The sequence below is a fragment of the Erythranthe guttata genome, chromosome 4 (genome assembly GCF_056151865.1).
Source record: "Erythranthe guttata isolate IM_541 chromosome 4, IM_541, whole genome shotgun sequence".
Taxonomy (NCBI): Eukaryota; Viridiplantae; Streptophyta; class Magnoliopsida; order Lamiales; family Phrymaceae; genus Erythranthe; species Erythranthe guttata.
Genome location: NC_142536.1, coordinates 1025001 through 1142500, shown reverse-complemented (window position 1 = coordinate 1142500; position 117500 = coordinate 1025001). Strand labels below are relative to the sequence as shown.

At 36.2% G+C, this 117500-nt stretch overlaps 18 protein-coding genes and 2 non-coding genes across 37 annotated transcripts in view; 10 read left to right on the top strand and 10 right to left on the bottom strand.

The window, feature by feature from the left end:
- The first annotated feature begins 13742 nt into the window (after positions 1 to 13742).
- Positions 13743 to 16537, top strand: LOC105953611 (receptor-like cytosolic serine/threonine-protein kinase RBK2). 2 transcript variants are annotated; one of them, XM_012977289.2, is made up of 8 exons: positions 13743 to 14248; positions 14427 to 14812; positions 14915 to 15166; positions 15264 to 15418; positions 15582 to 15661; positions 15767 to 15902; positions 16012 to 16164; positions 16252 to 16537. In XM_012977289.2, the coding sequence occupies exons 2-8, from the start codon at positions 14428 to 14430 to the stop codon at positions 16390 to 16392; spliced, it is 1302 nt and encodes a 433-aa protein (XP_012832743.2). In that variant the 5' UTR covers positions 13743 to 14248; position 14427; the 3' UTR covers positions 16393 to 16537. The 2 variants fall into 2 exon arrangements, with proteins under 2 accessions (XP_012832743.2, XP_088672346.1); XM_088816220.1 differs by having other exon boundaries at positions 14423 to 14812.
- Positions 16538 to 17248: 711 nt separating this feature from the next.
- Positions 17249 to 23400, top strand: ATG18G (autophagy 18 G-like protein). Its single transcript, XM_012977278.2, has 9 exons — positions 17249 to 17926; positions 18745 to 19209; positions 19466 to 19882; positions 19995 to 20234; positions 20341 to 21156; positions 21247 to 21404; positions 22249 to 22361; positions 22493 to 22843; positions 22935 to 23400. The coding sequence occupies exons 1-9, from the start codon at positions 17765 to 17767 to the stop codon at positions 22937 to 22939; spliced, it is 2727 nt and encodes a 908-aa protein (XP_012832732.2). The 5' UTR covers positions 17249 to 17764; the 3' UTR covers positions 22940 to 23400.
- Positions 23401 to 28288: 4888 nt separating this feature from the next.
- Positions 28289 to 30075, top strand: LOC105953622 (RNI-like superfamily protein). The gene has a single exon (XM_012977299.2). The coding sequence runs from the start codon at positions 28650 to 28652 to the stop codon at positions 29847 to 29849; it is 1200 nt and encodes a 399-aa protein (XP_012832753.1). The 5' UTR covers positions 28289 to 28649; the 3' UTR covers positions 29850 to 30075.
- Positions 30076 to 31207: 1132 nt separating this feature from the next.
- On the bottom strand, positions 31208 to 34793 carry LOC105953629 (transducin family protein / WD-40 repeat family protein). The gene is made up of 10 exons (XM_012977306.2): positions 34503 to 34793; positions 33623 to 34104; positions 33097 to 33216; positions 32902 to 32979; positions 32632 to 32808; positions 32381 to 32458; positions 32102 to 32277; positions 31813 to 31971; positions 31635 to 31695; positions 31208 to 31525 (listed from the first exon to the last, which is right to left on the bottom strand). Exons 2-10 carry the CDS (start codon positions 34031 to 34033, stop codon positions 31334 to 31336), a joined length of 1452 nt encoding a protein of 483 aa, XP_012832760.2. The 5' UTR covers positions 34034 to 34104; positions 34503 to 34793; the 3' UTR covers positions 31208 to 31333.
- Positions 34794 to 37093: 2300 nt separating this feature from the next.
- Positions 37094 to 39711, bottom strand: LOC105953639 (gibberellin receptor GID1B). The gene is made up of 2 exons (XM_012977316.2): positions 39149 to 39711; positions 37094 to 38555 (listed from the first exon to the last, which is right to left on the bottom strand). The coding sequence occupies exons 1-2, from the start codon at positions 39185 to 39187 to the stop codon at positions 37560 to 37562; spliced, it is 1035 nt and encodes a 344-aa protein (XP_012832770.1). The 5' UTR covers positions 39188 to 39711; the 3' UTR covers positions 37094 to 37559.
- Positions 39712 to 47193: 7482 nt separating this feature from the next.
- On the top strand, positions 47194 to 48881 carry LOC105956829 (protein VAPYRIN-LIKE). The gene has a single exon (XM_012980739.2). It carries the CDS (start codon positions 47362 to 47364, stop codon positions 48772 to 48774), a length of 1413 nt encoding a protein of 470 aa, XP_012836193.2. The 5' UTR covers positions 47194 to 47361; the 3' UTR covers positions 48775 to 48881.
- A 1422-nt stretch (positions 48882 to 50303) lies between these two features.
- Positions 50304 to 51050, top strand: LOC105957860 (histone H2AX). The gene is made up of 2 exons (XM_012981838.2): positions 50304 to 50577; positions 50661 to 51050. Exons 1-2 carry the CDS (start codon positions 50374 to 50376, stop codon positions 50880 to 50882), a joined length of 426 nt encoding a protein of 141 aa, XP_012837292.1. The 5' UTR covers positions 50304 to 50373; the 3' UTR covers positions 50883 to 51050.
- A 755-nt stretch (positions 51051 to 51805) lies between these two features.
- LOC105957871 (histone H2AX) lies at positions 51806 to 52758 on the top strand. Its single transcript, XM_012981849.2, has 2 exons — positions 51806 to 52115; positions 52259 to 52758. Exons 1-2 carry the CDS (start codon positions 51912 to 51914, stop codon positions 52478 to 52480), a joined length of 426 nt encoding a protein of 141 aa, XP_012837303.1. The 5' UTR covers positions 51806 to 51911; the 3' UTR covers positions 52481 to 52758.
- Positions 52759 to 53393: 635 nt separating this feature from the next.
- Positions 53394 to 53466, top strand: TRNAA-UGC (transfer RNA alanine (anticodon UGC)). Its single transcript has one exon. It is a non-coding gene; the product is annotated as a tRNA-Ala (tRNA).
- Positions 53467 to 53579: 113 nt separating this feature from the next.
- On the bottom strand, positions 53580 to 54280 carry LOC105957881 (Nucleic acid-binding, OB-fold-like protein). Its single transcript, XM_012981859.2, has one exon. It carries the CDS (start codon positions 54132 to 54134, stop codon positions 53685 to 53687), a length of 450 nt encoding a protein of 149 aa, XP_012837313.2. The 5' UTR covers positions 54135 to 54280; the 3' UTR covers positions 53580 to 53684.
- A 2698-nt stretch (positions 54281 to 56978) lies between these two features.
- On the top strand, positions 56979 to 57051 carry TRNAA-UGC (transfer RNA alanine (anticodon UGC)). The gene has a single exon. It is a non-coding gene; the product is annotated as a tRNA-Ala (tRNA).
- Positions 57052 to 57087: 36 nt separating this feature from the next.
- On the bottom strand, positions 57088 to 66860 carry LOC105953650 (sequence-specific DNA binding transcription factor ATNDX). Of its 8 annotated transcripts, none has more exons than XM_088816195.1 (19): positions 66631 to 66860; positions 66214 to 66295; positions 65508 to 65633; positions 65261 to 65419; positions 64407 to 64490; positions 64194 to 64325; positions 63786 to 64007; positions 63038 to 63166; positions 62813 to 62908; positions 62119 to 62280; positions 61114 to 61214; positions 60873 to 60964; positions 60667 to 60789; positions 60520 to 60589; positions 60231 to 60294; positions 59193 to 59696; positions 59044 to 59078; positions 57945 to 58478; positions 57088 to 57503 (listed from the first exon to the last, which is right to left on the bottom strand). In XM_088816195.1, coding segments are annotated over exons 2-19 (2706 nt in total). In that variant the 5' UTR covers positions 66286 to 66295; positions 66631 to 66860; the 3' UTR covers positions 57088 to 57502. The 8 variants fall into 8 exon arrangements, with proteins under 8 accessions (XP_088672321.1, XP_012832789.1, XP_012832781.1 ...); XM_012977335.2 differs by having other exon boundaries at positions 63786 to 64004; positions 66217 to 66295; positions 66631 to 66857; XM_012977327.2 differs by having other exon boundaries at positions 63786 to 64004; positions 66631 to 66831.
- Positions 66861 to 81885: 15025 nt separating this feature from the next.
- LOC105953666 (WD repeat and SOF domain-containing protein 1) lies at positions 81886 to 86855 on the top strand. Its single transcript, XM_012977347.2, has 17 exons — positions 81886 to 82122; positions 82202 to 82291; positions 82424 to 82535; positions 82770 to 82797; positions 83043 to 83141; positions 83259 to 83319; positions 83422 to 83456; positions 83567 to 83641; positions 83729 to 83824; positions 84047 to 84110; positions 84721 to 84774; positions 85305 to 85390; positions 85480 to 85540; positions 85641 to 85705; positions 85917 to 86022; positions 86125 to 86213; positions 86506 to 86855. Exons 1-17 carry the CDS (start codon positions 82057 to 82059, stop codon positions 86666 to 86668), a joined length of 1350 nt encoding a protein of 449 aa, XP_012832801.1. The 5' UTR covers positions 81886 to 82056; the 3' UTR covers positions 86669 to 86855.
- A 162-nt stretch (positions 86856 to 87017) lies between these two features.
- On the bottom strand, positions 87018 to 95615 carry SCC3 (sister-chromatid cohesion protein 3). 2 transcript variants are annotated; one of them, XM_012977359.2, is made up of 22 exons: positions 95247 to 95615; positions 94940 to 95132; positions 94223 to 94335; positions 94045 to 94137; positions 93664 to 93824; positions 93347 to 93583; positions 93082 to 93226; positions 92812 to 92990; positions 92561 to 92706; positions 92323 to 92450; positions 91571 to 91744; positions 91196 to 91357; positions 90907 to 91107; positions 90693 to 90830; positions 90408 to 90611; positions 90131 to 90275; positions 89623 to 89729; positions 89251 to 89385; positions 88864 to 89126; positions 88583 to 88707; positions 87741 to 88052; positions 87018 to 87456 (listed from the first exon to the last, which is right to left on the bottom strand). In XM_012977359.2, the coding sequence occupies exons 1-22, from the start codon at positions 95289 to 95291 to the stop codon at positions 87443 to 87445; spliced, it is 3420 nt and encodes a 1139-aa protein (XP_012832813.2). In that variant the 5' UTR covers positions 95292 to 95615; the 3' UTR covers positions 87018 to 87442. The 2 variants fall into 2 exon arrangements, with proteins under 2 accessions (XP_012832813.2, XP_012832822.2); XM_012977368.2 differs by having other exon boundaries at positions 87741 to 88046; positions 95247 to 95542.
- Positions 95616 to 97910: 2295 nt separating this feature from the next.
- Positions 97911 to 100672, top strand: LOC105953686 (Rho GTPase activating protein with PAK-box/P21-Rho-binding domain-containing protein). The gene is made up of 4 exons (XM_012977380.2): positions 97911 to 98438; positions 99117 to 99237; positions 99324 to 99674; positions 99763 to 100672. The coding sequence occupies exons 1-4, from the start codon at positions 98104 to 98106 to the stop codon at positions 100324 to 100326; spliced, it is 1371 nt and encodes a 456-aa protein (XP_012832834.1). The 5' UTR covers positions 97911 to 98103; the 3' UTR covers positions 100327 to 100672.
- A 608-nt stretch (positions 100673 to 101280) lies between these two features.
- LOC105957890 (myelin transcription factor-like protein) lies at positions 101281 to 102158 on the bottom strand. Its single transcript, XM_012981869.2, has one exon. The coding sequence runs from the start codon at positions 101966 to 101968 to the stop codon at positions 101516 to 101518; it is 453 nt and encodes a 150-aa protein (XP_012837323.1). The 5' UTR covers positions 101969 to 102158; the 3' UTR covers positions 101281 to 101515.
- A 2001-nt stretch (positions 102159 to 104159) lies between these two features.
- On the bottom strand, positions 104160 to 107470 carry RBP-DR1 (RNA-binding protein-defense related 1). The gene is made up of 9 exons (XM_012977396.2): positions 107115 to 107470; positions 106859 to 106941; positions 106335 to 106386; positions 106002 to 106127; positions 105801 to 105880; positions 105276 to 105458; positions 104854 to 105175; positions 104606 to 104749; positions 104160 to 104531 (listed from the first exon to the last, which is right to left on the bottom strand). Exons 1-9 carry the CDS (start codon positions 107257 to 107259, stop codon positions 104398 to 104400), a joined length of 1269 nt encoding a protein of 422 aa, XP_012832850.2. The 5' UTR covers positions 107260 to 107470; the 3' UTR covers positions 104160 to 104397.
- On the bottom strand, positions 107334 to 112013 carry LOC105953714 (Mitochondrial substrate carrier family protein). 8 transcript variants are annotated; one of them, XM_088816215.1, is made up of 10 exons: positions 111871 to 111989; positions 111526 to 111642; positions 111151 to 111212; positions 110587 to 110823; positions 110355 to 110522; positions 110213 to 110262; positions 109499 to 109631; positions 108894 to 108931; positions 108670 to 108813; positions 107334 to 107470 (listed from the first exon to the last, which is right to left on the bottom strand). In XM_088816215.1, exons 1-9 carry the CDS (start codon positions 111890 to 111892, stop codon positions 108717 to 108719), a joined length of 924 nt encoding a protein of 307 aa, XP_088672341.1. In that variant the 5' UTR covers positions 111893 to 111989; the 3' UTR covers positions 107334 to 107470; positions 108670 to 108716. The 8 variants fall into 8 exon arrangements, with proteins under 8 accessions (XP_088672341.1, XP_012832858.1, XP_012832862.1 ...); XM_012977404.2 differs by lacking the exon at positions 107334 to 107470 and having other exon boundaries at positions 108401 to 108813; positions 111526 to 111630; positions 111871 to 112013; XM_012977408.2 differs by lacking the exon at positions 107334 to 107470 and having other exon boundaries at positions 108401 to 108813; positions 111531 to 111630; positions 111871 to 111994.
- Positions 112014 to 112143: 130 nt separating this feature from the next.
- On the bottom strand, positions 112144 to 115150 carry LOC105953696 (uncharacterized). The gene is made up of 4 exons (XM_012977393.2): positions 114965 to 115150; positions 113535 to 114337; positions 113275 to 113394; positions 112144 to 113158 (listed from the first exon to the last, which is right to left on the bottom strand). Exons 2-4 carry the CDS (start codon positions 114291 to 114293, stop codon positions 112385 to 112387), a joined length of 1653 nt encoding a protein of 550 aa, XP_012832847.1. The 5' UTR covers positions 114294 to 114337; positions 114965 to 115150; the 3' UTR covers positions 112144 to 112384.
- Positions 115151 to 115342: 192 nt separating this feature from the next.
- Positions 115343 to 117500, bottom strand: part of LOC105953732 (BRCT domain-containing DNA repair protein) — a 4468-nt gene continuing 2310 nt past the window's right edge. Inside the window, exons 3-8 of one of the 2 annotated variants that reach the window (XR_016030666.1) lie at positions 116656 to 117500; positions 116270 to 116539; positions 116050 to 116130; positions 115810 to 115976; positions 115658 to 115724; positions 115343 to 115530 (exon numbers count right to left, since the gene is read on the bottom strand). The exon at positions 116656 to 117500 is cut by the window's right edge and continues 1116 nt beyond it. Coding sequence is in view for 1 of the 2 variants with exons in the window: in XM_088816213.1 (XP_088672339.1) it covers positions 115467 to 115530; positions 115658 to 115724; positions 115810 to 115915; positions 116050 to 116130; positions 116270 to 116539; positions 116656 to 117500 (1433 nt within the window). In the remaining variant the exon portion in view is untranslated. The remainder of the gene's footprint in view (positions 115531 to 115657; positions 115725 to 115809; positions 115977 to 116049; positions 116131 to 116269; positions 116540 to 116655) is intronic. The other variant, XM_088816213.1, reaches the window with a different exon arrangement.

The following is a 117500-nucleotide window of genomic DNA, read 5'->3' as shown; positions in this document are numbered from 1 at the left end:
TCGGTGGCAAAAAATCGGTTTTTTTATTTATTTATTATTTTTTTATTTTTTTATTTTATAATTCAATATAAAAGTAGGATTTTAATAAAAGAAAATATGAGTTTATGCCTTATTTTGTTTATGTTAATTGTTATTGTTAACGAATGTTCAAGAATAAATGTAAATTCAAAAAAAATGTTTTTTTTATTTATATTTTATAAGGATATTTATGTATTATGATCTTATGATTATTAAACTTTTATTAAGAATATATACATGATGGAGATATAATTATGTTTAAATATCTTTTTACATATGTTTGGAGTATTTATAAATAATATTTAAAAATATATTATATTAAATTTTAAAAATCGATTTATTTCCGATTTATCACCGATTAATCACCGCCGTACCGATTAATCGTGAGTCGGTGCCTGACCGACTCGGACCCGATTACCGATTTTTACAACCTTGGGTACTGGTAATGGTATGGGTACTAATATTGGTATTGGTATTAGTATTGTATTAGTATTGGTATCGGTATCAGTATCGGTGTCGGTATCGATATCGATATCAGTATGAGTGTGGGTATCCGTATTGGTATCAATATCAGTCAGAGTATCAGTATCAATATCGGTATCGGTACCTGTAGCGGTATCGGTATCGACATCGGTATCTATATGAGTATGAGTATCACTATTGCTATCAGTATCGGTATCAGTTTTGTATCAATATCAATATCATTATTAGTATATGTATCATTAGCAGTATTAGTATCAGTATCAGTATCATTATCAATATTAACATCAATATCAGTATAAGTATCAGTATCAATATCAATATCAATATCAGTATCAGTATCAGTATCAATATCATTATCAATATCAATATATGTATCAGTATCAATATCAATATCAATATCAATATATGTATTAGTATTAGTATTTGTATTAACATTACTATTAATGTTAGTATTAGTATTAATATTAGTATTAGTATTAGTATTAGTATTTATATTAGTATTAATATTTGTATTGGATTTAGTATTAATATCAGTATTAAATTAATATTAGTATTGTACGTAACATTGTCTAGAGTTAAGAGTATATTTTAAATAACGATTTTCATCAATTAAGAATCCGGTGATTGTCCTATGCTACTTGCAATATCGTATACAAAGAAGTATTTCTAGAGTTGTATTTCAGGGAATATGAAGATACACTTTAACAAACATCATTTATATATTATATGCATGCGCATGTTTTTCGTTGACTCATACGTGTACATTTAATATGCGTTCAGATTTATTTTTAGTAAATAATAATTTTCGGCGATATTCAAATATATATTAATATTAATATTAGTATTAATATCATTATCAGTATTCATATTCGTATTAGTATTCATATAAGTATCAATATCAATATTAATAGTATCAGTATCAGTATGAGTATTAGTATTTGCATTGATACTGGTACTGTTATTGGTATTAATATTGGTATTAGTATTAGTATTGTATCAGTATTCGTATCGGTATTATCAGTATGGGTATGGGTATCGGAATCGGTATCGATATCGGTATGCGTATCGGTATCGGTATCTGTATCGGTATCAATCTCGATATCGGTATTGGTAGCGATATCGGTATCGACATCGGTATCAATATGAGTATGAGTATCACTATTGCTATCCATATATGTATCAGTTTAGTATCAATATCAATATCATTATTAATATATGTATCATAATTAGTATTAGTATAAGTATCAGTATCAATATCAGTATGAGTATCAGTATCAGTATCAATATCAGTATCAATATCAATATCAGTATCAGTATCAGTATCAGTATCAGTATCAGTATCAGTATCAATATTAACATAAATATCAATATATCTTAGTATTAGTATTTATATTAATCATTATTAGTACTGTTACTATTATTATTAGTATTTGTATTAACCATTAATATTAGTATTAGATTTAATATTAGTATCAATATTAAATTAATATTATTATTGTACGTAACATTGTCTAGAGTTAAGAGTATATTTTAAATAATAATTTTCATCAATTAAAAATCTGGTGCATTGTTTTATGCTACTTGCAATATTGTGTACTAAGAAGTATTTCAAGTGTTGTGTTTCAGGGAATATGAAGATACACTTTAAGAAACATCATTTATATATTATATGCATACACATATTTTTCGTTGACTCATACGTGTATATTCAATGTGCGTTCAGATTTATTTTCAGTGAATAGTATTTTTTAATGGGATATTCGATTATTCCCTTTTTTGGGTAAGGTAATTCTATGCACACATTCTTCATTTGATATATATATATATATATATATATATATATATATATATATATATATATATATATATATATATATATATATATATATATATATTGATCCGGATCGAGGCCAGGATTACGAAGCCCAAATACGTTAGCCCACTAAAACGGTCCAGGAATCGCTTAACCAGCCCATATGCGAAGGAGAAGCCCAAGGAGGAAAGTAAAGCCCAAAAGAGAGGAAGAGGTGGGGCCCGCATGGGGATTCGGCGGGCGAGAGTTATCCGCAGTTCCCGACCAGGAAGAGGAAGGTCGGGAAAAGTGGGGAAAATTAAATGCCCTGACAGACCTGGCCAGGCACCCATTAAATGCTCTGACAAGAGCATTTAATGAGCGAATGACTACGTGCGGCCGGGAGTACATGGGATAGACCTACGAGCATCATAATCTCTAGAAAATAGGGTAGTATGATGGCCCGGGCCGACTGGCGGAAAGGTGAAAAGCCCGTCAGAAGCATGCTTTTTACCAGGATCCGAGGGAGCAGAAGGTCTTCCCGCCGAATGTTATAAAAACCCCAAGGATCCAAGCAGAAAGGGGGTTATCTTTATCTTTCTCAAGCTTTAACACAAAAACTCATATATTCATAACACTTTATATCAGAGCCGTGGTACTGACTTGATCGTCGGAGTGCTAACTCCGGCATCAGTCCGGCTTTCCTTTCTCTGCAGATTTTCCGCCATAGCAGGAAGGACAGCTCATCAACTACGTTGTTCTGGAACGGATCAATTGGCGCCGTCTGTGGGAAACTCGAGACAAAAAAGTACACTCAGCTATCATATCAACTCCTTTCATGACGTCGACACCGGAGGTGGCCCGTAACTTATCAAGCTTGCTGGAGGGGGAGCTAACCCCCCCGGGCCTCATAAGTAATCAAGAGACCACGGCAGCCGGGCCGTCGGAGGAGCCCACCCCGGGTGTCGCTAGTACTACACTGGAAAAAGCAGGTACTACGATAACCCTCACAATGGAACACCTCCAGGCGTTGATCTCGGCCGCAGCCCAGGGTAAACCTCCCGAGGTCGGAGGAGGGGGTAGCAAGGAAAAGCGAAAGCCGGAGTCGCAGCCGGGGGTGTCGACGATAGACGACGAGCTCCTAATACTGCCGTCAGCCGAGATTGAGGGAATGGCGGGCACCCCCTTCACGGCGAGATTACAGCACGGGGAGCTGCCGGCCACCTATCGACCCGTCACGTATGAATATACCGGGGCCACCGACCCCTGGGAGCACGTCTCTCGGTTCGTCACGTCCGCTTCTCTTCACAGGCTAACGGACGGGGTAAAGTGCAGGGTCTTCGCAACTACCCTGGCAGGCCCCGCGCAGAGATGGTTCAGCCAGTTACCCCGATGCTCGGTCGATGGCTTTACCCAGTTTAGCGAATTGTTCCTAAACCACTTCGCGAGCTCCAAGAAGCAGAAAAGAAGCACGCTTACCCTGTTCGCAGTACGGCAAAAGGAAGGCGAACCATTAAGGAACTACGTGCAGAGATTTAATGCTGCCACCCTCGAAGTCCCTGTCACTAGTGAAGAGGTGCTCATCAACGCGCTGGCCCAGGGTCTACAAATGGGAGAGTTCTTCGACTCCCTTTCCAAGAAGGCACCGGCCTCTTTCAATGACTTGCTCCGGAGAGCCGAAAAGTATATCAACGCAGAGGAGGCCCGCCGCAGCAGGGCCTCGGAACCAGCCCCGACAACTGACAAACGTAGGGACAAAAGTCGAGTGGAAGTGAAGAAGCAAGAACCCTTCTCGCGCAGAGAAGTGGGCACAGAGCGACGAACGGGACCCCGATTTGAAAATTACGCACCCTTAAGTACCGCTCCCTCAGAGATCCTGACAGCCATCGTAAACCATCCAAAGCTGAAGTGGCCGCGCACCTATTCGGAAACACCAAAGAAGCCTGTCAGTGCTGGACCTTATTGCCGCTTCCACAATGAGCATGGGCATTCCACCGACGAATGTCAGCATTTGAGGGATGAAATCGAAAGGCTTATCAGGACAAAGAACCTCTCGGAGTTCGTTGAAAGCGGTCCAGGGACCACTGCCAAATACCCGCGGAAAGGGGGGAACGGTGGTGCACAAGCTCCCAACAGGCAGGGAAAAGACGCCGACCTTCAGCCGCCAAACAACTACATTCACACCATCTTCGGGGGCCCCGCCGGGGGAGATTCGAATAGGTCCCGCCGGGCCCACCTGCGAGAGCTACAGGAATTAAGAGGGGAGCTCGCGATGATGTACAGGGTGTCCGTTGCCCCGCCTATCACCTTTGGGGTAGAGGACGAGACAGGAATACAACAGCCGCATAATGATGCCCTAGTAATCACGGCCATGGTAGCAAACTACGACGTGGCAAGGATACTGGTGGACACGGGCAGTTCGGCTGATATAATATATTACGAATGTTTCAGGCAAATGCGGTTGAACTTTGAAGTAAGGAAGGTGGATACGGCCCTTATAGGATTCGCCGGGGAGGTGGTGCAGCCAATGGGAGAGGTAACCCTGCCGGTATCGCTGGGAACCGACCCCTTAAAGGCGACGCGAGCGGTAAGGTTTCTAATCATCGACGCCCCGTCCACTTACAACATGATAATGGGACGGCCCTCGATGAACGCATTTGAAGCGGTCGTGTCCACGTTTCACATGAAGATGAAATTCCCGGTCCTTGATCGAGTAGGGGAAGTTCGGGGAGACCAGGAGACGTCTAGGAGGTGCTACAATCAGGCCCTCAGAGGACAACGACGCATTAACCCTGTGGGATGGGATAAAGGGAACCTGAGGCCAGGGAGCGATGACATCGGGAGAACAGAGGAAAAAAGGCCTCGGCTAGACCCGGAAGAAAAGGAAGAGGTCCATGTCCAACCGATGGAAGAACTAAAAGTAATTCAGCTGGACGTAAACGACCCCACCCGCACCACCAGAATAGGAACCACGCTTAACGAGGAAATGAGGGAGGAATTAACGACCTTTTTGCGCAACAATCAGGACGTATTCGCATGGTCCCCCAGGGACCTGAAGGGAATCGACCCTGCGGTGATGGTCCATGAGCTAAACTTGAGGCCGGGGGTGAACCCGGTTAAGCAGAAGAGAAGGCATTTCGGGCCAGAGAAGGATAAAATAATCGAGGAAGAAGTACGGAAGCTGCTGGAGGCCGGGCACATCAGAGAAATAAAGTTCCCGACCTGGCTGTCCAACGCGGTGCTTGTCAAAAAAGCGGAAGGAAAATGGAGAATGTGCATAGATTTCAGGGATCTGAACCAGGCTTGCCCCAAGGATCATTACCCGCTCCCGAGGATTGACCAGTTGGTAGACTCCACGGCGGGGTGCGCAATGTTGAGTATGATGGATGCCTCCCAAGGCTACCACCAAATACGACTGAAGGAGGGAGATCAGCCGAATGTAAGTTTTGTTACATCCACAGGAACATATTGTTATGTCGTGATGCCGTTTGGTCTCAAGAATGCCGGAGCAACTTATCAGAGGCTGGTGGATAGAATGTTCCGCGGGCAGTTAGGAAGGAACATGGAGGTGTATGTGGATGACATGCTGGTCAAAAGTGAGGAGGCCGGGAATCATATCCAAGACCTGAGAGAAACATTCGGCACACTCCGGCGGTACGGCATGAAGCTCAACCCACTCAAATGCGCCTTCGGCGTAGAGTCAGGAAAGTTCTTAGGTTACATGGTAACTAAGAAGGGGGTCGAGGCGAACCCGGAGAAAATACGCGCGGTGATGGATATGCGTCCGCCCCGGAGCATAAAGGAGGTACAGATGTTAGCAGGAAGAATTACTGCGCTAAGTCGCTTTATCTCTCGGGCTGCCGACACGAGCTACCCATTCTTCAAGATCTTGCGGAAGGGGCATCTGTTTGAATGGGGCCCCGAGGCCGATCGCGCCTTCGAGCAGTTGAAGGAGACACTGGCCCGTTTGCCCCTACTTGTGAAACCGAGAGTAGGGGAGAAACTCTACGTGTACTTAGCCGCCGGGGAGCAAGCTGTGAGCGCCGTACTCTTGAGCGAACGCGGGGGGATACAATGTCCTGTCTACTACGTGAGCCGAGTGCTCAAGGGAGCCGAGAGAAGGTACGCGGAGATTGAAAAGATGGGACTGGCCCTTGTTCTTACTGCCCGGAAGTTAAGACCGTACTTCTTATCACATTCGGTAGTAGTAAGAACTAATTTCCCCCTAAAAAGTACGTTGGGCCGGATGGAGGTGTCAGGCCGGATGGTTAAATGGGCAGTGGAGTTGGGCCAATTCGATATTGAATATGAGCCCCGCACGGCCATTAAAGGCCAGGCGTTAGCCGAGTTCTTGCAAGAAACAATACGAGAAGAACAAGAGGCCGAGTGGAAGGCCTTCATAGATGGGTCGTCAAATCAGTCCGGAAGTGGAGCAGGGATCATGCTGATAAGCCCCACGGGTGAAGAATACGAGTACGCAGTCCGGTTGGCCTTTCGGGCCTCAAATAATGAGGCGGAGTATGAAGCCCTCATATATGCCCTCCAGCTAGCCGCAGAGGCAGGGGCGAACTGTCTAGAGGTATATTCGGACTCCCAGCTGGTGGTCCAGCAGATGAAGGGGATATTCGAGACAAAGGATGAAAGGATGGGAGACTATTGCAGCAAAGCAAGGAAACTGTCTGCCGGTTTCCGTAGGTTAATCCTCGAACAAATCCCAAGAAGCGAGAATGAGAGAGCCGACTTCTTAGCCAAGGTCGGGAGCCTATCTACCGAGTGTGAGAGCAGGAAAATAACTATTCTCCAGGGTCATTCCCGGGAGTATGAGGAGGTGATTGTAGCAAGCGCGGCCTTCGATTGGCGCACTGATATCATTCGATGTCTCGAGGGGCACGAGCTGCCCTGCCGACGCGAGCAGGATAAGTTAGTAGCAAGAAGTAGAGGGTTCTGTTTAGAGCGGGGTTCACTATACAAGAGGGGGTTCACGCGACCCCATTTAAAATGCCTAGGCGGGGCCGAGGGATTGCGCGCGATCAGAGAGGTGCACGAAGGCTGCTGTGGAGACCATGCAGGGGGGAGAATGCTGGCCATGCGGCTGTTGAGGGCAGGATATTTTTGGCCCACCATGCGGAAAGATTCGATTCAGTTCGTTAAGGCCTGTGATAAGTGTCAGAGATATGGACCTCGGATACGCGTGCCGGGAGAAGAGATGACTATAGTAGACACCCCTCGCCCCTTCCTACGATGGGGAATAGACATCGTAGGGCCATTGCCCGTAGCAACCGGACAAAGGAAGTTTTTGGTAGTCGCCATCGACTACTTCTCCAAGTGGGTCGAAGCGGAGGCTGTAGCCAGGATCACGGACACGGAAATCATGAAATTTATCTGGCAAAATATATGTTGTCGGTATGGGATACCGAGGGACCTCGTCTCGGATAACGGCACCCAATTCAATTCAGCAAAGATAACGAAATGGTGCAAGGGCTTGGGGATAGGTCAGAGGTTTGCAGCAGTGGCCCACCCGCAAGCGAACGGGCAGGTGGAGGTAACAAACAGGATCCTGATGGAGGGCATCAAAAAGCGATTAGAGAAGTCGAAAGGCAATTGGGTAGAGGAGCTACACTCGGTCTTGTGGGCACACCGGACGTCGCCAAAAGAAGCAACAGGAGAAACCCCGTTCTCTCTTGTTCATGGCTCCGAGGCGGTGATACCACTTGAGATCGGCATCCCATCCAGTCGGATGCGAGGACACAGTGACATCGTAAACGACGAAGGATTGAGAATGGAGTTGGATCTGATCATGGAAAGAAGGGAACAAGCCGTGATCCGGATGGAGGCTAACAAGGCGAGAATCAAGAACGCGTATGACAAAAAAGTGAGGAAAAGAATATTCCAGGTAGGAGATCTAGTGCTCAAACAGGCAGACGCTTTGAAAGCTGTAGGGAAGATGGAACCCAACTGGGAGGGGCCATATGTAATAAAAAAGGTGTTGAAAGGAGGGGCATACGAACTGGCAAACGAAGAAGGGAGGAGGCTTCCACGACCATGGAACATAGGACATCTTAAAAAATATTTCACGTAAAGCATCGACGTATTTTTGCTCCTGAAAGATGTGCAAGGACTAAGTAACCTAGACTTTTGTAAACCGCGGGTATAAGAAAAACCCCTGTCCGTTTTTGTCTCTTAGAAAGAATGTTCATTAAGTTCTCCCCCCAGGGGGGAGCCCAAGTACTTACGATTTTTCTGCCAAAATCGTAACCGAGAATCTTTTGAAAACACTCGACGAGCTCGAGCTCCGAGTAGAACGAAAGGAAGAATTAGAACTTGTAAACACAAGTACTTACGATTTTTCTGCCAAAATCGTAACCGAGAATCTTTTGAAAACACTCGACGAGCTCGAGCTCCGAGTAGAACGAAAGGAAGAATTAGAACTTGTAAACACAAGTACTTACGATTTTTCTGCCAAAATCGTAACCGAGAATCTTTTGAAAACACTCGACGAGCTCGAGCTCCGAGTAGAACGAAAGGAAGAATTAGAACTTGTAAACACAAGTACTTACGATTTTTCTGCCAAAATCGTAACCGAGGATCTTTTGAAAACACTCGACGAGCTCGAGCTCCGAGTAGAACGAAATGAAGACACCGAGCTTGTAAACACAAGTACTTACGATTTTCCTGCCAAAAATCTTAGCTGAGAACTTTTGAAAGACTCTCGACGAGCTCAAGTTCCAAGAAAAACCAAACAGAGGAATGCAAGTTAAAATGTTTACGACCCTGACGGGCCTAAGTCCCGTCAGAACCGTAACCGAGGGCCCCTAGAATGCCCGACGAAGCTCACCAACTAAACAAGACATAAAAGAAAAATATATAAAGAAGAAGAAGATAAGTAAAACAAAGCAACCATGAGATATATAAAAAAAAAAAAAAAAAAAGAGATAGTTAAAGTCCCATACAAAAAGAAAAACAAGGGAAGAACACACCCTTAAAAAAAAAAAAAAAAAAAAAAAAAAATATATATATATATATATAAGCCCCTAAGAAGAAGTAGAGCGATGGGGAGAAAGCCTTGCAGGATCAGACGGGGCAAGGGGGGCGGAGGAAGCCGGACCAACACTTGCCTCGGGAACTCGAGGGGGCACTGGAGCTGAAGAGTGGCTAACTGCTGCCGAAGGACCCGGAGCACCACTTCCTAAAGAAGAAATCAGGTCCTCCGTAATAGGCTGCCACCACGGATGGTTGATGGGCTCGCGAGGGTCTCCCTTCCAAAGAGGCAGCGTCCTGTTTATCTTGCCTAAGACAGCGGTGGGTTCATAGCGAATGGGAGTGTTCGCCTCCTCGGCTATGGCCTCACAAGCGCCTATGGTTTGCTTGACATAATACATGCCGATCGGGCAAGCATCCTTCAGGAACAGCTTAGTATGAGGGTACCGCTCGAACAACTTGACCCGGTACTGGTCGAGAATGGTCAGACCTTCAGTGGTAGCAAGGAGTTCCCCCAACTTCTTCGCTCGCTCGGAGGCCAAACGGCAATCCAGCTCGCTCTGAAACTCCCGCTCCCGGGACTCCATACGCTGCATGGTGCGGGCTAGCTCTTCCTCTGCTCGCACGGCTCGACCCTCCAGAACACTCCGAGTCTCGCATAGTTTGGACTGCGTTTCCTCGAGTTTCTCCTCGGCGACCTCACACTGGCGGAGCAAAGTGCCGTTCTCGGTCATAAGGGAGTAGATACGCGAGGAAGCCCGCTCGAGGGCCGCACGAGCGTTGGCGGCCTGCTCGTTCAACTCACGGAGAGCAAGGTCCCGAGTGGAGGGATCTTCCTTGCCAAAGCCTGAGGCTACAATGGAACTCGCCTGCAAAGAAAGAATGAGTGTTAGTACGAACTTACGTCAATTGAATAAGTTGATGAACGATCGAAGGATCGCATACCTGCGCCAAGCACAGAGCCAACTTGGCTCGCTGAGAAGAGTGAGGGAGGGATTGGAGGAAAGCTGCATCACCGGGGGCCTGAGCCTTGGACAGTTGGTGGAGCACGAGGTCGGCCGAGCCCTCGGGGTCCGAGGAAGAGAATAGGCTAGGCAACTCTAGGCGGGCCCTTTTCGGGGGAGGAGTAGAACCGCTCAGAGCGAGACGCTTGGAGCTTGTCTCGGCAGACTCTCCTTGAGCTTCCTCGAGTCCGGGATCGCCGCTCGGAAATATAGCCAGGTCCCGCACCTCGGTCTCGCTGTCTAGAAGTTCGATGACAGCTTCGGAACCGGGAAGAGGTAGACCGGAGGAAGGAGATAGAGGGTGCAGAGGGGAATTGGAGCTATGGGAAGGGAGTTCGGGCCCGCGGGAGGAAACCTCGGGCGCGACCTCAGCTGCCGCCATCGGGCTCGAGGCCCCGGCATCTTTCTTCTCGGCCTCAGCCAGTTCCAAAAGCATATCGATCATCATCTCACCTAAAAAAAAAAAAAAAAAAAAAAAAAAGAGAGAGAGTCAGATCGCAAACATAATAATAATAATGAAAAATAATACAAGCAAATACACACAACTGCCAAGCGGCATCGGAAGTCTGGACGGGAGAAAGTGAAAAGAGTAGGTATACCCCAAGGGCGACGATCAAAGGAAGGGATCTGCCACAAGCCGGCACGAGAAAAAAGGGGGAGACTGTTAATAATTTTCTCAACATTCCAGGCACGGGGGCGAACGCGAGCCAATAGGCCTGCGATCTCATCCTCGAAGCTCATGCCGAGGGCAGCACGTTTAGGAGATTTAGGAGGGGGAGTGGAGTCAAAAGGCCAGGCCGAGGGCGGGCGGACGAAGAAGAAGCGGCGTTGCCAAGAATCAATCTTCGTAACCAGCCCGGCGAAGAGGCGACCTATTCGCGAAGATAAATGATAATAGCCGGAGGAGGACCGGTTGTGGGTAAAGATAGTGAAAAATAATTCTGGTCGGGGGTCTACGCCGGTACTGACGCAGACTATATAGAAACACGACATGAACTTTATGGCGTTAGGATGGAAAAGTTGGAGGGGGATCTTGTATAGGCTGCCTACGTCAACAAAGAAAGGGTGCAAAGGAAGAGTAAGGCCGGCCTTGAATTGATCCAAGTACCAAGTGAGATAGCCCGGAGGGGGACTAGAAGGAGACTGGGAACGGGAGGGGACTAAAAGATGAAAGGAAGCGTCCACGCCCTGGGTGGCGTAGAGAGCTTCGAGGTCAAATTTGTCCACCAGAGAATGGGTTGGTTTCTCTAGGGATTTCTTTTTATTGGGTTGAGGGGAGGAAGAAGAAGGAGCTGTCTTCTTCTTCGGGTTCGGACGACGCCCGCCCCGGCGATTAGACCGCACGGGCGCAGGAAGGGGGTCAGTCCGCCCCGAAGAAGAAGAAGAAGAAGTGCCTTGGGAAACCATGGGATGGGCGATGGTGAAGAAAGCAAGAAAATCAATAACAAAGGAGAAAGGGAGAGCAGAAAGTACCTGGGGAATAGGGAGCACACTAGCAATAAGGGAATGGAAGGAGAATAAAGAGGGTATGGGGAAGGAGAGAAATAGCAGGAAAGGGGGGCTTTAAGTCCAGAAGGCGGGCCCCAACGACAGACGAAAAGACACCCGTCATTAAAAGGCACAAGAAACGAAGAGCCCCCACAGGGATTGACGGCTGCATAGGGAAGTGCGCTAAGCAGGAAAACGAAACGATCGGATGGGGTAGATGAAAGGACGTGCCGCGGACGCGAGGAGGTAAAGAACTCCGAGCCCTAAAAATATAGGACTCGGAGTGGGGGACTAGTTGATCCGGATCGAGGCCAGGATTACGAAGCCCAAATACGTTAGCCCACTAAAACGGTCCAGGAATCGCTTAACCAGCCCATATGCGAAGGAGAAGCCCAAGGAGGAAAGTAAAGCCCAAAAGAGAGGAAGAGGTGGGGCCCGCATGGGGATTCGGCGGGCGAGAGTTATCCGCAGTTCCCGACCAGGAAGAGGAAGGTCGGGAAAAGTGGGGAAAATTAAATGCCCTGACAGACCTGGCCAGGCACCCATTAAATGCTCTGACAAGAGCATTTAATGAGCGAATGACTACGTGCGGCCGGGAGTACATGGGATAGACCTACGAGCATCATAATCTCTAGAAAATAGGGTAGTATGATGGCCCGGGCCGACTGGCGGAAAGGTGAAAAGCCCGTCAGAAGCATGCTTTTTACCAGGATCCGAGGGAGCAGAAGGTCTTCCCGCCGAATGTTATAAAAACCCCAAGGATCCAAGCAGAAAGGGGGTTATCTTTATCTTTCTCAAGCTTTAACACAAAAACTCATATATTCATAACACTTTATATCAGAGCCGTGGTACTGACTTGATCGTCGGAGTGCTAACTCCGGCATCAGTCCGGCTTTCCTTTCTCTGCAGATTTTCCGCCATAGCAGGAAGGACAGCTCATCAACTACGTTGTTCTGGAACGGATCATATATATACACATATATATATATATATATACATATACATATATATATATATATATATATATATATATATATATATATATATATATATATATATATATATATATATATATATATATATATATATATATATATATTTGTTTTCTTTAGATAACGCGTTGAACTTAAATAATGACACTAATAAATAATTACATCTTATTCATCTGATAATGGTTGATTTGACAAAAGTTTCCTGTGTTACTATATCAAGATTCAGATTAATGTGTAAGAGTGGTGTTCTGAATCAATCTCCACTCATGGAGTTGCTTGTGGCATTTAGTTTGACTGTTCTAACATTGTCAGTTTGTATTTATGTAGATTTTTTGTGATAAAATGAAATGCAATTGTTTTATTTATTGTTGGATCAATTTAAGTTTGTATATATATTCTTTATCTACGTAATGTCTTTTATTGAAAATGATGAAAAATAACAGGTTATTCGTCATCAGGTCGTAGATCTAATTGTAGTTTTGTGGTCTTCTTTAACAACATTCACATTAATGTGCAAGACTGATGCATTACTTTAATTTCGGTCTTGGAGTTACTTGCTACATTTCAACGTGTATGGTGCTTAGAACATTGTCCGTTTATTTTTTATAGAGACTTTTGATTGATAAATTAAGATACGAATTTGTTATTTATTGTTCAATTGTATTCTTTACATTCTCGACATATTTTTTATTCGTTAGTTTTCTACATTAACTCATTCTATGTTTTTGAATTAATCCCCGTGCATCGCACGGGTGAGTGACTAGTTATGGTAAAAAGGTAAAAAATCATGGTAAAAAAGTGCCTGAATGTTTAATTTGGCATGCGTATAACATTACCCCTAATTAATAAGATTCCCACTACGGGTTCAGTTATGGCCCAATGGATTTTTAGAAATATAATTATAAAATAAATAAAAAAAGCCACGTGTCAAGAAAAGAGCCACCCGATTCAAATCACCAGGTGTAGCATCGTATTCCCCCAAATAATAAATAGTAATAGAGGTGAAAGAGCACGTGGGCGCCTGCTGCAGCTGAACACCTCGAATACCTCAGCCGTGGCAGACAAATTCCGACCGACGAAACCAAAACATAGATAAACATCGTATACAGTATACACACACATTAAGAAAAAATCATTTTTTTTTTGTTTTTTTTCTAATGAAATAAAGAAAACACACACACACACACACACACACACTGTGGGTTGGTGGGGTAAAGCGAACCCAACACAGCTTGTCTTCAAAGAATAACTTACACTCACACATAATTATATACAGCCACTTCCTTCCGTTGGATGAATCTTCATGCACACTTTACAATTTAGAAAGTAACCCCACAAAATTAATATAACCTGTAAAAACAATACTAAAATATCCTCTGTTTGCTGTATTGTCTTGTTTGAATCATCTGGATTCTGGGCCCGCCCTTCCACCTCTGGTTTTTTCTATTTTCTTCTCTGGAATTCCGACAATTTTTCAGCTTCCATTTTTTATGGTATGTTCATTCTCATCTCTCTTATTAATTATTATATATGATGTTTTTATGGTATGAGGAAAAATTGGAATTCCTCTGTTTTTATTTATTTATTTAAATATCCGTCACACTATATTGTTGTACTGCTATCTTCTAATTTTGCTGAAATTGTGTACTGTTTGATGGTTTGACAAGTAAGTATGGAGAAAGAGAAAGAGAAAGAGAAATCAAATAATGTATATTCACCAGACACAGTTCTTGAGGATTTCTTGAGAACAACAGAATCTCAATCAGAATATTCCTCCAAAACAAGCACTTCTCATGAATCACATGATCAACAAATCCACCACCACCCCAAACCAAATTCTCGAATCTCCGATTTTTTCCACCAATTAAGGTTCAAATCCAAGGCACAATTAGCCACATTGCATCCCCTTAAACTATCCCAAAAATTCAGCACTAGCATGACGGAGGAAATTACCTCCATACCCTTACTCGACGCCGCCGATTTCAATTACTTCAAGCCTCAATGGACCAACTTCACCTTCTCCCAACTCCAATCCGCTACCAGCAATTTTTGCCAAGGTAATTTAGCTACCTAGCTCTATATAATTAATAATGTCAAATTTTTTTCTTAATTACAAATAAAAATAATGTCCTATATATGTTTTGATTTGACTTAATTAGGTTATTTGATCGGAAAAGGCGGATACGCGGAGGTGTATAGGGGCCGTCTGCGCGGAGGCGCACTTGTTGCGATTAAACGTTTGACTAAGGGGTCAACGGAAGAAAGAATAGGGGATTTCCTAACGGAACTCGGTATAATGGCGCATGTAAATCACCCTAACACGGCTAAAATGATTGGCTATGGGGTTGAAGGTGGAATGTACCTTGTGCTCGAGTTGTCTCCCATTGGAAGCTTGGCCTCTATGCTTCACAGTTAGTGCCACCACCATTGTTTCGGGATTTTTTTTTTCTCGTTATTACGACGTTTTGATGATGTCGAATTATAATATATTTTTTTATTATTAAATAGGTTCGAGGGAGAAGGTGGCATGGGATACTAGGTACAAGGTTGCAATCGGAACGGCTAAGGGGTTGTTGTACCTTCACGAGGGTTGTCAAAGGAGGATCATTCATCGAGATATTAAAGCTGCTAATATATTACTTACCCAAGACTTTGAACCTCAGGTATATATCCACTTGAATCTTTCGAATAAATAACAAAAAAATTCTAGGGGGTTCCGACAATACTATAGTACTTGAAAAATAACAAATTTCTATATGGAATATGTAGTTGTGGGGGCCATGGCCCCCTTTGTTTGGACGATAAAAGTTAAAAGTTTATTTTCAGATATGTGATTTTGGGCTTGCAAAATGGTTGCCGGATCGGTGGACTCACCTTACGGTTTCAAAATTTGAAGGCACTTTCGGGTGTGTTTATCATCACTGAAAATCTCTCGTTTTTTCCGATAAATTTAAGTAGGGTATCATCATATTACTAATTTAAACTCCGATTGTATGTAATCTTTGTTGCAGTTATCTAGCACCGGAGTTCTTAATGCACGGAATAGTAGACGAGAAAACCGACGTTTTCGCCTTTGGAGTGCTGCTTTTGGAACTTATAACCGGTCGACGAGCTCTTGATTATTCACAGCAAAGCCTCGTTATGTGGGTACGATTCCCTCTTTCAATAATTGCTATATACACTACACAAATGATGGCTTCAAATATAGCATTTGAATTATAAAAAAAATGTTTTATATATTATTTATTTATTCTAGGCTAAGCCTCTGCTGAAGAAGAACAAAATAAGAGAGCTTATAGACCCCTCACTTGCCGAAGACGACTACAACCCGATGCAAATGAATCTCGTGATTTTGGCCGCTTCTCTTTGCGTGCAACAATCTTCCACCAAACGCCCTCGAATGAGTCAGGTGCACTTTCGATATTTTTTTTTAATCGTATAATATTATTACATAATAATTATAATTGAATTTGGGTAAATTTGTGTTGAAAGGCAGGTGCTGCTACTTCTAAGAGGGAGCTGTGGTAGTTTAGAATTGATCAGAAAATGTAAGAAGCTATCAATTTGGAAAAAGTATTATAAGGATCTCTTTAGTGCAGGAGAAAAGTACAACACCTCTAAAGCCATGGAAGCTTAATTTTGGTAGAGGTACAACCCCATTTTTTCCGGACATTTTAAAATTATTTATCATAGTATTAAATATTGTTTTATGTAAAAAAGAAATTATGATTACAGCTTGTACCAAATTATTTATCATGGTATTAAATTATGATTACAGCTAGTAGTACAATGGTATGTTGTGTAACGCAAATTCGGGTCATGATCGGGTCGGGTAAGGCCCGTAAAGAAACTGGGCCTTGAATGGGCTTAAACATTATTACCACTATAGTCCATGTAGATATATATTGATGAAACAAATATTGATTCGGGCCTATATTAGAATATATATTTCATCAATTCAAATACAATCCATTTATATCTAATGATTCATTATTATTATTCAAGTTAAACTCATTTAACAAGGTAATGACTAAGCATAAAAAAAGTCGATAACTTTATCCTTTTACATCGATTACGTAACCATTTAATACACTAATATAGTATTCAAAATTTACATGTCTTCCACTCATTCAAAATAAATATAAATTGACTAAATTTCGAGCATATATATCAAATTCACTACAATAAAGAAAAAAAAAACCAATTCTAATTAATTAGGAGGATCTGTCACATTTTCATTTGAATTTGACGGAATCTGATGGAATGCAGTTAGATTAGACGGGAGGAAAGCGAATCTGAAGAATAGAGGTTTTTTTAGCAAACTGTCAAAGTTCGGCTATCCTGATCTGAAATGACATGTATAATTAGTTATGTTTAATGAAACTCAAATTCAATCTTTGTATTACCTCAATCATGCCTTGTTTATGGGTTTGACCAAGGTTATATTCGGCAATTTTTACTTGTCAAACAAGGATATATATACATAAAATATTATCCAAAAAAAAAAAACAACAAAAAAAGAAAAAAAAAAAACAATTACATTATTTAATTTTAATTGAAAATTAGAAACTGTATTTTCATGGTTATTGTTTTTGAAAATATTGGTCTGTGGATAGATTTGGCTTACAGCGCAAACAACACAGGAAGCGGAAGGGGATCGCGTGTGGTGGGTATATATATATATATATATATTGAACCGAGTCCAGAGACAGTAAAGAAAGAAAAAGCATTCCCCCAAGTCAAACTCCAAAAACTCACCGGAAAAATTAGGATTTCCCAAGTTCTGAAATCGGAAAGTTTTGTGTGTGTATCTAGCCGCGGTGTTGTCATTTTCCAGGCGATCGTAGGATTTGATGATCGACGGAAGTACGGCTGACGCGTCGGCCTGTGCGGCGGTGCACGACGGCGGTGGAGTAGATTCGGAACTTACCGCTGAGTCGGCGGTGGTTGGGAAAGGTTGAGATAGGGAAGAAGATAAATAAGGATAATTATTTATTTTAAATAGAAAAATGAGGAAAGGTAAGGGGAAAAACAGCAAGTTCCTTCCTAATTCGTTGAGAATTATTTCTTCGTGCATCAAAACGGTGTCGACTAATGCTAGCACTGCCGTGCGCTCAGCTGGTGCGTCCGTCGCCGCCTCCATTTCTCCGTCGGACGATCGCAAAGAGCAGGTCGATATTTGTAAATCTCTTATTAAGTGTATTATCTCTAGTGGAGTTTTTTTTGCCTTGGTGATTTACTGTGCTGAAATGGTTTTCTGTTATTTTGTTCGTTTTGTACTTGATTGAATAGAGCATAATAGAGTTGTCTGTTATAGAAATTTATCCAATTGTTAGGTTCTTATTTCTGTGCACTGGATAATTGTTCGAATTTTATTTCCACCCCCAAGTAATGCAAATAAATTGATTGTCATCACTAACTGTAACTTGAAATGTATTATTCTTTGGAGCACCTATTCATATGATTTTAGCCAATTCAGAAGCCCTTGGTATAAGGTTCCGTTGTTCATTGAAGTTTCAATATCTTGTTGTTTGAATTCAGTGCTGTTTTATTTGTTCGACATAAATGATTTGTGTTGATCATTTAAGTCGCCTGATGTTAATTATTCAATTGGAGCTATTATTTACACAACATTATCATTTTTATATTTCATCCGGAAGCATAGATATTTCACAATCTTTTATATCTTTAGTGATTTCATATTATTGATTGACTTGTTATAATTACCGTTGGAAAATCTTCAATTGTTTTCTTTATCTGTATAATTTGGAAATATTGTGTGAGATCTCGCTTTAGTATTATAAGCATGTATTTTCTAAGTGTATCAATACAGTGCAGTTTTACTTTCTCCTCTGATTCCATGCTTATTCTGGTTAGCTTCCATTTAAGCAATTAGCGACATGAACTCTTAATTCTGATGAAAATGTGTTGTTATTCACTAGTCATGATGCTTCTCATGTTGATATACAGCTCCTTTCGTGTTAATCAGGTATTATGGGCTGGCTTTGACAAATTAGAGCTTAGTCCAACTGCCTTCAGGCGTGTCCTTTTAATTGGTTATCTAAAGGGTTTTCAAATCTTCGATGTTGAAGATGCCTCTGGTTTAAGCGAATTGCTATCCAGGCGTGATGGACCAGTTACATTCTTACAGATGCTTCCAGCTCCTGCAGGTGGTGATTGTACTGGAAAGTACATTGCATCACATCCCATAGTGGTGGTTGTTGGAGGGAATGAGGATGAAAGAATCTCTTCGTTTCACTATTCTGGCCAAGGACCTCCTACTTCCAGATATGGTTCATCAGATTCTTCATTTGGGAGCTCTTTTGACCCCCCTACTGCTGTTCGATTTTACTCTATGAAATCAAATGAATATGTAAAGGTTATTGACTTCAAGTCAGCAATATTTATGGTGAGATGCAGCTCACGTGTAGTAGCTATTGGTCTCGAAGAACAAGTAAGTATTCAATGACATGAGATTCCTTGATATGAGATTTATTAATTGAATAGACGCACAACTACAGACTTTTTTCAAGTATATAAGGATATATATAGTTGATATGTCAGATGAGATACTTTACAAATAAGATGCAAACGATGGTTGCTTTATATACTTGTTGAGCTGATTTAATGCATTGATATGTATACTTGGAGATTAGATTCATAAGAAACTGGCACGGTGATGGATAATTGGCTTATTATTTGTTGGGCAGATTTACTGCTTTGACTCCCTTACGCTTGAGAAGAAATTCATAGTTGTCACATATCCCGTTCCTCGAGTCGGAGAGCAAGGAGCATTTGGAATCAACACAGGTTATGGTCCAATGGCTGTGGGGCCAAGATGGTTGGCATATCCTCCTAATCGCCCGTTTTTGTTAAATACTGGTCGGGTGAGTCCAAAGAGCCTTGCTTCTAGTGTTAGTCCATCAACATCTCCAGGCAGTAGCACAATGATGGCTCGTTATGCAATGGAATCCAGCAAACACTTAGCTGCTGGATTAATCTCCCTAGGGGACATGGGATACAAGAAATTATCAAAATACTATCCGGAGCTGCTTCCTGGTAGTCCTAGTTCTCCTGGCTGGAAAGCTGGAAAATTAGCAGCATCTGAACCAGAAAATGCAGGAGTGGTAAGTCTAAAATAGTGGTAGTTTTACAATTTCAGAAAGTACATATCATGCAAAATTATAGAGTTCTAAACTTTGTCAAGGTATCACCTCTTATCACACTTGTGAACTGCAGATTGCTGTGAAGGACCTCGCTTGCTCAGAGGTTATTTCACAATTTAGGGCTCATACGAGTCCGATATCCGCTCTGTGCTTTGATCCAAGTGGGACCCTTCTGGTTACTGCCTCTGTGCACGGAAATAACATAAATATCTTCCGCATCATGCCTTGTCATAAATGCAGTGGATCAGGCTCTGGTGACTGGAGCACTTCATATGCTCATCTTTACAAGCTTTATCGTGGAATAACCAGTGCCGTAAGTATCTATTTGATGCTCTTTGTTATTTATTCGGTATACCATCTTCTATTTCCAGAAAGTTTCATATTCTGTGAGTTTCTTGCCCCCCGCCTCTTTTCATCAGGTCATCCAAGATATCTGCTTTAGTCATTACAGTCAGTGGATTGCGATTGTATCATCAAAAGGAACTTGCCATATCTTTGTTCTATCCCCATTCGGGGGAGATGATGGTTTTCGCACTATAAATGCTCATGGGCAAGGTACTTCTTTGGTTTTAGCTACTACTCCGCCATGGTGGTCTACTTCATCTTTCACCATAAACGAGCCACAATCTTTGCCTCCACCTGCTTGCAACCTCTCCGTAGTCACAAGGATAAAAAGCAGCGACTCTGGCTTGCTTAATTCAGTAAGCAATGCCGCTGCTTCGATGGCGGGTAAGTTGTGGGTGCCGTCTGGAGCTTTTGCCGCAATTTTTCATAATTCCAACTCTACTGGTTCTTCAGATGTCAAGTCGGGTGGTAGTTCTCTGGAACATATCTTAGTTTATACCCCCTCAGGGTTTGTGGTTCAACATGAAATTCTGTCCTCAATGGGGCTTGAACTCAGTGAGAGTAGAGCTGAATCTTTGTCAGCTCCACAAGCCAACTCACAAAATGATGAGTTCAGGGTGAAAGTTGAACCGTTGCAATGGTGGGATGTGGGCAGAAGACTGGATAATATGGAGAGGGAGGAATGCATTTTTGGCAGTATCTTTGATGTACAAAATGACCCTGAGATTGATGAAGACCCCGAAATGGTTTTCCAGGAGAATGGGAGTGTTGGAAAGAAGAAACTAGTTAAGACTGACTCATTCAAGTCTCCAGAGAGAGTGCATTGGTATCTTTCGAATGCTGAAGTGCAAATAAACTCGTGTAGATTACCCATATGGCATAAATCGAAGGTAGTATCTCTGCTAGATTACGGATGTCTGCGTTTTTTTATAATGGTCGTTTTCTTAGAAAAAAAAAACTAATATTAGTTGTTGATGCAGATGCATTTCCATGTACTGGAACATCCAAGAGAAGAAGGTTTTTCGGATGGAGAGTCTGAAATTGAAATGGCTCCTTCACATGAAGTCGAAATAAGACAGAAGGATTTGTTGCCGATATTTGACAATTTTCCTAGAGCAAGATCTGGCTGGATTGACCGGTGAATACCTTATACCCTATTTCTTTTCTAGGCTGCATCATAATTATTTCTTTTATTCTTTCATTGTACGATCAATTAGAAAGATACTCAAAATGGATAAGAAAAATTCAATGCTTTCTACCCAATCGTTGATCAAAATCTTTCCCCAAACTCCACCCCCCCATCTTATACGTCTCTCTTGTTCTAGGTTACATCTTGTTTCTTTTTTACCCCTGCCTTTGTATTTTTGGTAGTGAATCTGAACTTGATCGGCACATCGTTTAGAAAGCAACCACTAAAAGCTGTTAAGATGATAGGATTTGGTATAGGCAAGAGAGAGGTGGCTTAACTCTTAACATGGTCACCACATTGTTGATAAAAATCTTCAAAACTTCAACGTGCCATCTGACTTTTTTGTTCTCAAGTCGCATATAGTGATCTATTTTCTGCACAGCATACCGTTATTCGAATTAAGCATGGAAATGTTCGATATGGTTGACTGGGAATTTTATCTTTCTACATTGGTTGTGGTATTGCTGTAATTATACTTATTATACTCCACTATCGTAAACCGTAGATGCTTACTGTTTCTGGTTGTTTATTCCGCTCGTTACTAAGAGATCTTTCCTGCAATAATCTTCTTCGGGGGCATCCTTTTAGTGGAATGGTAGTTGCTCCTCTTCCTGATGCAACATTTAGTATGAAAGCACATTTTTTCCCGTGGTGTTATATTGTTTTAGCTGGTATATACTTCAAGTTTTCTATTAACGTGTCCCAGATTTATACGTCTTTCATTTTCCGAAAAAATAATGCCAGCTGTGCCTTGTTATGTCTTCCCATTGGCATATTACTTGTTTTTCCGCAGATCAATACCTTCCGACTCCAATAATGGTCAAGTTAAAGAAAAGACCAGTGAAGCAAGTGTTGTTTCTCGTTCAGAACCACCATCGTTTAGTTCTACTGAAAGCTCAGAAGGAGGTAACATATAGTTTTATTCCTATTCTATCCTTCAATTCAAATGTAAATAATGTGTTTATTGAGATGCAATGCCATAGATACGAGACGACCTTTTGATGCCTAACTCGTTTTCTTCACTTTTTTTTAATCAGGATTATCTAGACGAATGGAGAATCTGCTTAACTTGGACTACATGAGCCCTGATAGATCTCCTATACTTGTTAGACATGCTGCAAGTGATTTAAACACAGAAAAAGAGGAGAGTGCTAATCTCAAGGCTTCCTTAACGGAGGGGAATGAAATTCCGTCGTCGAATGTCGACAATGCCGACTCGGCTTCAGAAAATCTTATGCATTCAAAATCCGAGGAAAAAACAGTAGATTTTGCACAGTTATTTAAGGAAGAGTACTATAATAAGCCAGAGTTTCATGATCGTGACAGGTCAACTGAAGATGTGGACGACGATATCGATACTGGTGGGATGTTTGATTTCTCCGAAGAAGGTCGGTAGTTTCGACTTTGCTGTGATTAATTTTAATTTCATCATCTTTTTAAGCCTTTGAAAACGAACGTGCATTCGTTTATTTGTAACAGGTTAATTGCTTCTTGTGCACAATCGAATATGGTATGTGCTCCAACGTGAATTATACCGCGTACGGGAAAAACATGTGGAATCGCTCCCTCCGTGGTGTGTGTACACTAGTGTATATAAGAACATTCATGAAGTTTATTGAGAAAAAAAAATGGAGTCACCATAAAAAAGGATGAGTTTGACTGTGGGGGAAATGATTTCCGGTTTGGCTTTGTGTTTGGATGTTTCGGTCAAATGTTGTACAGATATTACTAATCACTAGTTGCCTTGCTTCCAGTTGTGTAACATTAATTTGTTTTTTTTTTTTTCCAGGAAAGAAAAAAATCTGATGAAATGAAAATTTGGAAAAGCAAATAGAACAGTAAAACATTTCCTTTTGGGGGAATCATTTATGTATTTACTTAATTTTCCTTGTATTCGTTTACGCCTCGAAAATATTTTCTAATAGGCCCCCCGATTGTTCACTAATTCTTGATTGGTCCTTTTCATAAACTTTAATACGGATTCCATTTTCGACAGTTAATATTTCTGTTTATTGCAATAATAACCCCAAATTTCTACTGAATCTCAATTTGGTACAGATTTTTTATTTATTTATAGATTTATTTATAGAAGGAAAGATTTGTCTGTTTATACTTTTACTTTGAATAATTTTTTTATGAGCATGCTGTTTGAGAAGTCCCTGTAAGTTGTTACCGTTTTAGGGGCTTTTACAGTAACCACTTTGATTTACTTTTCATCCATTTCTCTTTTTGCTTTCTTCTTTCTTTCTTTGTATTTTTTGCATGCTTTTCAGAAGAATATGCAAAGTTTATGAATCTTTCTTTTGCCAACAATTGCTACATGTAATAATAATTTGCAGCTATTGTCAATTTGCAATTTTATTCATCATTTTTCTACAGTGAGACATAGATAGTTGAGTAATAGATGGTATAAATGATTCACCATTTTCTGTACAAGCAAGCCATGTTCTCTCTCTCTCTCTCTCTCTCTCTCTCTCTCTCTCTCTCTCTCTCTCTCTCTCTCTCTCTCTCTCACACACACACACACACACATAAAAAAGACACAAAAAAAGGAAACAAAAGTAAAAAAGGATAAGGAGGTGGACGCACTATACTACTATGGAGTTATGATTTTATCTAAGTAGTGAAACGTAGCTGGACGAAAGAGACATCATACCTAAACTATATTAATATACACACATGACATTCTTATACTATTTTAAATAAAACAAAATTTATTAAATTTGATAATCATGTATTTATTTGCTAAAAAAAATTGAATCATAGGTATCGGTTACTAATACTAATAACATGGAGGGTTTTTAACAAATAAGATAAACATAAAGGTGCTAAATGCAATAAACTCATTATACATGCATGATGTAAAGAGAAAGCCTTGATCACATCTTCGATGGTGTTAATTGTAATAAAACTTATAGAAGCAATGATGTAGACAACCATTATATATGTTTTATTATTCTTAATTAAAGTTTAACATTTAATTTGCATCATATCTTATAATTAACTCTAAATTAAATCATTAGCCTTAATTAATTATAGATTCAAGTGATGATGGGGTTAACAAAGGGTGGTTGGGGTTGGTGCAATGAACACGCATCCCCGTGCAATTTACTCTTTGATAGTGCCATTTGAGAAAGGGGTGCCCCCCATTCATTATTCATTACTTATATCCATTTCTTCTTCTTCTTCTTCTTCCTTATTGTAAAATTTTAATGATTATATAAAAAAAAATCATGGCATTTAATTTGTTGTAGATGCAACTTGTCTACAATGTTATTATTTAATTTGGTGCATGTTACATTTTTTAATATAATAATATACTTCGAGTATATATATTCACTTTCAGCGTATATAAAAATACATACACACGAGTTTGTGTTACTATCAGTTTATTGACAAATGAATCCGAATATAGGGTACATCTTGCTCTCATGCAATAGCTCGATAGGTGTAACCGCACTCAATAAGTCGTATACGATTTGTTCGACCTAAAAAATATTGACGGTTTCCAACGTGTATTTCATAATATATATTTTTAAATAATCAATAAAAAATAATCTTAGATGGTTGGTATTAGCATTATAGCTAAGTGGGCCGTGAGGCCTAAATATAGCATACTGGTGTGAACACGTGCTATGGATGGACCATAATTATTTCTAATTTAGTTACTAAAATAACAATGTACTAGTTTTAGTCTTTTAGAGGGTGAAAAATTGAAGCAAAAATTACTATAGCACTCACAATATTTGTCATCGTCTATAAAATATTACTTAACTTATACGAAAATAACATAAATAAATAAATAAATCCAAATTAATTTTGTCTTTTCACCTAAAAAAAGTGACAGAAATTGATCAATCTAATTGAAAGGAACAAATAAATTGGACTGCATTTAATTTCTTGTTCAAATCGTAAATTACAAAAATTGAAATTTGCCAAATGAATTGAATGTCTTGATACTGACATATATATATTTATTTACTATTTGTATTTATTTATTTATTTATGAAACTCACTTAGCCTCAGGAAAAGTGATCGAATTTCGGATAAAATTGAGTTTTATATTTATTGATTTATGTGGCCTTACTTTTTCGTTATACTCAAATTATAACATTTTCATAAAACAAAATGAGGGAATATATATTAGATATATACTATAATAAAATATTACATATATATATTATTTTTCATTAAAACTTTGACCCACCCTCTTCATATGCTATGAATTTATTCATCAACATGTGAAATATAATGCATTTCTATGTCTAGTAATTTTCAATAATAATAATAATAATAATAATAATAAACAAATAAAAAGGAACTGTAGTTTTGGATTAGAATTGCAATTTAAAATAAGGGTTTTGCTATTTGCAGCGGGACTTTTACTGAAATTGGCTTATTTGCAGCGGTACCTTTTTCATTTAATTTTTTTTCCAATTTCTCTCTCCTATTCCAAACACTCTCTAGAAATTCGAATTTCGAAAAAAAAAATTGAATCTCCCGTTTTCTGGAGCACGAAAACTCGTAGAAAATTCAAGTTTCCGTGCTCTGCAGAACGTGAGCTTCAAACGGCTTGAAACCTCCGTTCTGCAGAGCACGGGAACTTGAATTTTCTTCGAGTTTTCGTGCTCCAGAAAACGGGAGATTCAAATTTTCGTGCTCCAGAAAACGGTTTTTTGAATTTTTATTTTCGGAAAAAAAATAAAAAAAAATTTAGATATGAATCACCCGTGTTGTAGAACACGAGAACTTGAATAATCTTCATGTTCCCGTGTTCTACAGAACGGAGGACTCAAAAAACATGAGGTTCCCGTTCTGCAGAACACCGGAACTTGAAGATTATTCAAGTTCCCGTGTTCTGCAGAACGGGAACTTAAAGTTTTAATATTTTTTTTTTTAATATTTTTTTCTAAATATCGAATTTTCTAATTATTTGAGGAACATGATAACACATATTCGGATTATTGTACTCGTTTGTACATTCATCATCAAATTTTTCGTCAAAATCACCATCATCACCCTACCAAATTATAAAAAATAATAATACAAAGGAATATAAAAATTAATAATACAAAAAAAAAAAAAAATTGAAAATTGATATGCAAGTTCTCGTGCTGTACAGCACGGGTAACTCCAATATTTTCCCCATTTTTGATACTTCTCGTGCTGTATAGCACGATTATATCAACTTTTAATTTTTATTTTCTTTCTTTTTACCATATAAAAGTTATTCGGGTCAGCCATTGAAGAATTCGTTGTTCGTTTTTGAATTTGTCGAACGAGCTTCAAATTCTAAGTTTTCGATTTTTTTTGGTTGAGAGCGTTTCGGTTTTTTTGAAAAGTTAGAAAATTGACAAATGAGGCTACCGCTGCAAATAAGCCAATTTCAGTAAAAGTCCCGCTACAATTAGCATTTCAGTTAAAACAAATGGCCCAAACAAATTAATATTCCTTTTATTTGTACTTTAGTCAACCATAATAGAAATTAGATAGACTTGATTCCCAAGTATCCATCCCATTCTCCTCTCTGTAACCACTGTACCATAACAACACGAGACGGGAACACTACACAGTACTGTGGACCGCGAAACACGAGATAAAAGCAGAACTCGATAGGACCACCACCTCCAGCTGTACTTCCGCCCTATTACGTGGCATCATCTTATTACGTGGTCACATTAATTACGTGCCTCCACATGTCACCATCCACTAGACCTGACCACCGGTTCGGTTAGAACCGGAACCGGAACCGGAACCGAACCGGGGTCAACGGTTTTAGAACCGAACCGGAACCGGTTTGACCGGAACCGGAACCGGAACCGAAAAAACCGGTTCGGTTCCGGTTCCTCATTTTTGGAACCGGGAACCGACGGTTAGAACCGCGGTTCTAACCGTTTGAACCGGTTTTTATAAAAAAAAAAACAAAAAAAAATTAATATATTTATATATATATATCTCTGTATATATATTTATATGTATATATCCGTGTATATATATCTATATATATATATATATATATATATATATATATATATATATATATATATATATATATATATATATATATATATATATATCTATATATATCTCTCTCTGTATATATATTTATATATATATATATATATATATCTGTATGTAATATATATATCTATATATATATCTATATGTATGTATATGTTTTTTCTCTGTATCTCTCTCTCTCTCTATATATATATATATATATATATATTTAAGTATTAAGAAAAAAATTTAAGTTTTTAAATATACTTTCTACTTAAAAAAAAAAAAAACTATTTATAAAATTGGTTTTTTTTAAGTTTTTAAGTATATATATATATATATATATGTATATATATATATATATATATATATATATATATATCTATATATATAAAGTATTATTAAGAACCGGCGGTTCTACCGGTTCTAACCGGGAACCGAACCGGAACCGGTTAGGAACCGAACCGCAAGGAACCGGATTTTTTCGGTTCGGTTCCGGTTCCTCCAAAATCAGAACCGGAACCGGCGGTTCGGAACCGGAACCGGAACCGAACCGAACCGTGGTCAGGTCTACCATCCACCATCCCCCTATTTTTTATTTTTCTTTTTTTCAGTCAAAAAGAAAAAAGGGAAATTAAAAAAAAGACACCCCCGATCGACCAAACCGTCACGTGCTTCCCGTAAAACCCCCACCCGCGCAAACCGAACCTGCTTATCTGTCACTCCGAGCCTCATCCCCCTCCCAGGCTCGGACAACCGTTCGCCGCTCCAAGCCGCTCTTACTAATCAAAGCAATTAATTATAACTAACCCAAAAATTAAACCCCTAAACCCAAAATTAAGAAACTTCACCGAGAATATGAATAGAATAGCCTGTCATTTTTTTTGCACCAATTTCCACACACACACACACAACACACAGTAGAAAACCTAAAACCTTCTGCACTTTCTCCATTTTTTTTTCTCCATCTTGCCGAACAAGCTACACACGAAATCGATGCTTGAATCCGTACCATTCATCGTTTACTTTCATGTGAAGCCACTCCCCCTCTATATTTATTTACATCTGTCTCCAACTTTTGATGCTGTCCTCCATTAAAGCTTCACGGAAAGCTCTTTAAGAAATCCAGTATATAAACACCCCCTTCTTCTTCGATTTGTGCAGCTCATCAACAGGCAAAATTAGAATTCAAATATGAAGTGTTTGTTGATGAGAATTTCCGGCGCCTCTGTTTTTCTGATTTTATCCCAATTTGTTTTCGCCGCCCAAGCAATGCTGGACCCGGTTGATTTCCTCGCATTGCAATCGATTCGGAAGAGGTTGACCGATATGCCCGGCTCTAATTACTTTGCTTCCTGGGATTTCACTTCCGACCCCTGTAATTTCGCCGGCGTTTACTGCGACGGTGATAGGGTTGTTGCCCTCAATCTCGGCGATCCTCGGGCCGGGTCGCCCGGTCTTTCGGGTAGGCTCGACCCGGCATTCGGCAAACTCTCTGCTCTGGCGGAGTTAACCATCGTTCCGGGTCGGATAATGGGGTCTTTGCCCCACACTTTCTCTCAGCTCAAGTACCTGCGGTTTTTAGCTATCAGCCGTAACTTTATCTCCGGCGACATTCCGGCGAGTTTCGGCCAGCTCCGAGGGCTACGGACTCTCGATCTCAGCTTCAATCAGCTCACCGGAAGCATCCCGTCCGCCGTCGGAAACCTACCGGCGTTGTCCAATGTCATCCTCTGCCACAACCGCCTCAGCGGTTCGGTTCCGCCATTTGTTTCTCAAACCCTAACTCGGCTCGATTTAAAGCACAACGACCTCTCCGGTTGGCTTTCCCCGCACGGACTCCCGTCTTCTCTGGAGTACCTTTCCTTATCGTGGAACCGGCTCACCGGTCCGGTGGACAAGCCATTGTCCCATCTAAACCGGTTAAACTACATAGACCTGAGTCTGAACCGGTTCACCGGCTGCATCCCGGGCATTATATTCACTTTCCCAATCACCAGCCTCCAGCTGCAGCGGAACCAGTTCTCCGGTCCGGTCCAGCCGGAAAATCTAGTGGCGATCCCGGCCGTGGATCTCAGCTACAACCAGCTGTCAGGCGAAATATCCCCAATGTTCTCGACGGTTCAGAAGCTATACCTGAACAACAACCGGTTCACGGGTCAGGTGCCGGCCAGTTTCGTGGACCGGGTTTTATCAGCTGGCATAGAGTTACTGTATCTGCAGCATAATTACTTAACGGGGATCGAGATTAATCCAACGGTGGAGATTCCACTAAGCACGTCGCTGTGTCTACAGTATAACTGCATGGTCCTGCCCGTACAGACGCCCTGCCCTTTGAGAGCTGGGCGGCAGAAAACAAGGCCTACTTCACAATGCATTCAGTGGAAAGGGTAAGATGGGGAATTCACTCTTTATTTTTTGGGGGTTATTTATTAATTTTTATTATATAATATTGGGGGTACTTCAAAAATATCAAATCTCAACTGTGGATAAATTGAATCAGAAAAAATACACTCTTATGGAGCTTCTGCGATTATGTTTTGGTTACTAATCTTTTTTGTAATTAGAATACTTTTTGATATTAATATAATATATAAATTATTATATTTGTTGTTTATTAGTTAACTATTTTGGAACTAAATGTGTGGGGATCGATTGTACTTGGTGCATTAGGGATTGTACGTCCAAATCATTGAGTTTTGCTTCTTCTTTTTGTTGCTTTTTCCATTTGGGTAAAGACTAAAGACTGTTTAGTATCAGAAGACGTTGGGGATTGTCGGAGAATTAATTAAGATAATCTGACAAAAGTTGAATCAGTTGTTCCATTTGTCTTTAGTGGTTTAGTGGTTAGACAATAGGGCCCGGTTCCCGGCCCGTTAATATCCCGACCCGATCCGACCCATCCCGTTGACTATAAGTCGATTCAATAGGAATCGGTTTTGTGGGATACGAATCGATTTTTCGGGGTGGTTTCGGAAATTTGATCATGTGATGTAGAGTAGTGGTTGAGGATGATTAAGCTTGAAGCTTGTCGTTTTGGGTTTTGGTTTTTTCACTTTATGAAATGTTTTAATTAATTAAAATAAAGTAGTGTTAGTGTTGAGGGTGAGATAATAACCTTTTTGTCCTCTTCATTTGACTGAGGAATCGTTTCGTTTGTTAAACAAGATCTTGACGGTCAAAAAAGAAAGAGATTAAGCAAAGCACCTAAGATTTTCTTTAATGTCATATTAAGTATTAAATTAATGATGGTTTAGCAAAGTAAGCAACAAATAAAATGCCTATGTTACTCAAAGCTATGTGCTCTTTATAGATGTAAACTATTACTTTGAGTTGGAAGTGTTCATCGGGAATATCAAAGTTCTAATTAAATACTAATTAAAATTCAATGGTGATTAATTATAATAATATATTAAAGTGAAAAATATCTATAAATCACGGAAAAGCAAGATTAAGATTTGATTAACTGAACTAAGATTGGGTGGAAGGTTGTTCCCGGGAAAGGGAACGTGGGGCTGAAATAAAGGACAATCATTCTTCTTGGGCTTTTGTGTAAATAAATTAGAATTCAAGGTACAATCATAATTGTACATTAACATGTGCCCATCTCCGATTAGTGGGTGGGACTCTCATTAGTTATATAGTTAATTACTTTTAATCTCAATTTTGTGTATGATTATGTGTAAATCATAACGTAAAGAAATAGTTCTTAGTATTCGTCTTCGTCTATATGTACATTTCCCTTTGCATTATTTCTTTTAAAAAAAAAATTCCCTTATTCGACGTTATTGATATAATAATCTGAGAAATATTACAACATTAATTACGGTACTGTCATATCATACATATGAACTTACAAAAGGGGTTGTGTGTATATCTTAGTAAAAATGTCTCCTTCGAAGTATCTTCTTGTTAGCAGGTGACGGGGCCTCTCCGTTTCCAGGGAATTCCCACTTGACGATATCTCCATCCCAAGAAGAGCTAACCAGTGTCGGATAATTCGGGTGCCAACTACAATCTCTCACCGTCGATTTATGGTGTTGCAGCTTCGCAACTTGAGCTCCACTCACCTGATCAATTTTCATTATAGCTTATTTCTGATAATTTGATTTTCGATCATAAAAAGGATTACATAAATGGGTTTTTTTTTAAAACAATCAGAATATATTTAGCACATACCAAATCATAAATATAGATGCAAGAATCATGAGAACCGGTGTAGATGTACTTCTGGCCGGTGCTGTAAATTGGTGTAAGAAAATAAAAATGTTAATTCTGATAATGCTCCGATAATATTGATGTAAGAGGGGTGGGTGGGGTGGGGGTGGGGGTGGGAGGGGGGGGGGGGTGTCGTTACCTAGATTCTGGCGAGAAGTAACAACGAATTAGAGTGCGTAAGACGGAATGGCCTTTATATGTAGCTACTGATTGATCGTACGGATGCTTCAAGTCTCTTGCTTGAGGAGGGTAGTCCATCCATCTGTAATCCCATTCATAATTCCTGTATCTTTGATAACTGAATCATGAAAATGGATAAACCGTCAGTTCGACCAAATACATTTGTAATATTTATATTATTATACAAGTTAATAAATAATCAAGATATCAAGACAGTAAAGTAGCAAAAGTCTCGAAAGTAATCATACCAAGTAGCATCGGAGGACATTTTACGGATATCCCACAATTTGATGGATTGATCTTTGCCGTTGGATATTAGATATCGACCATCTCCACGGCTATCGATAAATGTGATCCCTTCAAGGTGGCCCATAAGCACCCCTGCAGGTTTACCTCTAGCTCTAAAGCATCGTCTATCCCAAACCTAGAACCAATAACCAAATTTTGATAGAGACGAAATTTTATTTATTTATTTATGTTTTAATCTTAAAAGAAAAAAGGTAGAGAGAAGTATATAGGACTCGTACCTTACAGAAATTGTCATCACTTCCAGAATAAATGAGATGGCTGCTTTCATCAGCAAAGCATACAGAGTTTACATCAGACTGCGTGAAAAGGAAAAAATACTGATTATGCATAATTTCTGTCGTTTAATACAACAATCTACTTATGCACAGATCCTCAAATAATTATCTGAGTGGATATTTTTTTTCCGAGAGGCTAAGTTGGTTGGAAAATAAACGAGATTTTCAAATTTTACAGCAATGACAAACTGTACCACATGTGCCGAGATTTGAAGAGAGAGTTTTTTTGCTTCGAGGTCGTAAACATATATATTTCCATCGCTGCCTCCAGCAACAACTTCTCGCCCATCGGTCGAAAATTTCAGAGAGAATATTCCGAAAGAATATCCACTTTCATTAGGAGAGGAGAAATCAAAACCCTCATGTACTTCCTGCAGAGTAAAAAATGCCAGTCTTCATCAACATTACAGGATTTTTTGGCCAAAACTCTTTGAATTAAAATTGAAGGTACTTGAACTTCATACAGTAACATTTGCGTGAGAATCTTTAGTGGAAGATCCAACGTTGACAATATGGGCGATCGGCGACATGCTAGCGTAAATCTGCAATTCTCAGCACAAGCAAAGACAATTATGCACATTGCTGCATATAACTTCAATATAAATCTAAAAAGCAATATCTGCATGCTTTTGAAATCAACAAATGAGGAGAGAGCTTACAAGATGTCTTTGATCAGGCGACAGGCATGTATCGGTGATCGTCCACCTCAAACTTCTTGCAAGAATATTCTTCTGAACTTTCCATCCTCTTTCGACATCATATATTCTAATTTGACTTCCCTGTTTCACAAAATCGAAGATTTCAATACTAGGAATCAAGGTAATCTATAAAAATTTTGGGCTAGTTTGAAGAGATTTCCAAATTTGTCTATGCATAATAACTAATGCTACCAAATAGAGAATTATTTATTTCACTCCATTTGTAACGTAACAAACACTATTATATATCATATCGAGGCTGTTGTGCTTGATCCATTACCAAGAAAGTTACGTGGTTATGTTGCGAGCCAACAATAAACCATGGGAATCAATTATAGTATCAAATGAAAACTTAGTTAAACCTATCAAACAAGGCCTTAATTAAGCTCTTAAACATCATAAGTTCCTAAAACCTTGATAAAGCACCGACTATGTTGGAAATCTCGAAGAAGCTCTTTATAGCATAATATAAAGTAATAATAAATACCTGAAATGCAGCAAGAAAAAGCGAACCATCGGCAGAGAATTGTGACACGTAAGCCCTACTTGACATTTGGTCCACAACACACGGACCATTAACTGGCAAATATTTACTCAAAACATGACGACAGTCTCCTGATGAGAATCTCCCTCTTCCGGAAAGATTTGCTTCACGACCAGCCAACATCTTCACCGTCGAAACGGGGAACTCACGCTGACCTGGCAAAGCCCGGCTCAAATTTACGTGGGGCCCGGTTCGAAGCTTCGTCAGGTGAGCAATATCATGGCCGGAGGAATTCGAAAGTCTATCGGGCTCGTTAGTAGAACTGGAGCCATCGAGTACTCCAGAATTCACCTCCAATTTGCTAAAAGCATATCCCATTTTCTGAATGTCGGTTTCGTGATCTGAAAATAGCATATTATTAAGCTGTGTTGGGCATCGGTCGCAGTTTGCTCTTCATGTATCTCGACCGAATTACAAGCGTAAACCTGTAAATTACAGCACTCATTAAAGTATTACATTTGAAAAAGAGCATAAACTAATTTCATAATAGGTTTTATCATCATGGGCGAATTCCATCATCCATAGCCCCAATAACTCGGGAGATGAACACCAAACAGTGACTCACTGATCATGTACAGTAACTCACTGATCATATACATCAACTTTCACCACTGGTTTAGGTTTAATGGTTTATGAATGTATCTCCATAAACACGAAAACTCACAATTATTGTACAGTAGAGTTTGGCTACAATCAATCAAATCCTTCGAGAAAAAACAAAAAATCGATTTCAATTAAAACCTTGAGAATTAATTCGACAAACAAGGATCATAACACAAGAGATTAAGCCATGACTGTAAATTGTAATCATAATTTGACTCACCGTTAAAAACCTTGTCGCTGACTTCTCAAAAAGAGGACAACGAAGATAGAACAATTCAGATTATCATTGATTGACATCGATTAGGGTTTGGATAAAGTTTTTTGAATTGATCTTCTTCGTTTCGGTCTGAGCTGAACAGCAGAAATTGATTGTGAATTTTGGGAGTTTTTGCGAAGAATGTGGGACCCACGGGGAGTGACTGATGAGCGTGGGAGCTTGTGCTTCATTCGAGATGTGTGGATTTCTATCTTCTTATGCAAACTTCCACGTGTCATCCTCACAGTTGTTTGTGATTTTCTAAACACCACACTTCATATATTAGTACCTCCACATCAAATTTTATGTTAGTGTATTTACTTTTTCGCCCCTATCTGTATAGTTCAGCTGGTTCCAGAAGTCGTAAGTTGGTGCAAGGTTCTCGACATCAAGGTGTAGGTTTGCCATAACAAAAGATCGTTGAGTTACAATGATTTACATTCATTTATCAAAACCTATCAGACCGGGGACGAGAAATTTCGCCTTTTAGGATTTTTTTGGATGAAATTGGATATGTATGACTTTGATTTTAATTTCTGAAATTAGTTCTAAAAATTCTATTTTATCGGCACTTACAATCTATATTACTATGTATTTCAAAATGAGTAGAAAATATAGGATTTTTCGAATTCCAATTTTGAAACAACTTTTTTCATTCCAAATTCTAAAATTGCAATTTCGAATTTTCTAAATTGTTATACCATAATATATATTGTTATATTCCAACAAAGTCAACCAAGGCCCACCTTGAGCGCTCCATTTGAACTCATCCATAAAATTTTAATACTAATAATATTACATTATGGTCCAATTTCATAAACATTTGGATTGCAATATTAGTGAAACCGTAACTATTTCAGCCCATTGTAAACGAAAAAGCCCATATTCAAATACTAATAATTAATATTTCGCGAGCATATTTATTATTTATTTTTAGTACATAGTCTTTCAAGGCACTAAAAGACAAATATCAAAGGGGGGAAAATAAAAGGAGAAAAGACACAATTATTGATTATACTTATAATTGAGTGTCAAATGAAAATACCTTTTTTTTTTTAATATATTATTTATTTATTTTCTGAATTGAAGCAATTTCTTGCACGTTTGGTTTTGTTGGACCATTTGCATTAGCATTTAGCCCCTCCTAATGGACCACTTAGCTGCATGCTTCTCAGACTCCCACTCCCCACTTTCAATGTTCAATTAAATAATAAATTAAAATTAATATTTATTTGACTTCCTTTATTTAAGTTGCATCATAATTTAAAAAAAAAAATTATGTAATTGATAAATATTTAATTAGAAAGTTTGAACGATCCCTATTATTTCGGGTATTTTGTTTTCTGAAAATTGTTTAAATATGTAAGCATACAAAAAAAATTGTTACAATATAATATGCGTACAAGGGAAGCTTCTTCTATGTCACTTATGAACACGCAAATATTTCAATCACAAACAATGACAATATTTATATTAATGCCAAAATAGACAACCAAACTAAAAAAAAATATATACATATATATATATATATATATATATATATATATATATATATATATATATATATATATATATATATATATATATATATATATATATATATATATATATATATATATATATATTTTATGTCTTAAACATAAGTTCCAAAACTTAAGACAATGACCTCATCTTATTGTCCTGTCCTGCCACAATTTTCAAACATTGAAACCAGCTAATCCAACAAAAAAAGACAAACCATAATAAGACATGCATACAACAATGACTATTTAATAAACTTATATTTATTATTTACTATTTAATTTTATTATTATAAATTTTTGACATTGTTGAGAACATAGGGCATACCACTAAGCAGAAAAGTCAAACGTGTTAATTTTTATCAAATTTGTGTCCTTTTCCAATCTTAGCTGTTTTATTTTATTTTACATTTCAACCCATTTACTTAGTGGCAACCACAAAAAAAAAAAAAAAAAAAAAAGCAAATCCCAACCCAACAACTAGAATTTAAAAGGGTTTTTTTTGGGGGGGGATATTCTCAAAGTGGTCCCCCTTTGAATACCATAAAAAAATATAATAAATTACATTAATTAGCATTAAATATTATTTATTTAAATAAATAGTCTTGATTGTGATTTAATAACTATTCAAACCAATTTAGAAGAAATAAAAGTGTATATATATATATAAATATAATAAAAACAAGGGTAGTATGTATGTACTCCATATGTATGATTGTGAAATGAGCATTGTTTTGGAGTAAGGTGTAATCATTTGTCCTTTTGGCAAAGATTGCGATGTTGTTGGTGGGACGGAGTTTCTGTTTTTCTTTTTCATAACGGGACGCCGTTTTGGTCCACCACTTCCCGAATAAACGCTGTTGCCTATTTTGTAGCAGTTTCCCAATTTAAACAAACCAACAAATTCTTTTCTTTCCTTTTCCTTCTCTTTATGGTCATCAATATTAATCCATCATTGGATTGGATTAACATAAAATAAAATACTTATTGTTTATTTTCCTTTATTTATTTATTTTTTGGAAAAATAAAAATTAATTTTTACATAAAAAAACAAAAATAATATTTATACATGACTAGAGTAATAGTAGCATCAATATCAAGTACAATATATTACAGCAGCATTGGATTTTCCAAAATCCATGTTACTGAATTAGCTTTTTCATCAATAATAATAACATCCTAAAAGGGGGGTCACAATGTACTAGGTAGAATAACCCCCCAAATAAACACATCAACAAAAAAAAAAAAAAAAAAAAAAAAAAAGGGATCAAGATTTCCAAATCTCGAAACCCTAATCCCGCTACCCCTACGTCGTTAAACAACGATTCGAAGTTACCCGAAATAGAAACCCGAATAAAAATCTACACAAACCATATATAATAACTACACAACCATACAATCCTACCATAAAATGTCAACCCTTCCGTAGTTAATACGTATAAAACCGGCCGCCTATATATCGAAGTTAAATAAAAATAAAAAGGAAAACGTATTAACAATATTACGAGTGGATGAAGCTTCTCATCTCGTCCATTAAGGAATGGAAATGATCGTTATTCGGCAAGAAGTAGAATCCAATTGTCGCCTTTTCGAGATAAAGCAATTTCACTTCTTGCCCCGATTTCTCGAGCCCATCCACGTACCTCAATTGCCAATCTTGAAGGAGATCCAATCCCGCCACAACAACGAGGCTCTTCGGAAAATTAACGAAGCCCTGGACACTTTTACCCCTCGGGCCAAACACATTACACGCGGGGTGGTCTCTATCCTCACCTTCCGGAAGGTACGCCCTCCAGTACCAATCCCTGTCTTGAATCTTGACAAAGTACTTCCCATCCAATAGCTTCTCCGACTCGGTCCTCTCTTGCCCACCGAACAGAGGGTGCAAGAGAATATTCCCTTTTACTTCAACCCCTTCCTCCGCCGCCCTCACCGCCACGTGGTGGGCTATGTTTCCGCCGGAGCTATCTCCGGCCAAGTAAACGTGCACCCTCGAAGATTGGGCGCCACTCCTAAGCCACAGCCTCGATTGGACCCACTTGAGCGCCGTCCATCCGTCGTCGTACGCGCAAGGGTACCGATTCTCCGGCGAGCGGCGGTAGTTGACCGACACAACCGCCGCCTTGCAGGTGCTGACGAGGCGGCGGCAGAAGGTGTCGTAGATTGCGCTATTGGCTGAGGAGTGGACGAAGCTCCCGCCGTGGAAGAAGACTATAACAGGGATTACTTCAGTTGTGCTCAAGGGCTTCTCGAGCTCGTTTATACCCCAGTGAGCCCCGTTTTCACGGGCTGATAGATAAACACGGTTGAGGAGGCTGGTTGACCGGTCAACAACATCGAATGAGTAGACACCATCGACAGGGTTCGCGTTCGCGGTGACTTTTCTGTCGAGGTATTCATTTAGGTCACGGTTAAATGTGCCGTCCGGGCGGCGGAGCAAGTTGTATGCTAGCTTGAAATTTGATATTAGAATCCATGTATTGAGGGGAACCACTCTCTGCATTAAAAAAAAAGATGGGATTTTTTTCTTTAGTTTTTACAACAGAGTTCAAAAGATTTGATTTTTCTTTAAGCACAGTACACACAAGCATCTAACAAAATATATCAGTAGTGTGTGAACACGGTAGGGTAATCAGCAGTAAAGGGGGAAATTCTGAAAGGGGAAATACAACATGCAAATCTGTAAAGATAGAGTAAATTGGTAAGAAGTTAAGAAACTACCTAAAACAAACCCAACACAAAAGAAACAAACCTATTTACATGACCAAGTTAAAAAATTAAAAATTTACAAAAAAATTGAGATTTTAAAGAGGGGTGAAAGAAAATATAGCATAGTTCAAAACCCTCAATCAAAAAATAAAAAGATTGAATCTTTAACAGTAAAATCAGACATCTTTGGTGAAAAAAATGAAGTCTTTCTGGAAAAAGAAGCATAACCCAGAAGATAAATTGATAAAATACGGAGAAAGACGAAGAAAAATCAAGGCCCCTTGTCCCGGAAAGAAAATAATTGTCGGAGGACCACGAAGAAAAAAAGAAATAATTCAGAAAAAAAACAAGAAAGGGAAGCGAATATGTATATAATTTTACCTTTGATTCGTTAGCATTTACTTCGTTACTACCCGCCATGAGATTGATTATAGGGTTTCAATCCTTCCAAATCTCGCTCGCTGATCTCCCACAAAGGGCGCACTGGAAAAAAGATGAGTTTTTTTTTTCACCTACAGAACACACTTAGCTGTGTGTGTTTATGGGAGTTTAATTTTTTTTTTTTTTTCTCTTTTGCTTACTTAATAATGATTGTGCTTTTTTTTCTGAGGAACAAACAAAGGAAGAAGACACTTCTGAAAAATACACAGAGACAGATGGCTTCAGGATTTCTCACCCAGAAGAACTAAAAAAGATCAAGAGAAGAGGGGGGGTGGGGGGGGTGAGGTGGGGAGGGGGTAGGGGTGATGATATAATTATATTTAGTAGTAATTTAGCTTTAAAAAGAAAATTAAAAATAGTTGGATAAAGGAGGGAGGAAAATGGAGGCAGCGCGTGAATTTACTGTATTAGATAAGAGAGAGAGAGAGAGAGAGAGAGGGAGAGAGAGAGAGCATTTTTAGAGAGAGAAAGAGAAGGAGGAGGGGGGAAGAAGGCGAGGACGAGAGAGACGACAAAGTTGGGCGGCCGAAATAAACTGTTTCACTTGGGTCCCACCATTTATTAATTTACCTTCAATTGTGCTCATTATTATTATTTTTCATTACCTATGTGTATTTAATTAATTAAAATTACTATTAAATGTTAATTTCCAATAACACCCTTAATTTATCACTTTTATCTATGAATGTCTATGATTATTCATTTTATTGGACATTTTTATTTATTTAAAGATTTTATCTTTTTATAGCTAATTTGATTATGGTATTAATCTCGTGTTAATAATCTTATTTAAATAATATTTTACTCATGCTAAATTATTATTATTATTATTATTATTAATTTAATAAAAATATTAATAATAATAAAGGGTATATGAATGTCAAAGACTATATAAATTCCAAAAGGCTTGAGTTAATGAATGCAGACAACATATTTAACCATATTATAGGGTTGTGTGAGTTACAACCTATGGCATATTTATTTATTTATTCTATTGTCTTAATTATGAAATTAAAATAATTGAACCATTAAATGAATTCGTCAATCAATATTTAAAGAACTGCGTAGTTTATTATTCATTTAAATTATTGAATTATCATTTCGATGTGCTATAAAAAGAAATATTTATCACTATAAATAGTAAATACTACTTCTATTAAGAAGGAAAAAAAATGTGTTTCAATCGGTGAAGTATTGGACCGAAAATAATGTCCTGGCAGTAGTCATAGTAGCTCTGTCCATAGAAATTAGTTCTCGGCGGGCCACAGTATTATTTCCTGCGTGCGGCAGACGCCAACCGGAGACACGTGGCCTCAATCGCTACCTGCACCATCCCGCTTCACTTGAATTGACCAAATTAGCCCCCACGTTCCAAGAAACCACATTCCCACCAGGGGTGTGACACGTGTTTTGTCGCGTAGTGTCAAGCGCGTGACGGCATGTTTTTTGTCAGAACTCTCGGAGGTGTGGGGCCCGCCAACCTTTGCTTTCCTTTCAATTTATTATTATTATTGCGATTATTTAATTATTATTACTTTAATATAATTATGTTAATTATCGTTTTTAGGTTTATGAGGGGGTCTTTGAATTTTGTCGTTGTCTGAGTATAAAAGTGAATTAGTAGGAAAATTTAAATTAATTTTGATCGGCACGTGCTGGTCATGTGCGGGCCCCAACTTGGTCCTGGCGATGTGTGAGAAATGTGGTGCGGGGCCCACAAGCGAGGTTCGATACCCTCAGAGATCGAAACGTGGCTTACTTTTAATTATATTGACATTTTGCAGCCATTGACATGATTTCCTTTTTCTTTGGAAATTTATTACCAAAAATACATCTGAATTTTTTTATTACTAGTTCTATTACAATCTTTTTATGTACAAATTCTAAATTCGGTCGATTTCGATTCGATCAGATTTCAATAGCATTTTTATTTGTTGGAAAAAAAAAACTTTGAAAAAAATAAAATTGAATAATTAAGTTAATTTATTTTATTTTCATTCCCATTTAAATATGGAATAAGAGCATTTATATTACTAATAATATATATGTGATTCGTTTGGTGGGGGTTAAAAGGAAACATAACAAGCAAGAAATCCAGATGATTGATTAGACCTTTTCTTCACTTACACAAGGAAAAGATTTTTTTACCAATTTTTTCTTTTTATAAAAGGAAAAAAAAAATTAAAATCTTTTGATATGCATTATTACCCATTGTGGAATTTGATGGGATTCACTTTTTCTGTAGCTCTCCTTTTCGATTTCACATTTACAAATTTCTACTTTAATCAAGCTCATAAATTTAAATAAATAAATATTTTATAAAATTTCTATTTTAACCAAACACATAACTAATACAGATGCATGTCAGTCTGTCACAACTCACAAGGTCAAGTTTTAGTGGGCATTTTATTTATTTATTTATTTATTTCTGAAATGTTTTATACAAAATTAAAAAAACAAAATAAAAAAATAAAAATGGCCATGCCGGAATATAGTAATACTAAGATTCCGTAACCTTAGACGTGCATTATTTTGGATAATGGCCTCACACAAGCCACCCAACTATCTTTCCACAGGCGTTTTAAAAATAAATTAAAATTAAAAATAAATAATAAATTATTTTTTCCACCTTTGGCAACTCTAGTATGAATCTTCCTTCAATTTTTTCAAAATCACCAAATTATTGCATAAATTCTATTTATAATTCAATGTTGAACCAAAATCATTCTTATAGGAACAAAATAAATGTTCTTTACATATAAATTCATAATAATGTAATTCGTAAGAGTTTAATCACTATGCTCGTCGCGCGTAACATACTTAATTAAAATTAAACTCTGATTTATGTTGTTTACAAACATGCAAACACAATAAAGGGCGACCCAAGACTAAGGCCCAACTGATTGGGCAATGACCTAAAATAAAATTTGTATTTTATGGGCTTTCAATTCATAGATGATGGTAATTTTAACTATACTAAAAACCTTTAAAATAACCCGACTATTATTTATTATTACTCCAAAGTTGTAAAATCAACCCAGTTAATTTATATCAATTTTACCAACCCTCGTTAGAAGAGTTGGTACCTAGCCTTACCAATAGGGTAAAAGGTCTAGGGTTCGAGTCCCCCCTCCCCTACTTCCCCTTGTAATGACTTGAATTACTCAAAAAAAAAAAATATACCAATTTTACCTAATTAAACCCAACTAATTATAATACTTTAGTTTTTGTTTAATTAATGTAACATTATATAATATATATATATATATGTATATAACAATAATAACAATAGGTAGGACAATAATAAATTTAAAGTTTTCGGATAAAAGGAAAAATGTAAATTTTATTTAATTAATTAGTTAAATAAGAAGAAGTGGAGCGACAATGTGTTGGGGATTTTGTCGTATATGGAGGTGGCTAAGCATGTGCCACACACACACACACACACCCAACATATTGCCGTGAATGTGATAGCTCCACCTTCCCTAAAGGCTAAAACCCCCTACTCTATTCATCTCACTTTCTCTCTCCTATCCTCCACGTGTCGTTATCCTATTGGTGCAAACTTATTTCGTATTCCTATTTTCCTAAACCAACTAACTAATTTATTAATAATATAAATTTATCATGGTTTTGGGATTTCAAATATTGCATGATTTTATTTTATTTTTATTTAATAAAGGGACTAATTAATGAAAATAGATTAACTAAAAGAGTATAACTTAGGCTTTGTATAACCTACATCCGGTGAAATACACCATGTGTTTTTATATAGATCTATACATAATAACACACACCTGTATGTATGTGTGCTTAGTGGATAATTATTTATACAGATCTACGGTTTAAAACCACATGGTGTATTTCACCAGGTGTAGGATCTCAAAAATCGTATGACTTAAACTAGTTACATTTATGATTGCATTTGAATGGAATGATTTCCACGATGGAAATTTTTGAGAAAATAATTTAAGATACAACTCTAAATACAATTTATTATAAAAGTTAGAATATAAAAATATATATTAGAATAAAACCATTCAAAAAAGGCCAACAAAATTATTGATATGAATTTAAAATCCTTAATTTGAAAATTCCTAGATTCAAACCTTAAATAATTGATTTAAGTGGATGGCGTGGTCACAAAATAGACACATATATGAGTTAGTTTTGTCTCCATATATATTATTAAACATTTATGCATTTGAATAAAAAAAAAAAAGAATGAATAATGTTAAATAAAGAATTTGGAGTTTAGTGTGTTAGGTCAACAACTGGGAAGAGGGTTTGGCTTGTTGTGCAAAATGGGGTCAATTCCAACAAGTGGAAAAAAAGCTACACTCATTACTCATATATTCATTTTTAGACCAAATCAATTTCTGCACTTATTTTTTTTTTCTCACTGACTCACTGTTTCTCATTTGTCCTTTACTATCACCTCCATTTGCCCTTTCCTTTTTTTTTTTTTTTTTTTTTTTTCAAAATTATTTATTTATTTGGCAATTAAAGAGGGGTGAGGGGAAGAATTTACGGTGTAGGTATATATATGGGTAAAATGGGGTTTCTTACCTCGATAAATCAACTTTTTTATTTTTTTGGAAATACATATGATGACTTTTGTGTCCTTTTTGTTGATTTATCTAATGGGAAATGTGGAATATCCACTTGTTCTATTTCATGTCTCTTCCTATTTCTTAACCCTGTTAGCTATTTTTTAAAGTTTTTAACAATGAAAATAATATTATTTCATTTTAATATAACAGATAAAATACTCCATTTATTTCATAATATCTGTCACTTTACAATTCTAATGATGCATTAATTACATATTTTTCAATTATATCCTTATTAACTTTCCAGTACTCTATTTGCATAAATTAGTAAACAATAGTGTTTTTGTCTGTTTATATCTATTTTCCTAAAATCAAAACATATCTATTGAGATTCTTAAGACTTGTGTTAAGAAGAAAATCGACACATATTTAAGAACGGAGGGATTATTTGAAAGAAGAAAAAGGGGGACAAAAATTAAAAATTAAAACCGGGCCAAACAAAGAACTATGTAAATTAATTTAAGGTCAAGGGTATATACGTAAATTTGAAAATAAAATGTATTCCACTTTAAAGTATCCATTCAACTTTCTTCACAAAGCGCACATGGTCCCAAGTATTTAATTAACCTTCATATTAACAATAAATAATTACAGCATAAACCCCATTACCATATGTGTGAAGACAAAAGAAACTCTGTACACAAGTGCATGAATCAAGCCTCAAAGTGTTGTTCTTGGTTCATTGTGTGTGTGTGTACGCGCGTGTAAAGAAACATTGCATTTTTCTAATCTTTAAAAAAATTATATAACCCGATGTAATATAATATTAATATTAATTAAAGTGCATTAATTAATTAATTAATTAAAAGTGCATTAAAGAGATAGTCGGCAATTAACATAAAATGCGCGTGACTGTACACTCCTGTCTTCATTTGGTGTTTTTTTCTTGTTTTCTTTCTTCTGCTTTTGGTCTTCTTCTGACCGCCATTTAGGTTTATTAAACATGCCCACGTTGTTCCTGCATTTCAACCATTCTTTATTTTTTATTTATTATTACATTATATATATTAAAATAAAATATCAAAATTCATTTTTTTTTTCACTCAAAGACATTTTTTCTTTAATAGTCACATTCGTTTTCAACCTTGCACAAGCATTAAGAATTTTAATAAATATTTCTTCAATTTAAAAAAAAAAAAGTAAAAAGACTAAAATAACCTTGATCATTATAGAGAGATTAGTATTAAAAAGTGAATAATAAAAACATAATAAATTAAAGAAAATGAATTAAAAAAAGATGGTAAAAATAGGGCGAAACACACAACAAACCGGTGTATAAGTTGTTGGTTGGGGGGGCAGTGGGAAAACGAAGCATGAGAATCCCTTTAATTTATCTTTTGACTTTTTTGTCCCTTACTCTCTTTTGACAACACACACTAGTATATGTTAAAATTATCTCGAGATTCCCACTTTTTTTAACCTTTTCCACAATTACACAGTAATTACTGCTGATGTATTCTATTATTAACATTATTTTTCAAATTTATTTATCACTCTAAAGAATTTTGCTTTTTTGCTTATTATGTAAAGGGGGGCGGAAAATAAATAAAGAAGAGGAATAAAGTCTTGTTTGGCAGATATGAAAGCGTTGCAATATCCGAGTGATGGTGATTGGATGACGATTTCAGTGACGTCAGCAGGTGTTAGGCCAGTGCGCTTGTAAATGTATGGGCCATTCTTCTGCAACTTGTCCGATATTTCGAATTAAATTGAAAAAAATGATTAAATGGGTTGTTATGTTCGGGCCACAAAATGAAACTCAAATAATTCAATGTACTTGTCACAACGAAGCCAATTGGCCCACCTGTGAACTAAATTATTTGTTGTGTCCTAATTCGTTTATCTTTCATTTGGGCCGAACTCGATTACAGCCCGAATCTCTGAAATTCACTAAACTTAGTTTATTATTGAATCTATAACCATGATTTTGGGCCCATAAATGAAGTTTATGATTGGGCATAATTAATTTTGGCGGCACAAATACTTGTAACAAAAAGCGAAATTCCTCGGCCCCAGGGCCCACATCCCTTGGCTCGACAAGTATTTGATGGAATAATGTAAATCATGGTGACTCAATGGCCCGTTAAGATAGCGGACCCGAACCAGGTGCCCATAAGGAACCAACCCTCATTGGAGTTGAAATTTCCACACTGCAGCTCCCAGGATTCGATTTTAGATCTCGTACCAACTTACCACATCCGGAACCAGTTGAGTTATACCCATGCGGACACCAAATCATATTTGTTCTGCCATTAGAGAGAAGACAAAGGTAACACTTATTGATATGCATTTATGAATTTTATTCTTTCAATATCATTCTTCTATAAGTGATTGACTCTTTCAGTGTGAGAAAATTAGGGTTTTACTGAGTACGAGTACGAGTGTATTCATTTTGGCTGGTTGACTGTTCATTCATCGGTAAGTGAACTCACTGTGGTGCTAGTTTTCGGTCAGAGTCGCTACCTCCTTGGATTTCTAGATTGAAACCAAGAGTGTATCTATTATGTAAATGATTATCATTGTTGTTGGACACAACACAACTAAGAACGTTTGTTATGGTGTCCCTAGTTATGCCTGAAGAAAAGACAAAACAAGATTTTTAGAAGTATATCCATGATAATCATAATTAAAAATAAATAAAATAATCATAATTAAAAGAAAACAAATAAGGACAAGTAATTGTTTGGCCTGGTCAAAAAGTTAAGCTGCTTGTTCATTTCCTCCATCCCCATCCTATAGACTAGGCCAAACAATTCCCTCATTTATTTTTATTAATTTCCTGTCATTATCGTGTATTCATCCACCGTGCATAATAGACCAATCATAATACATTAATATACGAGTTATATCAAATATGGGTAAATTACTACACGCTGAGGTATGGTCAATTTATGAAAAAACTCCTCTTGTTTGGATAATTACATCTATAGCCTTAATTATGATTTTCTCTTATATCTCCACCATTATGCTGTCAAATTCAACATAATCATCTAGATTTCGTGGGATGTGCTCTAGTTGTACTCGTTTTATGTAAAGTTTGTAAAGTTAAACTGCTCTAGTTTGTACTTGTTTTATGATCATCTTGCTTCAAAATGTGGGGTTCGAATGATATAAAACGGATACAAAAATGATAATATTCCATATAATATCGAAGATTCCACTAAATTTGAAACCACAAGGGTAGACGTGTAAGAAGATTTATAGTTGACGGGTGGTTTGTAATTACCCAAACAAGAGGGGTGTTTTTGTAATTTAACCATACCTCAGGGGTTGGTTGTAATTTACCTATCAAATATATATATATATATATATTTAATAACAATAATAATATTCTAGATAATACTTATATTACAGTATACACAAACACAATGACATTTACATATACTTATTTTGTAGTTACAATAAAAATAAAAATAACACAATCATCAAAATCATTATTCATTAATCATTAATCACTAATCACCACCTTCTCTCTCTACACACCTAGTAACACTCCACAAAATCTTGTGTAATCAATCCCACATTTGAATCAAGGACAACATGGACAGATTAATCAAGGCGGATGTGGATTCAATCGACATCTCCTTCGTCAATGGCGGAAACTGCAGCCAAACTTTCAAGCTCACAAACCTGATGCACACCATGTCCGTCGCCGTTTCTCTCACCTCAACAAATCCGGCGATCTTCTCCTTCCCCAACCCTTTCTCCATCCTCCCACCCCTCTCCACGTCATCCCAAACCCTCGTCTTCACCAACCCCTCCGGCGACCGCCCCCCTCTCTCCACCCCCAACGACGCCCTCCTCGTCCGATCCTCCATTCTCCCCACCGGAAAAGCCCACCACGACGACCTCCGCCGCCTCTTCTCCAAGCCAGGCCCCCATATCTTCAGGGACGCCGCTCTCCCGATCAACTTCGTCGGCCCTCACGCGGCGGAGTTCCTCCTCCTCCGTCTTCCTCCGCCGTCGTCTACCCCCCTGGAAATCACTTCTCTCTTCTCGAAGGCGATTTCTCGGTGCGACGAGCCTCAGCTCACTTCTCTGCTCAAAATTGCGTCGGAAAACGGGAAATCGCACTTCATTCCAGCCCTAATTGAAGCCGGAGCTGACGTCAGCATTCGCGATTCAGAAGGTGAATCGTTGATCTCATTAGCCGTTAAATCCGGCAAAATCGACGCCGTACAAACACTGATCGAATCCGGCTGTTCAATCGACAACAAACGAGACCGATTATTACTTCACACAGCAGCATCGAACAACAGAGTGGATATAATGGAAACCCTTTGTTTAAACTTCGTCGAGATCGATTTGAATTCGACAGATAATCAGGGCCAAACAGCCCTTCATCGAGCAGCAATCCACAACCAAATCGAAGCCCTCCAATTCCTCGTCTCCATCGGAAGCGAAATCGATAAAACCGACAACGAAAACTGGACCCCGCTCCATTACGCAGCAGAAGAAGGCCACTTCTACGCGGTCCAATTCCTGCTAAACCACTCGATTTTCGCCAAGTACGCGGTCACGAAAGAAGGCAGAACCGCGTACGCATTGGCTGTGGAGAAAGGGTATTCGAACTTATACGATCCGTTGTATTTGGGCGATTTGCTGCACAGAGCTGCGAGGAGAGACGATGTTCACGCAATGAAGAGTTGTCTTGCTCAAGGGGCTAAGGTTAATGGAAGGGATCAAAATGGATGGACAGCTTTGCATAGGGCAGCTTTTAAGGGGCATTTGGAGAGTGTCGAGCTTCTTGTTAGCCACGGCGCTCGAGTTGATCTTGTTGACGGATCGGGATTTACGCCTCTTCTTCGTGCGGTCGAGTCGGGAAATGTTGAGGTGGCTATGTATCTTTTGTCTAATGGGGCTAAGGCTAGTCTTAAGAGCTTGAAAGGAATGGTGGATTCTGTTGATTTGGAGAGTTTCAAGAATCATCCTTCACTTGTTCATACAAATTGAATAAACTTCTAAAAAAGATGTCATTTTTATTTTTTTAGGTTTGTTAGTTTGCCCTTTTTTGTTCTTTGTTTCTATGTAAATAAATTTTTTGATTTCTGATTTCTGCAGTATGATTGTTGTTTCTTGTTTCTGGGTTTGTTTTGCAATGATTTTTCTTGAGAAATCATGTATTGATCATTGGACAATTGACAAGTAAAAGATCCAAATAGAGACATAAAAATATTAAGAAAGAAATAAATGCTTGAGAATATTCTTACTTTGGGATATGTTGCTTTCAAGTTAACATTAGAACTTAGAAGTAGTCAACTAAGAACAACTGCATAGTCGATCTTATTTTGTTTTTAATTGTATTTTATAATAGCCTTTTGATCAGAGATCAAATAAATAAATACATGATTACATACTAGAGACCATACAATAGAAAGTACAAACATTTATGCCATTTTTAAGTGCAAATTGTAATTTAATAGTCCCATATTTAAAACCATGTACCAATACTTTTATTTAAATTTTATTTTTCAACTTTTCAATTTATTTAAAATGTTGATAAAATAACGATTACTTAATGCAATAAGTCTCTTTCGTGAACAATCATAAATCCATGGAAGTTGTGTTTGAATTGGGTACAATGTCATTTTCGAGCATACACAATCATTTTTTAATCTATTAGTATAGAGCAAGTATTGAAATGTAAAATTCTGATCAACCACAAGTTTTTTTATTTCTCAAATTTAATAAAAATCATTTGAGACTATGTAACTAGAATATTTACTAGTTCATATTTGTACACACACATGTTGTACTTATATCATAATAAATTATAATAAAAAGAAAAAGAAAGGCTTTGTACAATATTGACAATTTCCCTTACAATTAAACTACTAAATAATACTAATAAGTTTCTTATCAAATGTTTAATCATTTTATTTGAATAAAATAAAGTCTCTATCAATAACTAATTTCGTTACAATAATTAAAACCAAGCCACACAAAGTGGTGAGTATCTTAAAGATAGTTGACCCGGTTTCTTAGTCACTTATACCATTTTATAAACGTTGCTAAAAAACAAAAATACACTTTTTGCTTAAACAAATTAAATAAAAAGGAATTGAAATCAAGTTCGGATCTTTCTCCTCTTAGATGCTAATTCATTAAGCCAAAAACATTATTATAGAAAAATTAACTTTATTTATAAATATTTTTTTAAAGAGTCCGGTATTACTAAAAATACTCGGCCCAATTTATTTGTTGGTCTAATTAAAATTGAATAGGCTTGGCCCATTTTGTAGAGTTCATGGCCCGTAAGTTTGTTCCCGGGTTACTAAAAAAGAAGCGGGATACGAAATTTTTAAATGCCACCGTGGCAATCCAAGTTAACACAAAGCAGCCAATAAGAAACGAGGAAGTTAGACTCAACAAAATCCGTAAAATACTCCATCCACGCTGGCAATCCGCGTGAAACCACATGCACCAATCAGAACACAGATACAAACTCTATATAAATCCTCAGCACCACTACGCTCTCTCCACCACCAACAACATCTTCTCAGCAAATTCAAATTTCAAATCCCCTCCAAAATAAACCATCCACCAAAAACCATGGGCGAAAAGACCACCGCTGCTAAGTCAATCGCCGGCCGAGGCAAGTCTAAATCGAAGTCCGTTTCCAGATCTTCAAAAGCGGGGCTCCAGTTCCCCGTTGGCCGGATCGCCCGTTTCCTGAAGAAGGGCCGTTACGCCGAGCGCGTCGGATCTGGTTCCCCTGTTTACCTCTCCGCCGTCCTTGAATACCTCGCGGCCGAGGTATGTTGACAAGATCTCTGATTTTTCTTAATTTTTTAAATTTTTTTTGGGGGTTGAAATTAGGGTTGATTTTTGAAAATTAGGTTTTGGAGCTAGCTGGAAATGCGGCGAGGGATAATAAGAAGAACAGAATTGTACCAAGGCATATTCAATTAGCTGTGAGGAACGACGAGGAGCTGAGCAAGCTGTTGGGATCTGTGACTATTGCAAACGGCGGCGTTTTGCCAAATATCAACCAGATTTTGCTGCCGAAGAAGTCTGGCAAAGGGAAGGCAGAAATCGGATCTGCTTCTCAGGAATTTTAGGGGATTTATTATGTTTTTTTATTTTTGCTTCTCGGTAGATTTAGTCGTGCTTTGTTTTTTAAAAGAAATGTTTTGTCGATATGATGTAGATTAGTTTCGAATTAATCAATGGTGATTTTATATGTTCATCTGTTATGTTTAAATGAAATCTGGCAATTTTATTCTCCATATTTTCTGTCTTCTATTTAAACAAAAAAAATAAGCCTTTTTTTTTTTTTAATTTCGGTAATTCATTTAATTATTTGCTATTATGTTGAAAGAATGATGGGACAACTAATTTAGTCTATGAAAAGTAATTTGATTATAAAATATAACTTAAATTAGAAAATTTTAAAATTTAGAAATTGAATGTTTATATTTGTAAAAGAGATAGTATACATTAATATTTGTTGGACATAACCGCCTAAATTATCTGTTTACATAATATAATCGCCTATATATGTAAAAAGAAGGGAATGAATATATTATTGGCTCGATATTTGGTGGTGATTCATTTAAATTATTCGAACCGTAAAATCCATATTTACTCCTTTTGTGGTATATAATCCGAACCAATAAATCTACAAAATGTATGCCGTTGCTTTAAATTTCAAATTTTTTTGTTAGCAATTTGGTTTAGTAATGGTTTACTCGGTTATTTTTGATCGATTTCGAATTCGTTTTTCATTAAAAAATATTAAAATATTAATGAATAGTTTAACTAGGGCTCATAAACTTTAACAATATTAGAATAAAAAAATATCATAAATAGTTGTCACTTACTACAATTAAAATCTAATCAAATGAACTTTACATAGGCCCAAATTCATTTAGGCGCCAAAATATTATTTTACTAAATTTTTTTGAAACCCCTTTCCCTCTTCTCTCCATTAATTAATATGCCACGCTGTCAATCCCCGATGCTCTATATAAAGGCTCCGTCACACCTGTTTACATCTCATCCGTGAAATAAGTCATCAGTCCTTTTCATCTAGATACAGCACCCTTCAGAAATTTAGGGTTTTTCGATCGCCGGAATAACATTTCAGAATGAGTTCCACCGCCGCAGCCACCAAAAAAGGCGGTAGAGGCAAGCCTAAATCCTCCAAATCCGTTTCCCGTTCCTCCAAGGCCGGCCTCCAATTTCCCGTCGGCAGAATCGCTCGTTTTCTGAAAGCCGGTAAATATGCCGAGCGTGTCGGTGCCGGCGCCCCTGTTTACCTCGCCGCCGTTCTCGAGTATCTCGCCGCTGAAGTAATCTCTTATATATATACATATATATGTTTACACATTTTTGATTCTGATTAATTTTCAATTAGGTTTTGTTCATATGCTTTTAAATTTATTTTTTCATTGGATTCAATTTGATTGTTTGTGTTCCTTTGTACCCTAATTAGGTTTTGGAGCTTGCTGGGAATGCGGCGAGGGACAACAAGAAGAACAGGATTGTGCCACGTCACATTCAGTTGGCTGTGAGGAACGATGAGGAATTAAGCAAGCTGCTGGGTGCTGTGACTATTGCAAACGGCGGCGTTTTACCAAACATTCACCAAACTTTGCTGCCCAAGAAAACCGGGGGAAGAGATAAAGAAATTGGCTCGGCTTCACAAGAATTTTAGTAATTTTCTCATTATTTAGGTTGTTTGGTTAATTGATGGTATACTTGATCAAGTGTTGATCAGCGGTTTCACCCCCATGATTTTTGAATTCGTTTCGTATTCAGATAATAGTTTTGATGAATCAGAATTTATTCTGTTCTATCTGTATGGTGAAATTTCGTTTTTATAATAGTCTTTGATTTTTTGGGTGTTTGCATTACTGGAATTTTTCGGCAATTGTATGAATCAACTCGTTATCTTTGCGATTCTGTTTGAAGATGATGGAAACTTAAACACAACAGCATTGTTTGCTTGTACAGTCCATATTTATGTGTTTGATCTCTTCTATTACAGTATGTTGCATTGTATGCTATATAGTCTAACGTCTGCTAATTCTGATTAATTGGATGGAATTTTTTCTTTAGTTGGCTAAAATACTTATATGTAAAATATTATATTTGTGGAGTAGGAGTGAAGTACTTTACGATATGTGATATTGGTGACGCTGAAATGGTAGATGTTGTCGATGAATATGACTCATGTAATATCGAGATTTACACGAACTTTGAAATAAACTTTGTTGAAAAATTGAATGGTGCAATTTTTTGCACTCAATGGTATAAACAATGAAATATTTTCAGATGATGTGGCACCTTCTCCTATTCATGTTTCGATCCACAAGTTGAAGATTGTTCGCTATGTGGAGTGTGTTGAGTCTGCCTTTTGGTTAAATGGAATTGGAACGCCTTGCCAAATATATTGGTCTGTTTGATGTTAATTTGGATGAAGGAAGATGTAATTCTCCTTGAGAATATTTCACCTCTTACTTGATAAAAACTTCCCAGAATTATCCTAAAATATAAATTTCATATTACTAATAAGAAATTATAACACTGTTAATACAGTTAATTAAACCCGTGAAAAACAAATAACAGGGGATGTAGCTCAAATGGTAGAGCGCTCGCTTTGCATGCGAGAGGCACGGGGTTCGATCCCCCGCATCTCCACTTATTTTTTGAAATTTAATATAATTTATTTCATTATTTTGTAACTAAAATACAGAACTCATGTTCTTCCTCAATCGTTGCCATCGGAAACCCTAAATTTTCCCCCGGGATGTGTCCAACAAGTTTTTCCATTAAATCCTTAAATAAGATGAGTACTTCGATAAATTAAAAAAGAAAAAAAAGCTAAGAAAATCATCAAACAACACATACAAAGTGGTTCATATAACCGGCCGGAAAATAGTTGAATAGGGAGAAATCACAGCCTGCTGCACATACTTTCTGGAATCTTTTGGATCAGAACCCCACAGTATCTCGCTCAAATTTGGTGTCTCCACAAAAACCATGGCGAACTCCCCAACTTTCTCCGCCTTCCCTCTTTTACCCGCTCTCAACACGTGGTGGTGGTTGTTGTTGCTGCGGCCGGAGGAGGAGGAGAATATTCCGTTGGACAAGAGAAGGATGTCGCCGGGCTCGAAAGCTTCGCACTCGTCGCCCCACAGCTGGAAGTGGACCGCCGCCGTGTCGTCGGCCACCAGCGAAAGGCACGTCTTTGTATTACCCTCCACTGTCGTCCTCCCTTTGTCGAGCATTATGAATTTGGCGTTTATGTTGTTCTGAACCGCCGGTGCGATGCTTATAAGTGGTTGCACCGTTGCCTCGGCCTCCATTCTTTTCCTTTTTCGCGTGGTGCTTTCTTCACTTTTTCACTGTGTGGGCATTTGATCGAACACGTGACGCGCAACGCTCAAAACAAAGTTTTAATATTGAATGACAAATTGTGGATGGGCTTATGTGAAATAAAGATTTGATTTTTTTTAGCACAGTACACACATGCATCTAACAAAATATATCTCAGTAGTGTTAACACGGTAAGGTAATCAGCAGTAAAGGGGAAATTCTGAAAGGGGAAATACAGCATGCAAATCTGTAAAGATAGAGTAAATTGGTAGAAAGTTGAGAAACTACCTAAAACAAACCCCATACAAAAGAAACAAAACCTATTTACATGACCAAGTTAAAAAATTTAAAATTTAAAATTTTAAAAAAAATTGAGATTTTAAAGAGGGCTGAAAGACAATACAGAGGAAGTAAGCATAGTATTTCTCAAAAAAAAAAAAAAAGTAAGCATAGTTCAAAACCCTACATCAAAAAATAAAAAGATTGAATCTTTAACAGTAAAATCAGACATCTTTGGTGAAAAAAATGAAGTCTTTCTGGAACAAGAAGCATAACCCAGAAGATAAATTGATAAAATATGGAGAAAGGCGAAGAAAAATCAAGGGCCCTTGTCCCGGAAAGAAAATAATTGTCGGAGGACCACGAAGAAAAAAAAGAAATGGGTAAACTTCAATTTACCTACCTGAACTATACCCAACGTATAGAATACCCCCCTGAACTTCAAAATGAACCAAAACAGTCCCTCTCAATTGTGGGTCAACGTTAAAAAACATTACAAAACTAACAGACGTTAAGTTTAGTGTGCAATTACGTTTATACCCTATATTGATACAACTATGATCCGTCTTCTTCACACCTCCCCCGTCTTCTTCTTCTTTTTTTTTTTTCTTTTCTTTTTTTTTTCTTGAGATTCTTCTACCAAATTTAAACATTCTTTTACCAAAATCCAGAATAATTTTCTCTTCACTTATTTAACAAATTGCAAAAAATGAAATTGTCTGCCAAATCTCACGCCAACATTGCTCCATTAAAGTCAAAATTAAAGTTCTTCCTGCAAATCGGCGCCACGCTGCTCAAAATATCCGCCGCAGTAAGACCTCATTTCGCACCGGTGGGAGGTCAAGCTTCTCACAACTTGGGGCACTAATTTCGGGCTCCAATTGAGTGAACATTTTGACGAAGCGCGGCTGGATTTGGTTTAAAAAACCCAAATACGGAGTCGTTTGGATTTCCGCCGGTAGCGGCGGCCGGAAAAGTTGAAATTAAGAAGAAAGAAGAAACCAAAAAGAAATCGGCTTTTGCTCCGCCACACACACTAGGTCCTGGCGGAATCCGCCACCAACATTCCCAAAAACAGAATTGTATAATCTGCTATTCTCTATTTTCTGGAGTAATTTTGGTGTTGGGGCTTTTGTTATTGTTCCTTAGAATAGAATGTTGTTTTATTTTCCAAGATTTGCGTTACTCTACATCAATTAAATAATGTTTTTCTTCACAAAATTGGGTGAATTTTTGATAAACTTTCTTATGGTATGTTGCTGAATCTGGATTTGAAAACTAAGGTTTTAGTTATGTTGAATCCATCGAAAGTGATGGTGGTGTGGTGAAGGAGACAAAGTGAAAATAGTAATAATAGTACGGGGTAAAATCGTCCAAAATCTACTCCAGCTGTCTCATATGCAAAAGTCAAAGTGCCATGTCAGCAAGGCCAGACGGATTTTAAACGGAGGGGCTAGTTTGGTTCATTTTGAAGTTCAGGGGGGTATTTTATACGTTGGATATAGTTCAAGTAGGTAAAATGAACTTTACCCAAAAGAAATAATTCAGAAAAAAACAAGGAAGCGAATATGTACATAATTTTACCTTTGATCGAACAGGTGACGTGCACCGCTCAAAACAAAGTTTTAATATTGAAAATCAATGTTTTGAAAATCGGACCGGACATCGAACCGGACACGCCACTGGGTCACGGTTCGACCGGTTCAACCGGGGTTCGATCGGGTTTTTCACTTTTTTTTTTATATATAATTATTTAATTAATTTAATTCCTTAAATGTAATATATTTTATATTTTATATTTTCCCTTCCCTCTTTCCTCTTTTTATCATTCAACTAACTCCACTTCTTTTTATAAAATATGAATTTATAATATTTTATTTCTTCTCTCTCCTCTTTCCTTTCTCCTCTCTTTCTTCTTTCTTCTTTCTTCTTCCTCCAACTTATCACGCAGAAGCCTCTCCTCTTCTTCCCTTTTCTTTTTCTTTTTCTTTATTCTTCTCCTTGTATTTATTATATCTATATTCTTCTCCCTATTTTTTTCTTCATTTTCTCTTTCACCTTCTTTCTTTTCTTTTCTTCAATCGATCGATATGGCATCCACCACTTCGATTGGGTGACCATACGACACAGATCCGCTTAGATCTGTTCCCCACAATCTTCTCCGACAGGATTCAGTCACCCACGACCACTTTCGAAGCAGATCCGGCCATGGCACCGCCTTTTGAGTAAAAACCGGTTCTTGGACTAGTTCCCGGTTTTACCGGTTCTTACCGGTCGAACCGGGTTTTTTGTAATTGACCCGGTTTTTTGACATTTTTGAGTTTTCACATCCAACCGGACCGGACTTGGCGGCGGTTCGCGGTTGAACCGGTCGGACCGGCCGGTCCGGTCCGGTTTTCAAAACATTGTTGAAAATTTGTGGATGGGCTTATGTGAAATAAAGTCCAAAACTTTATTATTTGGGCCTTTTCTACAACACTACGTTTGTATAACTGCCGTACTTCAGGTATTATTATGTATTATAGAATAGTACAAATTAATCATAGTCATCATACGGGGATGTAGCTCAAATGGTAGAGCGCTCGCTTTGCATGCGAGAGGCACGGGGTTCGATCCCCCGCATCTCCAATAAATTTTTTCTATTACATTTAATATATTTCATAATTTTTGTATGAAATAGTTTTTCCACTTATGTATTATTTATAGAAAAAATGCATGCACAAAGGTAACTAAAATACAGAACTCCTATAAAATCAATAAAATATTAAATGAACCATCCATTGATTAACTAATAACCTCTTCGAAATAAACTATTCTAATATTACAATTCAAGTTAGATGCCATGGATTAACAAACTGTCCCTTAATTTCCATTCTCTGGTTGTACAGAGAAGGCCTCACTGCAGCAGATCCACTTGACACATGAAATCGGCCTTTTTCAACATTTCATCAGCTAATTACCACGTTGCACTTGGCAACAATAACAGGCCAAATAGTTCACTACTTTACAGCCATACCCGATAACCATCGTCTTGTATTCCTGTCCAACTCACTGCCTTCACCTTCGATCGACACTTCTATCTGTACATAGAGAGGAAAACATGAAAGCCTTGTTCGGGAATAAGGAAATAATTTGTTAGATAGACAACATAATCAAAAGTTTCTCAAATATTTGGGATTTGAGATCTAGCCCCATCATAAAACGAACACGGATTTTAATCAAGCATATGAATAATAATTTTTCATGTTTAGTCGAAACATATACTACATTATCACTGACGATTTAATCCTAACCAGTTCAATAAATTTTATCAATCACATCGACACTTCCAAAGAAGGCCGAGAGGCTAAGGAATGCTAACTATCAACTATTTTTAACCACGTATACACTCCTAGTTCCTATGACACGTTTTTAATCTCTTTAAAGCATGAAAAAGACTTCTATAATCAACACAAAAAAAAAACATATAAGACGAAAAAGATTCATGATCTAAAGAACACATTGATATTATTAACTCTTACCAGATTAATCGACAAAGTTTATTCAAGTCCCACAATACAAGCATTCTCCCAAGTCTTCTCTTAGCCTGATCAAATGAGTAGCCAGTGGCATCGACGGGATGGGGAAGCTGTGCATACCTATCAATCAAAAGTTCCATAATATCCACAACGCACAAACCCGATACATCCAAATCACTGCTACACCAGTTTCCACCAATCTGAAACACCTTAGCCTTACCAATTGTCTCTGCTTTCTCACCAACAAGTATTACATATTGTCCTGCCTCGAAATCCGTATCTGTTCTTACAATATTATCTCTAGGTGCAGCAACTGAAGTCCCCATATCCTCATCAACATTACCTGTCAATGCAGCATCTAGAACATCATTCGTTAGACTCTCTCTTTCAGCCGAAGGAGCAGGAACATCATCGGTAAGACTGAGGGGTGATTCCAGGTTTCCAGATCCGCCTTGTCTGTTGAGATTTTTATCCCCTTCATATGGTACACGGACATCCTTGGCTACACGGGCCAGCCTAGCTTTTCGGTTGTTGAGCCTGTCGCAAAACAAACACAACACAAGGAAATAAGAATATAAGGCTTCATTGAATCGAAGGATTTGAAGGGAGGATTTCAGATCCATCTCACTTGTTTGGGTGTATTTATTTTGTAATGGAATTCAAATCCTTAGCTATCAGTTTGAATTAGTATTTTTTTTGAGTCATTATGGTGGATTTCAAATGCATCTCGTTTGGAGTCATTTGAAATCCCTTCTACAAACCCTCCATCAAATTGAAATTCAACCTAATGTTATGTTTCAGTCCTGCTAGATGGAAGACGCAGAGAGAGATTTAATGACTGCCTTCAGACTATTGAAAATGGTTTTATACATCTTGCAGCTAAATGGAATGCTTGAGGGAGCAGACTATTCCACTATAAATAACTAGGTTATATACTGAAATTCAAGAAAATAATTCAACCATATTATGAATGATTGGACAATATTCACATCTATGGAACCATTGACAAGTGGGCAAAACAAACACTTCGGCAAATATCAAACCAAATCACATGATCTGAACATGAAGAATCCTGAGAAAGGAAATATGAGGGCAATCCTACCAATTCTTAAGCCGGGAAGTTGTAACCTCAGCACCCTGAGAAAGAACATTAGAAGGATAAAAATCATTGGGAACAAAGGCGTTATTAATCAATCCTCTATATAAAAAAAATTAAACAAAACATAACAACTACAATATAATTATACTCACCTGAAGACTTAACCTGTCAGCCCAATTTCGTAGTGATGTTAAGTTACGGTGCATATCAGGTTCATCTACAAGTGCGGATTCGATGAGTGCTATCTGTCTATCATTCATTATTGTTCTCTTACGTTTCCTTTGCTGCTTCTCATCAGAGTACATAGCATCCGCCTTTTCATCCTCCATAGTTTCTTCAAAGCCACTTCCTTTGACGTGATCGACATCCATCAGATCACTACTGTTCTTTCCTCGTGTGGGACTGGAATCCGTCCCACTAGTTTCAACAGTCCGAGAATCTCGCTCAAATTCTCTAAAATTTATGTTGTCCCCATTGGATGTACACTGCTCCACCATCCCATATTTCCTTTCCCCATCAAAACATTGACTATTCCGATTTCTGCTGGCATCCAAATGGTTTTCTTGGAGGGCAACATTTTCCAGAGTGCGCTTTTCCGCGTTGCTGTCACTATAGCCACGATCTACTTCTTTGGGCACGCCTTTATGTTGAGAATCCTAAAGGGTACAAACTGGGTGTAAACCAATTGAATAAAATGAAGAGAAATTCAGAAACAAGAAGTTTCGACAGTAGTAAAAAACCCAGAAAAACACTGAGTTAGCATGATCTTATATGACCAAACATGTGTATGTAAAAAAGCATGCACAGATCAAATCGTTATCACCATAGAAAAGGATAAAATTCGAACTTAATGTATTGAAGCTTGACCTGATTGTTCAACAAATAAGGATATCGTGAATATCATCATATAGGCTCTTAAGGTCATTGTCCCTTAAAATAAATTCATATTTTCAATTGATATAACCATAATATTTCATAATGTAACCAATCCTCATTAGGAGAGTTGGTACCTAGACTTGGTTGCTAGAGCCAAGGTAAGGGGAATGAATCTAGCGGTGCATTTCGATCATAGTTAATTGGCGCAAAATGACAATTTCAGAACTATCAATTTGAAAGGCGAATGAGTTCTTGCATCAACTACTAGAAAAGAAAATCAAAACAGTTACTACCAAACGAAGTGAAGGTATTACTTGGACTAGACGGTCTTCAGATGCAGCAGGAACAATCAGAGATTCAAACTGACTGATAAATAACCTACAAATAAAATTATTACGTCTCAGAATAGCTGTAGAAGAATATAATCAACCCAAGAATGAACACAATCAAATCTGAAGTGTCAAGTAGGTCCACAGAGAACAACATCAAGTACAAAAATGATCATTGGCAGTGCTCGGAGTATTCCATCCCCAAACATACAATTTAAGAAACTGAAAAGGGATTCAGATCACAATAGGGAGTGTGAAGATTAACTGAAATTACCTTAGAAGCTGCACATCATCTTCGTTTAAAGATCGGGGAACTAAGGATTCTGCATGACTTAACAGTGAACCTGAATACAAAGTACTCGTAAGAAACATGTGTGCGTGTGTGATTAACTTACTGGGGAAAAATGACAAGTAGCTGTACATAAATTCTTGCTAACGGTTGCAGTTTTTTCAGATTCAGAAGTAGATAAGGACCCATCTGACGATTTCTGCGATTCCTGCTGTACGAACCGAAAGAACTTGTTGAGAAAGAGATCCTTCTCATCTGGAATTGAAACAAATCAAATAGTTAGATGAAGATCAGATATAACAGCCAAATTAGAAGCAAGAAAATACGAGATCATGTACCTCGGCATACATCCGGAACAAAACAATGAAGGTTTGCTATCACTTTAATCAATAAAGATGTTCTTTGATGGGCATAGGATTCCTGAGATACACTGCAAGAAGCAAAGGTGAATATAAAACATTGGTTTAACAAAGTAAGTGGGAGAGTAATTTTAAACCATGCAGCAGCTGCAAATGATACATTTAACTAATTTGATAAAAGAGCAATTCAAGACATCCAGTAGCTGTAAAAGATACATACTCCGAAATTGCATCGTCTTCACAAACTGGAAGATAAGATGAACACCAACCAGATAAAAACTCTCCAGGCGGAAGTAAAAAGATTGCCGCCAAAGCTTCAGTCTGAAGGAAAACATAAGGTAAGGGAACAAGATAAACATACACTGTTTTATGTTTAGTTTCAATCTTATAACTCAATCATTCAGAAATTTCCTTGAAGAAAACATTAGAAGCCAAAAGATAGGTTGGTTGCGGGTTCATGGTAGCTTTTCAAATAGATAACTGAAGTAGATACATAATCATATCCAGCCAAATATTTAACAGGCGCATCAAAAATCAAACAAGTAACATGCCTTCAGTAAACTACAAACCTTAAATGGTGACTGGTTTGGATGTTCTTTTTCTTTCTATATTTTCCAGATACTACAAGATCAGGATTCTTTAGTTAAGCTGAGTTGACATTTTTTCTAGTGGATGTTCTGCCACACTCTAGGGAATGCCAACATGCAGCGTGAGTTTAACTGTTGTATACACAAAGTTCATAAAATGCGCTATTGCCATCTTAGACAAGATAAACAACTAAGGTGATCACCACAGTATTTAGTAATTATGTTCTAGTTTCATCCTACTTTTCATTCAAAATCTGTATGTTATAAATAATATCTATTAATTGAACCAATAATTGTTAAAATTTCCTTGAGATTCAAATCAGAAAAAAAAAAAAAAAAAAATTCAAGCCTGCCTGATACATGGTGTATCCAATGCAGCTCCATGTCTGACAGCCATGATGTTGTTTATGATTGCTAACAACAAATGTAAGTATTCAAAATAAATTGTGTTTTTAAAACATTGAACCTTTATAGTTAGATATCGTACTTGCTTGTTTTGAGGTCTTTATTCATGAAAACCCATGGCTAATTATAATAAGAAAGCCCAGATCAGCCAATAGATACAAAAAGGAAAGAAAAACTAAAACAAGCACATCCTGTAGGAAGTCACATTAACTGTACCGTAGACAAATGCTTACAAAGTTTATCACGATGAACGGTCGAAAATTAGAATCATCAGAGAAGACGTCTGCCAGAAGCATTGCATTAAGTTCCAGCTGCCCCTTTGGATAAATGATCTCAGAGGAAGCAGTTAACTGATTAGAATCTATACCAAACATTTTCTTCAGTAATTCAAGAACCTGACCAAAAGAAATACCACAATAACACTCACTTAGGGACATTAAATCCGGCTTAACACGAAAAAGACATCAAAATCACAAAGCTAACCCAACAAAATGAAAAAAATCAAGTATGACCACCGTTAATATTAAAAGGAGAGAATGACAATTATATATAAATTGAACCAGGTTTCTAAAAGCAGCACATTCTGAAATGCTTATTATTCATTAGAAGCTATTATAATCCAATTTCTAAAAGCAGCACATTCTGAAATGCTTATTATTCATTAGAAGCTATTATAATCCAATTTATGCAGTAAAAATTGTAAATGGGTCTGAATAACGTTATCTGGGTGGCCTCAAATTGATAAAAAAATTACAAGCACTTCCGAATTATTTCATTAGTCAATTGCAACAACTGCTAACTTCTCAAAATTAAAAGATCAGCAAGAAGGCTTTTCCTTTCTCGAGCATAAACGAAAAAAATTATGTCATCTCATAGATCTTTAAGTCAAAAAATGTTAAGAAAAACTTTTATTCCTGACACCAATACCTGTAACACAATAGACTTTGCCAAGTTCTGACTTCCACGGTTGTTTGCAACCTCGTCCAAGTAGGAGACACCCTCTGCTTCACAGAGATACAAGAGCTGCAGTAGGACATATTGCATTTACATAAACACTAAAGGTCTTACATAGGCGAATACAAACACGATCAATTCTGAAGTCTAATGTTTTTTCCATTAAAATACTGAAATTTCAGTTGGACTGTAACTCACAATAGATAAAGCTTTAGACTTCAGCCGAGAGACCGAAATTGTATACGAGGATGCACTGCGCAAGGGTGATAGGTTTAATTTCATAACAGCCTGAATGAGTACAAGAACACCTCCATTGCCACACAACTCCTGAAAACGAATGTAAATGATGAATTTGAAATTTGAATTTGATCACTGAGATAAAACCAAAGGAGAAGATCTAAGATAACTATAACTTACTAAAAATAAACGTAATCAAGGTAAGGCAAGAAGATAAAGTCATTATCTTCAGAAGTTGTGAAATCAATTCTTTTAAAACAATGCTGCCAACATCAATTCTTTTCAAGAAGATAAAGTCGGGCTATTGGTAATAGAAATCTAAAATGTGCAATGTCCCTAAAATATAACTTGGTGCATACATTTGCAGCTATTAACAACTTCTCTACCCTAAACAAAGGACTTAAGGGGAGAAAAGAAAAAGCTACATCGAGGAGGACCAAGACATTCATCAGAAAAATGAACAAACAATTTGTGGATGGAGCATATCATAGTACTCTCCATCTACGGCACCTGGGTGAAAATAAATTAAGTTGTCAAGGTTAAGCACCCATACAGGTCGGGTGAATTCAGATTTGCCAAATTAGAACTTCCCAGGGCAGCTTTTACCTCGAGCAGAATATTTTTTTCCACCACACTTGACATCTTAAAGCACACTTTCAGGCAATGAAAACACTGAATCAAAGAAAATAGAAGAATCATAATTAAAAACCTTATTCTTAACAATGCATTCACGGAACAACTTCTGCTGGCACAAAGACTGAAGAAACTGCAGAGAAGAATCACACTGCTGGCAAAGATGATTCAAGGTCTCTTCAGCAGTAGGGGAAGTGTTTGCAGAGGACTCGGCCTGTTCAGCAGACAGCTTGGTCTGCAGAAATTTAACATCTATACAAACAGCAGAGAATACTGCATCCATAAATATGTCAACCTGCTATAAATTCACATAATCAGCTATGACATCATTGAACGGTAGTTTGAAGAAACGGACAGCTTTGAACACAAAAGGCAGAAATATGAACCGAGTGATTCACATGTTTTTTAAGTGAGAATTTCTAACAAGGTTGATCTAATTTCACCAACAGTATGCCCCATTATTGAAAGAACTCAATAAAATCACCTTGTAATATGCAACCAAAACTTGAGCAACCTCTTGGTACTGTTGGGAAACAATCACCGTTAGCAATTTTAGACCGCAGGCAACCAAGGCTGAGTGCAAGAGAACCATCTCATTTGGAGTGTTGTGATATTCCTAGAAGACAATGCAGTCAGTGCATGTGTGTGGGGGAGGGGGGAGGGAGGGAGGGAGGGAGAGAGAGACTGCGCAAAAAACCTGTCTGTATGCACCTAGGAGAACTAGCAAATAAAAGACCAAGTCAATTAGCTGTTCTGATACTTTCACGTCATCGAGCAATATCTGTAACAGAAGACATGTGAAGATGGATGAATGAATCGGTTCTGATATATAAAGCACATCATGACAACACGTACAATGAAAACAAATATATCCAAAAGCTCAAAGACGATGTAAAAAAGATTAAGAAAGAAAACAAATTCCCAATAAAAGCAAACGAATTCTAAAAAAAGAAATCATACGGTGAAAATGATAATGAGCATGTCATTGACAGCTGTAAACTGCAATGAGAAAGAGAGCATAAAGTAGAGGTATCTTTCTTTTGATAGCCCTACTATAAATCGACAATGAACTAATAACGTTCGGTTTGTGGGCATTCTAGGAAAGGAAACCACTTAAGCAGGAAACAGATCATGTTAAGGTTCATTAGCTAAATATACTTGCTAAGAGTTTCGGGATATGCATCCCTGATATAATTCCATGGATCTTCTTTATACATGGGAACTCTTATAAAATATAATACAATTGAGAAGAATAAAAAATTGAAAAGAAAGTGAAAGAAACAATGGAAAGAAAAACGGATCCCCAACCAACAAGGCAACAACCCTCGTGGTGCTATTATCAATTATAAATTTCCTAGGTGAAGCCGCAAGTAAAGCAACCAAATCAATTGAATTTTTTTCTTTTCATCCCTTTGTTTATTAACTTTCATAAGGTAGCTAGCTTGTACAATTATAAGTATAATATGACCTCAAACATTAGCTAACTCAGAAAAACTTGGACCGCTACACTAGTATATATATGATAAACAGATGCAGTTTAACATCTATAACCTGCTCAATTTTGGGCACCCGAGATGCAAGATCACACATGGAATGCAATAGAAGAACTCCACATAACAAGTACTTGAATGTTGACCTGTCCCTCTCCCAATCCATAATCACTGCAATTAGGTGAAGGGGAAGATACCTCGCAAACTTTTCCAAGTCAACCTGCAATATATCAATTACTATATCAGTGTTTAAACAGCAAAAACAATAGCTATAATAAATAAGAAGCTATTTAGTTCTTCCTAACAACCTGTATATGTGATCCATCTTCAGCAATGTGCCGAACAACATTGTTCCCAGAATCCTTGATTAATTTGCTGATCTGTTGTGGGCTGAGCTCATGCAATCCTTTTACAGCGGCAATTATATCAAGTACCTTTATCACACATAACATATGGTCATCAAGCAACCTTGGTTTTTCAATGCATTTTATCTACCTACATGAGACGACTTCAAGATTCGGTGTAAGGAGACACGTGAAAGGGAAACCATGCCAGCATTGACAGTTCCATGGTAATTTGCTTTTCACATGGTTAGTGTATACTAACAATGTTTTTTGTCACGATACACTCTCTCATTGTTACCTTAACCACCATTTTTTAATCATCCATAACCTCAATTTACTATCAAAATTGCTTGCTAAGTTATTGAGCAAGGATCGAATAACGTGTAACAACGAAATCCTCGTTAAAAAAGGGGAAACGTAAAACTGAAAACTATCCTCAATGGGAGTATAAAAACAAGAGTTGCACGACTTTCTTAATGATGGCCCAAAAGTAAATTATTTTAACTTGTCAATTATCAACTTTATCTGTCACCCAAATACACCGAGACGGAGGAGTATGGAGATGAACAAGGGCACCCACTTCATGCACAATTCAAGTGGAAATATTCATAGACATAATAACTAATGTAAAAGCTAACAGGCCCAATTAATTTTATTTCACCAAACTCACCACCTCGGCTCGGCATCTCAGTAGAGTGCTGATTAGCTCAGTGCTGGTGGAAGCTTCATTCGATGCCATCATTCCTGAAAATCTTCAAACACAAAATAAACTAATTAAAACAAACAAAACTATTTCGAGTACCAAAAACCTATATCTAACTGTTCGAACACCCATACACAAACACATACAAAACTACAACCATGCGTTTCTGCTTCAGTATATAGTATATACACGCACTGAGATACACACACACACACACATACATACAGAGTGAGTTCACGTTTCAAATTTGTGCGCGTTTTTTCTTAAACGAGCAAAATCGAGGGAAAGAATACCTAAAAGGGTCAATTTAAGCCTAAAAAGAAAAAAACCCTAAGTATGCAGAATAATTAAATAAAAGTTTAACAAAGGAAGAATTGGAGTTACCCCTTTTGATGAACGAAGCAGTGTTGCTGAAATTGGAGAAAAGGGCAGAGAAGTGGAGCCAATTTGAGAGAGCAACGACACAAATCTTTTCAATTTTATTTCCTTTTTTTCTATTTTTCGCTAATAAATAGTGCAGTGGGGGCGCGATGCTACCATACGCCGCGGTGGCGTCGGTACAGTACCCAAATGACTATTATGCCCCTGAATCTTGTAGCCGCGCCTTTTATATTATTATTATTTCTTTTTAGAAACTTTTTATATTTAATTAAAAAAAGGACCATTAGGATTTTTTGTTTTTAAAAAAAATCCACTACTTAATAGTTTATTATTTTCCGGACATAATTGCCCATGTATATAAACTAAAAAATAAAAGGCCCTAAGCTCGTTTTTTCTTTTTTTGTGATTTTTCTCTTTATATGTACGTCTGGAAACTAAGCTGTATATGTCCGTTTTCCGTCGCACGACGCCATTGTCTCCGACCATCGTCAAAGGTTGTCACCACCGATCATATATGGTGTAGCTTTTTTTTGAGGAATGAGAAATTCATTTAGGCATAAGAAGCCAAACCAGTTGGAAGGGTGTCACCTTCATTACAAGGAAATGGAAAGCTAGTGGCTAGACAATGAGCCAATTTGTTACCAGACCGTTTAACAAACGAAAAAGAGCGAGAGGAGAAAAATGGAACCAAAGACAGACACTCGTCGACGAACACTCCAATGGATAAACTCAGATTAGTGCCAGCTCGAAGAGCTTCAATAACGCCCAAGCAATCTCCCTCCAATATATGGTGTAGCTCAGTTGTGATAATTTACAAGGAAACTACATGATATTTGCTCTCCATTCGAATGGGTTTTTAAGTTAATAATGTGAACATCGAAATATGTAAAGTTTGAAATTTAATAATATCAACTACGCTCGGGCGCTAAGGAAATTTAAATTAGATGTCCTTATGGCAAAATAACACTACAAATTTATAATATCAATGGATAATTTAGTCCATTAAAGAAGCTCTCATAACATTTTGGCTGTGATTTTTTGAATATAATAATATTTTTGGGTAAATTACGCTTTCCCCCCTTGTACTTTGGCTCGATATTACTTTACCCCCCTTCCACTGTCAATTGCATCGGTTTGCCCTCTTGTACTTTGGTTTGATACCATTTTATAACCATTATACTCTCAATTGCATCGATGTGCCCCTCTTGTACTTTGGCACGATACCACTTTACCCCCTTCCACTCTCAATTGCATCTTTGCCCCCCTTTACTTGAAATATTTTTCTCGATATGGCCTTCGCCGTTAGTTTTCAGACATTTGACATTAGCACCATTTGATCTAAGTCTGAAAATTACTAAAAAGTCACCCCTCACAATTTAAATAATTATTAAAAAATAAATAAATAAAAGAAATAATAAAAAAAATCAAGACAATGATAAAACATAGTCCACGATGTCAGTCACAATTTATTTTTTATCTTTGTAATTTTTTTAATAATTATTTAAACTGAGAGGGGTAGTTTTTTTTGTAATTTTCAAACTTAGATCAAACGGTGTTTAAGGCAAATGTGTGAAAACTAACGACGATTGCCACATCTATATTATATATAAAACTAAGATACACAATCAAAGTTTTCTAATTGAGGAGATTGAGTCCATAATATTTTATAAATTTCAAAATAACCCCACTTACCATATTCACCCATATTACTAATGAATTAATTTCACATTATTGGTTTTTAATTTTTTATCTCTCCTACATGTCAAAATGGTGTCTTTTTATTGGTTATTGATTTTCCTTTTTAATCCATTGCTTCATATTAAAAAAATAAATATATAAATGGACATTCCACTTAATTTGGGTTAATTAAATTTTATGCACAATATTATATTAATTGCCAAAAAAACCCAATTTTCAAATTTCCTCTATCCTACATGGCAAAATAGTGTCTTTTTATTGGTTAAGGAGTTTTTTTTATTATAATATTTTCATTAAAAAAATCGGGGGACTGAAATGCAATTTTGTTCCACCACATATATCACATATTATTATTAATTTCAAAATAACCCAACTTACCATATTCACCCACATTACTAATGAATTAATTTCACAATAATGATTTTTAAATTTTATCTCTCCTACATGTCAAAATGGTGTCTTTTTATTGGTTATTGATTTTCCTTTTTAATCCATTGCTTCATATTAAAAAACGTAAATATATAAATGGACATTCCACTTAATTTGGGTTAATTAAATTTTATGCACAATATTATATTAATTGCCAAAAAAACCCAATTTTCAAATTTCATCTATCCTACATGGCAAAATAGTGTCTTTTTATTGGTTAACGAGCTTTTTTTTATTATAATATTTTCATTAAAAAAATTGTGGGACTGAAATGCAATTATGTTCCACCACATATATCACATATTAGTATTAATTTCAAAATAACCCAACTTACCATAGTCACCCATAGTATTAATGAATTAATTTCACAATAATGATTTTTAAATTTTATCTCTCCTACATGTAAAAATGGTGTCTTTTTATTGGTTATTGATTTTCCTTTTTAATCCATTGCTTCATATTAAAAAAAACGTAAATATATAAATGGACATTACACTTAATTTGGGTTAATTAAATTTTATGCACAATATTATATTAATTGCCAATAAAACCCAATTTTCAAATTTCATCTATCCTACGTGGCAAAATAGTGTCTTTTTATTGGTTAATGAGTTTTTTTTTATTATAATATTTTCATTAAAAAAATCGTGGGACTGAAATGCAATTATGTTCCACCACATATATCACATATTATTATTAATTTCAAAATAACCCAACTTACCATAGTCACCCATAGTATTAATGAATTAATTTCACAATAATGATTTTTAAATTTTATCTCTCCTACATGTTTATTTTTAAAGTAGTATAGATAAAATAGGTAATTACATCAATTTATATTAATTACTTTTTTTGTTACCTTTTTTATATTCCCTAACTCTACTATAAATTAACATTCAACATGATGTACATTCTTCAACTTTTCCACATACTTTTTTCTTTTTCTGTTTGGAGATATGGAGAGAATTCTTGAAAAAGAATTGCATTGGTATCACCTACATGCAATGGTATATTCATCATAGTCTCTTTTTTAGTGTAACAATGAATTATTGCTTTACTTTCTATCTGATTTCTTCATTCAATTGTATATGTAGCCTTTAAAGAATGCTTTTGTTGAGGCTTCTCGGTTGACCGGATTGTCTACTATCAATATTCGATACGAAGAGGGAAATCGTTTTCAAGTTGCGGTATCTTCGCGCCAAAAACATGAAAAAATGTATATGTTGTTGACTAAGGGTTGGACAAAGTTTTGTTACGCACATAACATGGTTTGCGGCAACACGTATTCTTTTTTTTTTTTTAACCAATGGGATGATGTACTTGAGCTGTGGCACGACCCAGCCTTTCCAACGATATGATATGTCTTCGCCCTCCTTAAAGTTTTATTATTAATATATGAGTTGCATCGATTTATAAATAATTTCTATTTTTTTAGTGTTTTATTTATCATATTGAAAGAGCATTGTATACCATTAATATAATTGTGCGCATCCACACGAAAACGAATACCCATAAAATAATTAAATAAATATGTAGAAATGATAAAACAATTATAATATATTACAAAATAGTCACAATATATATCACGTATTTTTAAATAAAAGAATCCATTAAATCAATAGAATCAATATACATATTTAAACAATATATTCCGTTATTTTTATAAGCAATTTTAAATGTTCAAAAAGCATAACCATTATATATAATAGTGTGTAATTAACATGTTTGAAATTTATATTGTTATTTCCCTAATCCGTTATATATATATATATATATATATATATATATATATATATATATATATATATATATATATATATATATATATATATATATATATATATATATATATATATAATCAATAAAATATGTATACTTATTTTAACAATAGAATCCGTGTATAATATATTTAATTTTTATGGATATATTCAAACAATATAGATTTTATTTCCTTTATACTAATTAATATCAATTTAATCTTTCATATTTATGTAGGTTATCTATAATTAATATAAATTAGGCATATAAATATGTTCCTAATCGAAAATTATGCAACTTATTTATAGGAAATTGCTTATAGATAGTTCATTACATGTAATATGAATAGTTATTAAGTATAATTTACTCTAATTATAGAACTATTAATTAATTATATTCCATTTACTATTATGATTTACGAAATAATATATGATGTGTATACGGAATTTGTCGATATATTGATGTAGATATTTTTCCATAATATATATATATATATATATATATATATATATATATATATATATATCCGTAAAGAAACATGTTTTTTTATGAAGATGTAATCTTTTATATTTATGTAGGTGATCTAAATTTAATTTAAATTAGGCATATAAATATATGCCTAATCGTAATTTATGCATTTTATTTATAGGAAATTGCTTAATTTTAGTTAATTGCATGGAATATGAATATTTATTAACTATAATTTACTCTAATTTCCGTACCATTAAATATAATTGTATTTTATTTACTATAATTACGGTACTAAAATTTAGGAATTATAATTTTACTTCCATGATTGTATTTCATTTACTATGATTTAGGAATTATTAAATATCATCATATTATATATACACGGTTCATTTCATTGTTATTCTAAACTGCAGGATAATATTGTTCTCTCGATACTTCATCAGCCGACCATCGTTCTCTTTTTGTGAATCGTGAGTATAATAATATTTATAATAATCTTTTACCTTTTTTTTTTAATTTTTTTCTTTCACGATACCCGAGCATATGAATTAATGTAACTTTATCATATAGATTATATATTATACTTTATGCATATTTTGGAATATATATAATTCAAGAGTTGTTATCGTATATTCATCTTTTATTGTTTGATTTAATTCACTAACAAATTTTTGATTACGTGTATTAAACACATATAGATGTCAAGGCAAGTAGATCTCATTAGAAACTTGGGAGGTGAAAAAAAGTCATGAAATCTCAAAATCCGTGTTTTGCACATTTGGAAACATCCAAATTATTTTAAGAAAGATCTTCAAGACATGGAGATGATATTCATTGATGAACAGGTGATTATTTTATTTTAATACGTCAAATATGATTGTTAGGAAATTATATTTTTCACATTTGTTTTTTCATTACGAAGGGTGATACAGTGCAAGCTTCCATTAAGTATACACTGTTATACATATTTGAGTCTAAGATCAAAATGAACAGATGTTATGTAATGTCAAACCTATCTGAAGACCTACAAGCATGCCTTGAATGACTATAGAGTCACTTTTGAATATACATCTACTGTGAGAGAAGTTGACGTTCCGTCCATTCCAATGTATTCATTTAAGTTCACACCTTACGCAGATATACAGCAAGCGTCAAACAACAATGAGTATACGATAGGTATTAAATTTTTCCGAAAATGTTTTTCTTAATATTTAGCATTTATTTACTGGATGTTATTGGTTCGCTTTTGTCGATAGATTCATTGAATCACCTATCGGGTGGAACAAAACAAAACATTCCATTTGAACTTGAAGATATTGAGTATTTTAAAAAATCACTAAAATATATTTTTTTTGGATTTTAAATCATTTATGTTTTCATGTGTTTTACATATCAATTATCATTTTATTTGTTATTCAAGTGGTTCGAAGGTCAACTGTTTGTTATGGGGAAAGTTTGTTGAATACATACTTCAACGAATTCAAGATATTGGTGTAGGGCCGCATATTGTTGTAATACAATTTGCAACGACTGAGATAAAAAATGGTATTAGTTTGTTCAATAATTTCTTTTATGCATCATGTATAATTAATGTTAGGGTCATATATTACATTTCACTATTATTGTTATGTTTTCGTAGGTGAAGTTCAGGTATCTAACCATTGGCAGTCATCACGCGTGCTTATAAATGAGGATATACCTGCAATTAATGAGTTCAAATCGATGTTACAATTGTATATTTAAATGCATTAATTACGTTTTTTTAAAATTTATTTTTTTCATTACGATTTATTTGCATGTAACTTTTCATTTTAGTCTAATGCGGAGTAAATCAAATAGTGGTCAAGTGATAAGTCAAAAATCGTCGCATTCTTCTTACTCGATGGAAGATGATTTCATACGTAAGACTGTCAGAAAAAATTTGGACGAACTGAGTGACACAAATGAGGTAATAACGATGTATTTGCTACATTATTTATTCGTACATTTTCAGTAAAATACTAATATGAATCATTTATCAAAATTGATTATAACTATACTTAACTTATGTTTATTTTCACATTTTAGCCTGGCAAATATGTTGTATTGGCCACTATTAAGGGTCTTGTGAAAACATCAAAGTGGTGGTACAATGGTTGCATTAAGTGTAATAGATCTGCTAGACAGGATTCAAAAATGTGGTATTGTCACGTTTGCATAGCTCATTGGCCTACTGCTAAGCCAACGTATGTACTATTTTTTTTTTCATTGGGTTAATTATATTACTATTCTACAAATACTTTTCATTCACATTTTGTTATTCTCTTTAGTTATAAAGTTAAAGTCATTGTCATGGACGATACAAATTCAGCTTCGATGATTGTATTTGGGAAAGAAGCTGAAAGGATGCTAGATATTCATGTAGAAGCATTAATTCAAACAATCCAAAACAGGGTACATTGATCAACCACTCATCCTTTTTTTTTTTATCTAAAATATACATTTTTTAGAGTAATCAATTAATTTTGTATTTTTTATCATTTATTTATTTTTAATGCTATGAAGGGAGAAGAACCTGTGCAGTATCCTATGGAACTTGAGGGGTTAATTGATCGAAGAATGTTATTCAAAATTGCTATCAAGGGTGATAATGTTGCCAATGAAGATCATAAAACCTACAATGTTTAAAAAGTTTGCACAAATGATGCTATCATTGCTTCATTTTTGAAGCATTACGAAATGGATGCGGTATTGATAATTAACTTTAATATAATTCTTTCTTTTTATTTTAATACGTGGTTTTGAATGTGTATGTATTTTATAATATTGCAGAAACATGATAATGGTTCATCGTTGCTGAGTGTCAATTATGACAACGATGGGTGTGTCTTCTCATCAAAGGTTGACAATTTATTTTTGATTAATTGTTCATATGTTGCACGTAAGAGATGTTTCACAAATACACAAATATTTTACGTAATTCTTTCCTAATTTATAGGACTCTGGAACGTGTTCTAATTTTAACGATGGCGTTGTGGATGGTGATATCACAACTAATGCTATTGTGGATGATGATGTCAACGCTATTACTCCAATGAAGCGATCCAACGATTGTACTTTGGATAGTATTCTCAATGATCCTACCGTCCAGCAATCATCCATCAAATTATTGAAAAAGATCAAACAAGAGAAAATGGAGTAATGTATTATTTAAATTTATTCGTCATTTTTTGTTATTCATTTCAATTTTCTTTGGTATTTCGTATTTAGAGACACAATATGTTTTTCTATTTTGAGACAATGTCCTTAATACTTTTGCATGAAGCTTATTTCAATAAAATTATTTATGTTTTTTATTGCGGCAAACGTATTTATTCATTTATGCCAAAATGAATTATGCATATTAATAAAATTGTTTATATATTTGAACATTAATTGCGTTACAAAGATTATACATTGACATACGAAGAGAGTACCCATATATATAACATTGTTATTTTTACGTAAATATTTGTATTTATAAATACAATAATATATATTATATTCTACGATCTACGTAATATATTTTATGAAACATTTACGCATGAATCAGATTAATCACCCAAGTGTTAATATATTTTCAAATAAAATTGATAAATTAATACCGGTTAAAATACTTTTTATAATTACATGTATTAAATTAACAATAATAAATTATTATAACATGTTTAGTAACCAACTTATTCACACGTAAATGCCTCCTTCAATATGGAAATTAAATATTTTACATTCTACTAAAACCTATTAATATTTATGTTTTTTAATCTCGCGTTGTGTTTATAGTAATATGATCCGATATTTTCAATAAAATATACATTATTTATGGCAAATATATTAATCATCTATATAAGATTTTTAGTCTTTTTTCTATTAACTTTGACATTAATTTTGAAATCCGTGGACTGTAATAATTAAATATTGATATGAATATAGTGTGTGTATTTTCTAACTTTATTTTAAATACTCATATATTTTGAAATATTTTGATTATAGAAAGAGTATTAATTTATGCAATGTTAACTTAAATCAATTATCTTTTTAAAATATCACCATATATCATTTATTCCTAGATTAAAGCTCATTTTAAAATTTGAATTTTTAATTTTTAATCTACTTTCCAAATTATGCGTATATTCCAAACTATATAATCTACCTAACCCAATGTTATTTTCAATAATCAAACCACATTCTTCAAATTATTTTACGTAAATATTTTCACTCAAGAATTATTGATTTTATATTTTTTAATCGTTCTTTCACCCCACATTTATTTACGCACTATACTGTACGGATTTTATTACCCCCTTCCCTCCCCCATTTTTTTAATCTTTCAATCCCGAATCCAAATTCGTTCGAGGTGAAAATGGAAGTTCAACTAACATTATGCGTACTTTGCAACAACCATTTTGATCGCAATTTGGATCCATGTATGTGTATTTCATGCAGAGAATCTATCAAAGTCGAACTGCGCGCGGGGCCATGATTTATATGTGGTGTAGTTGAAACACAAGATTACAAAACCTTTTTCAATTGTGGGTTGTGTGAATGTGTGTTTACACATTATATGTGTATACCGACCGCCGAATGAACGTCGGCACTATGTCTCTGTATGGAGGTGTGATCAATGCGATTGGTCTTTCAACATGACGATGTATCAACCATTTTCTAACGAAAATGAATTTCTTTTTGATGACGATGTAAATAACATTAATGCCCCACTAAAGTCTTGCATAACACTTTTTGTATAACACTTTTTTTTTCATTTATTTTATAGTGTTCGAGTATAGTTTTACCGAACGAGTACATGTAGTTATTAGTTATTTACCATGTATTGCTATTAAATCACATATAGTTCACGTTGTGTAATAATCTCTTCATCTTTCCTCAGGCTCTCTAAATCATATATCTACTTTTTATTTTCTGCATATATTCATGACTTTACACTTTAGTCCAATTTATGTATATTGTGAAACATTTATATAATTTTTATTCGTATTTGTTTCAATGTATGTTTTATGATACGTATACAATTTTATTATATTTATTTACATATAAAAAATTTCGAGTTGAGTAGATCTTATTCATATAAGATCTATGTATTTATATACATACATCTTATAAATGATTTAACAATTTATATGAAACATTTTTTTTATATGAAAGTCATTCAATTTTCTATGTATATGATTACAATATATTCTTCTTTTTTCCCATTCTAAGACACAATATGAAGAGATATTTTTGAATGCTACAAATATTGATTACTTTTAATTATATTTAATATAAACATGCATACACACATCTAACTGTGCAGCTTAAGTTTTGCAGGTTTATGTGCATAGTATTTACATACGGATAATAAACGAAAGACGCCTTCTTCACCTGAAAAATCTATATTATACGATGTACCTATTGGTAAGCTACATATTCATGTTGTAAATGTAAATATTTTTCAGCTGTATTATCGATTTACTTTTTTTATCTATAGTTTCAGATCTATCAATAGAAACAATTATTAAAAGAGATGCAAGCCCATGGCCACATGATTACCTTCATAACACTAGGTCTCCTGCAAATACGTACCAACGTAAGTTATCAATAATCGTTATTTACTTCATAATTCCATAAATGAATTTTTTTTTTCAAAATTATGGATATATAGATCATAACAAACTGTATGTATTTTTATTACATGGTCATATATTTTCTTTAAATTAACTGTTATTTGTTCAAATTCATTTGACTCAGATAGACAAACTCCAATTCAGACAGTATTTTCAACTAGAGAAGTCATCATGGACAAAAATGTTTTGTCTCCAAAATTTGTTGGAAGTAAGTATTATCATTTTGTCATACCATCTCTCTCTCTCTCTCTCTCTCTCTCCCTCTCTCTCTATATATATATATATATATATATATATATATATAACGGATCTGGTTCATACACATTTCTGTTACACAGACAGAATTACCATCTACTAGGCAGTTTATTTCTAGAAGAAGGCACTAGGCCTAAGTTTGCCCAACTTTACATTTTCGACACAGAAAATGAGATTCAGAATCGAATTGATGCCGTCAGGTAAATTTTTCGGAATTATATTCCTGTTCTAAGGAATATAGAGCTTACAAATTATAATTACATTATTTTTTATTTGAAAGGTCCGGAAATCAATCTAACAATCTTGACCCAACCATCGTTGCATCGTTGAAAGATATGATTGACGGTAACAATGTACTTGCACAGCATTACCGTGCTGTTCGAGATCGTTTTTACAATGATGGCCATCAAGGAGTAAAACTCAGATTGGTAAAGAGTCGCAGTACTGATGGCCGGACGTACACTCTTCCTAACGCAAGTGAAATAGCAGGCTTGATCGTTGGTGACTTTGACACACAAGAGGGTGTTAGGGATATTGTAGTTGAGACGCGTTCAAATAAGCTTCAACGAATCAGTGAGCTCCATCCTCTTTTACTTGCCTCTACAGTATCCTCTTTTATTTCCTTACGGTGAAGATGGTTATCGAGACGATATCAGTTTGAGAGAATCTTCATTTGCTGATAATAGAAAACGAAGGAAGGTAAGCATGCGAGAATTCTTTGCATACCTAATTCAGAAACGGCATGGAGAACATTCGTTACTTTTGCATTCCAAGAAGTTATTTCAGCAGTTCTATGTTGATGGATTTTCGATGGTTGAGTCACAGAGGTTGAATTTCATAAGGTTCAATCAGGATCAACTTAGGGTTGACATGTACAATGGTATCGAAGAAAAGATTTTTAAAGGAGACACTGAGGGTAAATCTGTTGGACAACGCATTATAATTCCGGGGTCGTTCACCGCAGGTCCAAGGTATATGTTTAACAACTTCGTTGATGCTCTTCAAATATGTAACTGGATTGGATTTCCAACCCTCATCATCATCATCACATGCAATCCCCAATGGCCAGAAATACAAAGGGTGTTAAAAGATACAAATCTGAGGCCGGAGGATCGGCCAGACATTATGTGTCGTGTGTTCAAAATGAAGCTCGATAGTATGATGACGGAAATCAAGAAGGGCCGTATATTCGGACCTATTAGAGCATGTGAGTATTTAATTCGATATCCATTTATAATTAAACATTTAATAAGTTTATATAAATTAGATAATTTAGTCATGTGCGAGTTTAACTACTTTTTGCTTCATTAACTAAATTAATTCATATTTTTTAATACCGTATGCTTACATTCTTTATGCAGATGTATGCACAATTGAATTTCAGAAACGAGGTCTACCGCATGCACATATTTTATTGTGGTGGCATAATGACGACAAGCCCAAGAATCCAGAAGAAATTGACAGGATCATATGTGCTGAAATTTCTGACGAAGAAAACGACAGAAAGATGTACCAGTTGGTGGAGAAGTATATGATACATGGACTGTGCGGTCAGGCGAATTTGAAATCTCCATGTATGAAATATATAGTTTGCACGAAACAATTTCCAAAGCCGTTTGTGCAGCGCACTGAATCAGATGCAGATGGGTTTACAGTGTATAGGAGAAGGGAAGATGGCAGAACAGTTACGAAGAAGAAGACTACTCTTGATAATGGGTTTGTGGTCCCCTACAATCGTATATTGTTGAGTACATACCGAGCTCACATTAATATCGAGCTATGCAACCAAAAAAAGTCAATTAAATACCTGTTCAAATACGTAAACAAGGGGCATGACCGAGTCACATCGGCATTTTATGAGACACGCAATACAGATGGCGGGTGCTGAGATTCGTGATGAGATAAAGACGTACTACGACTGCAGTTATCTTTCGGCGTGTGAGGCAATGTGGAGGTTGTTTAACTTTGATATTCATTACAGAGACCCGTCCGTAATTAGGCTAAGCTTTCATCTCCCCGATCATCAGCCAATTGTCTTTAATGAAAACCAGTCGTTACAAAGTGTGTTGGATAGGCCATCTGCCAAGCAAACTATGTTCCTGGCATGGTTTGAGGCCAACAAGAACTATCCATATGCAAGGGACTTGAGGTACGGAGATTTTCCACAACAATTTGTGTATAAAGAGGATTCTGGAACTTGGGCGCCAAGGAAAAAAGGATTTTCTATCGGTAGGATTGCGAATGTTCCCCCTGGAAAGGGGGAAGACTATTACCTTAGGTTGCTACATAACATTCAAAGGGGATGCACGTGCTACGAGGACCTCAGAAAAGTTTTTGACATCGTCTACCCTACGTTCAGGGATGCATGTTATGTGTTGGGTTTGCTAGATGACGACAAATAATACATAGATGCAATAAAAGAAGTGAATACTTGGGCATCGGGGGATTATATAAGAAGGTTATTTGCGGTTATGCTGCTTTCCAATAGCTTAAGTCGGCCCGAACATGTTTGGCAAAGTTGTTGGTTGGATTTGGCTGATGGTATTGCTTACAAACAACAACGTCTTCATTAAAATCCAGGTATGGCAATTTGTATGGCATTGTATTCAATTAGATTTTACGTATTAATCATTCTTTTAATATTGTCTCTGTACGATTTCAACTAGATGCGCATAATTTATCCATTTTTTTATTGTTGAAGATTTATATATACCGAATGAAAGCTTGAAGAACTATACTCTCACCGAAATAGAAAAAATATTGCAAAACAATGGTAAAAGCCTGCAAAATTACGCGCCTATGCCAGTTCCAATCGAATACTCATATGAGGACACAGAAAACATATTGGTGTTAGATGAACTGGATTACGACCGGTTTAAAATGGGTAGAGAACTTCAACGGTGTCTTGCTTCCATTACAGATGAGCAAAGAAAGGTTTATGATGTAGTCATGGATGTAGTAACCAATGACAGTGGTGGAATGTTCTTTCTATATGGCCATGGTGGAACGGGAAAGACGTTTCTATGGAAAACTCTTTCGGCTGCAGTTCGTTCGAAGGGAGAGATTGTAATTAACGTTGCATCGAGTGGTATAGCATCGTTATTTCTCCCCGGTGGAAGAACAGTTCATTCTTGATTCGGACTACCCATAAATGTACATGAGAGTTCCACCTGCAGCATATCGCAACAAAGTCCACAGGCAGAGTTGCTCATAAGGGCAAAGCTTATTATATGGGACGAGGCTCCTATGATGCATAGATACTGTTTTGAAGCCCTTGACAAGACAATGAAGTCAATATTACAGGCTGACAAACCCTTTGGTGGTAAGGTGGTTGTTCTTGGAGGTGATTTTCGACAGATTTTACCAGTTGTGCTCAAAGCATCAAGGCAGGACATAGTACATGCTACGATAAACTCCTCTCCGCTGTGGAATTTCTGTCGTGTCATGAAGTTAACTAAGAACATGAGATTGCAGTCATGCTCTTCTCCATCTAATGTGGATGAGATAAAAGAATTTGGAGACTCGATACTGAATGTTGGTAATGGGGATGTTGGGGAAGACAATGATGGTGAAGCTTCGATAGAGATTCGAGATGACATGTTGATTGGTGATTCAGAAGATCCATTCAGAGACTTACTCGAATTCGTTTACCCGGATTTGTTGAGTAACATGTACGATCGAGATTATTTTCAAGGGAGGGCAATTCTTGCACCAACTAATGAATGCGTCGAGTCTGCGAACGATCACTTAATGTCTCTCCTTCCAGGAGAGGAGAAGGTGTACCTGAGCTCATATAGAATGTGTAGGGACGAGCACACAACGGAGGATAATGCAGAAATTTATTCGACTGAATTCCTCAACACAATAAGATGCTCCGGAGTTCCTTCTCATGCATTGAGGATCAAGGTTGGTGCACCCGTTATGCTAATAAGAAACATCGATCAAGCTAGAGGATTGTGCAACTGTACCAGACTTCAAATTATTAGAACTATCATTCACATTCTGAGTTGCAAAACTCTTTCCGAAAAAAATATCGGTGACATGGTGTTCATTCCTCGGATGAATTTAATACCATCTAACTCCGGACTGCCAATTAAATTTCAGAGAAGACAATTTCCGTTGATTGTTTCTTTTGCAATGACAATAAATAAAAGCCAAGGCCAAACTCTTTCGCATGTTGGGTTGTATCTTCCTAGGCCTGTCTTCAGCCATGGTCAACTATATGTTGCAGTGTCCAGAGTTAAGAGCAGAGGTGGCATTAAGATATTCAACAAGTCGGATTCGGGTGAACTCACCAATGTTACTAGAAATGTCGTGTACAAGGAAGTATTTCATCGAATTTGAAGGTAGAAAATATTTTCATATTTATCATTTATTCATGTAACATGTTTTTTATTTTATTTTTAAAGAACTTATTCTTTTGCAGGTGTTTCTTATCTATATATTTTCCCCGGTGTGATGTTATTTTCAGTCATTTCCCTAGGGTGCTCGGTGCAATTCTTATTATCTTTAAGATTTATTTTTTACGATATATTACTATTTAATAGTATTCTTATATTATAACTATGAAGAACATGACACTTATAACATATTTTTATTATTGTTGGTCGATTACGTTATGTACTTAAATTCGGTGACCGTGATAATTGATATATGCGTAAATTTGTTTTTGAGACATGTATTTTCAGTTAGAAATATGCCGCCCCGTGCATCGCACGGGTGAATACTAGTTTAGACAAATTTTCAAGTACATGGGGGCAAATCGATGCAATTGAGAGTATAATGGGGTAAAATGATATCGCGTCAAAGTACAAGGGGGCAAATCAATGCTATTGAAAGTAGAAGGGGGTAAAGTGATATCGAGCCAAAGTACAAGGGGGCAAATCGGCGCAATTGAGAGTAGAAGGGGTAAAGTGATACCGAACCAAAGTATAAGGGGGTGAATTTACCCATAATTTTTCTTTGAATTATTTGGATATATAAATTTTGGTTTAGGACACTTTTTGTAATTTTCCTATTTTTAAGTTAAAATATTAGACCCTAAACGGTCAAATTATTTTATTTGTTATTTTATTTTATCTTCCTTCCCGTCTCCGTCCTAAAACCCTAAAATCCCACTTTCTGCACTTCTACTTCGATCTCTCTAGGGTTTTGAATTTCGACGCACATTCACGCAATGAAGGTGAAAGTGATTTCTCGCTCTACGGATGAATTCACCCGGGAACGAAGCCAGGATCTTCAGGTATTCTCCTTCTCAATTCGAACTCCTCCTTAGCTTCTATGTTTAGGAGAGAGAAATGAGATTTCTGAATGTTTTGCAGAGAGTTTTTCGTAATTTCGACCCTAATCTTCGATCCCAAGAGAAGTCTGTTGAGTACGTTCGCGCTCTTAATGCAGCTAAGTTGGATAAGGTACATCTACTATGTCTATTAATTTTGATGCTATGAGTTAATTTTCTGTATGTTGTTTTCCTTAACTTGCTGTTCGTGGATGAAATTCGGAAATAAATGTAGCTGTTGCTTTTTTATTTTTGGTGTTGAAAGATATTTGCACGGCCGTTTGTTGGAGCAATGGATGGGCACATTGATGCAGTCTCTTGTATGGCTAAGAACCCAAATCATTTAAAGGGAATATTTTCTGGTTCCATGGATGGAGGTATACTCCTTTAATCTGTATCTGTATTAAAATTCCGTTTTATTTTAACTCGTTAGTTTGGTATTACACACAATATACCGATGTTTGGGAAGTTAATTATCGGCTATCGCTGATGCTTTTGTTCGCTGAATTTATGGATTTTTGTAATGTGAAGTGAGGGTCTTGAGATGAGTTTCTCGCATTTTATTGGAGCATTTGAATTCTAAAACTTGTGCTACTTTGTTTCATTTGCAGATATTCGTCTTTGGGATTTAGCCACCAGGTAATATCAATAACTTGCATGTGATTCGTTTTTCAAGTGCTGTTGTTGACCAATATATCACACTGTGCACAACTCCTTACTATTTACTTATATATTGGCATCTATATACATGTATATGCATCGAATTTGTAGATATACATTTTCCAAACTAATATATGTGGTAACTCCGAATAATCTAGGATCAACTAGGAAAAAGTTTTAAATTCTTATGCATGCTCTGAATATTTTATATGTTATGGCACTAGGCGGACGGTATGCCAGTTTCCTGGTCACCAGGGTGCAGTACGCGGTCTGACAGCATCAACTGATGGTCGTGTTCTTGTGTCATGTGGAACTGATTCAACGTGAGCCCTACTTAATCCCTCTATATGACTTTATACTTAGTTTAAATCCAGGTTATATCCAAGCAGCTTAATATGCCATATTGTTCTGATCATTTGAACTTGACCTCCACGTTTCAGTGTAAGGCTCTGGAATGTCCCTATTCCTTCTCTTATGGAGTCCGATGACAACGAAGTCAAGGTTAGTGGTTCTTTGTTTATCTGTTTAGTTGTTACAGTTTGACTGCATATTAGATCTTCTATGTGACTGAACACCTATATTTTGGCTCGGGATTTCTTGCAGCCTCTAGCAGTCTATGTTTGCAAAAATGCCTTCCGGTAATTTCTTTTGTTTTTGTTCAACTTATACCTTACGTAGATTAGTACCATCATCTGTATTCAGTAATGTATATTCAGCTTTCTCTAACCACTTTGTTTTTATCTTTCAGGGCTGTTGATCACCAGTGGGATGGTGATCTTTTTGCTACAGCTGGAGCTCAAGTAGATATATGGAACCACAACAGGTTTCATGCGAACACCTTTCGAATTCTTTTTTATCATAATCTAAAAATGTATATATCCCAACATTTTGCCTTTCTCCATCCAATCAGGTCTCAGCCTGTTAACAGTTTTGCATGGGGTAATGATACGTCCATATCTGTACGATTCAATCCAGGAGAACCAAATATATTGGCAACATCATCCAGGTGTGATTTATGTGAAACTTGAGTTAATAATGCCTGTTGATATGGTCAAGCAGATGCATGTTGTAACTATTTATTACAGATTCACAATCTTCACATCTAAATCTATTCTTTATCTTCAGCCTGTATAATTTACAGTTGACTATGTCTTTATAGCTGATTTTTACAAGTTATCATATCAGTTGAGGTTGCTATCCTTAATCTTTTCCACTTCTGCAATTGCAGTGATCGAAGCATTACAATATACGATCTACGATTGTCATCTCCGGCAAGAAAGATTATTATGAGTGTGAGTTTAGCAATTTTTATATCTTTTCATGTAAAGAAACATCATACATATGTATGTAAATGGCGTATTCTAGACTACACATTCTTAATCATGTAGTCTGTGAGAATTGTAATCTTATTTCCATACTGAACTTTGGTTCATCAAAACTCAAAAATCTGGACGGTAGTAAAAACGTGTATGCACTCTTCATTTTTGTAGAGTTAGTCTATTAAGATATTGATAGTATCAGTAGAATTTCAAGGAATAGGACAAACTCAAATCTGTTTCTTACCTCACTTTTGGATTTTTGGAAGAAGGGTTTGAAAAGTTATCTGATCTTGCATGAAGAATCTCGATATCTTTCTGTAGCATAAATCATCTGATGTTTAGATAGCTCATTTTACTTTAGTAAGATCTGGAATGTGGTGATCTTTTTATTATTGTTCATAAGTAATAATTTAGTCTTGTATCGGATGTTGAAGAGACGTATAAACATGATGTGTCTCGTATACAACTGCAACTGTGTGTTTGTTTAGCCTTGTTTCTCATAGAGGGTACTTGTCATACTTTTATTGTTTAACTCATTTTGTTCTGTTAACTATTTGTCCTAACTCACTTTCTTCTTTCACAGAATAAAACTAATTCTATAGCATGGAATCCAATGGAGCCAATGAACTTTACAGCTGTAAGTCAACACAGAACTACTAGTTTTCTTTTACATTTTTTATTTGTATGCTAAATTAGAGATTAAAAATAGCTTACCAAATAATTGAAATCTGCGCGTCTGGAAATTGTGAGAAGATTATGTGATAGAAATATAGCCAAGTTTTTCCTACCTACTGCTTCTATCTTCAGTTTAATCTGTACTATGCTTAAGGAGCTAGGATTTTTCTTGTGCCGATATTAAAATCCTGGTCTCTGAAGTTGTCATATTTATTTCCGATGCTTTTTCCTCTAATGCGATCTTGAGGTAGTTGCAGAACTCCTTAGGAAACACTAAATTCAAGACAGTTGCTTAACATATTCCTCTTTCCATGATACATCACTGATTCCATTGATTTTGATAAGCATGTGAAGTTTGTTCGGCATATTAGTTCATTTTTCTGATCTCAAAACTTTTCAAAGTAGCATGGTCAAGCTAGAGGCTGGGATTCCCAGTTCAAATTCATATCCTTAAATACCGTGATGATGAATTGACATATTATGCCAATGCAGGCAAATGAAGATTCCAATTGTTATAGTTATGATGCTCGGAAATTGGATGAGGCTAAATGTGTGCATAAAGACCATCTTTCTGCAGTGTAAGTCTAGCTTATAATATTTTTTTATGTTTTACATGTAATATTCAATATAAAAAAATGTTTGCTAATGTTTCATGTACCTCATGCAGTATGGACATTGACTACTCACCAACTGGTCGTGAATTTGTAACTGGATCTTATGATAGAACTGTGGGTTTTCTTCTCTTTTATTATACTTATTTACATATTAAAAATTGGTTTCTCTTGTGAAGACATATGTTGTAATACGAATATATATTGCATTTTGCAGGTTAGAATATACCAATATAATGCCGGTCACAGCCGAGAAATTTATCACACCAAGAGAATGCAAAGGTTTGAATTGCAAATTGAAACTGTTTACATTTAGACCTTTCTCAGTAATGATGTTTTGCTTGTAATTAGCAATATTGGTCATGAGAAACTATTACTATAACTCAGCTGACTTTGTGGCTGTATGTTAGCGAAAATGTTTGTTTCTTACGTCACACAATCCATCTGAACATTATTAGAAATATGTCATGACACAACCTTTTTATCTATGTAGGGTATTCTGTGTCAAGTTCAGTTCCGATGCAAGTTATGTTGTCTCTGGGAGTGATGATACAAACCTTCGACTTTGGAAGGCTAAAGCATCTGAGCAACTTGGAGTTGTATGAATCTCTTCTTCCTTATATTCTGTTTAATTTCTTGCAATAAGCCAAAATATTCACCACATCGACTGTGATATAATTGAATATTTGCTACCTTTGCAGCTTTTGCCAAGAGAACGTAAAAACCACGAATATCTGGAGGCAGTCAAGAATCGTTACAAGCATCTTCCTGAGGTTAAGCGCATAGTCAGGTACATGCATCTATTCAAGATATATTATATTATATTAGATTCAATTTTTACGTGTTCAAATGTAAACTTGCACACTGAGGGGTAAAAGATGAGAAAGGGAAGTGTTGCTCCGCTCCTATGTTGGGGTCTTTCTAATTACCCTTGTGTCCCCTGCTATACTAATCGGGTGACTAGCGAGCGTTTATTAGATATATATCTTGAGATAATCGACCTCAACTTCACAATAGCTATTGAATATCTTGTAATTTAATGTGAGCAAACATCTTACACGTGTATTTGTTGTTCCTTACAGGCATAGACACTTGCCGAAACCAATATACAAAGCAGCTTCTCTTAAGCGTATCCAAAATGATGCTATAAGGAAGAAAGATGAAAGGAGGAGAGCTCACAGTACCCCAGGAAGTATTCCAAAGAAGCAATTACGTAAAGATAGAATTCTCAAAGAAGTTGAGTAATTTTTTTTTACTGGGATGTGTTTATGTACATGTTCTTTTATTATTACCGTGTATTTCAATTAAAAGAATTATTTATAGCGATAACATTTTAGACTGTACTATGTATGTTGGTCATGGCCTGAGCCACCAATTTTTGAGCGAGTTGATTTTTTGTTCGGACATTTGGTAAAATCGAGAACTTCCAATATGTGATCGAATCACCCCCCCGCCCCTCCAGGTTTTCGAGTGTCAATAGTACCATGTTTACTATGTGTGAAGAGTGGATAGTCACTAACCAATACCCATGTATGATGAGGGTTACAAAAATTTCATCTTGAGATAAATACATTAAAAAATAATAATTCAAGACTTTTAAATCTGAAGAAAAGGGTGAAGATAATAATGGTCCAAAATTGTTGTCATGCACTGCACTGTCAGATATATACGTCTCCTATAGCATTTCTTCATCAGTATTTATGACTATGTTTTTTTTTAAATCCTATTCGTAATTTTCCCTTTTCTTCCAATGAACGCAATCGCATGTTACAAAAAAGAAAAAGAACAGTGGAAATTATCTGAAGAAATACAGTACGAAGGAATGAAACTCCAACCTAACTTGCAGTTGTATTTCTACATTCATCTACAGAACCCTAGGGGTTAGGGTGGGGTGGGGTGGGGTGGGGTGGGGGATTTAATTCAGATGCTATGGCTAACTGTGATAAACATCATAATTTACATGTCATACTGCCAGTTACATTGGCACACCATTTCCAGCTCCTGTTAGTTCAATGCTTGCTAGCTCGACGCCCCTGCACCCAAAAAGTAATATTTTATTCTCTGAAATACGTCATTAGTGATAGTAATTAACTTCCTATAAGTTCAGAAATAAGAAAAGGAACGAAAACACTTTTGTGGCTGATATTTGCACATAAATCAAATGTAAGGTATTGCTAGACAGGATATATTATGAAGCCAACCCTTGAGATTACGTGAATCGAGGAAGCATGAAAGTAAAAACAAAACTCTTGACAGTCTCCATACGTTAATCCTAAATATAACCCTCAAGCATGGCATGAAATGAACTTGCATGTACCTGAAGTTTTTGGAGTTAACTCCTCAGTTGCTCTTCTTCCAGCATCTACTGTCCTTGTCTGGTCTCTCTTGTCCTCTTTAGAAACCTTCAAAGATCTTAGCTTGGATGATGCCTTAAGTGAATGTATCAAAGGCACATTCTCTTCATCGTCTTCTTGTTTTTCTTCAACTGTTGCATCTTGATCAGACCCACTAATTGAATCATCCTCTTCACTCGAACTTTGCTCGTCAAAAAGCCTTTTTCCTTGTAGATCCTGTTTCTTTCTTGGACGACCCCGACGTCTCACAGATGTACCTTCTTTACCATCTGCAACTTTATTGCACAGAAGGTTGGTAATAAGCATAAGATCGCTTATATGTGATAAAATTGTGATACGTAAACACACAACATCCTAGTAAGAGGCACTATGAACAAAAAATTAATTATAAAAAATCATATTTGAATTAACTTAAAACTGTTTGATAATATTGTTTTTGTGTGTGTGTGCGTGTGTGTGTGTGAGAGAGAGAGAGAGAGAGAGAGAGAGAGAGAGAGAGAGTGTGTGTGTGTGTGTGTGTGTGTGTGTGTGTGTGTGTGTGGGTTAGGTGGGTGGAAAGGTTTCCCCTCAAATTATCAGCAATAAGCAGAAAACCAAATTCCTGCAAACCTCAAAAGTCAATACAAGAGAAGGTAATTTAAATGCTACGAGCAACAGGAGCAAAGAACCACGAATCAAACTCATAGAAGCAGAAGATTATATTAAATGCACTACATAATTAAACGTGAAGGTATACATGATTACACATTTGAGAATAGGTTGACTGAATAAGCGGACAACAAAACCAGAAAACTGGAAGTGGTACCTTTTACAGCTTCATTTTTCAGGTATTTCTCACGAATAGTGTCTAGAAATGCGTAATAGGGACGCCACCCACTGGGATCTTCATCAGTCTTCACATTTTCAGTTCTTCTCTCAACTCCTCTCATGCTAGTGATATACAAAGAAACTCAATGGTTAACATGACTGTGATACGAATCTTTTTTAAATAACGACCAAAGTATGTAATCAAATGCACGAAATAGGTTAATGATCAGGAAAAAAAAAGATTGTGAAATTCAATACGCAGCTATGGGCATCTCTTACATGTCAAGTATGTCAGGTGCAGGAAGTTTGGATACAAAATGAAGCACTACGCCATCAAGGAATGACAATTGCTTCGGAGCACGTGAAAACGCATAACTGATACCTTCTTTGACAATATTCATAATTTCAGCTTTATACTTGGTTCGGGCGACACCAACATATGACCCAGACAGCCGAGCAGCAAGACTTTTACATTCCTGAAATAACTTGCTTGACAGTGATTTATCATTGCCAGAAAGTGCTACCAGGTACCTTTGGTAGGCCTAGCCAGATAACAAAAAAACAAAAAAAAAAAAGGTAAATATCAGAAAGCATTAAGGAAGAAGAATTGATTCATGCCACTCAGACTGACAAATCGAATAGTAAATATCTCCAAAATAGGGTTACCATTTTCAGCGTTTCTATAAGAATACTTGATATGTCTCCCTTTTTCTTTAAGGAGGTGACTAAATGCTTCACAGTTTCACTGACACTGGTACCATACTTCTCCAGATGAGAAATGATCTCTGGGGCAAGATGCTCCTGCAGTCAGAATACAATCATGAATCTCCAGGTTATTTGAGAACTTGCCATGTGTCTCGGGGAAAAACAGTATAAACTTTAAAGTAGCCTTATTTTTCCCAAAGAATGGACATATATACCAGGATTAACATCCACAAACAACGACAAAAAATGGAAGTAAAAAACACCTCAAAGCATATAAATCAGCTTGTGCATTACACAAACAAGTCATAAAATAATTACAAAAAGCCAAACTACCTTAGGAACTGAATCAGTAGCCACTAATTTGGCCAGAGCAAACATGACAGCATCTGCATTAGTCTCCTCCACATATTCTCTGTTTCCTTCATCTTCTTCTGCATCATCTAAAGTGAATCAAAGGTTTAAAGAACATCAGGTTCACACGAGCATATATTAAACAAATACAAAAAAGGCAAACACAAACCAGTGAACAGGAACTTTAAAGGCAGAGGTCTAGAGGAAAATCTTATTGGTCAAGCAATATAGAACTACAGGAGAAAGATTTTGCAAAATCTAAGGCAGATCATAGAACTGGAGAAATGACAGTCTTAGCCACCTCAATTTGTACCCTTGTGCAGTCCAAAAGCTTAGGTCAGTTAGAATAAACAGTCCTTAACGCTAACTATAAGAATTCAACTCTTTTAAATCATGTAAAAATATATAGTTATTCCCCTAGTAATCTTAGGCTACAGCCTAAACACACATAAGCAACAGAGTACTGGTTACAAGAGATGCAGTTGGTTACCTGAGACATTTAGTAGTTGCTCACACATTTTCCAGTACTTCTTAACAATGGACTCATCTGGAGAGTACCCTAACATTTCCAGATTTGTCGAGGCAAATCTAATCATTTTGAATAAACACCATGTATCTGCAAGGATACCACAAACCTGCCAAAAATAGTACGCGTAGGAAGTGTCAAATAAAAACATTTCTATATTTTCTTTAGTCAACTTAGATATGAGCAAGAGTCGAAACACAGCGGGGAGAAAAAGAAAAGTCACAGCATAGAGAATGCTAACCCTATACGCCAGCTGATTTTTACACCTAACATCACCATGAAGTTTTAAAGGTTTATCAAGAAAGTACTCAAGTTGTTCCAACAAGGCATCACGCTTTTCTACCAGAGCAGATACCCGTGCCTCTGAAACTGTTTCACTGGATAAAACAGATTGCAGGCACCATGAAACGTGAAAGAACATATTTAGAAGCAGAAAGGCAATAACCTGAATTAGAGAAGCAGATGATTATCAGAAAGCCTAGAAGGAACAATCTGCTTCCAAAATGACAGCATTTAGTTTACAAACCTCATCATCTATGGTTCTGAAACTCTTGAGTACATGTACAAGATCTTGATACATGCTTTCAAGAGGAACTCTGTGTGACAACTGAAATTCGTATAACCTTTTCAGATTTACAAGCAGCAAGTATTCATCACCACCATTCTGCCAACAAAACATGTCAATACTCGCAACTTTATGCTAATACATACAGAGAATATACATTGAATACATCCCATACCACAACATCTTTTATTGCAGATTTTAATTTTCCAATCAACTCCTCCTCAAGCTCTTTGATCTGATTCTGAGCAAAGTCCTGCAATTCTCCTTGGCTATCCGTGGCACAAAACTTGATTGCTTTCACACATGATCTCAAAGCATCCTTTTCCCCATGCTTAAAGAATGCCTCTCTCATAAGTTTAAGAATAGCTTTAAAGTTCTGAAAAAAGAACGAACGCGATCTTATTTGCAATTAATGTAAGCTAAGTCCATTGACCCACATAGCCAAGCACATTAATTAAACCAACCTGTTCTTGTCTCTTGAGAGAATAAAGCTCAAGATTCATGTGAACGATAATTTCAACTAGAGGTGATACTTTGTCCTTGTAAGGCATAAACTTGCGTAGAAGCTGAGGATAGGTCTTCATCATGGAAACTGTGACATCACGTTTATTGTTTTCGAATATTTCCTAGTAATTGTTAGAGAAAAAAAATAATAATTTAACTTGACTCTGAATATAAAAATAATATAAGAAAGAGAACCATGGTAACCTTGTCAACCCACAAATGGAATCATAGTTGATGTTCAGGCTAAAATAGAACTAACAGAAGAAAATAAATAATAGATTGGAATGCTAGAATACTTGAAGAAAAGAAAAGGATGGAGCTAAAATCTCACAAACCTTTTGAGCTTTGGTATAATGTGGGTTTCTATTATCAGTTGCAGGAACAATCCTTTCTCCTACTGCCTTTCTTGTTGATGCAAAGAGAAGCCTAATCAAATTTGTTGCATCTACATCATCAAGCTCAGCTGATGGGTTATCCGCCAGTAGCATTTGAATGATACATTTCCAGTCCTACAAGTACCACGATCTCTTTCAGAGAGAATACTTATATACAAGGACTCAACCAGTTTAATGAAAAAGATCAGAAACCATCCTAATTAATTTTTTAAAGGCTCCCTTGAACTTTTAGCAATAAAGTTTATCTCTAGCCATAAATTTTTCTACCTGTTTTTAGTACCAATAAGAAATTTACTAATTTTAGATTTGCTCAGAGAAATGGAAACTAACGAATTGAGTTGAATGAAGTGATATGAAGAAAAGAAACATGATCCAGGTAATAAATGAACAGCAATAAATATGAAATGAAAATTCAATATAGTAAAAAATAAGTTAAGGAAACATATGATTACTGAATATTTAAGTTAATTGTCAAATAAATTATAATAATCAGCCATTCACCTAATTTAAAAGATTCAAGTACCTAGTAAGCTTCTATTCACTACAAAATGGTTTATTAACAAAATAGGTTACAGTCAATATATTGAGAATGATAAATGCTGTTAGTTATTATCATCTGCATCTCCAACTACTATACCCCAAACATTTGAACTGCCACCCAAAACATATGTTATCTATTTGTATTTACGTACTTTCATGCCGCCCATGTAATCCCAGACATCGTCAATGACATATAAACTCAGGATGGGGTCAGTTGAAAACTCTTTTAGTATCTTCAACATTCTACTAATATGAACCTTTGAAGAATCACTGTCACTACCTGCAAAAGAACCAGAAAAAAAAAACAAAAAAAAAAAACAAAAAAAAACCATCTGATTACTAAACATTACTAATAAAATCAGATGCATCAGAGAACAGTAAAAGCAAAACCTGTTGAGCGAGACTGTGAATTATTAAATTTCTGAGCAATCAAATGATCATATACTAGTGCTCCAATAGCACGCCTAACATCTGGTGGATCGTCAATTAATAAATCATATAAAGAACTTAGTTGATCATCAGGCACTAGTTGATGTCTGCAAATATATCACAAAACAACTTGTAAAGAAAGGTTTCAAGTGTGTCCCCATGAATTATATTACAGTTCAGCAAAGCAATAGTTTCAAGTGGTTGCTAGATACCTCAAGAGCTGTTTTACTAGGCCTATTGCACATACTGACACAGAAATATCAATGTCATCAGCAAGCTCGAGCATCCGCTTGTAAAATCTCTCCGTGAAAAGGTTAAGAGATGGAACGTTATCATCCACCTCATAAAGAGTTTGCAATGCCAGAACGGAAGTCTTTCTAACACCAGCGCTCTTCAAAGCAGAAGGGATTATAAGTAAATATATTCAGCATGAGGAAAATAAAACCTCACAGCCCAAACATAATTGACTATTTGTAACTTACTTTATCGTTCAATGTCCATCCAAGATATTTCAAATACAAATCCTGCAAGAAAAGTGAGGGATATGACAGTACCCACACACCAAGGGATTCTATACATGACATCCGGATATCTGGATCAATGTCTCGGTAACGGTGCACAAATAACCTTCAAAATACAAGTATTTCAGATGAATCTAAAGCATACAATATAAATGTACAAAAGGACCGGAGAACTAAGGAATAGGACCTTCTGAATGTACATAATCAAAACAATAGAGATTCATACCCGGTAAATATTTTCCGCATCATCTCTTCCATGGTAGTTATCTTTTCATGTGTCATTGATAGCCTTTTAGTAAGCGATTCAACTCGGGGTCCTTCAATCTTTTTTTTCTTTTCAGCATTTAACTGTCTCTGAGTGGTCTCTCTCTGTGCACCAAGCACTTTAGCAACATTAATGAAGGATGTGACAAGTTGAAGTCCCATCAGTGAGGCAATCTGACGGTAACATCTAGGAGGAGTGCTGCAAAACATAAACAATAAGCTTAGAGAAGCTACAGAATTCTATTTTATCTTCCCAGTAACTCAATATCAAATACTTACCATGACAAGGCAATGATGTAGTCCAAACACCGATCAAATAATGACTGATCAAACAGTGGTCCACTCTGACATTCGCTAACCAAATTGTCCCAGAAATAAATAAGATTATCTTTGAAATTCTTGAATCCCCTTTTCGAACTCTGATAATCTTCAATTTCCCCCTAAGTTGTAATTTATTAAGGGAAATCTCAAGTTTCGTTGTATATATGTAGTTTTTTTCTAGTTGTCATTTTACGTGGAAGATGATGGTGCTTGTGTGTTGCAGAAGGGAAGAAAAAACAAAAAATGCATATGAAAGAACCATAACATTCTATAAGATTCCATGAAGAAGAAAACAAGAAGGAAAGATGTTTTCGTTCAAATTGACAAAGCAAAGGATACTCTTCTAGCCATATTAACAAGAGCAACCACCACGTCATCAACATCAGTCATATCTATATCCTCTTCTTGAAGGAAATATTTTGCTCCACATGCCTGCCCATGATAAAACAATGAAGTAGTATTACAAAGTTATCAAATATGATAGGACTATGCTGATTAGAACATAGTATATAATAACCTCAAAAAGCATAGACAAGAGATCAGCAGTTGCGGATTTCTGGTTTTTGTCATAATGTTCAACCCATCGTTTGACTACATCAGGAATTTCCTTCCCTTCACCTTTAACAACGTCTGCAGAACAAAACAATTTCATATTAAGTATATAACTAGCTATCAGTATACACACCATGAAATAAAACCAATAACATCAAAGGTGGCCAAATCTGTTTGCCCAACATTGACTGTATAGATGGAAAGATGGAAATGAGCCAAGAATAAGCACGATCACTTTGACAGCTATTCTACCAAAAACATTTTTGCATAACTTGGTCAATAAAAAGCACAAACACTACTTTTTAGGCCAACCAGTCCACTAGCAGAAGGCATAAAAAATTTGCAACTAAAACAAAATCACGATGAAATGAATATATAGTAACTAATAATATGTCTCAATTCTCAAATTCATAATTTCTCAAAACACTTCAAGTTTAACATACGAGAAGGGAATAGTTAACTATTCACACACACAGCCACCACTTCTGCCAGCATTTCATGAAGGGGAAAGAATGCAGCATAGAGAAGAATTAAAGCCTTCCAATGAAATAAAATATTCCCCTTCAAAATCTTATATACTTTTTCCTCAATTACAATGCCATTTGCCAAGTACTACAGATCTAAACAGTCACATATATAGTATACCATAATACTTAAGTTACATAACATCAGGAATACCTACCAATCAAACTCGAGTCGGCTTTACGCGCGGCTGCAGCCGAAGTTGAAGCGCCTTCAGTAGCCTTATTTCTCTTAGGTTTTCGCCGATTTTCCTGAAGATCGTCTGAAGACTCCTCCCTCTCTTCCTCCAATTCATCTTCAATTTTGTCTGTGCGCGTGAAATCTGCAGTCCTGACCTGAGCCCTAGCCCTTTTCTACTCGAACACAAAAAATTAGACAACACATAAAAGTCAAAATCAAAAAAAAATTAGGGCTCGAAACCAAAATAGAAACAATATGCCAGTAAAACACAACTCTAATTAACTGACCGAACGGCGAGTCGCCGGTTCCGGCACCACCGGTTCGTCTTCCATGAACCACGGGTAGAAACTGACTGAATTTTAAGCAAAGTGCGGCTGATTTAGGTCTGCGAAGATGGAGGTGTGTGTGCGCGTGTGTGTGTGTGCGTGTGCGTGAATATTAGCTCAAAATTGAGTAAATTCTTCCCGCCTGATAAAATGTTGCCGCTTGGAAAACCAAAGTGTGAAGCCAAGCATATCAATCACTTCAGCGCGTCACTTTTCCTATTTTATTTTTTAGTTTTTTCAACTCTCACATGCGCAACTTAATTTATTAATCATTAAATATAATTAATTCAGACAGTTTTTTTTATATATAACCAATAAAGGACCAATTACCAGAAACAAATTGTCTTCTTATATTAATTTTATTTTCTTAGAATCAATCTTATATTTGATCATTTTATTCGTGGGATTGTTTAGTGCATAATGGACATGCTTATTCAAAATAAAATAAAAAATAAAAAATAAAGGGAAAAAATAAGGTATTTATTTCAAGCCTGTTAAACGGATAAATGGGCTTAGAATAGAAGCCCAATCATATCCGAAAAGCCCAGCCATTTCTCCAAAAGCCTCAACGGATTGTACCATGCCTAGAAGCGGAACCGTAATGTTTAACCGACATTGCACATAACGGCGTTATGCACAGTTAAATTTTACTTCAGCCCTTAGATAAATTAAAAATCAAAGTTTTATTGGGATTAATACTAATACTAATAATAAAACTAATATTATTATTAATATTAATACTAATATTAATGACAATCTCAGTATGCTAATGGTCGATATGCATACGAGTCTAAATTATTGATTCAAAATCCTTTGAAAATTATGAAAGTATGAACTATTTAATTAGTTTTTACCACTTTAATTATTGAGTAAACAACTCAAACATATGGGTAAATACGACCACTCCTGAGATATGTTCAAATTAAAAAAAAAAAAATTTATGTTTTAGTAATTACAACCATACTCTTCAACTATGTATTGTCTTACGCGTCCAAATTTACGTTGTCAAATTTACCTACTGAATGCGAGGTTTTTTCGTAAGATAATTATTAGTTGAAAAGGTGATTGTAATTATCCAAATATATGAGATTTTTCGTAATTTTAACTTAACTCAGGGTTGACTCCGTAATTTGGCCTAAATATATGAAGTAGTAGATAATTATAGTAATTGATTTAAAAGGTGTGACAGATTTGACGGAAGAGCCAGCAGAATCCGAGGTTCCTTCGATGCTACACCCGGTGAAAAACACCGGGTGGGTCTTCTGCTGCCACGTGTTCTTTTTTTATTTTTCTAAAACCCCTAAAGGTAAACCCTAGCGGGGAATCTATTATAAAATACAAAAAAAGAAACACGTGGCAGCAGAAGACCCACCCGGTGTTTTTCACCGGGTGTTGCATCGAACAAATCAGAATCCGACGAGGAGGAGATGCGATCTACAACGGTCAAAATCAGAAAACAAAAAAGTAAATAAAAAGGTGGTGATATTTGAATTTGAATACAACTATCTCCGACCAACTACAAATGCATTGCACACCACGCGCGTGGGGCCCCTTCTGCATCATGATTCCTGGGTTTGCTCAATTGTCACTCTCTAATTATAAAATATTCCAATTGCCAACCCCTCAAATTTCCCAATTTCCAAATTCTTTATTCTAATTGTATTATTCTTTAATACAAAATAATTTATTATTTAATATACATCCAATTACAAAAGAATAAATTTAAATGATGCTACATCAAAATTGATTAAAGGTCACGAAGTACATTTACTTAAGAAATTGTACATATTTGGATAAATATAAAACCATAGTTAAAAAAGTAAAAAAGGAAACATGGTTAGTCGAGTTCGTATAATATTTTCTTTCACGCTATTTACGTTAAAAATCCGATATTCTAAAATTACGAAAATCCCAATTCTTTATCGTACCTACTGAAATTATCAGTTTACGAGGTTAATTTTACTAATCCGATAATTAATTGATTGACAGCACCTGATTGTGATTTATGAGACAAAATAATTCCAAGTAATAGTAAATGAAGGTTGACCACTGACCACCACCTACGAGACCTATGTTTCATTTGGCGGCAATTTGTCAAAATTCAAGGGACCAAGTTATAATTTTGGGTAAATTATGTTGTTAATATTAAATTTGCTTCTATTTATGAAACAGCAACGTGATTAAATTTTCAAACAGCAGCTCTTTTGGCTTAATCCCCTTTTCTACCAACGGTCTTCTACCATTCAAAGAACTCAATTGTCCGTTTTACCCCTTAATAAGTCATGGAATTCCAATGACATCACCATTTAGCCAAAGATAAATTGAAAAAAAAAAACAATAATTAATTGATTAATTAATTTAAAAAAATATTACTATTCGATTTTGGTCCAATAAAAATAATATATATATATGCTCAAATTTCTATTTTGGGCCAAGTAGCTATTCAAGAGTGGGCTTTATGTAATTAATACCGACCTCACAAAATCACAAGATTCAATTGATAAGTGGATTTTAAATATGTGGTCAGTTATTGTTATTTCAGCCCGAGTGGCAAAACAGTAATATACCCCGAAAACCGAACCCAATAACAAAGCAACAAAAAAACTGGACAAAGACAAAGAATTTGAAAAAAGAAGTGGCCGTTTGAATAAACAGTAGTAATAACAAAATACATTACTTCAAACTTCAAAAAACCCCCTTCTTGAATGCAGAGCACACCACTTAATAAAAACAAATCCCATTTCTTCCTTCTAGAGAGAGAAAATACTAAGCTAGCGTTTTTTTAGAGAGAGAGAGAGGGGAAATTAAAAACAGAATCATGACTGGGATGGTTATGGTGACGAGGGGCGGCGGCGGGTGCGGCGGCGGAAAGAGCTCGAAATCAGGTGTGGCGGAGGAGCTTGATAAGCAGGAGGACGCGCAGCAGCTTTCGTTGCTGGATTTCATCTTATCAGCTCTAAGGAAATCCATGGTGTCGACGTGCCGAGTTGACAGGGAAGACCAGGATGTGATCTCAGCCGTTCATCAAATGGAAATCGGGTGGCCCACAAATGTCCAGCACATAGCCCACGTCACCTTTGATAGGTTCAACGGATTTCTCGGCCTTCCCGTTGAGTTTCAGGTCGAGGTTCCTTCTAGAGCTCCAAGTGCTAGGTAAAAAATCTAACCTTTTTTTGTTTTAGCTTAAAAGTTCCGACTTTTAAGCTTGTTCTTGCTCCCTTTTTTTCTTTTGGGCTTTTTCAAATTTATTGACTTATTTGTTTTTTTTTTTTTTTTATCTGTTAGTATTTTGTTTAGATCTGATGCATTATACTTTAATTGCTGTAATTAAATAAAATCTTGAAAATTAAAAAAAAAAGAAATACACAAATTAATTGAGGAATATATAAAATACACAAATTGAAGAATCTGGGGAGGTTAATTTTGGTCTTCAATGGAGGAAGGGATATTCATATATTCCAGAGTTTCTCAATAATTTGAATATTCTTGACATGATTATATTATTGGTTTATTTATTACACAATAAAATCTGGAAATTACATTCAGATTTAATATAGCATTTACTTCTTACCAAATATTAGGAATTTAATAAATTCCATTTTTTTTTATAACCTGGAAATGTATAAATAAAGTAATTAATGGAAGAGCTTCCACAATTACTTCACTTTATTTGAAGTTCAGGTTGGCCAAAGTTATTACTCATTATATCGGTAGATATAACCGAAAACTTTAGTGCACTAGATGAAAAGTTGATGTGATATTTAATGGCTTGAGTAGCTATTTTTCTTGATTTTAATACGTTTTATGACAAGTTCGTATCTAATTACGCAGTGTGAGTGTATTTGGTGTCTCGGCCGAATCGATGCAGTGCTCATACGACACGAGGGGGAATAGTGTCCCAACTATTCTACTACTGATGCAAGAAAGATTGTACTCACAAGGCGGTCTAAAGGTAAACGAAAAACGCAACAAGTTATGATAAGTAAGTACTCTTCAGCTTCGATTTTTTTTTTTGAATTCGGAATATTCTGTTTGCAGTCGGAAGGAATATTCCGGATAAATCCGGAGAACAGCAAAGAGGAACACGTGAGGGACCAGCTGAACCGGGGAATTGTTCCACAGGATATAGATGTGCACTGTTTGGCTGGTCTGATTAAAGCTTGGTTTAGAGAGCTGCCGTGCGGGATACTTGACGGGCTTTCTCCGGAAGAGGTATTGGAATGCAATACGGAGGAGGAATCTTTCGAGCTCGTTAAGAAGCTTAAACCGACTGAGAGTGCTCTTCTCGGTTGGGCCATTGATTTAATGGCCGACGTTGTCGAGCACGAAGATTCCAACAAAATGAATCCCAGAAATATCGCGATGGTTTTTGCACCAAATATGACTCAGGTGATTTTTTTTGTTGCATTTTCGTTTTCTACGTTTTCGAAATTCTTGATTCAATATCGCAGCTAATTTTTCCGGCTGCATGTGGCAGATGTCGGATCCGTTAACGGCACTGATGCATGCAGTCCAAGTAATGAACCTGCTGAAGACCCTCATTACTAAAACACTACGAGAACGTGACGAAGCCGTCGAAGGAGAAGAAGGGGGGTACTCGCCCCTCTCCTCCCGCTCCTCCAACGGTCAAACTGATGACGACGAGGACTACGAAAGTCAACACGACATGGACACTAGCTGCTGCGAGTCAACGGGTCCCACCTCGGAAGACGACGAAGAACAGGAAGAAGAAGAGGATGATAAAGACGAGATCGAGTCGTTGGGCGACATCGAAGAGTGCTTCTTAAGGCAGCTGGACGAGAACGAGAGCGCGAAAAACGGGTTCCGGAAGCAGCTAGAGGGAATCTTGAACGCGGGGCCCTCAACTGATTCTTCTCCACTCAATGCTGGTTCTTGTTTTACTGCATCGGATAGTAGGATGGGGAGTTCTTTCATCAGCACAAGCGACGGAGAAGACTCGTCGAGCCTTAAGATAGAGACTGAAATCGTACCTATTATTATGGAGGCGCTCGTGGGGGATGAAGATGTTGATATGGTGTGAGCAGATATTACACATTCTACTAATGCTAATGCATCTGTTTGACCGTTACTGTAGTTTAATTAGTTAGTGTTGTGTTGTTTTAGGGTAGTTTTTTTGTGGAGTTTTAAGGATGTTGTTTCTCTCTCTATCTCTCTACCCACAGCAATATTGCTTGCTCTTTTGTAAATTAATTTCTGTGGTTAAGGTTGTTAGGTTGTTCTGATAAGACAGTGGTTTTTGCTTTTGATTGATTTTGTAAGTCTTAGGGGCTGAATTTTCAGTTTCTCTCTTTGCTCCATCAGCAAAGATTTTTTTATATTTTTTTTATTTTCATGAAAAACTGATTATCTTGTTGTATTTCACAAAAGATGCTGATTCTACTTCTATAGTCTCTTTAAATGTATGTGCAATATCACAATAATATCTGGAATGCTACTATGAACCATCATCGCATACATAGGCGATTTATAAACATTTGTGCATGGCTATCTTCAATTTGTTGTACGTTTATAGGGGTAGCTCAGTATCATTTGGAGAATATTCTATGGAAAAAAAGAAGATTCCTTGAACAATCACCCTGTAACGGGGCCGGTGTAAGACGGAAACAAACGTCAGAGGGATTTTGATAATTACGGAAAAGTGGGGGTATTTTCTTAATTTAACTTAAGGTCGTGGGGTTTTCGTAATTTACCCTAAGTTAATTGATAGGATGGCAAATTGTGCTTATATTGAATGGTTAGTGGTATGTTGAATAATTATTATAAGGGTTTATGATTAGTTTTATAATGCTCCATTTCTTGATGCCAATAATGATGAGTTGATACTTTATATGAACCATCAAATGTATGTCAATTCGGAGACCTCATTATCATTTAAAAATAGTTGACTAAAGTTTTATTCATTAATCAAACTATTGAATCTATAATCGTATTATATATATATACACAGACACACAGACACAATTTCCTTCAGATGTGGAACACAAATAGTGTTGATCTTCATTGAAGTAACTGTATTTACAATTGTGAGTATAGTTATTAATTAACACAATGGAAATTTAATTAAATAGAAATGTAAAATAATTTCTATAATAAAAAATAAATGAAAGAAGAAGAAGAAGTGAAAAAGTGTTCATCATCAAAATCCGGAGATTCAATTACCTCTGCAAATTTAATTTGTTTGATGCAGAGAATATTCTCAATTAATAATTCTAAGATGCCAAACAAGCCTCCCAAAACAGCTTATCCCCTTCGCCCTCGTTCATCATCTTCACATTCGAACCCTCACAACCGTTTGATTTCATCGGCTTCTCCTTGTCCACCGCCGCCGCCGCTGCCGGATTTCCGCGGCCGCCTCTGCGTTGATCAACTACGCCGTCGTCTTCCTCGCTAACACCTCCGCCGCCGCCGTCCTCCTCCTTCTCTTCTCCACTAAATTCATCAAAATCACCGCGGCGAGAATCTTCCGCATCGACCTCATCACGGAGGCGCGCACTATCAGAAAATAACAACGATCCGTAGCTGCACGACTGCGCATCATCCTCCGCGGCATCGGAATCCGGCTCCAATGCACCGCCGCCGCCTAAGTATTGCGATTCGGAATCGCCGCTGGCCTCGAATAACATGTAAGCAGATGCATCAAACAACGCCCTCCCCTCCTCCATTTGATTTGATTTTCAGGTACTGTAAAAAATTACCAAAAAGCAAAATATATATGCACAAATCGTACATGTATGTACATACCCCCCCAAAAAAAATATTATATATATATAAAATATAAATCGAGGGAGAGGATCGGAAATAGTAATAAATGAGAAATTGGTACTTAGGTAAAGAAATGAAATGAAAAGGTGGTGAGGTGAGGTAGGCTGTCTAGTTTGACACTTAATTCAATATAGATACATACTGTAATGTAGATTTGTATGTATGGGTTCGGCAATCTTTTGCGGGCCGACCGTCTTTTTTTTCTTGGCTGTTTCCAATTTAATTTTTGGATTTTATTTTAAACGTGGTTGCTTCTTCTAGAAGGACGGCCTATGTTATGACACGATTTTATTTCTTCTAGAAGGAATCCATGTGTTAGGGTAGTATACCTGGCAAATACCAATTTAAATAGATAAGTCAACTTTTATACGAATGGAAGTTTGGTTTTGATTTTTTTCTAGAAAAAAAAAATGAAATTTGTGATCACATTTTCTAGAACAATAAATAATTTTGAAAAATAATTAGTAACACATAATTATTTCTATAAACAAGAAATAATTAATTAGTTGATGACGTATGTATGTAACTCCACAATGTTAACGTTAAGTTGTCCAATAGTTGATAACGCCGTTTTGTTAACGTTATCTAACAAAAAGTCATATAATGTAATTATATTAGGTTTGAAACCTCGTCTTTTGGTACCTTTGATCATGGAAAAGCACTTTATCTCAACTTACGTAACAGTAATAATAATAATAACAATAACATCAATTTCTTGAAAAATTATATATATAAACTATGGACTAACTGTTTTACAGCACATTATTCAACAGGCACACAAATAGGAATAATTTTATTTCAAATTATTCTTTATTTTCTTCAAACACTTTGGTCATGCAGCTAGAATATAAAATATTAAATCCCAGTTCACAGTTTTAAATACAAACAAAACACTATTTTTTTATGAAATTATTTAACCATAATACAATAAGAAAATGATTCCCATTTTATTTTTGGTGATTATTGTCAAAACATGCACACTACTAAAACGTGTACTTCACAATCTTTTATGTCCGAAATATTGACCTAATCCAAAAGTCGTATTGAATTTCTTCATTTCACAAAATTAATGTTGTTGTGGAGGATTTTATATGGCCGGCCAGAGTGGACTTACTACACTATGCCTATAATTTATTTTATATTACACTCGATAAAATTCAACATGTTATATTTTATCAATTTATATCTTTATACACATCTACATACACCTGTATATTTATGTAATTATGTGTAAATAAATCAAAAATGAAAAAATAACCTTGTAAAGTTCACTGAGTATAGCATAAACTACAACGAATGCCTAGTACATCATATTTAAAAACTCCATTATTATTGGAAGAAAAAGTAGGAGAGGGTGTATATATATTAGCATTTATTTGAACATAAATGCTAAAATACAAGTTACACACTTTTAATGCAAATTATTGACACTTCAAAAGGTTGCAGACAGGGACTCCAAAAAAAAAAAAAAAAAAAAAAAAAAGGGGACAACCCACTATGAAGAAAAGTGAATGGGCCCAATAAGATTGTTAATTTATACATACATATATACATGTTTGTTAATTTATATATCCAATAATAGACCCAAATTTAAAAAGAAAACGACAAAAAAAGTAAAAAAAAATGAAAAGTCAAGTATATTCAAGTAAATTACTAATAATAATTAATTATAAGAAATAATAGGGAATTGCATAAAATGCAATGTGGCCAATCGAGAGTCACCAAATACAGTGGGCTACGAGTGGTGATAATTATCTCCTTCATCGTACAACAATATAGGCCCATCATACCAGCTGTAAATGTCTTTAACTCCGGGACTAAATAGTAGATGAACACGTGTCATCCCTCAACTGGATTAGCCTAAAGATTTTAATAATGAATTAAATTCTACGGATTATTAGCTTAAAGTCCCTCAAAACTATTTTCTATCGCTTAAATTCTTGTGTAGACATAGATTATAATTACTAAAAGCAGAATAAAGAACACAAGAAATTAACGTGGTTCGAACACAAACCTGATATACATCAACGAGGATCTCTCTGCAAGTCAATTAAAGAAAATTCAGAGAAGTTAAACCAAAAAATGCACAAATAAAAATCAATAAAACTAATGATTAATCTCCAGACTGTATCCATGTTACAAACTACAAGTACAGTGGCAAAGTCATGAATGAATAATTACAAGTTTCTAGGACTTTAATCTGGAAGGACGGAATATTACACATCCACCCCCGCCGTTCACTCAAGATGCAGTAATTTTCCACAGTTGAGCGCTCTCGTGTAGTGTAACCAATCATGCTTACGAGTTTTACTTTCGTCGATCACTTACCTTAAAGTAAATAAGGTTTGTTTTGCTTGTTCTCTCTTTTAAGTTGAACCTTCAGTTTTTTCCCACCCAACTGAAAGCCGTTCATCAAGCTAATCGCGTTCTGAGCTGCCACTGGTGAATCGTAACTTACGAATCCTGGAGACGGAATCTTAAATTAGAATGAAAAACATATGCAATATAAATAGCAAATCAAAGAATTGTAACTATACCAAAACATTTGCTGGAGCCAGTTGCTTTGTCGATAAAAACCTTGGCGCTCAATACCCTACCGAAACGCTGAAACGCATTTGCAAGCTCTTCATCGCCAAATTCTTGAGGAATGTGGTAAATAAACAAATTGGCTCCTGATGGACCTGCTTTCAATGATAATTAATCGTTATGCACATTAAAAATATTTATTATAATTCAATACAAAAAAAAAAAAAAAACAGTACATGATTATAATATTCAACCCAACCTTCAATCTGGCCCCTAGAACTTGTGTTGACACTCGAAGATGCTGCGGAATGGGTATTTGCAGTAGAAGGGGAAATAGAACCGGAAGAACCCACATATGGACGGTTATTAATAATTCCACCAGGATAATTCGTGGGAAACTGAATGCCGGGCAATGCTGGATAAGGATATCCTACATAACTAGAGGGTGACATGGCATAATTTCTTGGTGCGACACCACGCATAGCACTTCCTTGGTTTAAAGGTGGAACCAGATTGTGAAACGTGTGTTGATTCTGAAACGGCGGTGGCCGATAATGCACGAGTCCGTAAGTCCTCGGAGTCTACAAAGGAGTCCATTAATTAAGTATTAAATTACCGTAAGTAAAGTGAAGAATACCTAAAACATTAAAAATCTATATTTCGAGCAAAATGGTAACAGACCTGATAACCGAATCCATTATATGGAGGCATATAACCCATTGGTAAAGCACCAAACATAGATGAATTCCCCCGGGAATCAGTGTTTGGTACATTAGATGCTAACGGCAGAGCTTTCTGAGCTAGTCGAGCCTGTTTTTCTTTTTCTGTATCAGCCCACTTGACCACCAAAGGAACAGTCGAACCCTTGAGAGAAGACAATGGTGTTAATATTAAACAAATTCAACGGACATAGGATAAGAAGATACAGTTTTCTGTACATGAAAAAACATATATAAAACTCGGAGGTTTCTGAATCACAATTGTCTATTACACAAAAGTTCTCTTGCAGCACAACTTCAACCTTGTATGAATAGACACATACTACACTTGATGTCAAGGGCAACCCTTATTCATCATAAGTATGTTATGCAAGTCACATCAAAAGATGGTCGCTCGCAGTACTTGCACGAGTTTATATATAAATTAACTTTGCCACCATCGATTTTAAACACAGTCATAAACATTAACTTCTAAATTGACACTTACTTCCATCTTATGCTTGCCGTTGAGGGCTTCTATGGCCACAAGTGCTTGCTCTTTGGTCTCAAACTTCAGAAAAGCACAACCTACGAAAACGGAGCTATTAAATCAATATTTAAAGGAGTTATAAGAGCCCATTACATATATTGTATATATACTACACAAAAGGAAGCTCAAGAAAAAAAGCAAAAGATAAAGACGATTTACCTTTGCTACTTTGCTCGTAGCCTCTAAGAAGTTGCAAGTCTTTTACGGTTCCATATTCCGAAAATACATCAGAGACCTCAGCATCGGAGACATTTTTTGGAAGCATACCGACAAAGAGTTTGTGCTCTGACGTTTTATTTAGAAACAAAGAGCAAATAAGAATGAAAGAGAGAAAAAAAAAACCCATCAATACAAAATCAGATAGCAAATGCAAGGATAAGAAAAATTTAAGAAACTTAAAATTAGGTAAAAGGGAACTAGAAGCGTCACACATTTGACAAGTCCCTTCATAAAAAAAAAACAAATAATTCGAGAATGGAATTATATTTATACCTAGCCTTTCCAACTCGCCGTCAGCATACTTCACTTGCAACGGGCTAGATGCCTGGATTGGACACAGAGAACATGCTCAGAATAAAGAACAACACACATCATAGTATAACACAAATGAGGCGAAAATCCAAAGAGAATAATTTTCCATATGGAAGAGTAGCTGGTTTTTATTACAAAAAAACAATGCTACATTTACCTAATGCAGATTGTCAAAAGGTTTAGTTAATACATTTGAAGTCTGAAGCAAATCCAGATAAAAATCCTAGGTAATTAATTGCCTATTGAAACGCTTCTAGATGACCAGCTAACAATGAGCTTCCAAGAGCATTTATTCTACTACAAAATTGAGTAAGAAAAAGTTCGAAGCTCGGAATAAATGATGTAAAATCCAAATTCTATCCGATAAACTAAATAAAATCACTGCCAAAAGCTAGAGAAATCAACTTAATCTCCAGAGCAGTGGATAAAATACAGTGTCTAATTCAAGAAGCAAACCAAGCAACAAGGAGGACAAATACACTAACCCCGGTCAGCGTCTTCTTGTTATGACACGCATTAACCGCCTTGTCGGCTTCCTCTCTCGACGGGCATATCACAAAACAACACCCTAACACAGACATCACCACAATTAGGGGTTTCAAGACCAAAAATCCCCCTCCCTCAGTAAATTAATTTAAAAAAAAAAAAAAAAAAAAAATTCTCCAAAGAACACATTGCGATTCACCACAAACAACATTTGAAGAAATCATGCAAAGAAAAGACAGAGAAACCAAAAAAAACCTCGAGAAGCACGAGTGGTCTTGTCTTTGATTATGTTGACTTCGTCCACTTGCGCAAACTCTTTGAACATAACAAGGAGCTGAGTTTCAGTCATGCTCTTCGGCACTTGCCCTACGAACAACTTGACGCTCTCTCCTTCCGCCATTACAGCAACAAACGGACTTTCTCTGTCTAGAATTATCCTCTCTTTCTCTCTCTACTGCAGCCTTTTTTTTCCTTGATGATCCGAGAGTGGGTTTTTTTTTTCTTTTCTTGTTGTTGTGAACCGAGTCTACGCTCGTAAATGAGGCAAGAGAGATTAGGAAATTTCAAGATGACAAAATTGGGATCTTCTCCGTTGCATTAATTTAATATACCTATATTGGAAAAAAAAGGAAATTGCCCTCTGTTATTGGTCGTTTTTACGGGTCTTTTCGGCTTCGTAACGGATATAAATGGTGAAAGTCGGCGATTGACTGTTGTAATAGATTCGATTGATGGCTGTTGTACTAACAACAGATCTAAGTATGATATGCGAATTGACGGAATTGCCCATCACAACGGGTCCCAGATATATTGAATAAAACCGAACCAATAATCACAATTACAAAAGAAATAATTCCAATATAATTAATTGTAAGCAAAAATATTCCTACATAAAAAAATAAATTAGTTGTAGGCAAAAATCAATTGTTTAAACCTAATCTCGTAAAATATAGAATAAAAATCAAATAAAATAAAGTACCACGAATGGCAAATTTCTCAACAAATGAAAAAAAAAATTATCGACACATAAATAGCCACAATTTGAAAACATAAAATCAAATTTTATAAACGGCCACAATTTGAAAACATAAAATCAAAATTTTGTACAATTTACCCCTTTTTTTTTTGTCAAGAAAAGGGTAAAATAGGAAAAGGAAAAAAAACGGTGGTCAGGAAAAGCTGAATTTACATAAATGAATTTTGTTCTGTGGAATGCAGGGGCGGGTGGCATAACGGTAGATAAGTAGAGAAAAGAAGGTTAAATAGTAAAGGATGACAGACTGTCCCGCCAATACAAACAGCTGCATACATTTCACATTTCCAGGCCCATCCGACATTATCTTCTTCCAACTACATTCCTACTTGGCAATATTTAACGTTATATTCATAATCATCTCATCTCTTGTTACTTAATTCAGACATCCATTTGATGGTTGTCTAAATTATCCAGCAAGTACGCAATATATTACCAAATATAATAATAAAATATAGTATATAATCAACAATACAACACAATTAAAAAAAGAAAAAAAGAAAAAAAGAAAAAGAAAAAACAGATATAATCCTGGAAAAAAAGTCAATATCACTGTTGGTTACAATGAATACAAACAACAGTCTAAAAATGGTCCCCCAATGAGGTACAGACTGGCCCTTAAATGGAAGTTAAAAGGATACAGCAATCAAGGAAGGCATTTATGTGATATTTGTAAAACAAATGACCTATTTTTATCTAGAGAAAAAGGTGATTTATACCTGTATAAATTGTTGTCACGAGGTTGAATTTAAAAATTCAAAAAATACGAGTAAGTACCAGTTTCATCATCAATTCTTCAACGAGGTTTCGATTTGTCCGTGTTCCTAGAGTGCCTTTAGTCCTGTAAGTTCCCTCAGCTTCTCACATAGTATCAAGGTTATAGTCGTTTGTGGGCCAAGTCTCGCGAAAAGTGCAAAACCCCTGGTTAAATATTAACCGCTAAATGGTTAGTTAACCGATCAATCATTTCAAGGTGGATGTCAAGTAGATATGAAACTCACCCTTTGTAAAGACCTCGAGGACCTTCTGTTAGCAGAACCTGGAACCGTAGACAACAATTATGGTGTATCAGACAAGGATTTTGGCATATAATCATTCATATTTCAGTAAAACTGCATTCCTATTTTTGTGCTCTTATCCATGCAGAAGTGCATACATGCAATAATTTTGTCATGTACAGTAAGGATTTATGTGCTCATGTATTACAGGTGATTTGTTATATATATTTATGTTGGATAACATGTAATATAAGTTGTGACTATTTCTACTTTTCCAAATTTATGCATAATAACTAAAAGAGGGTTATATTTAAGAAAAGGTACTTGATTATGTTGTGGGTCAATAATACATCACGGGCCCTACATTTGATTAGTAATTTGAAGGCTAATCAAGCCTTTCAAACGAGCCCTAATAATATATAAAAACAGCGATGCAACTTATTCTCAAGCAAAAACATCAAATCATATTGAAGTGTTACAACATATGTCAGAAGCAACAGACAACAAAACCAACACATATAAGAAGTGTGTCAAGATTGCTCAAAGAATGGGCAATCTAAAATATAGTAAATCTCAGGCTAAAGAAGAAGTAGAGATAGAGTCACAACCTGGTAGGCACAGTGGAACCCACTTTTATAGTTTCCAGCTCTCTTAGATTCTCGTTGCATCATAAGTCTGGTTTTAACCATATCGATAGGTGCAGTGATGACGGTACTCACTGCGCCTGCTATGATACTTGCACTTTATAAGATAGTAAATCATAGTTAGGAGCAGCTGAAAAATTCTACTCAAATAGAACATAACAAAACATCTTTGTTTTAGAACTGACGTAAATCAAAATATAAATAGTCAAGATATCAAAATATAGAAGCCAAATCATTTCACTTTCTTTCACGCATGTTCGTATTCATCTTTAGATGAATATAGATTCATAGTTGGGGGAAATAAGGTGTCGTACTGGTCATAAACGCACAATTCTGAATATATTCTTCATCAAACTATAACAGAGATCCCATAATGCAAGAGCATTTACTGCTGCGACAACTTAGGTGGAGGCCAAATCAACAATCCTTTTATTGCAGCAGAAATCTCATTTTAATTGTGTAAGTTTTACCATTATTTAAGGAAACTCATTCAATTAAAATTCAAGGAACAGGGCAGAAGATACAACTCTACAACTAAGACATGAAGAATATAGATGTAGTGGTGCCAATTTGACCATAACTTTGGACATCATTGTCTACTTCTAAACCTATCAAAAGTAATATTCACTGCAGGCAATAATACGCACATACAAATATGTTTAAGGTAAGTCAATTTACGTTAAATGTAAATAAAATCCTTCTCGCATAGAAGTACATTTCATCAACGCCTGCATTTATGAAGGTGAAATGGTAAGAGGACAACATTAGGTTACATTAAACTAGGAGAATAAATTATTCATAGGATGGTTTAGGACTTAACCAGCTTGGATTCGTCGTATGTTGCAAGCTGTGATGCAGTCAATGCAGCAGCTCTGGTCATTGCAGGCCCTACCCCCTTCCAAAGGGCCGCCACTCCCTCTTCTGAAGCAATTTTCCGAAACTCCTGTACGGGCCCACTTTTGACTTTTGTATTCATCTGCAACCTAACCTAATTTAAAAAAAAGGGTAAGTCGGAATTTCCAAAGGAGTTGAAGATCCTTTACATTGAGTACCTTCAAAACTTCAACTGGATTTGTAAGCGCGGTAGCAAAAGCGCCGGAGAATGCACCAGATGCAATCTTCATCAAGACATTGGTGGACTCAAAAGCCATTTCACAGACATATTTTGATGGTTCGTATAAGCCTAAACGGAGACCTCCATAAAGAACTGACCTCATTAATGCAGGTGTCAATCCTAAATACAAGGACCTCGGTCCTTCACTTTTAACTACTTCCATAGAAAGTTTTCCCTGCATTCCACCAGAGAAAAGGACACAGACATCTAAAAATTTCCCCAAATAGTTTAGGCGTGCACTGGGATTGAAGGATTTGAGAGAATGTTTGGGAAAGGATTTCAAATGACTATAATTGAGATGGATTTGAAATCCCCCAACTTTACCCAAAAAAGAACTTAAAACAAGAACTAAGGATTTGAAATCCATTGGCAAATGAATCAACCCAAACAAGCTCAGTGGATTTAGTTATTATAAATTCGAAATCCTTCGCTCAAATCCTTCAATCCAAATACAACCCAAGGAACTTCATCCATAAAACAAAATTATGATATTGATACACACCATGCCGATTAACGGACCTCTTTGGCCAATACGTTGCATTTGCAGTCTGACTTTGAGAACATCTGTATCCAATATAAACTGAATCACATACTTCACAGCAAAGTTCAAAAATCTCAAACTGAACTTACTAGTTGGTGATCTAAAATAAGCAGCAACATACAGAAATTAAAAAGTAGCATGCATAATTTGAATGCAATTAGTAAAGAACCAAATACGATAATGAGTTCTTTAGTAAATTTTCTTCATATCAATATTGCTATGCTACCAACTCTTCAGTATACTTCTTTTCTAATTAGTAGAAAACAAAGGCTATAGACGAAGATTAAGCAGATATATCAAAATCGGGGATAAAAGGGCTAAGTAGATGAAGAAAACCTAACGGATGAGTAACGGCCGTTGCAGCAGCAACAGACATTCCACTCGTGCCGAAGTGATAAAAAACATCGGATGGTGAAACTCCCCATTTTGCTTTGAATGATCCTGAAATTATTATTATTCAAGCTATAAAATCAGAAATGACGGAAATAAGTATTATCCATATCAACTCAAAAACAACCTACATATGATTCGCAGACGAAGATCTTCAAAACAACAAATGGAATTTTTTTTTTTTTAAAAAGGTGAGAAATCCGATCGCATATAACAATTCATCCGCACAAATGAACAGAAATTACAATTACAGTCGACAGAAATTTTGAAATAAACGAAACTCAGATTTACCGGGGGAGGAGTCGCCCGCCATTATCGAATTCGAGAGGGAAATCTCTAATTTATTTCTGAAGCTTTTCCGCAGAGAAAAAAATGATGTTATATGATATTATTCCTCTCTTTCTTTTAAAATAAAATCAAATTAGAGAGGAATCCAATAACTTCTAGGGCTTTTAGAGTGGACACAAATATTTAGTGGGCCAGTGAATTGACTAAAAGGCCCATCTTTGTTATGGGCGTTGTTCAACTGAAAGAGTCGTCATTCATCAATTGCACCTTTGGCAGTTGAAATTTCACTTCATCTTCTTCCTTGATAACTTAAATACGCAAATACAACATTACATCGCAAAGCGAATATAAATCGAAGAGGATGCCCCAAAACACACAAGTTGGCAATCTTGTAATTTAAGAAAGAAAACTAATATACAACAAAAGTAAAATATATATTAAAAAAAAAAAAAAGGAAAAAGAAACCCCAGTGATGAAGGATATTACTATTTATAGCATTAAACTTTGAGCAAGATTTTTATCTGTGCTGGGATGGAGAGGGTCCCGCAAAAGAGTAGCGGCTCGAAACTGGCGCAGAAGTCAACTCAATTTCACGCTGGATATGAAATCCCTGATGGAGCACCGAAGGCTCACGAGATGCGTCGAGCGAATACGGCCGTTGATTGAAAGTAGACTGCTCACGCAAAGTACGAGATCCAACGGCTCTATCTCCATCCAAAACCGTGCGGCTATTCAGATCATTGATATAACTCCCCCTTCGAGCCAGATTGTACGATTCTTCTGGAACACCTGCCATTCTCGGCATTGCCAGATATCTATTCACCAAAGCTGTGGTGCTTTCGTCATAAGGGTCACAATAACCCTTTACGGAATCTCTGACAACGTTAGTAGCAGTTAGTGTCTGCTGTGGGCCCCTAAGCCCATAGAGTTGATATTCCCTTTCGCCGCGGGTAAAAGGATCGAGTTGACTGACTTCCCTCTGTTGTACAGGTGGAGCAACACTAGTGGAAGATGGATGATTTAGTAAGTGCTTTAGTTCTTGATCGAGATTATTACGCTCCCATGTTTGACCAACACCATCCCCTGCGAATAAAGGCCTTTCTTGTCGAAGACCGTTAGTTCTATAATCTTTCTCGGTAAGAAAAAGTGGATTCTGGTGTATAGTTTTTCCTCCGCCTATGTCAGCAATGCCGAAATTGTTTGTATGTGCTGGATTAATTTCATGAACCATAGATCGGCTATTTGGATGTATACATGGGCCAGGACTAAATAAATCTATCAGACGATTCACCTGCAGAGGGAAGAATGGCATTACTTACAGAGAGAGAATGAAGTTAAAGTTCGGACAAAGACTACGAAAGATACTAGAAACTAACAATAAGAAGACGGAGCAATCTTGTTTCTTACTTGCTTCACAGTCAACTCTGTCTTGAACTTGCGTGTTCTTTTATCGTAGCTTTCTTTAATTGCTTTCTTGAATGTACTTTCAGGTAGTGGACGGCAGTCCTTGTGAACAGTGAAGCGAACCTGCAGAATGACATAAGCAAATTGAGAAGGAAAACAACATGATATATAAACTTGTTTGTATAAAAAAGATACAAACTTCCAAAAATTTAAGAGTGTTTCGAATAATTTACTCTAAAATTAATTTAAAGTAGAAAGCACACCTGCGCAGGGAAACCCCCTCCGAAAGCTGCTGGCTCGAGTTTCATGCCTCCAGCAGAAGATGCTTCGTAGACTCCATACATGAGCTTCATATCATAATCGTAGAGGAATATTTTAAGACCGGGCTTAATGTCCATCACAACTTCTTTCTTGTGTGCTGGAACACCCATTACTTGGTAACTGAAACAATCTGGTTTAGTTTTAGCATTGCACATAAAAATCAATCCACCGAGCATTTTCTCGGCTTCATCATCCCTGTCATTAACAGAAACTTCATTTTCCCTTTTCTCACGACGGGAATCAATATGCTTTTCATAGAATTTCGTATCGTTATTACCTCGCTCCTCTTTTTTGTCTCTCTTCTCCTTTTTCGCATGATGGGAATCAATATACTTTTCATGATACTTCGGATGATTATTACCTTCCTCTTCACTTTTTTCTGTTCTCTTCCTCTTATTGTCTTTTGTCCGTTGAACTTCGATACTGATCTTGGCTTCTTTGCCTTGTTTGATACTCTCCACTGATGATTTCTTTTCAGTTTGAGGAACAAGCCTATCAAGCTTAAGCCACGTACAAGGCTTCTTCTTAACCATAGAAGGTGAAACAGATTCTTTTACGTCACTAGCTTTTTTGCCTTCCGCCGTTTTCCTGTCGGAAACTTCTTCTTCTAAAGTAGATTCAGCAGCTTTTTTCCCATTCTTCAGTAGTTTCTTGCCAGAAACAACCTGTTCGGTTTTTTTCCTGTTTTTCCTAGGTGCCATATCCTTACGGGCTAATTAAGCGTCCCTTAATGTCAAATTAAAAACTGCAGAAACATATCAATTTCATTAGCATTGGTAAAAAGTATAAACGAATCACATTGCAGATTAAATAAATGCAAGCAAGGCAAGACTGTTTTTGCACGAATATGCAGCAAAAACCAGTTTGCAATAATGTTTAGAGCAGTATTTAATATATTTCTGGATAGTATACAGTATTTAATATATTTCTTTTTTAACTCATGTTCCATTCAAAAGGATGGAACAAACAGATATCTTGTTTATAGTCAATTTCACTACTAGGAAAAAAAATAAAAATAAAATGAATAAATCGAAAAGTGATACTTCAACCCTAAATTAGCAATTTCATCAAAATCGATGAGTGATACTTCAAACCTAAATTAGCAATTTCATCTACCACCATTATCATAAGCACCCAAAACACATCGAAACTAATGCACATACCATTTTTAGGATCAATTCCACAATTGGAATCCAAAAATTCCAACTTTGATTAAAAATAACAAAACATCTTGCGAAATTAGCATTGATTGCAGACAAAATTGTCTGTTGGCAATATTTTCGTGTGTTAATACTTTTCAATTCCAAAATAGCTAAATGAATACGATAAAACAAAAATTCGATACTCATTAACAATGAATATATGAACTAACCTTGAATCAGTGCCGCCGTTGCTCGGAATTGAGAACCCAAATTGGCGGAGGGGCGTTACAATAAAAACTGAGCTCAGATTTTATTTATTTAATTTAATTGTTTTTCACAGGGGAGAAGAGATGGCGATCTTCACCTACGGGCTGGGCCGGGCTGGGCCTGAGAATGGTTATTTGAGCAAGCCCCAAAATGAACAGATCAACTTCTATAGAAGTTTTTATATGGACTCGTAGCTCTCGTGTATCTGCACTCGGTCCAAGCCCAACTTTTTATTTATTTATTTATTTGAATTTATTAGTATTTTATTAAAACTAGGTTAATATTTTGTTATTGTTTAATTGGGTAAAATTAAGAGTTTGAGAATATATTATATATTTAAATTTAATCTTAAAAAATCACCATACATTTTGTGAGATTATGATAGCCAGTAAGTACTATTTCAAAAATATATTTACAAAGAGGCAATTTAATCGTATGCCCTGGGAATAGAATCTTATATGAAATTTAAGCTGCACATGCCATTTTGCCATTTCTCCTTGGAGGCATAAAATCTTTGAAAAGCTTATACCTGAAGAAAAAAAAGGCAGTTCATGTATGTGAATATATATGGATTGAGACTACAATAAAATTTTCAAATTCACTTAAAATACACATTTTATGTGCTATATACGTATGCTCTTCTCCGTTTCACTTACCTCTCATATTCCAGTTTATGGGTGATGATTCCATTCAGCAAAAGCTCCGAGTCGTAAATGGAAGCTCCTGCAGGGTAGAAACGTAAAGCCACTTCATTCAAAACGGAAAATAAATAATTAAATAAACAAACAAGAAAGAGATAAAATTGTACCTTTCTCGAGAAATGGTAAGCAAGTTGTATAATCTTCTTTACATGAGAGGATTAGTAAATCATCAGCAATCACCTTCGTTTTCGTATTCCGTATATTTTCCAGTGCCTGGGGATTTCCATAGAAAAATTGTAGTTCGAGAAAAGGTCTCTACTGTTCCTATTCAATCCTATTGCATTGGAAATAATAACTTAAAACAAGATAGCGTTGATATTTTAAAGTTATTTTAAACATGCACGTACCTGCCCGTGAACTGCCTCGACCAAACCCTTGACCACATCCATACCAGGTTTTACATTAGGTGTAATCAAGACTTCACGACCCTGTTGACCGACATCAGAAATAACTCTTAGGTTCCATTTCAATTGGAGGATTTGAAATAAATGTATTTCAAAGTCAATAAATTTGTTTAATACGAATTCGAATTCATTTAAAAGAACATAAGAGTAAACAATGTATCACCTTTAAAAGTGGATGCTGGCTGGCAAGACTGAGAGAAACAGTCATGCTGAATCCAATTTCTTTTTCCTTTTTCTCATCCCTCAAAATGTAACTCTTCTCATCAATAAGACAGCCAGCTTGTTCGCAGCTCTCGAGCCATAAGTGAGTCACCACAGGTTTCCCAAGAGCAATGGCTTCCAACATATTCTTTGTTCTCATAAATCTATCGGTTACAAAATGTGTTGCATCGGAGCAACAAGATGCAGTAGAAAATCCCAATCTTGCCACAATCTGCGACAAAGATTTATTAGTCAAGATGCAGCTTTAGTAGACCATAATACCAGGTTGAAGCTATGACGAATGTTTTTTTTTTCTTTTCTAAAAATATAATTTGGGCAGAAGAGTACCTTTTTCTGCTTTTTGAGTATGCTCGTGTTCAAGTTTTGGCTGAACAGGATGGAAACCTTTTCAGTAGCTCTTCGCCTTCTCGAATCTTTTGACGGAAAATCGGGTAGTGATTCGGTGTAACCCAATCTCATAAGCTCTTTCATTAGGGGAGACTTGGAAATAGGATTGCACGCTTGCTTGCTTTTATCAGTATTCTCAAGTACTTGTAATGTAATAGAATCTGACTTCATTTTACCTGGAGCAACAGAGGTATGAAATTCAACGGAATTCTGTAATCCGTCAGAAACTGCATTATCCTTACCGGATGAATACAAATGACCAGCCAATTTTAAAGCACTTCCTATTTGTTCTCTTTCTACTGAAAATTTGCGTCGCCTTTTATAGACTAAAAGCTCTTTTACCCTGTTGTTTGCTTCCTCATTCACTACAGGATGTTTTTCCACAATATTCTCAATTGCTGTACATGGAGAACACTGATTACTTGATCTAATTGAGTGGCATGGCAGACAATGACCTGATCTTTTCCTTTTCGGATAATTCCACATATTCATCTTTGACAAAGTCCTATCAGCCAACTCAAGATTAAAATTCTCTTCTCTTTTTGCTGTATCTGTTTTGACTTCAGAAGATGAATCAGAACTCAACTTCAAGTAGGCCCCTTCGACTTTTCTCCTGTTTCTACCATTTAAGACTTTTCCAGTCATCAGTTTCTTCGTCGACAAGCTTTGGCTTAGTAGCAACTTAGAAACAGTGCGCCTCTTGTTCTTAAGTTGTTTTGCAGCCGGCAAAGACACATTTGTGTGGTCAACAGTAGAAATCTTCACACATTTCGAGCGCTTCCCTT

Bases quoted from the DNA above. Each gene is read 5' to 3' on its own strand.
- LOC105953696 (XM_012977393.2), bottom strand. From the start codon at position 114,293: ATGGCACCTAGGAAAAACAGGAAAAAAACCGAACAGGTTGTTTCTGGC. The intron at 113,395-113,534 runs GTGTGCTTTCTA...GTCATTCTGCAG, and splicing joins GAGGGGGTTTCCCTGCGCAG to GTTCGCTTCACTGTTCACAA. The intron at 113,159-113,274 runs GTAAGAAACAAG...TTCCCTCTGCAG, and splicing joins CAGAGTTGACTGTGAAGCAA to GTGAATCGTCTGATAGATTT.
- LOC105953686 (XM_012977380.2), top strand. From the start codon at position 98,104: ATGACTGGGATGGTTATGGTGACGAGGGGCGGCGGCGGGTGCGGCGGC. The intron at 98,439-99,116 runs GTAAAAAATCTA...CTAATTACGCAG, and splicing joins TCTAGAGCTCCAAGTGCTAG to TGTGAGTGTATTTGGTGTCT. The intron at 99,238-99,323 runs GTAAACGAAAAA...TTCTGTTTGCAG, and splicing joins ACTCACAAGGCGGTCTAAAG to TCGGAAGGAATATTCCGGAT.
- LOC105957881 (XM_012981859.2), bottom strand. From the start codon at position 54,134: ATGGAGGCCGAGGCAACGGTGCAACCACTTATAAGCATCGCACCGGCG.
- LOC105953629 (XM_012977306.2), bottom strand. From the start codon at position 34,033: ATGCTATTTTCAGATCACGAAACCGACATTCAGAAAATGGGATATGCT. The intron at 31,972-32,101 runs GTATGATTACTT...TTCATGATTCAG, and splicing joins ATGTCCTCCGATGCTACTTG to TTATCAAAGATACAGGAATT. The intron at 31,526-31,634 runs GTATGTGCTAAA...AAAATTGATCAG, and splicing joins GCATCTATATTTATGATTTG to GTGAGTGGAGCTCAAGTTGC.
- LOC105957860 (XM_012981838.2), top strand. From the start codon at position 50,374: ATGGGCGAAAAGACCACCGCTGCTAAGTCAATCGCCGGCCGAGGCAAG. The intron at 50,578-50,660 runs GTATGTTGACAA...TTTGAAAATTAG, and splicing joins TTGAATACCTCGCGGCCGAG to GTTTTGGAGCTAGCTGGAAA.
- LOC105957871 (XM_012981849.2), top strand. From the start codon at position 51,912: ATGAGTTCCACCGCCGCAGCCACCAAAAAAGGCGGTAGAGGCAAGCCT. The intron at 52,116-52,258 runs GTAATCTCTTAT...TACCCTAATTAG, and splicing joins TCGAGTATCTCGCCGCTGAA to GTTTTGGAGCTTGCTGGGAA.
- SCC3 (XM_012977359.2), bottom strand. From the start codon at position 95,291: ATGGAAGACGAACCGGTGGTGCCGGAACCGGCGACTCGCCGTTCG. The intron at 92,451-92,560 runs GTTTTGCTTTTA...GTTCTTTTGCAG, and splicing joins TTCACAGTCTCGCTCAACAG to GTAGTGACAGTGATTCTTCA. The intron at 90,276-90,407 runs GTTAGCATTCTC...TATTTTTGGCAG, and splicing joins AAAATCAGCTGGCGTATAGG to GTTTGTGGTATCCTTGCAGA.
- RBP-DR1 (XM_012977396.2), bottom strand. From the start codon at position 107,259: ATGGCGGAAGGAGAGAGCGTCAAGTTGTTCGTAGGGCAAGTGCCGAAG. The intron at 106,387-106,858 runs GTTAGTGTATTT...TGTCCAATCCAG, and splicing joins ACAAGAAGACGCTGACCGGG to GCATCTAGCCCGTTGCAAGT. The intron at 104,532-104,605 runs GTATAGTTACAA...TTCCGTCTCCAG, and splicing joins TGGCTCCAGCAAATGTTTTG to GATTCGTAAGTTACGATTCA.
- LOC105957890 (XM_012981869.2), bottom strand. From the start codon at position 101,968: ATGGAGGAGGGGAGGGCGTTGTTTGATGCATCTGCTTACATGTTATTC.
- LOC105953622 (XM_012977299.2), top strand. From the start codon at position 28,650: ATGAAGTGTTTGTTGATGAGAATTTCCGGCGCCTCTGTTTTTCTGATT.
- LOC105953666 (XM_012977347.2), top strand. From the start codon at position 82,057: ATGAAGGTGAAAGTGATTTCTCGCTCTACGGATGAATTCACCCGGGAA. The intron at 86,023-86,124 runs GTATGAATCTCT...CTACCTTTGCAG, and splicing joins CATCTGAGCAACTTGGAGTT to CTTTTGCCAAGAGAACGTAA. The intron at 86,214-86,505 runs GTACATGCATCT...TGTTCCTTACAG, and splicing joins GAGGTTAAGCGCATAGTCAG to GCATAGACACTTGCCGAAAC.
- LOC105956829 (XM_012980739.2), top strand. From the start codon at position 47,362: ATGGACAGATTAATCAAGGCGGATGTGGATTCAATCGACATCTCCTTC.
- LOC105953714 (XM_088816215.1), bottom strand. From the start codon at position 111,892: ATGGCGGGCGACTCCTCCCCCG. The intron at 110,523-110,586 runs GTACTCAATGTA...TTTTTAAATTAG, and splicing joins ATCCAGTTGAAGTTTTGAAG to GTTAGGTTGCAGATGAATAC. The intron at 108,814-108,893 runs GTGAGTTTCATA...ATATTTAACCAG, and splicing joins CCTCGAGGTCTTTACAAAGG to GGGTTTTGCACTTTTCGCGA.
- LOC105953611 (XM_012977289.2), top strand. From the start codon at position 14,428: ATGGAGAAAGAGAAAGAGAAAGAGAAATCAAATAATGTATATTCACCA. The intron at 14,813-14,914 runs GTAATTTAGCTA...TGACTTAATTAG, and splicing joins TACCAGCAATTTTTGCCAAG to GTTATTTGATCGGAAAAGGC. The intron at 16,165-16,251 runs GTGCACTTTCGA...GTTGAAAGGCAG, and splicing joins AACGCCCTCGAATGAGTCAG to GTGCTGCTACTTCTAAGAGG.
- ATG18G (XM_012977278.2), top strand. From the start codon at position 17,765: ATGAGGAAAGGTAAGGGGAAAAACAGCAAGTTCCTTCCTAATTCGTTG. The intron at 19,883-19,994 runs GTAAGTCTAAAA...TGTGAACTGCAG, and splicing joins AACCAGAAAATGCAGGAGTG to ATTGCTGTGAAGGACCTCGC. The intron at 21,405-22,248 runs GTGAATACCTTA...GTTTTTCCGCAG, and splicing joins AGATCTGGCTGGATTGACCG to ATCAATACCTTCCGACTCCA.
- LOC105953650 (XM_088816195.1), bottom strand. From the start codon at position 66,285: ATGATGGCATCGAATGAAGCTTCCACCAGCACTGAGCTAATCAGCACT. The intron at 65,420-65,507 runs GTTGTTAGGAAG...GATATATTGCAG, and splicing joins AAGATGGATCACATATACAG to GTTGACTTGGAAAAGTTTGC. The intron at 62,281-62,812 runs GTATTGGTGTCA...TCTTTTGGTCAG, and splicing joins CAAAGTCTATTGTGTTACAG to GTTCTTGAATTACTGAAGAA.
- LOC105953639 (XM_012977316.2), bottom strand. From the start codon at position 39,187: ATGGCGGGTAGTAACGAAGTAAATGCTAACGAATCAAAG. The intron at 38,556-39,148 runs GTAAAATTATAT...TTTTTAATGCAG, and splicing joins TAAATGCTAACGAATCAAAG to AGAGTGGTTCCCCTCAATAC.